The following is a 109774-nucleotide window of genomic DNA, read 5'->3' on the forward strand; positions in this document are numbered from 1 at the left end:
CTATATAAAATGGATGGTCATTATGTAATTATATACCTCCTGTCTGGGTAGTAGACCTGGGATGGGGAGAAGGGGCACAGGGGCAGGTGCCCCATCAGATTTGTCCTTTTTTTTCTCTCTCTGTAATGCTACCAGCCACCTAGCAATTTTATGAAGTTAGCTTTAGCTAGCCCAGATAGGTTCCCAACCTTATAACTAGCTACCAAGAAGCCATTTTAGGCTATCAATCAAGTTAGAGTAAAAAGCTATCTAAGCTGGCATGCCTGGTGGCAAGGTTGGTAGACTTTAGAAAAGCAAGCAATAACTAAATGTACTGAATAAGACTCACACACCTTTCAATCTTTTACCCAGATTTTAGCAGAGATGCTAAAAAAAGAACCACCAGTCAGGATACAGACAGCTCGAGGTAAACTTAGATTAGCATAATGATTATGGCTCTAGATTGCAGGAGAATGTTTCAGGTGTTTAAAAAATGCTAAATTCTCCAACTTGAACACCCCCCAGTCATCCTCACATACATTGTGCCCCCTCAGATTTTGGGGGTGTATGACGCCCCTGAGAGAAGGAGCAGTGTGTGCTGGTCCAGTGAGGGCTCAGAGACCCTTTTCTATATTTCCTGCAGCTGCACAAACTCTGGGGTCTCTGATCTTACTGGTAGACCCTTCGGAGCAGCATGGGTGATGTGTGATTGGGTATGAGTGTGTTAGCCATAACATTTCAGATGTCAGGGGATTGGTGGGTGGAGAACAAGGGAGAAGCTTCAGGCTTATACAGCCAGGCTGGGGGAATGACATGCATCCTTATCACTGTACAGTAAAAAATGGTACTGCCACCCAACCATATGTACTACAAATAAAGACGAGGCCTTTCTGAACAGCACACTGTCTGTGCAAGGAATGAAGTGCAGTGTTTGTTGGGGTATAGATAGTGTATTGGTGTGGTGTACAGGTACTAGTAAGGGATTGGTGGAATGTGTTTCCCTTTTAACACAAGGCATTTTGTTGTAAATATTTTTTGGCAACGGATGAGATGGAAAAATGTCAGGAAGGATTTCACAATGTGCAACTGTGGCCTTTACTAAAGGTGTATTCTAAAGGAGAGGGAAGTCTATGTCTATGTTTAACAAAAAGCAAGTTATTCAGTGAAGGCACTAACCTTCCAAGATCTTATTGCAAGATCTTATTGCAAGATCTTATTGCATCACTGAAAACCTGTAATTCGTGTTAGTTAAATATTGAAAAGTTAAGCAGAATAGAATGGCTGCATGTAGGATGTGAATCACTGTGAACTAACATGTTAAATGAATTCCACTCCATAAGGTAAAGCTAAGTAAACTAATCTATCAACTAATATATAATGAGTTGATTTGATTCTGTCCAACTAACAATGTATATCAAGATTGTGTAGGAAGGTCCCAGAAGAAGCTACAATGGCTTCCATTTATGCCATGCATTTGTTATAATGATGTTTGCTCAGGGTGGGAAAGTAATGTAGAATTATGGGGCGGATTTCTGTAGAGTTATTTGGAGTTTGGAAGTCCCGCCTAGAGATGCAGGCCTCTGTGAGTAAGTAACTATGTAGTAACAGATGCCACCTCACCATAGGTGTTGATTAATTGCATGGAAAAGCTCCCTGTCCCTGCATACAGCTTTGTGGTTTTACAACAAGGAACCAAAGTAGGCCTACAAAGTAACTTGCGTTATACAGTTTACTGTCTCCATTTAATCTATCGACAAAAAAAGCCCAATTTAATAATAGCATCTATTTTGACGTGGGCTTACCTCTCACTGATGCTCTAATGTTGATTTGTATGGAGCCTAATTGATTCATTAAGCTGTTTGTATGCGAAGCTAAATTCACTGAGATCCATCAGAGGCGTGTTAAACCTTCTATTCTTCCTTTTCATAATAAGAGATGGAGAGAGATACTAATTACTACGTTGTGTTTCCTGAGCACAAGGGAAAGGTTATTTAGAGAGATGCCTTCTCTGATGTCTGAAAAATGTCATGCAAAAAGAGATTTTCCTTGATACTGCTACAATGTATTATGTATATATTTGGAAAAAGGCCTCCTATTAGAGGATAACAGGGTGCTATAATCATTTGTATTCTTTTTTATGTTGACGGAATAGCTGAATACATTTTGTAAAGCATTTAATTGGGAAATACTTTGGCTATTAGGCAGTGTTGGGCCAAGTATTAGAGAGGAGTACAAAGAGATGTGGTGGCTGCAAAGCCTTGGTGATGAGAATATTAACTATAATTGTGTGAACTTCTATGATCAGTAGCCTAGGCTAGGATGTGATACTTTGAGAGTGAGACCACATGAATTAGACCATTATAATGAATTATATTAGTGCCAGAGAAGGATTCATGCACAGCATTTAAGGTTTAAGACATGAAGTAGATATTACTGCAGCCTTCTCAATCATTATCATGAAATTGTGGGGAAACAAATAGTTGACATACTATTGGCTAGTTACATTAGCCAAAATGCTCAATGAGCCTCTTCACTGTGGGTCAACAGTTTGTTGATATGAGAAAACTTGTGAATAAATGTTGGAAATAATACAAATAGAATCTCCAGTTACTAAACAATGCTTTGTTAATGGATTTAGTACCATCTGGCTGTGCTCAACTTACGAGAGGACCACAGTGGAAATAAGCCTGCAGGCTTTATTATGTATCCCAGATCATTTGATGTAGGCTTATTCACTGTTGGGCTGGAACAGACTTCTATGTACATTTAATGATCAAATAAAACTATAAAAACATGGAGTAACCAACAGTGGTCCAATTGGAAAGCCAGTAGGATGCTAGTTGTATTTAAAACAACAATCTGTAAGAAAAAATTACAAAATATAACTATTGTAAAATAGATTGTGTTCATAAAATGTATACAGTATGTAAAAGCTGGAAGTAGAAGCCTACGTGTTGTTGTTGATTAGTTTACTCCAATTATGCGAAGGGTAGTAGGGTTAGTGGGAAATAATATAGGGGGAAAAAAGTTTGGGGTCACTTACAAATATCCATGTTTTTGAAAGAAAAGCAAATTTTTTTGTCCATTAAAATAACATCAAATTGATCAGAAATACAGTGTAGACATTGTTAATGTTGTAAATGACTATTGTAGCTGGAAACAACTGATTTTTTATGGAATATCTACATAGGCGTACAGAGACCCATTATCAGCAACCATCACTTCTGTGTTCCAATGGCACGTTGTGTTAGCTAATCCAGGTTTATCATTTTGAAAGGCTAATTGATCATTAGAAAACCCTTTTGCAATTATGTTAGCACAGCTGAAAACTGTTGTTCTGATTAAAGAAGCAATAAAACTGTCCTTCTTTAGACTAGTTGAATATCTGCATTTGTGGGTTTGATTACAGGCTCAAAATGTCCAGAAACAAAGAACTTTCTTCTGAAACTCGTCAGTATATTCTTGCTCTGAGAAATTAAGGCTATTCCATGCGAGAAATTGCCAAGAAACTGAAGATCTCCTACAATGATGTGTACTACTCCCTTCACAGAACAGCGCAAACTGGCTCTAACCAGAATAGAAAGAGTGGGAGGCCCCGGTGCAAAATTGAGCAAGAGGACAAGTACATTAGAGTGTCTCATTTGAGAAACAGGCGCCGCACAAGTCCTCAACTGGCAGCTTCATTAAATAATACCCGCAAAACACCAGTCTCAACGTCAACAGTGAAGAGGCGACTCCGGGATGCTGGCCTCCTAGGCAGAGTTGCAAAGAAAAAGCCATATCTCAGAAAGGCCAATAAAAAGAAAAGATTAAGATGGGCAAAAGAACACAGACACTGGAAGGAGGAAGATTGGAAAAAAGTGTTATGAACAGACAAATCTAAGTTTGAGGTGTTTGGATCACAAAGAAGAACATTCGTGAGACGCAGAAAAAATGAAAAGATGCTGGAGAAGTGCTTGACGCCATCTGTAAAGCATGGTGGAGGCAATGTGATGATCTGGGGGTGCTTTGATGGTGGTAAAGTGGGAGATTTGTACAGGGTAAAAGGGATCTTGAAGAGGGAAGACTACCACTCCATTTTGCAATGCCATGCCATACCCTGTGGACGGCATTTAATTGGAGCCAATTTCATCCTACAACAGGACAATGACCCAAAGCACCGCTCCAAACTATGCAAGAACCATTTAGGGAAGAAGCAGTCAGCTGGTATTCTGTCTGTATTGGAGTGGCCAGCACAGTCACCGGATCTCAACCCTATTGAGCTGTTGTGGGAGCAGCTTGACCGTATGTTACATAACAAGTGCCCATCAAGCCAATCCAAATTGTGGGAGGTGCTTCAGGAAGCATGGGGTGAAATCTCTTCAGATTACCTCAACAAATTGACAACTAGAATGCCAAAGGCCTGCAAGGCTGTAATTGCTGCAAATGGAGGATTCTTTGACGAAAGAAAGTTTGAAGGACACAATTATTTCAATTAAAAATTATTATTTATAACCTTGTCAATGTCTTGACTATATTTCCTATTCATTTGGCAACTCATTTCATGTATGTTTTCATGGAAAACAAGGACAATTCTAAGTGACCCCAAACTTTTGAACGGTAGTATATATACATACACACATACATACATACAATTGAAGTCGGAAGTTTACATACACTTAGGTTGGAGTCATTAAAACTAGTTTTTCAACCACTCCACAAATTTCTTGTTAACAAACTGTAGTTTTGGCAAGTCGGTTAGGACATCTACTTAAACAGCTTGGAAAATTCCAGAAAATGATGTAATGGCTTTAGAAGCTTGCTAATTGACATCATTTGAGTCAATTGGAGGTGTACCTGTGGATGTATTTCAAGGCCTACCTTCAAACTCAGTGCCTCTTTGCTTGACATAATGGGAAAATCTAAAGAAATCAGCCAAGACCTCAGAAAAAACATTGCAGTCTGGTTCATCCTTGGGAGCAATTTCCAAATGCCTGAAGGTACCACATTCATCTGTACAAACAATAGTACGCAAGTATAAACAACATGGGACCACGCAGCCGTCATACCGCTCAGGAAGGAGACGCGTTCTGTCTCCTAGAGATGAATGTACTTTGGTGCGAAAAGTGCAAATCTATCCCAGAACAACAGCAAAGGACCTTGTGAAGATGCTGGAAGAAACAGGTACAAAAGTATCTATATCTACAGTAAAACGAGTCCTATATTGACATAACCTGAAAGGCCGCTCAGCAAGGAAGAAGCCACTGCTCCAAAACCGCCATAAAAAAGCCAGACAACTGTTTGCAACTGCACATGGGGACAAAGATCGTACTTTTTGGAGAAATGTCCTCTGGTCTGATGAAACAAAAATAGAACTGTTTGGCCATAATGACCATCGTTATGTTTGGAGGAAAAAGGGGGAGGCTTGCCAGCCGAAGAACACCATCCCAACCGTGAAGCACGGGGGTGGCAGCATCATGTTGTCGGGGTGCTTTGCTGCAGGAGGGACTGGTGCACTTCACAAAATAGATGGCATCATGAGGAAGAACATTTCGTGGATATATTGAAGCAACATCTCAAGACATCAGTCAGGAAGTTAAAGCTTGGTTGTAAATGGGTCTTCCAATTGGACAATGACCCCAAGCATACTTTCAAAGTTGTGGCAAAATGGCTTAAGAACAACAAAGTCAAGGTATTGGAGTGGCCATCACAAATCCCTGACCTCAATCCTATAGAAAATGTGTGGGTATAACTGAAAAAGCGTGTGCGAGCATGGAGGCCTACAAACCTGATTCAGTTACACCAGCTCTGTCAGGAGGAATGGGCCAAAATTCACCCAACTTATTGTGGGAAGCTTGTGGAAGGCTACCCAAAACGTTTGACCAAAGTTAAACAATCTAAAGGCAATGCTACCAAATACTAATGTATGTAAACTTCTGACCCACTGGGAATGTGATGAAAGAAATAAAAACTGAAATAAATCCTTCTCTCTACTATTATTCTGACATTTCACATTCCCAAAATAAAGTGGTGATCCTAACTGACCTAAAACAGGGGATTTTTACTAGGATTAAATGTCAGGGATTGTGAAAAACTGCATTTAAATGTATTTGGCCAAAGTGTATGTAAACTTCCGATTTCAACTGTATATATATTGGAAAATCTATATTTTTAATTTGTTTGTGTGTGTATGTATGTATATAAATATGTATGTGTGTTTATATACACAGTACCAGTCAAACATTTGGACACACCTACTCATTCCAGGGTTTTTCTTTATTTTTACTATATTTTACATTGTAGAATAATAGAGAAGACATCAAAACTATGAAATAACACATATGGAATAATTTCGTAACCAAAAAAGTGTTAAACAAATCACAACATATTTTATATTTGAGATTCTTCAAATAGTCACCCTTTGCCTTGATGACAGCTTTGCACACTCTTGACATTCTCTTCATGAGGCCTTCTTCATGAGGTCGTCACCTGGAATGTATTTCAATTAACAGGTGTGCCTTAAAGGTTCATTTGTGGAATTTATTTATTTCTTAATGCGTTGAGCCTATCAGTTGTGTTGTGACAAGTTAGGGGAGTATAAGATAGCCAGCCCTATTTGGTAAAAGACCAAGTCCATATTATGGAAAGAACAGCTCAAAAAAGCAAAGAGAAACAACAGTCCATCATTACTTTAATTAGACATGAAGGTCAGTCAATCCGAAAAGTTGCAAAAACCATCAAGGGATATGATGAAACTGGCTCTCATGAGGACCACCACAGGAATGGAAGACCCAGAGTTACCTGCAGTCTATCACAGTGCCATCCGTTTTGTCACCAAAGCCCCATATACAACCCACCACTGCGACCTGTATGCTCTCGTTGGCTGGCCTTCACTTCATAATCGTCGCCAAACACATTGGCTCCAGGTCATCTACAAGACCCTGCTAGGTAAAGTCCCCCCTTATCTCCGCTCACTGGTCACCATAGCAGCACCCACCTGTAGCACGCGCTCCAGCAGGTATATCTCTCTGGTCACCCCTAAAGCCAACTCCTCCTTTGGTCGTCTCTCCTTCCAGTTCTCTGCTGCCAACGACTGGAACGAACTACAAAAATCTCTGAGACTGGAAACACTTATCTCCCTCACTAGCTTTAAGCACCAGCTGTCAGAGCAGCTCACAGATCACTGCACCTGTACATAGCCCATCTATAATTTAGCCCAAACTACTACCTCTTCCCCTACTGTATTTATTTATTTTATTTATTTTGCTCCTTTGCACCATATTATTTATATTTGAACTTTGAACTTTCTTCAAACTACAAATCTACCATTCCAGTGTTTTTCTTGCTATACTTTATTTACTTTGCCACCATGGCATTTTTTTGCCTTTACCTCCCTTATCTCACATCATTTGCTCACATTGTATATAGTCTTATTTTTTTCTACTGTATTATTGACTGTATGTTGTTTACTCCATGTGTAACTCTGTGTTGTTGTATGTTGTCGAACTGCTTTGCTTTATCTTGGCCAGGTCGCAATTGTAAATGAGAACTTGTTCTCAACTTGCCTACCTGGTTAAATAAAGGTGAAATAAATAAATAAATAAAACCTCTGCTGCAGAGGACAAGTTCATTGGAGTTACCAGCCTCAGACATTGCAGCCCAAATAAATGCTTCACAGAGTTCAAGTAACAGACACATCTCAACATCAACTGTTCAGAGGAGACTATGTGAATCAGGCATTCATGGTCAAATTGCAGCAAAGAAACCACTACTAAAGGACACCAATAAGAAGACTTGCTTGGGCCAAGAAACGCAAGTAATGGACATTAGACCGGTGGAAATTTGTCCTTTGGTCTGGGGTCCAAATTGGAGATTTTTGGTTCCAACCGCCGTGTCTTTCTGAGACACGGTGTGCGTGAACGGATGATCTCTGCATGTGTATTTCCCACCGTAAAGCATGGAGGAGGTGTTGTTTTGGAGTGGGGGTGCTTTGCTGATGACACTGTCTGTGATATATTTAGAATTCAAGGCACACTTCACCAGCATGGCTACCACAGCATTCTGCAGCGATACGCCATCCCATCTGGTTTGGGCTTAGTGGGACTGTAATTTGTTTTTCAACAGCACAATGACCCAACCCCTGTTTTTGCTTTGTCACTATGGGGTATTGTGTGTAGATTGATGAGGAGAAAAAAACAAATGTAATTCATTTTAGAATAAGGCTGTAACATAACAAAATGTGGAAATGGTAAAGGGTTTTGAATACTTTCCGAAGGCACTGTATTTACCCAAAAATATATGGGGGATTGGAAATGATGCAGACAATTACATTGATGGAAGCTACAATCTATCTGCAATATAAAAACTGATCTACCCCCTAAAATATATATATATATATATATATATATATATATATATATATATATATATATATATATATACAGCTCTGGAAAATATTAAGAAACCACTGCAAAATGATCAGTTTCTCTGGTTTTACTATTTATAGGTATGTGTTTGGGTAAAATTAACAATTTTGTTTTATTCTATGAATTACTGACAACATTTCTCCCAAATTCCAAATACAAATATTGTCATTTAGAGCATTTATTTGCAGAAAATGACAACTGGTCAAAATAACAACAACAAAAAAGACCTTGAATAATGCAAAGAAAATAAGTTCATATGCATTTTTAACCAACACAATACTAATGTGTTAACTTGGGAAGAGTTCAGAAATCAATATTTGGTGGAATAACCCTGATTTTCAATCACAGCTTTCATGTGTTTTGACATGGCGCTCAGTGGTGAAGCTGAGGCAGACTGCAATGTATCCAGGAGGAAGCAGTGGAGACCGAGAGAGAGGTTAGTACAGGGGTTCCTAAATGTGGGGTCCTCTGAGAAAACTTTATCAAACAAGTTAGGGACTTTAAATACATTACAAAATATATATATACAGCTCCACATATCCCATCTTCCACATAGGCTTTGGCTACATCAAAATGCAAATAGGCTACAGTTAAAAACAATTAATATGTTTGGTTGTCGCTGATGCTAAGTGTCAGTATGAATCATTTCTCATATTTCCCCCCTTTCAGGAGTATGACATTACAATTGTATGCCACTATAGCTAATAGGCTATATGTTTGCAGATGACTGAGGTGCATGAACCAATAGCAGCCAAGGTGATAATGGCTGGGATACATTTTCCATAGTGGCTGCTGTTGCTGCTAGCAAGCATGAGGATGAAAATGGCAGTTTATTTAAACTAGCAGTCATTCAATCTTCTCGGTGTAACAGTTGGGATAATGAGCAATTCGGAGTACAACACATTTCTCATCCCCGGATTAAGGTACATTTTATGAGCAATATTTTACACCGTTCCGTGGTCTCTTAATATACACAGGAATGCTGTCCGACCCTATTGCAGCTGTAAAAAAGCTGGTCAGATCTGCTGGCTACCACCTCATCGACACTGACCATGGAGGTAGGCTCCGCCTAATCTGTTACACAAACTGCTGGATCGTTTTATAATCCACTGCGACAATGTTGCAAACGCTCAAATGATACATTCTCTGATAAATCGCTACAATATTGTAAACAATGTTTATTCTGTCAAAGTCGAGAATGCATGGGCAAGCGTCTCAAACCCCCATCACTCCTCCTTCGATGGTGTCTCCACGGAGTGTGATTGGATTAGAGACGGTTACCCTTTCCCCTCTAACCCGGTGATGTTGGCTGTTTCCTGCTCTCTCTACTCGACTGCCGAAGCTGCACTGAACACAGCTTAGATACCGGACGCTTTAATCAAAGCAAAAGCCTATCAGACAATTATTTCACATTCAAACAGACAGCAATGCGAAGGAAATCGAGGATATTACTATGCTTTGCTGTCCTCTGGGTGCTTGGCATAGCATATTATTTCTATTCAGGAACAACGTTGAGTCGAAAGGTATGTTTCCCCGACTCTTTTCTGAGCATATTGAAAATTCATTAGAGCTCGCTTCCACGAGATTTCAGTACATGGAATGGTTTCAAGACAAAAGCGAAGCATGTTGTGTAGATTTTTATCATGGCTATTTTGATAGTCTGCTAATATTATGGAACGCAAATTCCGATTGTATACCGTTAAGAAATCTATTGTTTCCATGATCAACTAGATTATTTGCTTAATAATCTAGTTGGTTAATAGGAATACAGCTATTGCATGCTTTGAACGTTGCTGTCTGGTAGCTAATCGTAGCGTAGTCTGATTAATCAGGCTGTAATACACAATTAATTTGTATATACAGCCTGAAACTAATGCCTACAAAATCGTGTAAATGTTACTTACAAGCAAGAATGTTTTATACAATTACATGTTCAACTTAATCCACGGGTTGTCTTTGCGGTTTGTCCATAAACTGCTCGAAATTTGAGACAAATTGTCCAAAGAAAAGTATAGTTTACCCGACTTTTCAGAGAGCCGGCAGGCTGTATGGTTCGGGAACCGATATAAAATTAGTTTTTAATTAGATATTCGGTTTCTTTAGCCATTAGGTATTGAACCAAGCATGCCATGAAAATCGTATATTTAAGCAATAACGCATGAGGGGGTGTGGTATATGGCCAATATACCACGTCTAAGGGCTTTTCTTAGGCAACACTCAACGCAGTGCCTGGTCAGCCCTTAACCATGGTATTATAAACCCAGGGTCATTACAGTATATTGGCCATATACTGCAAACCCCTGAGGTGCATTATTGCTATTATAGACTGGTTACCAAAGAAGGTAGAGCAGTAAAAATAATAAATGTTTTGTTATACCCGCAGTATACAGTCAGATATACCACGGCTGTCAGCCAATCAGCATTCAGTGCTCGAACTGCCCAGTTCATAATCGATTTAAGGGAGAGTGGAGAACAATCCACACTTTTATTTTAGGGAATAGTGCATTTTTTAAAGGTTAAAATCTGAATAAAATATGTACAATTCACACAAAAAAAATGTGTTGATTGTCCTACATCCTCCCCTGATTCAGGATATGCCGTTTTCATTGTCACCGCGTGCTTGGTTAATTTGCTATTGACGAGGGAACCGACTATCCAATATAAAACTAATTTGACCTTGGAGCCAAATATATAACCTACCTACTGATCTCTAAAAAGTCAGGTAAACAATACTTTCCTGTGGATATTTCGAGCAGCTGAATGACAAACCACACAGACAACAGGTAGAGTAAGTTGAAATGTAATTTTATTCAACAGTCTGGCTTGTAAGGAACATTTACACAAGTTTTTCAGGCATTAGCTTCAGGCTGTATATACCAATTAATCGGACTAATCATAGCCTATCATTTTGATGTGTGATTGAATAGCTAGGCCATTGTAACCACTTTATCAAGAGCTGTGTTTAATGCACACACCACTTCCTTAATTCAACTATGACTACTGCAATAGTGGCGGGAAGTAGCCTATATCGGCTACATTGTAACAAAATATGCCAACCTTTTGTGTTGTTTGCCTTTGTTTAAAACCCCTGCTTATCTATGGTCATATGATTACAAGTGAGGAATAGGCTATTGCCTGTAGTTTATAACCTAAGTACTGTATAGCTCTCTCCCAAGCCTTTCACTCTTCTTTCTCTGTTACCGTTAATAAACATAAATGACGAGGTCAAACACATCACTTATTGTTAAGTTGTGCATTCAGCAAATATATTAAAGTGGTTTATCATGTAACCGACCCCTGTGATAACACCTGTCCCCTTTATTGGGCCACTATTTGCTCTCCTCTTGTCAGTGTGTGCTCTGTCATTTGGCACCTTTCATTTGACATTATGCTGATAGGTGGTGCAGCTAGATAAGGGACCTATTGACATTCTGATTTGATTAACAAAGGCCCAGTCTCCACTAAAGGCAGTTATCAGTGAGTAGTTTCCAATTACCCTGGCGAGTGCAAGGCAGAGGGATACCTCAAGGCTAAATCACAAGGAACTGCTCAGGAACGCCACCACTGTGCTAAGCTCCCACATTGGACTCAAATAGGGGTGATAACAATGCTGCTGGTTTCCTGTCTGTGGGAAGGGGGCATTTGATGTCTGACTTTTGTTGTGGAGGGAGATGAGCCTGCAACAGAAATAGGGCTGGGAATTGCCAGGGACCTCACGATATTATCACAATATTTAGGTGCCGATATACAATATGTTTTACGATTCTATATGTTTAGCGATTTCGATTCTGTGATTTTATTGTGATTCAATGTTCCCAACATATTGCTCACCATATGTCTGCTGCAGAGAGACTAGAGAGCCATGAGAAAATTAGTTTTGATCAGTCATGGAAAGAAAAATGCTGAAAACAAATTTGCTCCCGATTTTAAAAAGAAGATGGAGGACAAGCTATGACGGAAAATTACTCGAGTTTTGGTGCAGGTACAGCAAACTAGCACTATTGTCAAAACGGTACAATATATTGTCAAACATAATGTCCCGGTATGTACAGTGCCTTCAGAAAGTAGTTATACCTCTTGACTTATTCCACATGTTGTGCTACAGCCTGAATTCAAAATTGATTAAATGTGTGTATATATATATATATATATATATCACCTTTATTTAACCAGGTAGGCTAGTTGAGAAGTTCTCATTTTCAACTGCAACCTGGCCAAGATAAAGCAAAGCAGTAGAACACATACAACAATACAGAGTTACACGTGGAATAAACAAACATACAGTAGAAAAAGTCTATATACAGTTTGTGCAAATGAGGTAAGATAAGGGAGGTAAGGCAATAAATAGGCCATGGTGGCGAAGTAATTACAATATACCAATTAAACACTGGAGTGATAGATGTGCAGAAGATGAATGTGCAAGTGGAGATACTGGGGTGCAAAGGAGCAAGATAAATAAATACAGTATTTGGATGAGGTAGTTGGATGGGATATTTACAGATGGGCTATGTACAGGTGCAGTGATCTGTGAGCTGCTCTGACAGCTGGTGCTTAAAGCTAGTGAGGGATATATGAGTCTCCAGCTTCAGTGATTTTTGCAGTTTGTTCCAGTCATTGGCAGCAGAGAACTGGAATGAAAGGCAGCCAAAGGAGGAATTGGCTTTGGGGTTGACCAGTGAGATATACCTGCTGGAGCACGTACTACAGGTGGGTGCTGCTATGGTGACCAGTGAGCTGAAATAAGGCAGGGCTTTACCTAGCAAAGACTTGTAGATGACCTGGAGCCAGTGGGTTTGGCGACGAGTATGAAGCAAGGGCCAGCCAACGAGAGAGTACAGGTCGCAGTGGTGGGTAGTATATGGGGCTTTGGTGACAAAACGGATGGCACTGTGATAGACTGCATCCAATTTGTGTTGGAGGCTATTTTGTAGATGACATCGTCGAAGACGAGGATCGGTAGGATGGTCAGTTTTACGAGGGTATGTTGGGAGCATGAGTGAAGGATGCTTTGTTACGAAATCGGAAGCCGATTCTAGATTTAATTTTGGATTGGAGATGCTTAATGTGAGTCTGGAAGGAGAGTTTACCATCTAGCCAGACACCTACAGTTGAAGTCGGAAGTTTACATACACCTTAGCCAACTACATTTAACCTCAGTTTTTCATAATTCCTGACATTTAATCCTAGTAAAAATTCCCTGTCTTAAGTCAGTTAGGATCACCGCTTTATTTTAAGAATGTGAAATGTCAGAATAATAGTAGAGTCTTTTATTTCTTTCATCACATTCCCAGTGGGTCAGAAGTTTACATACACTCAATTCGTTTTTGGTAGCATTGCCTTTAAATTGTTTAACTTTAGTCAAACGCCTTCCACAAGCTTCCTACAATAAGTTGGGTGAATTTTGGCCCATTCCTCCTGACAGAGCTGTTGTAACTGGTTTGTAGGACTCCTCAGGTTTGTAGGACTCCTCACTCGCACATTCTTTTTCAGTTCTTCCCACAAATTTTCTATAGGAAGTGTGAAGTGCACCAGTCCTTCCTGCAGCAAAGCACCCCCACAACATGATGCTGCCACCATCGTGCTTCACGGTTGGGATGGTGTTCTTCGGCTTGCAAGCCTCCCTCTTTTTCCTCCAACCATAACGATGATCATTATGGCTAAACAGTTCTATTTTTGTTTCATCAGACCAGAAGACATTTCTCCAAAAAGTACGATCTTTGTCCCCATGTGCAGTTGCAAACCGTTGTCTGGCTTTTTTAATGGTGGTTTTGGAGCAGTGGCTTCTTCCTTGCTTTTTCTTCCTTGCCTTTCAGGTTATGTCGATATAGGACTCGTTTTACTGTGGATATAGATACTTTTGTACCTGTTTCCTCCAGCATCTTCACAAGGTCCTTTGCTGTTGTTCTGGGATTGATTTGCACTTTTCGCACCAAAATACGTTCATCTCTAGGAGAAAGAACCCGTCTCCTTCCTGAGCGGTATGACGGCTGCATGGTCCCATGGTGTTTATACTTGCGTACCATTGTTTGTACAGATGAATGTGGTACCTTCAGGCGTTTGGAAATTGCTCCCAAGGATGAACCAGACTTGTGAAGGTCTACAATTTTTTTTATGAGGTCTTGGCTGATTTCTTTAGATTTTCCCATGATGTCAAGCAAAGAGGCACTGAGTTTGACAGTTGGCCTTGAAATACATCCACAGGTACACCTCCAAATGACTCAAATGATGTCAATTTGCCTATCAGAAGCTTCTAAAGCCATGACAACATTTTCTGAAATTTTCCAAGCTGTTCAAAGGCACAGTCAACTTAGTGTATGTTAACTTCTGACCCACTAGAATTGTGATACAGTGAATTACAAGTGAAAAAATCTGTCTATAAACAATTGACTTGTGTCATGCACAAAGTAGATGTCCTAACCGACTTGCTAAAACTATAGTCTGTTAACAAGAAATTTGTGGATTGGTTGAAAAAGGAGTTTTAATGACTCCAACCTAAGTGTATGTAAACTTCTGACTTCAACAGTAGGTATTTGTAGTTGTCTACATGTTCTAAGTCCGAACCCACCAGAGTAGTGATGCTGGACAGGCGGGCAGGTGCGGGCAGCGATCGGTTGAAGAGCATGCATTTAGTTTTACTTGCATTTAAGAGCAGTTGGATGCCACGGAAGGAGAGTTGTATGGCATTGAAGCTCGTCTGGAGGTTAGTTAACACAGTGTCCAAAGAAGGGCCAGAAGTATACAGAATGGTGTCGTCTGCATAGAGGTGGATCAGAGAATCACCAGCAGCAAGAGCAACATCATTGATGCATACAGAGAAAAGAGTCAGCCCGAGAATTGAACCCTGTGGCACCCCCATAGAGACTGCCAGAGGTCTGGACAACAGGCCCTCCGATTTGACCTACTGAACTTTGTCTGAGAAGTCGTTGGTGAACCAGGCGAGGCAGTCATTTGAGAAACCAAGGCTGTTGAGTCTGCCGATTATGAATGTGGTGATTGGCAGAGTCGAAAGCCTTGGCCAGGTCGATGAAGACGGCTGCACAGTATTGTTTCTTATCGATGGTGGTTATGATATCGTTTAGGACCTTGAGCGTGGCTGAGGTGCACCCATGACCAGCTCTGAAACCAGATTGCATAGCAGAGAAGGTACGTTGGGATTCTAAATGGTCGGTGATCTGTTTGTTAACTTTGCTTTCAAAGACCTTAGAAAGGCAGGGTAGGATAGATACAGGTCTGTAGCAGTTTGGGTCTAGAGTGTCTCCCCCTTTGAAGAGGGGGGATGATCGCGGCAGCTTTCCAATCTTTGGGAATCTCAGACGGTACAAAAGGGAGGTTGAACAGGCTAGTAAAATAGGGGTTGCATCAATTTCGAGCAGATAATTTTAGAACGAGAGGATCCAGATTGTCTAGCCCTGCTGATTTGTAGTGGTCCAGATTTTGCAGCTCTTTCAGAACATCAGCTATCTGGATTTAGGTGAAAGAGAAATGGGGGAGGCTTGGGCGATTTGCAGGGCAGTTGACCGGGGTAGGGGTAGCCAGGTGGAAAGCATAGCCAGCCGTAGAAAATTGCTTATTGAATGTCTCAATTATAGTGGATTTATCGGTGGTGACAATGTTTCTTAGCCTCAGGGCAGTGGGCAGCTGGGAGGAGGTGCTCTTATTCTCCATGGACTTTACAGTGTCCCAGAACTTTTTTGAGTTTGTGCAACAGGATGCAAATTTCTGTTAGGAAAGCCAAGGCTAGCTTTTTCAAACTGCCTGTGTATATTGGTTCCTAACTTCCCTGAAAAGTTGCATATCACGGGGGCTATTCAATGCTAATGCAGAATGCCACAGGATGTTTTTGTGCTGGTCAAGGGCAGTCAGGTCTGGAGTGAACCAAGGGTCTATATCTGTTCCTGGTTAAAAACAATTTGAATGGGGCATGCTTATTTAAAATGGTGAGGAAGGCACTTTTAAAGAGTAACCAGGCATCCTCTACTGACGGTATGAGGTCAATATCCTTCCAGGTTATTGATCATTGCTAGACAACCATTTTCAGTTCTTGCCATAGATTTTAAAGTAGATTTAAGTCAAAACTGTAACTTGGCCACTCAGGAACATTCAATGTCTTCTTGGTAACCAACTAGTAGATTTGGCCTTGTGTTTTAGGTTATTGTCCTGCTGAAAGGTGAATTCATCTCCCAGTGTCTGGTGGAATGCAGACTGAACCAGGTTTTCCTCAAGGATTTTGCCTGTGCTTAGCTTTATTAGTTTCTTTTTTTTATCGTGATACTCCCCAGTCCTTAATGATTACAAGTATACCCATAACATAATGCAGCCACCACTATGCTTGAAAATATGGAGAGGGGTAGTTAGTAATGTGTTGTATTGGATTTGCCCCAAACATAACACAAAAAAAGGAATTGCTTTGCCACATTTCTTGCAGTATTACTAACTTGTTCCAAACAGGATGCATGTTTTGGATATGTTTTATTCTGTACAGGCTTCCTTCTTTTCTCTCTGTCAATTAGGTTAGTATTGTGGAGTAACTACAATGTTGTTTATCCATCTTTAGGAGAAAACTATCACAGCCATTAAACTCTTGACTGTTTTAAGTCACCATTTACTCATGGTAAAATCCCTAAGCAGTTTCCTTCCTCTCCAGCAACTGAGTTAGGAAGGACGCCTATATCTTTGTAGTGACTGGGTGTATTGATACACCATCCAAAGTGTAATAATGACTTCACAATGCTCAAAGGGATATTCATTGTCTGCTATTTTTATTTTTTACCTATCTACCAATAAGTGCCGTTCTTTGCGAGGCATTGGAAAACCTTCCTGGTCTTTGTGGTTGAATCGGTGTTTGTAATTCACTGTTTGACTGAGGGACCTTACAGAAAATTGTATGCGTGGGGTACAGAGATGAGGTAGTCATTCAAAAATCATGTTAAACACTATTATTGCACAAAGAGTAAGTCCATGCAACTTATTATGCGACTTGTTTAGCAAATATTTACTCTTAAACTTATTTAGGCTTGCCATAACAAAGGAGTTGAATACTTATTGACTCAAGACATTTCAGCTTTTCAATTGTAATTTAATTTCCAAAAATTTGGAAAAACATTATTCCACATTGTCGTTATGGGGTTTTGTGTCTAGGCCAGTGACAATATTATTTATATATATATATATATATAATTTTTTTTTTATAGAATCAATTTGAAGTTTGGGCTTTAACACAAATGTATAAAAAGTCAACGGGTGTGAATACTTTCTGAAGGCACTGTAACTATCAGTTTTTTCCCTCATCACTAAACAGAATGCACTTTCATTGTAGTTCTATCCATATGTTAGACAGGCTATTGCTATCTCTACAATTAGTCCATTAGCTGTAGGTCTGAGGCGTCTGTCTGTGATTTCACCTTCCCAAGATTTTGCTTTGCAGGAGAGCAGCAGTAAAACGTGCCCACAGTAGCAGAGAGCCAAACACCATTATGCTCCCTCTTCTCCTGTGACTCCTGCTACTGCAGACTGGATCCCTCTGCTGTTTCGGGCTGTCGACAGGCTCCTGCAGACTGGATCCCTCTGCTGTTTTGGGCTATTGAAATTTCCCTTTACTGCTGCTCCTGTAGTACTCCAATTTTAGCTAGAATGTATTTATATCCTTATGGCACTTAAACATGTTTTCAATTGAATGAATCACATGAAGTATGCTTTTTTTCTGAGAAAGTCTGCATCTTAGTTTGAATCGTGTGATATGGAATATACAGAAGATGTTTAGGCTTCTATCTGTATGACAGCTCAAGAGGCCTCTTTAACCATTGAAATTGAATTTAATTTATTGCTCTCCACCAAGGAAATTCTAGTTTACAGACCTACATTTTACACAAACCAACAAATGTCACCCAGACATTTACAGTTCCAAACGAAGTTTCACTGTGAAGACACCAGAGAGTGGCTGCCTTGAACTGAGGAAGCTATACACTGAGAGGCCTAAAATTAGGCGTATGTAGTCATGGCAGGTTTGAGATCCTCAATGTAAGCAGCCAGGTCAGATGATTGGTGCTTTCCCCAACCTCCCACTTGATTGTATTGGGAGCTGCTGCGTCTTGGTGAGAATGCACTCACTGGATGTGTATGGTAACCAGATTGTCAGCTTTTATCTCTTGCTCCAAAGGGTTTGATCTGATTTCCACTCTGCAACACAATTATTGACAAACTGAGTGTTCTGCTTTTGCGCAGCGGCCAACAGTGTAGTTGTGCCCACTAGTGTAAAGAAGGGCCATGCTGTGCTTCCTCAGCTTTAAGTCAAAGGTCTTTTTGGAATTGATTCATTTGCAAGTATTAAGAAAGGTAAATGAAAAAGTGTGTTTGAAGAAAAGGTAGAGAATTTCTCAATGTGTACGCGTACGCACAGCAGCATTCTAGAATATTGGACCGTAGCTTTCATACTTTTCTCAGCGCAGCTCATGCAATTTCTCCATCTGTCAATACATTGAAATGAAAAGACGACTCATACCGGAGTCACGTTGGTTTGGTATGGTGGGGAGTTGTGCACCATGTCTCCTGCGGACAAAGTGATGCCGGACTATCACATCTCAGGACAATGATTTACGCTTGACAGAGCGCATCATAACTGATCATCTTCAGGTTACATTTTTGAACAGGTTACTGGATGTTTGATTTGCTAGAGTAATTGTAGTGATGATAATAATGATTTTCACAAATTTGATTCTAATATTTCAGTGTTCCTTGTCACTTTGGCATTGAATAAAGTGCATTTTGGACAGCATTCAGACCCCTTGATTTTTTCCCCTACGTTTTGTTACATTATAGCCTTATTCTAAAATGGATTAAATTGTTTTTTTCCTTCATCAATCTACACACAATACCCCATAATGCCAAAAGAAAAAACTGTTTTTCAGATTTCTTTTGCAAAGAAATACAAAATAAAATGTGAAATATCATATTTGCATAAGTTTTCAGACCCTTTACTCAGAACTATGTTGAAGCACCTTTGGCATCAAATACAGCTTCAAGTCTTCTTTGGTATGACGCTACGAGCTTGGCACACCTGTATTTGGGGAGGGTCTCCCATTCTTCTCTACAGACCCTCTCAAGCTCTGTCAGGTTGGACGGGGAGCGTCGCTGCACAGCTATTTTCAGGTCTCTCCAGAGGTGTTCGATCGGGTTAAAGCACGGGCTCTGGCTGGGACACTCAAGAACTTTGAGACTTGTCCCGCAGCCACTCCTGCGTTGTCTTGGCTGTATGTTTAGGGCCGTTGGTCTGTTGGAAGGTGAACCTACGCCCCCCCAGTCTGAGGCTCTGGAGCAGGTTTTCACCAAGGATCTCTCTGTACTTTGCTCCATTCATCTTTCCCTCGATCCTGACTAGTCTCCCAGTCCCTGCCGCTGAAAAACATCCCCACAGCATGATGCTGCCACCATGCTTCACTGTAGGGATGGTGTCATAGTTTTTCCAGATGTGACATTTCGCATGCAGGCCCAAAGAGTTCAATGTTGCTTTCATCAAACCAGAGAATCTTGTTTCTCATTATCTGGGAAGTGCCTTTTGGCAAACTCCAAGTGGGCTGTCGTGCCTTATTTTTTATATATATATATATATATATATATATTTTTTATTTTTTTTATTTTTTTTATATATATAAATAAAGGGAAGACTTAAACAACACAATGTAACTCCAAGTCAATCACGCTTCTGTGAAATCAAACTGTCCACTTAGGAAGCAACACTGATTGACAATAAATTTCACATGCTGTTGTGCAAATGGAATAGACAACAGGTGGAAATTATAGGCAATTAGCAAGACACCTCCAATAAAGGAGTGGTTCTGCAGGTGGGGACCACAGACCACTTCTCAGTTCCTATGCTTCCTGGCTGATGTTTTGGTCACTTTTGAATGCTGGCGGTGCTTTCACTCTAGTGGTAGCATGAGACGGAGTCTACAACCCACACAAGTGGCTCAGGTAGTGCAGCTCATCCAGGATGGCACATCAATGCGAGCTGTGGCAAGACGGTTTGCTGTGTCTGTCAGTGTAGTGTCCAGAGCATGGAGGCGCTCCCAGGAGACAGGCCAGTACATCAGGAGACGGGGAGGAGGCCGTAGGAGGGCAGCAACCCAGTAGCAGGACCGCTACCTCCGCCTTTGTGCAAGGAGGAGCAGGAGAAGCACTGCCAGAGCCCTGCAAAATGACCTCCAGCAGGCCACAAATGTGATGGGTCTGCTGAAACGGTCAGAAACAGACTCCATGAGGGTGGTATGAGGGCCCGACGTCCACAGGTGGGGGTTGTGCTTACAGCCCAACACCGTGCAGGACGTTTGGCATTTGCCAGAGAACACCAAGATTGGCAAATTCGCCACTGGCGCCCTGTGCTCTTCACAGATGAAAGCAGGTTCACACTGAGCACATGTGACAGAGTCTGGAGACGCCGTGGAGAACGTTCTGCTGCCTGCAACATCCTCCAGTATGACCGGTTTGGCGGTGGGTCAGTCATGGTGTGAGGTGGCATTTCTTTGGGGGGCCACACAGCCCCCCATGTGCTCGCCAGATGTAGCCTGACTGCCATTAGGTACCGAGATGAGATCCTCAGACCCCTTGTGAGACCATATGCTGGTGCGGTTGGCCCTGGGTTCCTCCTAATGCAAGACAATGCTAGACCTTATGTGGCTGGAGTGTGTCAGCAGTTCCTGCAAGAGGAAGGCATTGATGCTATGGACTGGCCCGCCCATTCCCCAGACCTGAATCCAATTGAGCACATCTGGGACATCATGTCTCGCTCCATCCACCAACGCTACGTTGCACCACAGACTGTCCAGGAGTTGGCGGATGCTTTAGTCCAGGTCTGGGAGGAGATCCCTCTGGAGACCATCCGCCACCTCATCAGGAGCATGCCCAGGCGTTGTAGGGAGGTCATACAGGCACGTGGAGGCCACACACCCTACTGAGCCTCATTTTGACTTATTTTAAGGACATTACATCAAAGTTGGATCAGCCTGTAGGTGGTTTTCCACTTTAATTTTGAGTGTGACTCCAAATCCAGACCTCCATGGGTTGATAAATTAGATTTCCATTGATTATTTTTGTGTGATTTTGTTGTCAGCACATTCAACTATGTAAAGAAAAAAGTATTTAATAAGATTATTTCTTTCATTCAGATCTAGGATGTGTTGTTTGTGTTCCCTTTATTTTTTTGAGCAGTGTGTGTATATATATATATATATATATAAGGCCTGATTTGGTGGAGTGTTGCAGAGATGATTGGGATTCTGGAAGGTTCTCCCATCTCCACAGAGGAACTCTGGAGCTTCTTCAGAGTGACCATCGGATTCTTGGTCACCTCCCTGACCAAGGCCGTTCTCACACCCAATTGCTCAGTTTGGCCAGGCGGACAGCTCTAGGAAGAGTCTTAGTGGTTCCAAACTTCTTCCATTTAAGAATGATGGATGCCACAGACTTCTTGGGGACCTTCAATGCTGCAGAAATGTTTTGGTACCGTTCCCCAGATCTGTGCATCAACACAATGCTGTCTCGGAGCTCTACGGACAATTCCTTTTGATTGATAAGGGAAACCAGTTATTTAATCAGTTTAAGAATAAGGCTGTAACCTAACCAAATGTGGAAAAAGTCAAATACAATATGACGTCCATCTAACCTGGAGGAGGAAATGATTTTTCAAAAACAAACAAAAGTGGCACTGATCCAATGATAGACAGTGAATATGCTCACTTACCGGGGATTTGGCTCATGTTCTCTGCTGGTGCCAATGTGCTACTTTTTGCTCAATTAAGTTGAGAATTTTGATAACTAAAAGACTGATTGGAGTCTTCTTATTGTCTTCTCTTTACAGCAATAGTCATTTGTTTTCCCAACAGTTTTTCAGCGATTGTATTTTTAAATATTGCGATATGCCTTGCTGGGTCGTTTTTGTTGAGTTGCGACTCAGTGATTTTCAATCGATTTGGTATTTGCGTTGTGCTCTGCGCAAATTGTGGGCCCTTCTGACTGTAGGCTATGCGATTTAAAACAATCTAGTTTATTTAAAAAAAAATTGAACTAATGATCCTCTGTGGCCAAATCATGCATTCTGGTGTAGTAGCCTATTTTGAATGATTTTATTTATTTCTGTATAGACAGGAGTAAGCTAATTAGGCTATATCATTTTGGCAATTTAATTCAATTCACTTTAGGGAAAGCCTTGCTTCCCCGAGCCTTATGGATGCGCCGCCTATCTATTCTAACATTTTCAAATTGCTCATCGGAGTTCGGTAAGGCATGCGGTTGCATCAGAGTTGCTTGTTTAAAATGAATTACCTTAAACTAAATGTGATTTATGTCTTTCTGAGATCTGTGGGTGGATGCCCTACTCAGGTTATGCAAACAATGCATATGGGTCCAGTAAATTAAAATACTGCCGGTCAAGTGTCTTACGCCACATTTTCCTAACGGAAACCCTGGGCGGGATATACACGGCGATAGTCCCTAAGAACTCCCTCTGAAGGTAAAAAGGGCAACATTTGATGACCAAGTATTCCAACTCAGGAGAGCAGAAGCTCACAAGTTCCTGTACGTTGCCCCCATTGCACCGCTTGTTATTGGTCATGAAGCAAAAACTACCGCCTTTGTTCTTGCCAGAGAGAGCCTGCTTCCTATCCAGTTGATGAACTGTAAAACCTGCTGGTTTTACATAATCCATTTGGATGTCGGAGAAAAGCAAAGTCTGAGAAAAACTGCTAACTACTTTGTTGCAGTATGAGTATGATGCGTAATCTGATGTCCCTCTGGAAGGAGATCCTCGCGCTGAGTTTATTCACTAATGATTGAACATTGGCGCGGTAGTGCGCTATAATGGAGGATGGGTCATCCGGCTTCTCAATCTCACAAAGACCCCTACACGTCTGCCTCTTCGTCGGCATCTTCGTTTCCTTCTCTCCGGTAGGACTCCCATGCTACCCGGCGCCATTGTTCTGCCATCTCCGGGAATTCGGGAAGGTTGGGTGGATTTGAAGTAACAAGCGATTAATTTTCCAATAGTTCTACCCGGGTCTAAGAAAATTTGAGTAAAACACAAGAAAAAGTAGAAACCTGCAAAGTTTTGTTGGAGCTTGAGGCGAGGCTACCGTGTTCGTCGGCGCCATCTTGCCAGAAGATGATCTAGCCAGCCGAACCACTGCATGTTCTCACCCTTCCATCATTCAGAAGCGGGCAGTATAGGAGCATCATGGCAATAACCTTGTCTTCACCCTCCAATAGACATTTACGGTGTCATTGTTACAGTTGTAAATACAAGTACATTGTTTCATTCACTTTTCTTTTTGACTGTTGGAGCTTAAGAATTTCACTGTACCCTGCAATTACATGTGCATGTGACTAATAAACACATCTAATCAGCAAGGGCACCCTGGACCATTTCTTTTTTGTAGGTTGTTTGTGTACATTTATTTATCTGATGTGTGTTGCTCTTATCTGCTGCCAGGCTAAGCCATACAAATGGACCTGGTTTGGAGCACTAACTCTGATCTGTCCTGATCTGCCATGCTCGAGGAGCTCCACTGATGAACAAAACTGCTAGTGTTCTTCCATGAGCTGGTCATTCACCTCCAACAGTGCTGCCACTCAGTGCCATGATGAGGAAAAGTAGCTTACACAGAAATCATTAGTTTTTTTGAAAAATGTTGTATACTGCTTTAATTTTGCTGACTAATTTCCTGTCCCGAGAAATATACAACTTCGGAGAGATGTACAACTGACCTTTTTCTGTGACGTCCATGAATGACAAATTATGCATGTTTTTTTATGATCATAGGTATTGGGGACAGATGATTTGGCATAGTATTTTGACAAGTATCACTACTCTTAATGGCAGTGGTGTAAAGTACTTTAGTAAAAATACTTGAAGGTACTACTTAACTAGTTTTTGGGGATGTCTGTACTTTACTATTTTATATTTTTTGCAACTTTTACTTCACTATATTCCTAAAGATTCCCCCCCCCCCGAGACCCAAAAGTACATTTTGAATGCTTAGCAGGACAGGAAAAGGGTCCAATTCAGGCACTTATCAAGAGAATATCCCTGGTCATCCCTTCTGCTTCTGATCTGGCGGACTCACTAAACACACATTTGTAAATTATGTCTGAGTGTTGGTGTGTGCCCCTGGATTTCCTCAAATAATATGGTGCCATCTGGTTTGCTTCATGGAAATTATTTTTACTTTAACTTTGGATACATAAGTATATTTTAGCAATTACATTTACTTTTGATGCTTAACTATATTTAAAACCAAATACTTTTAGACTTTTACTCAAGTACTATTTTACTGGGTGACTTTTACTTCATTTTATATTAAGGTATCTTTACTTTTACTCAAGTATGGCAATTGGGTACCTTTTCCACCAATGCTCAATGGAGATATTTGACAAAGACAAAAGCGAGGGAGGAATGCTGCTTTGAGTGGAAAAATGATTTTGGAGCTCATAGCCGTATTCATTCGATTCATCATCACAAATGCTTCACCACCGCACGTTTCTGTCTAGTGAGCCAGAGGCTCTTTTGTGTATAACCCCACTCGTCTGCGCTGCCCCTACACACAATGGCTCTATTTTCCATAGGGCCTGTCGATCTAAAGATGTACCACAGCCATGAGAAGGATTGCATTGACTCTCATAATAAAGCATTCATAGAACATATTCATCACTGCTGATTACATAACAGGTAATATTATAATAAGAACAATACATGCCATTTAGCAGGCACTTTTATCCAAAGCGACTTGGTCATGCGTGCATACATTTTATGTGTGGGTGGTCCCGGGAATCAAACCCACTACTCTGGCGTTGCAAGTGCTGGTTGACTTGTATTTGATTTATATTTTTTGTGTATATCATGTGAGTGTAAAGCAAGTCCAGTGTATTATGACTGTAAAGATTAGGCATGCAAGTTTAAAATATGTTCATAGTAATTTGTAAGAAATAAATATCCTCAGTGCTTACTATGAGGTATTAACAAAGTATTGCAATGTTCAGTCTCTGTATAATAGAGGGCAGTAAAACGGCTTGACTTAGACTCTGGTGACCCACACATGGTTGTGATACTTGGATAAATGAGGAGATTGTCTCCCTGACAGTATTACATCTAACACGGGGCTCAAGCCACTATAAGACAGTAATAGCACTCTGAAGGGACTGGCCAGGGATGGCACCAGCAGGAATGTGTACTTTGACATGAGGATTTAACACACAGGCCAACCTCACTACTCTGCTGATAAAATAGGTCTTTCCTCCTGGGCTTTCACTGCTTGTGTAGAGAGAGAGAGAGAGAGACAGAGCCACAGCCCTAAAAAATGTCTCACACTTTTTGCTTGTTCACACTTGACAGTGTGTAAAATACATTGTGAACAGTGTGTATTTTTGTTTTGTCGTAGCTGAGATTGTAACAAACTCAATCTCATGTGTTTGAGAGATTGCACTTCACAGTAGAGTTTGGGATTGTGTGAAGGCCACAGGCCAGTAGTGATGAGCGGAGGACTAGCAGCTTTAACTGTAATAGAGCCTCTTTGTGCTTTTAATGACAGTGCTGCTGCCTCAGATTTGCCCTAAGACCGTGTTGCAATGTATTTGCCTTAGGCTAATCATGCATATTGAAGTTTTATAGAACATGGAAAAGGTTTGATCCTATTCCTAGCCTTCTTCAACAATGACGTGCTTTGTTTTAGTGGAAGGATGAACAATGCACTTGCCAGCCAAATTTCAGCGTTAGAGTTTAAAAATACACCCTTGCCCTAGTGCTGTCGCATACTTGATATTTAGATTTCAATTTTGTCGTGTGTGGATGTTTCCCCTCACTGTGAAATGAAAAGAATTCACCCGTTACATTCTAGCACTCTTGGGTTGCTGCTCTCACCCCTTTCCCCTGGCCATATACGCTTCTTACATTTAACATTGACATTCTAGTCATTTAGCAGACTCTTATCCAGAGCGACTTACATTAGTACATTCATCTTAAGATAACTAGGTGAGACAACAACATATTACAATTGGAGCAAGTACATTTTCACTCAACAAAGTAGTTATCAGCAATGTCGCTGCTTGTAGAGGTTTGTGGGGGTGGTGGTGTGTATCTCACTGGTCATCCCCAAAGCCAACACCTCCTTTGGCCGCCTTTCCTTCCAGTTCTCTGCTGCCAGTGACTGGAACGAATTGCAAAAATCGCTGAAGCTAGAGACTTACATTTCCCTCACTAACTTTAAACATCAGCTATCTGAGCAGCTAACCGATCGCTGCAGCTGTACATAGTCTATCTGTAAATAGCCCACCCAATCTACCTACCTCATCCCCATATTGTTTTTATTTACTTTGCTGCTCTTTTGCACACCAGTATCACTACTTACACACCATCTGCTCATCATCATCTGCTCATCTATCACTCCAGTGTTAATCTGCTAAATTGTAATTACTTTGCTACTATGGCCAATTTATTGCCATACATCCTCATGCCATTTGCACACACTGTAAATAGACTCTCTTTTTTTTCTATTGTGTTATTGACTGTACTCTTGTTTATTCCATGTGTAACTCTGTGGTTGTTTCTGTCGCACTGCTTTGCTTTATCTTGGCCAGGTCGCAGTTGTAAATGAGAACTTGTTCTCAACTAGCTTACCTGGTTAAATAAAGGTAAAATAAAATCTCTGGATCTACAGTACGTAGCTTACCAGATGCTGAAGATCTGAGGACAAAAAAAGTATATTTTTATATAGCTTGAATTACTTATTACTGTCAATCTTTACGGTATCTAAGATTTTTGTTATGTATTCAGTTGTTGTATGGATGGGGTATAGAGACAATGTTGGATTTTCTTTCCTTCCTTTAGGCTTCAGGATCTCATCACGGTATTTCAATGCATTCAAATTGCCATCAATTTAAATGCAATTGTGTTCATTCGTAGCTTATGCCTGCCCGTACCATAACCCCACCGGCCAACATGGGGCACTCTGTTCACAAATTTGACATCAGTGAACCGCTCTCCCACACAACGCCATACACATGGTCTGTGGTTGTTAGGCTGGTTGGATGTACTGCCAAATTCTCTAAAACAACGTTATGGTAGAGAGATGAACGTAAAATTATTTGGCAACAGCTCTGGTGGATATTACTGCAGTCAGCATGCCAATTGCACGCTCACTCAAAACTTGAGACATCTGTGGCATTGTATTGTGGGACACAACTGCCCATTTTGTAATGACTTTTTATTGTCCCCAGCACAAGGTGCACCTGTGTAGTGATCATGCTTTTTAATCAGCTTCTTGATATGCCACACCTGTCAGGTGGATGGATTATCTTGGCAAAGAAGAAATGCTCACTAACAGGGATCTAAACACATTTTTGCACAATTTCAGAGCAATAAGCTTTTTTATGCATCTGGAATATTTCTGTTATCTTTTATTTCAGCTCATGAGTTATGGGACCAAAACTTTACATGTTGCATTTTATATTTTTGTTCAGTGTAATTTCAAGAGCTGTAGTATCTGTTCCCTCTTGGTTTTTTTCATTTGGCTTGAGCCATACCATGGCCAGATAACTACTTTTTGCGCTGATGGCGTCCTCCTTTTAATTAATATGCCTGTTTTAGTTTTTTTTGTGTTCGACCTAGACAAAACACCAGATTTTACACTCCTAACTTTTAAATATTGGTATATTTAGAAAGGATTAGGGAAATGTTTGGTCAGAAAGTTGACTTTTTATGTAAATGATCTAGTACTTTATCCATAAAGTGGTCAACCAATGAGAGTTGGGCGCATACAGTGTATTCGGAAAGTATTCAGACCCCTTTACTTTTTCCACATTGTGTTACATTACAGCCTTATTCTAAAATGGATTAAATAAAAAGTTTCCTCATCATTCTACACACAATAGCCCCTAATGACAAAGCAAAAACTGGTATTCAGACCCTTTGCTATGAGACTGGAAGTTGAGCTCCGGTGCATCTGGCTTCCATTGATCATCCTTCAGATGTTTCTACAACTTGATTTGGGTCCATCTGGTAAAATCAATTGGACATGATTTAGAAAGGCGCACACCTGTCTCAGGTGCCACAGCTGACAGTGCATGTCAGAGCAAAAACCAAGCCATGAGGTCGAAGGAATTGTCTGTAGAGCTCTGAGAAAGGATTGTGTCGAGGCACAGATCTGGGGAAGGGTACCAAAACATTTCTGCAGCAGTGACGGTTGGAACACATGCACCTACTTTAATCAACCAGTCCATTTTGAATTTGTGATAAAGCTGTCGTGATTTGGCAAGGAATGTGGCTCGTCTATAGTTGTGTTTGAGTATCCCATGTCAGGGATACTTGAGTCAACGTGAATTAGGCCTAAAGGTTGTATTCGGGTGGTATTTGATGTGGAATTTTGACATTTTCAACTTAAATGTTTTTTTTAATGGCAGTTTAAACGTTAAGGAAAATTGTCAAATTTTCACATCCATCGGTCATTAGATATTACCCTGAAAAACAGTGTCATTTAGCTAAACGTTACCACTTTATTTTACTCACTACTGGATGGATCAAAATTTAATTGATAATTTCAATATTTCTCAGTGTTTTAGAATTAGTTGCTTATTAGGCTATGTTTCGATGTGTGCCCGATGCCGCCCCTCATCTCTAATTCTCCACTTGCCGCGCAATATCAAGTGTGTCTATAGGCTATTTAGTGTAGTCTCAATTAAATGAGCCATAGCCTATAGGCTACGAAGTGCATGCTCGGAGAAGCAGAGAGCAAAGTTAGATTTCTAAGATAGCTGCTGGGAGGGATCTAAATAACACTGCAATGGATATTCCAACCCTGAGCCCCGGTCTGCTCTTGCTAATCATAAACGTTTTTGTGTACTGCTTAACCGATGGCTGTGCCGTGTAGGGCTACAGTGGCAGTTCAGGAGGAGAGTCGAAGGTTTATTTCAAAACTAGTTGATTAGGCCTAGTCCAAAAAATGCATCTTGCGTGCGGACTAGCCTTTGTTCTGTTCAGTTTGGGAAGGAGGACCGGAGGTCAACTTTGATAGCTTGCTACTACTATAATTAATTTGATTAAAAACAATGTTTCTCGCCCATGATGTATTTATCAGAGTTATTGACCTGCCAATAAGCCCGATTTCGAGTAACTTACGTAGCCACGGCACAATCAGTTGGAAATGGAAAGCTCATGGTGCTGAAAGTAGGCAAAATTCATTTAAACTGTCTTCATTTGAATTAGACTTTACTAGCAACAAGCGGGCTTTCTGTTGGAGCCCATTTATTCCTATTTAAGAAGTAAGAGTTAGGCCTACCTGTTTCACAGACGACATTAGGCTATAGGCTGCTATATCCTTAGATTTGTCGGTCAATTCCTCCACCCACCATGCACACTCTAAATAGCCTACCTCCATGTCAGTGAAGGGCTGTTAAGTTAAAACCAAGACTCGAATTGAGGGGGTATGAGACAATATGCCATATGCCTACCTTTTTTATTAAAGAAAATGTCAAAGCACAGGCCTACCCTTGTTAACTTAAGATTTGGAAGAAAAGTATCCAATTATCTAAAGTGATCTGTAACAGTGCTTTGGTCTGTGATCCTTTTTATGCTAGAAACAAGCTGTAAAATACCTGGGAAAGACGTGACTCTGATGCATATGGGGATATCATTGTTTCGTTTCTTTGACATTGAGGCTGACTTTGCTTGGGAAGTAATCTAATTCTGTCACTGTCAATTGATTAAGCTATTCACTTTCTGTACAATCAATGTTTAAACCCAGACAGCTTTTAGGGAAACACTTGTTGGGTTAAGCCATGGAGAAGAGTAGCCAGCAGTTAAAGCTTACATTTTTCTGCGTTGGGAGGCCTACTCTCTCTGGGATGGAAAGGTAGGCCTAACTTTGAAAGTACCATGCTCAGATTCCTAATGACTTCTCAGATTCAATGATTTGCAAACGGGGACAGATTTGTTGCAAACAAGACACACTGATTTGGCATTGGAGGAATACGATAAGATGTACACACGCCTATCTCTCTGTCCATTGTTAGCCTGTCATTTAGGTCATTTGTGTGGTATTAAAAAGATGTAATATGTACAATTACGTATAATTGCATGAATTTCTATATAAGGCTTTTTTCTCAGACCTGTAAATACGATGATAGTAAAAGCATGGCATGAATCTATCAAGGAGATCTTTCCACCCCTACTCTTGTCCATGTGAACCCACAACCTTCTGGCCCGTAGCCCTGTGCGGTACAACAATTTCTGCGTTGCCATGTAATGCTTATAGGACGAAGAACATATCTAAGGCTGTGGTCTGTCCAAGAAGTGAGGGTAAACAGCAGACATGTTCTCTGCTATCCACTTTGTTTTAATTATTATTTTGGGTATAGAGCAGGGTCACTTGTTTTTTCAAGCGTTCAGGGAGGGTTTAGGTGAAATATGTTTTCCTGAATGGAGGGCTATCCATTTTTAAGGTCAGATTTTCTCCATGTAACCTTTATTTAAATAATGTTCACTCCCTAGCCATACATTTTACAGTAGATCCACACTGCACAAAATAGTTTTTTAGGGTTCCTAAATCTAAGTTAAAAATACCTAAATACTGTATATTGATGCTGTGTGCTTCTTCAGAGAAGTCCTTATATTAGGTGCTGGGATGTAAATTCCATGGGTGACATGTTGCTATTGGTTAACCAGACTAACCTGCAAATAGATCAGGAAATGCTGTAAGGCCATGCCATTCAAACACCATGATGATTATATACATCCGACTCGTTGCTCGTAGATCTAAGTTTATAAGAAACCCAGCTCTCAGAGACATCCATGTTTTGATATCACTGCTATATTTAGATATTACGTTTAGATTTTGAGCATATGGGAAGCAAGACAGATATGAATTCAGATTAATGGGATCTTAAATTCAGTTTACAACTAACCTGATTGTGTGAGGTACAGTCAACACCAAAGTTGTTGCTCTGAGTTGTACTGAACTATACATAATCCAGGTGTTTATGTACTAGCAGAGAGCTCTAGGAAAAACATTGTGACATTAGCAGCTGTTGATATACTGTAAATTGTCACATTTGAGATTTCTCATGAAAACCTGGCTTAGCAATGAAACATGGGGGCAACTTTGAGACATCCAGAGAGAGATGACTGTCTGTAACAAGCGGAAATTACTGAGGCAAACAAATGTAAATCAGTGTTTTTACAACGCTATCACAGTTGAGAAAAAATTCAAATGTCATTTTTTGCTGTTGACATAAGTTAATTTAACAGCAAATTAAGCTGCTGTTACAGTTAATTAATGAAGATGGATGTTTAGGCTAACCAGTGTTCTAGAGGCCATGATTTGACTGAGCAATGAAGATCACAAGCGGAAGTCATACATTTCACCCCTCTTGCTCGGTGTCCACAAGACCACGAATACATTAAGGCACAACACAATCTCAGGCAGGTTGTCAATTAATATCACATCACCTTCCTAAAAAATAAGCACCAATATAAAGCGATGTTTGCATTTGGCTTGATGGAGAACATTTGTATTTTGTTTCCCTCCATGGCTGCAACAACACAATGAGGCAAAAGCTCTTTCCCCGTTCTTCCAAAATCATTCTGATTTGAAACCAAGTAATTCCATTGCAGAGAAAAGGTCGAACAGCCCGTCTCTGCTTTACTTGTGCATACAAAATGAGTATTACCATAATGAGTCCCTGATCCCCATCTTATTCTATCAATGACTTTAAGCCTAACTGAACTCCTAAATCAATAGGCTGGGAGTTGCCAGGGAGCTCGATAGGATATTAGCACAATATTTACAGTAGGTGCCGATACCATATGTGTTGTAGCACAATATTTACAGTAGGTGCCGATACCATATGTGTTGTAGCACAATATTTACAGTAGGTGCCGATACCATATGTGTTGTAGCACAATATTTACAGTAGGTGCCGATACCATATGTGTTGTAGCACAATATTTACAGTAGGTGCCGATACCATATGTGTTGTAGCACAATATTTACAGTAGGTGCCGATACCATATGTGTTGTAGCACAATATTTACAGTAGGTGCCGATACCATATGTGTTGTAGCACAATATTTACAGTAGGTGCCGATACCATATGTGTTGTAGCACAATATTTACAGTAGGTGGCGATACCATATGTGTTGTAGCACAATATTTACAGTAGGTGGCGATACCATATGTGTTGCGATTCTCACAATTCAATACTGTGATTTTATTGCTAACATGTTGCTCACCATAATATTGTATTTCATTAACATTTTATTTATATTTTTTTATTGAACCTTTTATCTAGGCAAGTCCGTTAATGAACAAATTCTTATTTACAATAACGGCCTACCTATTTACATGACTAGACAATAGTGACCCATCCACTTAGCTAGATATGGCTGGGGGTTATAGCATTTCTTTCATATGACCCATCAATTTGGACAAGTCTGTCTGTCTGGGTAAGCATCATCTAATAATTACAAATATTTTATGAATATTTTGTATCTGGACATGTTCTGTTTTTGATATTGCTACTATGCTAATATGCAAGTAACTATTTCACTGTACCGTATACAACTTCTGTATCTGTGCATGTGACAAACTTTGTTTTTATTTGATATAGTGTGTGTTTACCAGAGACGGTAATGTGAAGGACTAGATAAAGTATTTTTACCTGGAGTTTTTCCTTATTGTGTGCTACTACATTGACAACTTTTAGTCTTTATCTTTAGTTGTTTACTACACTACCTCACTCACTCTGTTTAGCACGTGGTCTCATGTGAATCCTTAAAGAGATGGGTGGGGCCAAGGCTTTAGATGGTGTTTTTGGAGCTCTGAGTCTCTACTTTCATCCAAAAGTTTAAAAAAAATTAAAAAAATAATCAAATGTTCAAGGTGGTCGATCACATATGTCTCCTGTAGAGGGACAAGCGAGAGACATGAGAACGAGTTTTGATCAGTCATGGAAATAAAAGTCCTGAAAATAAATTGGCGTACTGGAATTTTGGTGCAGGTACAGCCAACTAGCGCAAAAACAATATGGCAATACTGTCAAAGCGATAGGATATATTGTCAAAAATCACTATAAAGCACCATCACTATAAAGCAGTATGGAATGGATATATACAGGCCTCAGTCTTGGGATACAGTCGTGACTGCCCTATGCTAATTTCACTGGAATCTCTGTCTCCAAAGGGGGGGAAAGACATGTATTTTTATCTTTATGATTTGGTAGGATTTTTTACCACTGGTGTATCACTGAATCAAGTAAAGATATGTTATTGATCTGATCTATAACACCATCTTTCTCCTAGGGGTTTTAGAAATATTATTGATCTGATCTATAACACCATCTTTCTCCTAGTGGTTTTAGCAATTTGATTCATGTCAGCTTTCACTTTTTTAACATGACGCCTCTGTTTCATTCCAGTTTTGGGGAAATTCTTAATGGACACTTTGAATTCATTGTTGTGAAATGAGCTTGCAACATGAATTGTTATAGGCACCGTTTCCAGAATGACTTAAAACTGGCAACGTGAGTGTGTGAATGATGGCATGCAAAGAATATCAGTCGCAGCTGGCAACAAGGGTGGTCCATCATGGTGGACCAAGGACAATGTTCTTGGAGTAAAGGGGAGGTATTGGCAAATGAAGAGAAGGAAAATAGTGGGTTTTGTTCCCATGGATCCTGATGGATTGACAGTTGAGGGAGCCATCCGCCTGTCTGTGAGACCCAGGCTCTAATAACAAAATGTTTCCTGCTCCCTGTATCTATCACGCTTCTGAGCACTCCTACTATTCTACTCACTCAGGCCAACCAAAATGTCTGCATTCCAATTCAAATAAGATCTTTTTGAGAATGCCAAAATAAAAATGTAATCAGTACTACTGCTGGGGATATGTTAAATTCATTACACTCAGTGGTTTGCGTTGACATGGAGGTAGGCTGAACTCAAGCCATCAATGACTGTAGCTAAACCCTCATTGCTTTTTTTCTACCTGTCAACAATTTTATAGAAGCCTCCAAATCAGATGAAACGGCGACAAACTTTTTAACCCCCGTCCAGTAAATGATGCACATCATGGCTACTTAGTGGAGACATGAGCAACAGTTAATATGCTGATTCTCGTTGGCTGTACTGTGGGAAACCTTCCTGTCCCAGGCTGGAACCTCAGCCCCTCTGGAGACTGCAGCTTACGGGTTTCAGTTGAGACTCTCAATACCATGGGAAAGCTCCAGGATTACTTAAAAAAATCTGAAATCAATTTTCATTGGCATCTATTTAGAGTGAAACTTAGTCTAACTTGGCTCTGTGTTTATATATGGGGATGAATAAAAATTAAGATCTTAATTGTATCTCATGGAATAAATGCTAAATCAAGTCAATTGTATTTGTCACATGCTTGGTAAACAACAGGTGTAGACTAACAGTGAAATGCTTACTTACGGGCACTTCCCAACAATGCAGAGTTAAAGATAAGAAAAATAAGCAAATGATCAAAGCATCTGGTGTTTTCATTAAAATTCTCTTGTTCATCCAAAATAGTTTTGCTTAGGTTTCATTGAATCCTTTTTTGTAGTCATCCTGTGCTTGGAAGGTGTCTAATCACTGTCATGTTATGGATCTACTGTACATGCGTACAAACTTCTCAATGGAGTTTATAATCTCTGTTTAAAACCTCTTACATCTACACGTTCCGCTAGCGGAACGTCTGCTCCAATATCCAATGATGGGCGGGGCGCGAAATTCAAACTCCTCTAAATCCGAAAACTTACACTTTTCAAACATATGACTATGTTACAGCTATTTAAAGACAAGACTCTCCTTTATCTAACCAAACTGTCCGATTTCAAAAAGGCTTTACAGCGAAAGCAAAACATTAGATTATGTCAGCAGAGTACCCAGCCAGGAATAATCACACAGCCATTTTTCAAGCTAGCATATCATGTCACATAAACCCAAACCATATCTAAATGCAGCACTAACCTTTGATGATCTTCATCAGATGACACACCTAGGACATTGTGTTATACAATACATGCATGTCTGTTCAATCAAGTTCATATTTATATCAAAAACCAGCTTTTTACATTAGCATGTGACGTTCAGAACTAGCATTCCCACCGAACACTTCCGGTGATTTTACTAAATTACTCACGATAAACGTTCACAAAAAGCATAACAATTATTTTAAGAATTATAGATACAGAACTCCTCTATGCACTCGATATGTCCGATTTTAAAATAGCTTTTCGGATGAAGCACATTTTGCAATAATGTAAGTACATAGCCCGGCGTTACAGGGCTAGCTATTTAGACACCCTGCAAGTTTAGCCTTCACCAAAATCACATTTCCTATAAGAAAAATGTTCTTACCTTGCTTGTTCTTCATCAGAATACACTGCCAGGACTTCTACTTCAATAACAAATGTAGGTTTGGTCCCAAATAATCCATCGTTATATCCAAACAGCGACGTTTTGTTCGTGCGTTCTAGACACTATCCCAACGCTAAATCTCGGCCACGAGCATGACGCAAAATATGACAAAAAATTTCTAAATATTCCATTACCGTACTTCGAAGCATGTCAACCGCTGTTTAAAACCAATATTTATGCAATTTATCTCGTAGAGAAGCGATAATATTCCGACCGGGAATCTGCCTGTCTGTAAACTGAGGAAAAAACCGAAAGCCGGGGGCGGGGCGTGTCACGCGCCTAAGGCTTAGTCCATTGACTGACCACTCAGCTTTTGCTCTCGTGTGCTTCAGCCAGGGCTTTGAATTACATCATTCCTGTTTTTCCCGGGCTGTGAGACTCCATTGTTGACGTGAGAAGTGTCACGTAAGAGCAGAGATCCTTTGTAAACGATAGAGAGAATCAAGAAGGGCAAGAAATGTTCAGACAGGGTACTTCCTGAACAGAAGCATCTCAGGTTTTTGCCTGCCATAGGAGTTCTGTTATACTCACAGACACCATTCAAACAGTTTCAGAAACTTTGGAGTGTTTTCTCTCCAAAGCTAATAATTATATGCATATTCCAGTTTCTGGGCAGGACTAATAATCAGATTAAATCGGGTACGTTTTTTATCCAGCCGTGAAATTACTGCCCCCTAGATGTAAGAGGTTAATGTTATCAACCAACCAATCTGCCTCTTAAGTGGTGACCTTACCCATCCACAGTCGCCCCCCCCCCCCCTACAGTCCTCACCCAACTACGCAGTCCCTCCAGTGATTTGATCTTTGTATCCGATATATTTTCCCTTCCACTGAAGTGCCTATTTGCATCCGCCACCACTCATTTGGATACAATCTGGTCTTTCCCAGGACTATCAGCTGGGGAGTGTCTGCTGTATTTTCAGGGCTTATCTGATGCTTGCAGCAGACGTTTCCCGGGAACGGGAGCTGGAGCCAAGCCTGCGACTTCCTCAGTGCTGCCCATGCATCATCACCTGACAACCCCTTGCCTCCCAAACGCTTTGCTATGTCATCCAGAGCGTGACCACCGCCTCCCCCGTTCCACAGACCCAACTCACCTTCACAGCCTTGGCTGCCAGCACAGAGTTCCTTGCTCCTCACATCTACACAAGCTGTTAAGAAATAATCAACAACATGCCGTTACCTTGAGAAGGTGAACAAACGTGCCGTGAGTTATTATCATGATTATGAAATACCGTCTTTTTAATGAAAATGTTTACAACTGCCTACTTGATAGCTCATGACTCAATCAGTCCCCTGTAGATTGATTGCACTGTGTCTGCTGGTTCTACCAACACGATGTGGATATTTATTGGATTTTATCCCTAATCATCTCCTTTTGTGATCTTGGTGGGACATTGGAGGCTTTTATTCAGTGCCATTTTGGATAATGAGAGTTGGCCTTGGCCAATCTAGGCTCTTTCATTCCATAATTGAGCTCTGCTTCATGTCAATTGCCAATGGCTAGAGTTTAAAGGGGAAATTGGCCAATCTCAACCTATTACGTTGGATTGAATCCCAGAAGCTATTGAAACACCAAGGCGGATGCTCTGCAGAGTTGAATTATGAAAACGCAGAAACTTTTTTTTGTTGCTCAAATCAACCTGATGAATCGCCCCCCAAAAATATTTTATGTTCTCTGTTAGTTGGTACCGGAGTGCCAAGTCTAGGTTCAAAAGGCTCCTTAACAGCTTCTACCTCCAACCCATAAGCCATAAAACTGCTGAACAATTAATCAAATGGCCACCTGGACTATTTACATTGACACCCCTGCTATTGCTGCTTCTCGCTGTTTATTATTTATGCATAGTCACTTTACCCCTACCTTCATGTACAAATTACCTCGACTAACCTGCACATTGACTCAGTACCGGTGCCCCCTGTATATAGCCCCACTATTGTTATTTTATTGGGATACTTTTTATTTTATTTTTCACTTCGGTTTATTTAGTAAATATTTTCTTAACCAACAATGCAGTTCAAGAAATAGAGTTAAGGGCTTGTAAGCAGGCCGTCATTGTAAATAAGAATTTGTTGTTAAATAAATTTTAAAAGTAAGCATTTCACAGTAAGGTCTACACCTGTTGTATTTGGCGCATGAGGCTAATATTTGATTTGTTGTTTGAAGTATCCCTTTGCTATCAACATCAGCTTGCTAGACATGTATGGATTTATTTTCCTTTTAAGGCTATCAAGGAATGGAGTAGCCTACTAGTTACAACCTTAATTGAGGTTAGGCCTGTTCCAAAAATCCCATGCTTCTGAAAATGTCATCCTTGCTATTTGCAAGGACTTATTTATAGGAATCACTTGCACATTTAAAGCTTTTGTACCCTGCCCCTGCCCTTGCTCTTCTCCATCTCCAGAATATTTAATATTTTTGAACGGTTTGGTTAGAAAGACCTTGTGTATGAAGCAGGCTCATTGCAATTCAGGTCGTCTTCCCCTCGGCACCACATTTCATATTCCCTGAGTAACCCACAGCTACACATCTGAGTGCAGGAGATTGTTTGGGTTTCTGTTACATGGGTGAAGGACAACACCTTTTGGATCAGAGAGAGTGAGGAAAAGGCCAAGCCTGATTGACACTGAGGTGGAAGGCCTTCAATTTGCCCTTGTCTCCGTTTAACAAAATGATTGGCCAATATAAATTCATCCTCCCGCCTGCTTCTCTTTCCATTCAGAACCTATCCGCGTTGGCGTGATCAGCTGACTGTCTGATTCAGTTTGGCGTAATACCTCAGTGTGTTTAACATGTTTTCATTTCATGCTGATTTGTTAGTAGCTACTGACTAATAATAGCTACAACTGTAGGATTGGAAGAATGTCTTTCATGCTCCACAGGCCCTGGCTTTAACTGCATTTAAATCATTCCGATTTAGAAGAGACAAGGAGCCCAAAAGCGGGGAATTTGCTTCCAAGTGCAAGTCTGAAGTTAATACTGACTCTGTGCGGCTGGATGTGCAGTGACGAAGCAGTTGGCTGTGTCTGCAGCCATCAACAGCAAAATTAAAATGGCTTCATCAGCATTTAACCTTGCCCCGTTCCGTGTCAACCTTCACGGAGAAGGTAATTTACAATGATATCTATCATCTTTAATACTGCTGGGCATGAGCCGAGGCTCTGATGAATGCTTCCTCTTATTACATCAACTGTGAGCCTGCCTGTCACTGTGAGTGGGGGAGACGTAAAGTCATCTTAGCACATTGTTTGTGAATTATAACAGCAATGCACAGTAGTGATTTTGAACAGCCATGCAATGTGGTGGTTTAATAGGACATTGCCTAGATTTGGTTGAATATGGTTTAGGGTGCAGTCAGATAATTTATATAGTTTGATAATAACGGGAAAAAGGAGCATATCCTACTGTCCTTTTATTAATGAAACAAATCCTTACTGATGTGCAAGAAAGAAAAGGCTTGCATATGTAGTGGAAAGTAAGATTTCATTTCTAAAGGTATCCTAGTTTGCACAAAAAACATAATGATTGATCAAGCTAGGCTATGTCATACATAGCATTTTTGTCGAAGGCAGGTACCACAGAGAGAGAGTTCCGAAATTTGGTCTGAACCATCCACTGTTCCTCTTGCATTTCCACTTCAAGTATAGTAGTGAGTGATCCAAACCATGACATTCCTCCTTTCCACCTCGTATTGTGTGAGGACTATGAAAACCGTGTTCTTCTGAAGAAGCTGAATGTTTCCTGATGAGCAGTGAAGGGTCCCAGAAAGTGTTTTATTTTCTCCAAGCATATAAAATATCTGACTGTCCCTGTCTTTAGTTTTCTATAATCAGTATTCCAAACCAATTGCTCTGTGAAGCGGACAGAGGCTCCCCCAAACGGCTCATTGTTTTAGTCCTTGGGGAAGAACACTGGCTAATGTAGATAAGAATATCCAGATTTAAAACCATCCTGTTACTAGTTGTCTTGAATTGCAAATGCTTTGATTTCATAGCAGCATATTGTTATCAACAACGTGCTTACTCATTCAAATTCATAACACATTTTCGAACACAAACACATCCTTCAATGTTACCAGATTATCAGGAGCCTTTGGTTGGTTGGTTGGTTGGTTGGTTTGGTCTAGGGCTGACCCCAATTGGTCGACCTGTCGATTGTTTGGTCAATAGGCTGTTGGTCGACCAAGATTTTTTTTAAGTTGAGCTGTAGCAAATATAAATGTTTCTTTTTTTATGGCACAAGAGACACCAGTCTTATTCGCTCCCATCTCAGTGAACTAATGCATTGTGGAGGCCACGGGGATGGCACAGTCTAAGAACAATGGGAGTGTGGCTGAGATGCACATTTCTCCCCAGAATGCGCGCTCTCCCACCAATTTGTGCACATTCATTGTTTCATAACTTCATTGTGTAAATTGTTTGTTAGTCTCTCAATTCCCCATTAAATGTATCACCAGTAGTACCTTTATCGTTATTTCCTATCATTTCTAATCTACAATGTTTGTTTGGTTACGGCCATTTCTGTTAATGCATTCAATATATTATTATTCCAGTGTTGCCGTTCTCATTGTCAGAGTGGACACATTGTTTTCAGAGCGCACAACCTATGCTACATTTGAGAAAGAAGTTTTTTAAGCAAACAATGTATGTTTTTACATCCAATGACAATAGTTACTCAGCTCTCTCCCTTTCGATAACCATTTGGCGTGGAAGGGAGAAATGTCATGCTCTCATCCAGTGGAAACGTCATAAAATAGGCCTACCTGATTACTTGTTATCCCTTGCGCAAACAGCCTACAACTGAGTCTGTCCTGAGCTCGCTGGAGCAGGAAACTCTGAGGGCCCAGAATATTTTATACAATGTTGCAAGTTTGCTAGCACAAGTTTCACTGGATCCAAGTAATGGTTGATACAATGTTTCAAGTTCGCTGCAAACAGGCCATGCATTGCCAATGTGATTTAGAAGGATATTTATTTTCAACCTGCAGGCTGCAATGTTTTTATTTGTTGGCTTTAGGCTATTTCTACATAGTTGGCAATAGAAGTTACTTTTTAGGTTTGTATCATTTTCATTTAGATTTGGATAGAATTTTTATTAACCACATAACAATGATTTTGAGATATGAATACATTTAATTTAATATGCATATGAAAACAATAAACACCAGTCTCAACGTCAACAGTGAAGAAGCGACTCTGGGATGCTGGCCTTCAAGGCAGAGTTGCAAAGAAAAAGCCATATCTCAGACTGGCCAAAAAAAGAGAAGGTTAAGATGGGCAAAAGAACACAGACACTGCACAGAGGAACTCTGCCTAGAAGGCCAGCATCCCGGAGATGCCTCTTCACTGTTGACGTTGAAACTGGTATATGATGAATGAAAGAATGAATGAATGAATAGCCTTCATTTCTCAGAACAAGAATAGACTGACGAGTTTCAGAAGAAAGGTCTTTGTTTCTGGCCAATTTGAGGCTGTAATCGAACCCACAAATGCTGATTCTGCAGATACTCAACTAGTCTAAAGAAGGCCAGGTGTATTGCTTCTTTAATCAGTACAACATTTTCAGCTGTGATAACATAATTGCAAAAGGGTTTTCTAATGATCAATTAGCCTTTCAAAATGATAAACTTGGATTAGCTAACACAACGTGCCATTGGAACACAGGAGTGATGGTTGCTGATAGTGGGCCTCTGTACGCCTATGTAGATATTCCAATAAAAACCAGCTATTTCCAGCTACAATAGTAATTTACAGCATTAACAATGTCTACACTGTATTTCTGATCAATTTGATGTTATTTTAATGGACAAAACATTTGCTTTTCTTTTCAAAAACAAGGACATTTCTAAGTGACCCCAAAACTTTCAACGGTAGTGTATATAGCTGATTTTATGAAAACACGTGTGTGTGTGTGTGTGTGTGTGTGTGTGTGTGTGTGTATACAGTTGAAGTCGAAGTTTACATACACTTCGGTTTGAGTCATTAAAACTCGTTTTTCAACCACTCCACAAATTTATTGTTAACAAACTATAGTTTTGGCAAGTAGGACATCTACTGTGTGATTGACACAAGTCATTTTTCCAAAAATTGTTTACAGACAGATTATTTCACTTATAATTCACTGTATCACAATTCCAGTGGGTCAGAAATTTGCATACACTGAGCTAACTGTGCCTTTAAACAGTTTGGAAAAATCCAGGAAATTATGTCATGGCTTTAGAAGCTTGCTAATTGACATAATTTGAGTAAATTGGAGATGTACCTGTGGATGTATTTTCAAGGCCTACCTTCAAACTCAGTGCCTCTTTGCTTGACATCATGGGAAAATCAAAAGAAATCAGCCAAGACCTCAGCAAAAACATTGTAGACCTCCACAAGTTTGGTTCATCCTTGGGAGCAATTTCCAAAAGTTTGAAGGTACCACGTTCATCGGTACAAACAATAGTACGCAAGTATAAACACCATGAGACCACGCAGCCGTCATACCGCTCAGGAAGGAGACGCGTTCTGTCTCCTAGAGATGAACGTACTTTCGTGCGAAAAGTGCAAATCAATCCCAGAACAACAGCACAGGACCTTGTGAAGATGCTGGAGGAAACGGGTACAAAAGTATCTATAGCCACAGTAAAATGAGTCCTATATCGACATAACCTGAAAGGCCGCTCAGCAAGGAAGAAGCCACTGCTCCAAAACCGCCATTAAAAAAAGCCAGACTACGGTTTGCAACTGCACATGGGGACAAAGATCGTACTTTTTGGAAAAATGTCTTCTGGCCTGATGAAACGAAAATAGAACTGTTTGGCCATAATGACCATTGTTATGTTTGGAGGAAAAAGGGGGATGCTTGCAAGCTGAAGAACACCATTCCAACCGTGAAGCACGGGGGTGGCAGCATCATGTTGTGGGGGTGCTTTGCTGCAGGAGGGACTGGTACACTTCACAAAATAGATGGCATCATGAGGAAGAAGAATTATGTGCATATATTGAAGCAACATCTCAAGACATCAGTAAGGAAGTTAAAGCTTGGTCGCAAATGGGTCTTCCAAATGGACAATGACCCCAAGCATACTTCCAAAGTTGTGGCAAAATGGCTTATGGACAACAAAGTCAAGGTATTGGAGTGGCCATCACAAATCCCTGACCTCAATCCGATAGAAAATTTGTGGGCATAACTGAAAAAGCGTGTGCGAGCAAGGAGGCCTACAGACCTGACTCAGTTACACCAGCTCTGTCAGGAGGAATGGGCCAAAATTCACCCAACTTATTGTGGGAAGCTTGTGGAAGGCTGCCCAAAATGGTTGACCCAAGTTAAACAAATTTAAAGGCAATGCTACTAAATACTAATTGAGTGTATGTAAACTATTGACCCACTGGGAATGTGATGACAGAAATAAAAGCTGAAATAAATCATTCTCTCTACTATTATTCTGACATTTCACATTCTTAAAATGAAGTGGTGATCCTAACTGACCTAACACAGGGAATTTTTACTAGGATTAAATATCAGGAATTGTGAAAAACGATGTTTTAAATGTATTTGGCTGAGGTGAATGTAAATTTCCGCCTTCAAGTCTGTCTGTCTGTCTCTGAAAAAATACATGTTTTAAAATTTAGACCAATCGATTGGTCTAAATAACAGACGACTTTTGGTCAACCAAGTTTTAGTTTAGTCGGGGACAGCCTAGTTGGGTCACATGTTAACATGCTGATCAGTTCCACCATGTGATCATTCAACATAACCATGAAGCTAGTACTCCAGAGTTGAGCTTTAGGCTTGGTGCCAGATGTAAGATCAGCAATTTGTTTATTTAACTAGGCAAGTAAGTCAGTTAAGAACAAATTCTTAGTTACAATGACGGCCAAACCCGGACGGCGCTGGGCCAATTCTGCGCTGCCCTTTGGGACTTCCAATCAGGTCCGGATGTGATACAGCCTGGATTCAAACCAGGGACTGTAGATGACTCTTGCACTGAGATGCAGTGTCTTAGACCGCTGCACCACTCGGGAGCTCAGCATGAGGGGAGGTAGTTTATAACAAATGTCATGCTAAAGGGTAGAAGATATAGCATTTGCCACATTTTGCAGCGAGTCAGATGTAAGGACTGGTTCTAACTAACCCATTTTTTTATTATGAATTTAATGAAATACAGTGCTCCAGCACATAGGCATTTCATCACAGTGTATAGTCACTGGTTAGCCACGTCACTTTACCCCCTTTTATCGAGGAGGTGCCTTGTTTGAAGCAGTATACTGAAGAGCTGGGTTTCAGGTAGCCATTAGCCTCCATAGCCATACGGCCCATGTGAGAGCAGCCCAAAGGAAGTGCTCCCCAGCTGACAGAATGTAGGCTCATGTAGCAAAACCTGAAACTGGAGACCGCGCTGCACCCCACAAATGGGTTGTTGCTGGTATGAGAAGATAAAGAATAATAATCTATGTTTGTTTTCCAACCAAAGTTGTTTGGGAGAAGTGGTTCCACCACCACTTACATGGTATGTGGTAAACTATGATAACTGCTATTATTGTATTTTTCTTTTAGATTGTGTTATGGCTATATGAAACAAAATAAGAAAACAGTGAAATGCCACAAAAATAGCCGCTGTAGTCAGAGCTGATTGCTTTAAACAGATGACCTCAGAGCCTTTTCATTGCAAGAGACAGCCTTTTACTTTTGACAGTGCTTTATAGTTTTATGTACTCCCTGCCTTTTTTTCACCATCTTTGTTACCTCAAGGACAGTTCAAACTATGAAAGCAGGGGGTGGAATCATGAACTAAATGGCCAAACTATTTGCTCCCTTAAAAGTTCTGCATCAGAGTTGTTGGCACAACTCTGCCTTGTCATGACATGGTTGGATTAGTCAAGATGGTGACTCCTGAGGTTGGAACTGCAGGCTGCACGGAGTCAAGCAACAACTTGGAATGCTTTATCATAACAGTCTGGCTGTATGTGTGAGTTTTTGATAACAACAGCTTGGGTTAGTCTAAACTGTTATCATTCAAAAGGAAAAGGTGCACCATTAAAAAACCTATTGTATTTAAGCAAATATTAAAAGCTGGGCTCATTCTACCGCTCCTGACAGGACATCTGGTGACAGGGTCATTCTTCAACCATACATCCAGTTTACCCTTTACCTAAAGTGAGCCTATGAAAAGTTTACTTGCATTTTGAGGAAGGTGGTCTGGTATACTTCATCTCCCTACCCTGCTACCCTGCCTGGGCCCAGCTGGAGCAGGTTTGCTCACTGACCTTCAGGGACTGCCTGCCTTGCCTTCCCTAGAGGAGGTGGCCCTCATGGGCTGAACTGTGGGTGTAATATTCACACTCCACTGCACACGTCTGAGTGATTCCCACACAGCCGGAGCCACTGACTGAGGCTGTCGGCTCTTTCTTCCTCCATTCCTCCTTCCATTCCTTCCTCTCTCCTTCTGTTCCCTCTGTGAGAGTCTCAGCAGAAGCTTCTAAAAGCTGTGGCGGGAGGCAGCTAAATGTCTGTCTCCTCACTTGTCACACTTCCTTTTTCTCTCCTCCTCCCCGTGGGCAGAGCAAGAGATGTGGAGTGTGATTTTGGATTAATGTATGGCTGAATTGGGCACCTGAATTACAACTGCGCGTTGTCTTTTTGAGGCTTATCTTGTGCCATCACTTCCTCCCACTGCGATCATGGTAGGAATATTAATTAGATGGCCCTTAGGACACGGGTGTGATATTCAATTGAGCAATGATCTGTCAGCCTGCTGCGTGATATGTTGTGGATTATTAATCTGGATTTATTGCTATATGGATGTTCACAATATACATGGTCAGATTTTAACATGATGTTTACCTCTTTTTGTGTACCCAAACCCATTTATGGGCCAATTGGTTTCCCATGCGGATGCAGTGGGTCACAGTCTGTAGGCTGAGCCTCCCAATGGGAGAAAGGACTGTTCCACTGCCATACGGATGAGGTGGGGTGGGGATAAGTGTTGCAATGATCACAATATGGATGATTAATTTTTGCCCATGGATATTGAACAGCGCTACCAGTATGTCAATTTGTATCAGAAAACCATTGATTTAAAGTCAATTCATGTATGTTTGTAGCTAGTTAAGTGGATGCTTTTCCAGGCTTCCAGAGCCGTTGACAATAGACACTAAAGGGCAAATGTCACCACCCTCTAATCTGGTCAGTCCAAATGGTTGAACATCAAAGAGCTAAGTGCCATTTCATCAGCACCATTGGCACTTATGACTCCAGCCACACATTATGTAAAGGAAGATTTGATCTGCTGAACAATTAGCAAGTGCCACTTTATACAGCATCGTACACAGCTGCCAGAAGGAATCGACGATAATTAGAAGCAAAGTACAGTGGGGGGACCTACCCCTCTATCCCCCACCCTCACCATGACCTACTTTCTCTCTATGCTGACACATAAATGATTAATCTCTCTCTTTCTCTCTCTCACTCTCTCTCAATCTCTCTCTGCCTCTTTCTTCAGTGTGATGTCATTGCACTATAAAACTTTCATCCTGCCATGTGTCTCCAGCCCTGTTGCCACCTGTCACATTGTGTCAGTGGTGAGGATTGTTCCCTTGGGGACCTTCTCTCTCTTCCCCAGGCTACTGGTGGTAGTGATGGGGGTGATATGTTTGTACCATTGCCTGGCGGGTTGACAAGGTAACAGAATGTGCTGGGAGAACTCTGACCTGCTGATTCAGTTCATTACTCACTGTGTGTGCGTTTGGTGAAACATCTGCTTTTGTCTGCATGGAAACATTGCCCAATATCAGATCATTCTGCGACCAGAACTAGTAGGGTATATTTGACGTTGCTTTTTGTCAGGGCTTGGTGTCAATTTAATTGGAAGTCTTGTCAGTTCAGGAAATTAAGCAATCACTGTCCACGAGTTTCAAAAGCATATTTTCTGCAGCAAGTGAGTTTTGTGTTTTGATACTAATAAATAAGAACATTTAACAAAATATTACCTGTAAAGGAAGGATTAGTCAGCCAGAACATGTTCTATTCTGTTGTGGGAATGAGAGAGAAGCAAAGCTCTCCAATGACAGGCTGTAATTAAACTTCCTTGGGTTTCCTCTTGCCGGCTGTAATGACGAGGGGTCTGATTGTCCTTAGGACTCTTGTATTTCTGTCTGCAGAAAGGTTGTTTGCAATTCCAGCAGCCCAGATCCTCTGACCTGCTACTTCCCTCATTCAGGCAACTCATAACAGGCATGGTGGAAGATCTGCTTTTACTTTGTGCCTCGCTGAACATAAAACCATGTCTGTGTCGGTTGGGAAGAAGCGAGGTAACGGATGCATTGAACAATGGCCGTAATGTAAGCCTCTTGTAAATCAGCTCAGTTTTTCAGTTAGCTCTTTGTTTGCTGGAAGATTTAGATGAAATATTTGGTAATTTAGTAAGTGCCTGGCTGTGCTTCTATGGTGTTCCTAGTCAATTGCGTCTGGTAAGCCTAGACATTACGTGAGCCTCCAAAGGACAGTACTCATTCTATCCTCCAAAAGGCGAGGCTCCGGCCAACACACGGCTATTCTTGTTCCACACAAATCTTCCCCCAAGTCTTGCTGCATGCAAAGCAGGGTGGTATTGATGGCTAGTTTGGGTTGCCATGTGTTTTGCCTCAGTCTTGGTTCCACTTGTACTCCCTTGACTCTGCAGTCTGGTTTCCTCACGCAGATGGGGGTCCAGGCGGCAGGCCAGCACACACAATTGCCCCATTGAGTTTCCTCCCTCCTAGTTTTGCACGCCTGCATGACATCTCACAGTTTGCTCTGCGGAGTCTTGTTTCAGCAGGGTGTTATGAAGTGCTACACTATGCTGTGGGCTTCCAGCTCTGCTACACCTTGATAGGGGAAGGCTAGTTACTGCACTGTCAGAGCTCCCCTATTTTATGACCCTCCATGGTGTATTTGATACGCAGAGAAGCAATTTGAAACGCAGAGAAAAAAAAGCCTCTCCTTCAGATCATTTGTAATCCCTGCCTGGCTGGGTCTGGGTTTTGTCCAGGCAGTATGTGTCGGTGCCCTGCCCTGAGGGTAGAGCTGTAATGGTCTTCCATTGCAGGAATTCTCCTAAGATAGCCCAGGCTGCTCTCAGATCATCTCTCTACTGAGTATCCAAATTGCTGTGCTGCTGAGATCTCTCTTGGTCAATTTCATGCCCAACTGAACAACATATTGGGGTATTTACAATTGCACTGAATGATTGTACAACAAGGTGTTTGTTTGAATTCTTGAATTACTCAGGGTGTACTGTAAATTCCGGACTATAAGCCCCAACTTTTTTCCCACGCTTTGAACCTCGCGGCTTAAACAATGACGCGGCTAATATATGGATTTTTCCCGCTTTCAAAATGTTTTTATAAAAAAAAAACACATTCTGTGATGTGCTCAGTTTTTTGGCGGCATGAAGCTTTCATTAGACCAATGAAATTGCCGAACGGGTTAAGGTCAAACAGTGACGAGAGTGACAATGAAAACGATCCAATATCGGATGAAGCAATTCTGAGGCTATTCAACTCCGACACCAAAGGAGATGACTTCAGTGGTTTCAGTGCACAGGAGGAGGAAGATAGTGACCAATGACTTTCTTGGTAGGCTACTGTTTACTGCAAAAAAAATGTTTTTGTTACAAGCCGTGTTTCGTTAAAGCCTGTGTAAAGTTAATTTGTTTCAATGTACCGGTAGGCACCTGCGGCTTATAGACATGTGCGGCTTATTTATGTTCAAAATAATACTTTAAAAAAAATTCAGTGGGTGCGGCTTATATTCAGGTGCGCTCAATAGTCCGGAAATTTTCCTGTTTCAGTATGGCAGTGCCCTTGTGCACAAAGCGAGGTCCATACAGAAATGGTTTGCCGAAATCGGTGTGGAAGAACTTGACTGGCCTGCACAGAGCCCTGACCTCAACCTCATCAAACACCTTTTGGCTGAATTGGGATGCCGATTGCAAACCAGGCCTAATCGCCCAACATCTGTGCCCGACCTCAGAAATGCTCTTGTGGCTGAATGGAAGCAAGTCCCAACATCTATTTAAAAGCCCAGAAGAGTGGAGGCTGTTCAAATCAAATCTAAGTTTATTTGTCACGTGCGCAGAATACAACAGTGAAATGCTTACTTACAGGCTCTAACCAAGAGTGCAAAAAAGGTATTAGGTGAACAATAGGTAGGTAAAGAAATAAAACAACAGTAAAAAGACAGGCTATCTATATATATATATATATATATATATATAGTAGCGAGGCTATAAAAGTAGCGAGGCTACATACAGACACCGGTTAGTCAGGCTGATTTGAGTTAGTACAGTGAGAGAAAAAAGTATTTGATCCCCTGCTGATTTTGTACGTTTGCCCACTGACAAAGAAATGATCAGTCTATAATTTTAATGGTAGGTTTATTTGAACAGTGAGAGACAGAATAACAACAAAAATATCCAGAAAAACACATGTCAAAAATGTTATACATTGATTTGCATTTCAATGAGGGAAATAAGTATTTCACCCCCTCTCAATCAGAAAGATTTCTGGCTCCCAGGTGTCTTTTATACAGGTAACGAGCTGAGATTAGGAGCACACTCTTAAAGGGAGTGCTCCTAATCTCAGTTTGTTACCTGTATAAAAGACACCTGTCCACAGAAGCAATCAATCAATCAGATTCCAAACTCTCCACCATGACCAAGACCGAAGAGCTCTCCAAGGATGTCAGGGACAAGATTGTAGACCTACACAAGGCTGGAATGGGCTACAAGACCATCGCCAAGCAGCTTAGTGAGAAGGTGACAACGGTTGGTGCGATTATTCGCAAATGGAAGAAACACAAAAGAACTGTCAATCTACCTCGGCCTGGGGCTCCATGCACGATCTCACCTCGTGGAGTTGCAATGATCATGAGAATGGTGAGGAATCAGCCCAGAACTACACGGGAGGATCTTGTCAATGATCTCAAGGCAGCTGGGACAATAGTCACCAAGAAAACAATTGGTAACACACTACATCGTGAAGGACTGAAATCCTGCAGCACCCGCAAGGTCCCCCTGCTCAAGAAAGCACATATACATGCCCGTCTGAAGTTTGCCAATGAACATCTGAATGATTCAGAGGACAACTGGGTGAAAGTGTTGTGGTCAGATGAGACCAAAATGGAGCTCTTTGGCATCAACTCAACTCGCCGTGTTTGGAGGAGGAGGAATGCTGCCTATGACCCCAAGAATACCATCCCCACTGTCAAACATGGAGTTATGCTTTGGGGGTGTTTTTCTGCTAAGGGGACAGGAAAACTTCACCGCATCAAAGGGACGATGGACGGGGCCATGTACCGTCAAATCTTGGGTGAGAACCTCCTTCCCTCAGCCAGGGCATTGAAAATGGGTCGTCCATGGGTATTCCAGCATGACAATGACCCAAAACACACGGCCAAGGCAACAAAGGAGTGGCTCAAGAAGAAGCACATTAAGGTCCTGGAGTGGCCTAGCTAGTCTCCAGACCTTAATCCCATAGAAAATCTGTGGAGGGAGCTGAAGGTTCGAGTTGCCAAACGTCAGCCTCGAAACCTTAATGACTTGGAGAAGATCTGCAAAGAGGAGTGGGACAAAATCCCTCTTGAGATGTGTGCAAACCTGGTGGCCAACTACAAGAAATGTCTGACCTCTGATTGCCAACAAGGGTTTTGCCACCGAGTACTAAGTCATGTTTTGCAGAGGGGTCAAATACTTATTTCCCTCATTAAAATGCAAATCATTTCATAACAATTTTGACATGCGTTTTTCTGGATTTTTTTGTTGTTATTCTGTCTCTCACTGTTCAAATAAACCTGCCATTAAAATTATAGACTGATAATTTCTTTGTCAGTGGGCAAACATACAAAATCAGCAGGGGATCAAATACTTTTTCCCCTCACTGTATGTACATGTAGATATGGTTAAAGTGACTATGCATATATGATGAACAGAGAGTAGCAGTAGCGTAAAAGAGGGGTTGGTGGGTGGGACACAATGCAGATAGCCCGGTTAGCCAATGTGCGGGAGCACTGGTTGGTCGGCCCAATTGAGGTAGTATGTACATGTAGATATGGTTAAAGTGACTATGCATATATGATAAACAGAGAGTAGCAGCAGCGTAAAAAGAGGGGTTGTGGGGGGCAGGGGGCACACAATGCAAATAGTCCAGGTAGCCATTTCAGGAGTCTTATGGCGTGGGGGTAAAAACTGTAAAAACTGTTGAAGCCTTTTTGTCCTAAACTTGGCACTCCGGTACCGCTTGCCATGCAGTAGTAGCAAGAACAGTCTATGACTGGGGTGGCTGAGGTCTTAGACCATTTTTAGGGCCTTCCTCTGACACCGCCTGCTGTGGAGGTCCTGGATGGCAGGCAGCTTATCCCCAGTTATGTACTGGGCCATATGCACTACCCTCTGAAGTGCCTTGCGGTCAGAGGCCGAGCAGTTGCCGTACTAGGCAGTGATGCAACCAGTCAGGATGCTCTCGATGTTGCAGCTGTAGAACCTTTTGAAGATCTCAGGACCCATGCCAAATCTTTTAGTTTCCTGAGTTTCCTCAACCTGTTCCACTACAGCCCCGTCGATGAGAATGGGGGTGTGCCCTGTCCTCCTTTTTCTGTAGTCCACAATCTCCTTAGTCTTGGTTACATTGAGGGATAGGTTGTTATTCTGTCACCACCCGGCCAGGTCTCTGACTTCCTCCCTATAGGCTGTCTCGTCGTTGTCGGTGATCAGGCCTACCACTGTTGTCGTCTGCAAACTTAATGATGGTGTTGGAGTCGTGCCTGGCCATGCAGTCGTGGGTGAACAGGGAGTACAGGAGGGGACTGAGCACGCACCCCTGGGGAGCTCCCGTGTTAAGGATCAGCGTGGCAGATGTGTTGCTACCTACCCTCACCACCTGGGGGCGGCCCGTCAGGAAGTCCAGGATCCAGTTGCAGAGGGAGGTGTTTAGTCCCAGGATCCTTAGCTTAGTGATGAGCTTTGAGGGTACTATGGTATTGAACGCTGAGATGTAGTCAATGAATAGCATTCTCACGTAAGTGTTCTTTTTGTTCAGGTGGAAAAGGGCAGTGTGGAGTGCAATAGAGATTGCATCATCTGTGGATCTGTTTCGGCGGTATGCAAATTGCAGTGGGTCTAGGGTTTCTGGGATAATGGTGTTGTGAGCCATTACCAACCTTTCAAAGCACTTCATGGCTACAGACGTGAGTGCTGCGGGTCTTTAGTCATTTAGGCAGGTTGCCTTTGTGTTCTTGGGCACAGGGAATATGGTGGTCCTCTTAAAACGTGTTGGTATTACAGACTCAATCAGGGACATGTTGAAAATGTCAGTGAAGACACCTGCCGGTTGGTCAGCACATGCCCGGAGCACACATCCTGGTAATCCGTCTGGCCCCGCAGCCTTGTGTATGTTGTCCTGTTTAAAGGTCTTACTCACGTCGGCTACGGAGAGCGTGATCACACAGTCGCCTGGAACAGCTGGTGCTCTCACGCATGCCTCAGTGTTGCTTGCCTCGACGCGAGCATAGAAGTGATTTAGCTCGTCTGGTAGGCTCGTGTCACTTGACAGCTCACAGCTGTGCTTCCCTTTGTAGTCTGTAATAGTTTGCAAACCCTGCCACATAAGATGAGCGTCAGAGCCGGTGTAGTATGATTCAATCTTAGCTCTGTGTTGACGCTTTGCCTGTTTGATGGTTCGTCGCAGGGCATAGCAGGATTTCTTGTAAGCTTCCGGGTTAGAGTCCCGCACCTTGAAGCGGCAGCTCTACCCTTTAGCTCAGTGCGAGTGTTGCCTGTAATCCATGGCTTCTGGTTGGGGTATGTACGTACAGTCACTGTGGGGACGACGTCCTCGATGCACTTATTGATGAAGCCAGTGACTGATGTGGTGTACTCCTCAATGCCATTGGAAGAATCCCGGAACATGTTCCAGTCTGTGATAGCAAAACAGTCCTGTAGTTTAGCATCTGCTTCATCAGACCACTTTTTTTATAGACCGAGTCACTGGTGCTTCCTGCTTTCATTTTTGCTTGTAAGCTGGAATCAGGAGGATAGAGTTGTGGTCGGCTTTACCAAATGGAGGGCGAGGGAGAGCTTTGTACGCGTCTCTGTGTGTGGAGTACAGGTGATCTAGAATTGTTTTTCCCTCTGGTTGCACATTTAACATGTTGATGGAAATTTGGTAGAACTGATTTAAGTTTCCCTGCATTAAAGTCTCCGGGCCACTATGGGCGCCGCCTCTGGGTGAGTGGTTTCCTATTTGCTTATTTCCTTATACAGCTGACTGAGTGCGGTCTTAGTGCCAGCATCCGTCTGTGGTGGTAAATAAACAGCCACGAAAAGTTTAGCTGAAAGCGGCGAATGGGGGACCAAGTTCATATTAATGGTGCAGTGAACTGTGGTAGAATTTATCCTCCCCTTTTCTATAAATCAGGTTTGAATGGGCTGTTTTTACTCTTAAAGGGTGTGAAGGATGTACCTCACCCATTAATGCGGCCATTAAACTTAACAACATCATGTTGTGTGTTAAGTGAAGATGACAGCGGACAAGGGCTGGAAGCATCTTTATTTAATTGTTCGTTTTTTTTTTGCTGCCATTCCAGATTGACATTAGATTGATGTCTGCACTTTGGCTGACGGGTGACCGCTTGACATGCACCATCAGTCCAAAGCACTGTGATTCATTTGATGTCTTTTAAAATGTCACTCTTGAGGCACATTTTCATGTGTAGCAGCCTCCATTGACCCTGTATGATATGATAAAAGCAGTGATGAAGCCTTAGTGGAGCCCCTACGCGCTTGCAATGTTAAAAGCATTAGTTAAATACAAGCATCTGGTGCGCTCTGTGTGTTTTCTTCCCACTAATCCTTTGAAAAAACCTGACAAAGGATTTAATTCAGAAAGTATTGGTCAAGCTAATCAAAGGCTATAAAGAGACTAGGCTGGAAAATGCACAAGTGAAACTTCTTGGTCCATTGATCATTTCAGTCAGTGAGGCAAGACCATTTAACTTAAAATGCCAGGCCTTTGGTTTTGAACTGCCACTCAGTGATCTGTAGCCTTCAGTAGCAGCCCATGCATCCTGCACATCTGAAATAACCATGAGGGCAGTGGCAGAATCGCTTTCATTAGACCTGCAGAAAATGACAGGCTTTTGAGATCCGATCAGGGGATGTTTCAGTCAAATTGGACCGTCTGTCACACTCGACGTGTAGTTTACTTAACTCAACATAGTCTTTTCAACTTTAATCTGTCTTCACATGTCCCATGTATTGACCTGCCAATAATTCTTACTGTCCATCAGTACTACCTTCCCTTTCCCTGTAAACCAACATAACACAAGCATATCTGCTGTCTCTGCGCATTAGTGAGCAGCCACTCTGCTCTAATGGCTCCAATGGGAGGAGGTGAGGAGACTGGCAGGAAGAGGGACAGATGACTTTGTACCCACTCTAAGAAAAAGAGTAGTCCGTTTATATGGCAGCCATACAAATTTAAGCAAGGGAAATGACCCCACTGTTATCACGAGTGATGTTAGGGTTAGTGGGGGACTGGGGGTTAAGCTCTCTCCTAAGTCCTGTGAAGAAAAGGAAGAAGGAGATTTCCCCGTCAAGCTGCTGTAATCAAGCACAAAAGCAGCATTACTGGGCAGAGCTTTGAACAGGTGGGCACTGCAGTCCCAGCGTGTGTGAGAGGGTGGAGTGGACCACAGAGCTGGAGAGTGGAAAGGGGTCCTTAATACAAAGCCAAAAATCCCAAGGCTTACAGTCCGGAGACTGTTAAACCGTAATTCCCTCAGGTGTAGGTTTACTGTAAGGCAGGGACGTATCTCAATTGGTACCTCTATGAAAATGCTAGGTTACGTTATTTGTGACCTACCATTTACTATCGTCAAGGTGGTGCCTTGGAAATAATCTATAGGTATACAAGTCTACTCAAGCTTGGTCGTTCAACCATTTCTCTGAAGTGTAAATGTTGACTTGAACTTGGGTATTATTAGCGTGATCTCTTCTCCCATTCACACGCATAATGGGATTCTGATGTGTTGAGGACAAGGTAGGAGCAGGAAAAGTAGACTCCTTAAAAATGAAATCCCACTAGGTTTGGTATTTATGAAGAGGTTATGGGGTACTTGGCACCCTGATGTGCCGCTGATGGTGGCAGCTCTTCCTGGTTCCTTAGGCCTCCCAGCTCCTGATTTGGTTGTTAAATTAAGTGAAGTCGACCTCTCAGGCAGCTCATATGTAACTGCCCCCAGCTCCAACTGTGTTCAAAGGCCTCAAGGGTCCTACTGAAAACGCCTTTAGTGATAAATTAGAAACAGCAGGGGACTTGAAGGAATATCTCTGTGTTTATTCCAAAGCAACTGTTGTCGAAACATGAGGTGGGGTGGTAACCATAGTTACAAGACTAATCAGTGAGCTTTGTGTGGACCCTGAGGTGCAGTGTATGCTTTGGCGATTTCCCCTGAAACATGCACTACATCTCTGAGATTATAGCTTTACATGAAAAATATGAAACACCAATGATGAGGCTACTTTTTACATGTTCATTTCACACTCCCTCTCTCCATCTCTGACATCTGTTTATTTTTTGCACATAGGCATAAATAGTTTATATAAAAAAAAATTGTATTGAACTGTTATTTATTATTACTAGATGATTAATTGAATCAGACTCCTATGTGTATAAAGGGTTTGTAATACCTTTTGTATTATGAACCTAAGCATGTCATGGGTAGGCTATATAAGTATCTTAGGCTGATGCCATAGCCATGATCATCATTTTGACTAGTGTTCTTTTTCTGTAACATCCAGGGAAGAGTCCTCCGTTTGAACAGGCACTTTCAGGTTGTCATAGTTCAATCCGTTCTTGGTTTCTGTGATATGTCATTACCGCTATTATTATAGTGGGGTGACAGGTAATTTACTGCTGTGGTTTTAAACAGCAATTCACTGAGGAATTGCGCTTCAGTAATCTCACTGACATGGAAGGACATGAAAGAATCGAAGGAGATGGAATGAAAATTAAAAGTGTACTACTTTTTAAAGTACTTTTTCATCACAATACTGTTTAGATGTTACTCTTTTTTAAATATTAACATAGAAATGAATTAATAACAGTTATCATTATGGGAATTATTAAAATAGTTCAACAGGATTAGCATACTGTAGATTGATATTTTACCATCAACCTACTCCTTCAAAAGACTAAAATCCTATTCATAAAGGTTTCTTTTCTGTCTCTCACATAGTAACACACGGTCAGCCGCTTGCCCTTCAGCAGTAATATGTCATGTTGGTGACTGACTGACTGTCAATTCAGGCAACAATAACGCTTTGACAGAGACTGTTTCCCCAATGCCCCTCCTCCAATCCGTGACTCAAATAAAACACACTTAATCATCAGCAAAACATACTGGGTAGGTTTTAGCTCAGTTTTGTAACATGGTTTGTTTAAGGTGTTGATGGCCAATATGACACGTCAGTCCCTTTTCTGGCTCTAAAGCCGTGAAAGAGTCCACTGCTAATGCTTCCCAGAAATTAGATTTAGTGCAGAAGTTTGTTTTGATCATTTTGGATATTCTTTAGCTACTGCACTGGACCACTTTCTTTCATCTTCTTATTACAAGGTTCTGATCATATTACATCATTATTGGTACTAAATTAACTGGCAAGTTTAATTCCTTTAACATGGATTTGTAATTCAGGTATTTGTATCTTTCCATTAAAAATTAAACATTACCTTGGGATTTTGTTGGGCTCTATGATAACATCTTGGTTTAAGAGACTTGTTTATCTCCTCACAATACAAAAATCTATTGTGTTAAATTCATAATCTGAGTAACAATAAAGCTTGTTTTGTCCACAGCGTATTTGCTGCATTCACTTTTCTGCCACATGTAGGTTCATTTGAGGGTCAGAGTCCTAATTTGACATCAGCCTGTGTGACTGTGCATACAGCCCAGACCGCTAAAAACTATGTTCATACACTCAACTGAGATTCAACTCGAGATGTTTTCAGTTGCATTGCTGTGAAAATTGATTAAACATGTGCCAGTACTAAACACAACATTTAAAAAACCCACCCTATACTTGGCCATGTTGGCTCAAATCTAATTTCATGAGCATAGTCGACAGTCAATAAGCTAGCTAGACATTAAATGCAATTATGTCTGGTTACAACAAGCAATACAATCCCCACATGCAAACTCACAGTCTCGTGTTTTATGGCGTAATCAGTGTGTGCCAGGTCCTGTGGGATGTAAAGTCTCTGTTGCATTCCAGAGATGAGGCCACATGTTGGAGCTCAAGGCAGGGAGGCTTTTGTGATGACATACAGGAATCACTGTGATTCCAGAGTTCAAGGTGAACTGACTCAGTGGGCCGTCACATGAGAACGGATCCTTCTATTACTCAAGATTATAGGCTAGTGGCTTTAGAACCCTACAAAGTAAAATCTCTCAAGAAAGAACCGTGACTGATTTTATGACCTGTCCCCCGGTGATATACTGTAACTGTATGGCAGCTTCATATTGACACTCTTTCTGTACTGTATGGGTTTGACCATGAGTGGTGGATTGTTTGTGTATGTGTGTGTCATCTGGACAAAGTCTCTGAAGGATACGGATGGTGTTTGTGTTCCAGGTTGGATCTTAAACTGTAAATGTAACAGACTGGATGCCAGGTGTTAATCTCAGAGAAAGATTGACTGCAAGAAGATTTAGTGGCTTATTCATTTGGCCCTGTCTGCACTGAGCTAGGACTAAATTGAGGGGAGACTCTTTGTTCAGTTTTTTTTCACGTCTGACTGTGGTCTTGATGAGGTGACACTACACTTCTGCTGAATCCTGCTGGCCCCAGAGGCTTCTCTGTTGTTTTCTGGTTTTGGTGTTTAAAGGGGATGGTATCGATTTCTCTCAAGGGGAAAGTCACCCTCCTCCACTGGTGCATTAGTGATAGTCTGCTAATGGACAACTCCATTTTTAACTCATGGACAGCGAGTCTGTGGCGACGCACCAAGCACAGATCCAAACTGACAGGGAAGCGGCCTCCTACCACAGACTGTTATCACCCAGGTTAATACGAACTCTGAGAAAGTCATTACACCAGCCAACACACCAATCTGCTCCGAACAGAGCCTTAAGGAACAGAATGGAGTATAGCAGCTTCAGATTGTTTCATTACAAAAGATCCAGATTCACAAAAGGGTCAACAAAACGTGTACTATTATCATGGGTGTTGCATTTGTAAACTTCATCAAGTGAGTCTTTACAATATGGAAATTAGTGTCTATTTTGCTATTCTAGCTCTTAATTAGGATTCACATTTTTGCTATTCTGTTTGCATCCATCAAGGGTAAGAATCTCTCACTTGACAGGCCAGAGCATTGTGTTTTAATTAGTACTGTATCTTCGGGTCACAGCCGCCTCCATTGTCATCCCAGCTGACATTCCCAGGTCAGGCCGGATTCTGGCGGCTCAACACAGGGATTAAGTGGCTTTCAGGAAGAGTGAGTTTGGAAGTGAGAACATTGAGGTGGCATATCACCATGCGGAGGAGACAGGATGCCTTGGCCTGATCTACTGACTGTGGCCATTACAGTAAAGCAGTTGTTCTGGACCTAATTAGAGGCTCTGTCTCTGGGCAGGAGTAAGGCAGCCATGCCTGAGCTCTTCAGTGGCTCAGTGTTAAGTGTCTGGGCCAGGTGGTATTCATTAAGCCCTCTACTTTCTCAGCACCAGGGCCCTGGGCAGAAAACTGATGGTTGTTTCTTCTCTCTCGCTCATCCAATTCAGCACTTTAAAAAAATTCTAGAAGATTCGATCCTACCGTTACGCTTGTTTACACAGCTGCACTGGGGTCGGAACGCAATCATGGTTACATTAAGACACTGTGAAGCCGGCGCTAGATATGGGTTGGAAAACGTACCTCAATGCAGGGATGGGATATGCCACTGTACTCAAAATTGTACCATTATCCACATTGATACATCAAAAAGGTTGAAATACTGCAATTTGTCATCCTCATGCTAGCTAGCAGTAGCCACTGCAGCCATTTTGGAATGTCAGTGTCAGCCAATCAGCTCCTTGGTGGTTCAACACAACAGTGCCGTTCCATAATGGCTGCTGTGGCTACTGCTAACTAGCATGAGGTCGAAAGGGCAGTTTTCTGGGAAAACAGGAAGTATTTCAGTCAAGTCAAATCAAACTTTATTTGTCACATGCACCGAATACAACAAGTGTAGACCTTACCGTGAAATGCTTACTTACAAGCCCTTAACCAACAGTGCAGTTAAAGTAGAGTTAAGAAAATATTTACCAAATAAACTAAAGTAAAAAATATATACAGGGGGTACCGGTAACGAGTCAGTGTGCGGGGGTATAGGTTAGTTGAGGTAATTTCTACATGTAGATAGGGGTGAAATGACTATGCATAGATAATAAACAGCGAGTAGCAGCAGTGTAACAAACAAATGGAGGGGTCAATGTAATAGTCCGGTGGCCATTTTATTAATTGTTCAGTAGTCTTATGGCTTGGGGGTAGAAGATGTTAAGGAGCCTTTTGGTCCTAGACTTGGTTCTCTGGTACCGCTTACTGTGCGGTAGCAGAGAAAACAGTGTATGACTTGGGTGACTGGAGTCTCTGACAATTTTATGGGCTTTCCTCTGACACCGCCTATTATATAGGTCCTGGATTGCAGGAGGTTTGGCCCCAGTGATGTACTGGGGCACTACCCTCTGTACCGCCTTGCGGTCAGAGGCCGAACAGTATCCATACCAGGGTCCTTAGCTTAGTGATGAGCTTCGTAGACACTATGGTGTTGAACGCTGAGCTGTAGTAAATTAACAGCATTCTCACATAGGTGTTCCTTTTGTCCATGTGGGAAAGGGCAGTGTGGAGTGCGATTGAGGTTGCATCATCTGTTGGGGCGGTACTTGAATTGGAGTGGGTCTGGGGTATTCATGAGGATGCTGTTGATGTTAGCCATGACCAGCCTTTCAAAGCTCTTCATGGCCCCTGACGTCAGTGCTATGGGGCAGTAATCAGTTAGGCAGGTCACCTTCGCTTCCTTGGGCACAGGGACTATGGTGGTCTGCTTGAAACATGTAGGTATTACATACTCAGTCAGGGAGAGGTTGATAATGTCAGTGAAGACACTTGCCAGTTGGTCCGCGCATGCTTTGAGTACACATCCTGGTAATCCATCTGGCCCCGCGGCTTTGTGTATGGTGACATGTTTAAAGGTATTGGTCACATCAGCTACCGAGAGCATTATCACACAGTCATCCAGAACAGCTGGTGCTCTCATGCATGCTTCAGTGTTGCTTGCCTCGAAGCGAGCATAAAAGGCATTAAGCTCGTCTGGTAGGATTGCGTCACTTGGCAGCTCGCGTCTGGGTTTCCCTTTGTTGTCCATAATAGTTTTCAAGCCCTGCCACATCAAATGAGTGTCAGAGCCGGTGTAGTAGGATTGCCTTAATCCTGTATTGACGCTTTGCTTGTTTGATGGTTCGTCTGAGGGCATAGCGGGATTTCTTATAAGCGTCCGGATTAGTGTCCCGCTCCTTGAAAGCGGCAGCTCTAGCCTTTAGCTCGATGCGGATGTTGCCTGTAATCCATGGTTGCTGTGGGGATGACGTCGTCAATGCACTTAGTCATCGGCTTCATCAATAAGGTGGTATCCTCCTCAATGCCATTGGATGAATCCCGGAACATATTCCAGTCTGTGCTAGCAAAACAGTCCTGTAGCGTAGCATCCGCGTCAACTGACCACTTCCATATTGAGTGAGTCACTGGCACGTACTGCTTTTTAGTTTTTGCTTGTAAGCAGGAATCAGGATAGAATTATGGTCAGATTTGCCAAATGGAGGACAGGGGAGAGCTTTGTATGCATCTCTCTGTGTGGAGTAAAGGTGGTCTAGAGTTTTTTTTTCTCCCTCTGGTTGCACATGTGACATTCTGGTAAAGATTTGGTAAAACTGATTTTAAGTTTGCCTGCATTAAAGTCCCTGGCCACTTGGAGCACTGCTTCTGGATTAGCATTTTCTTGTTTGTTTATGGCCTTATAGAGGTGGTTGAGTGCGGTTTTAGTGCCAGCATCAGTTTGTGGTGGTAAATAGACGGCTACGAATAATATAGATGAGTACTCTCTTGGTAGATAGTGTGGTCTACAGCTTATCGTAAGGTACTCTACCTCAAGCAAGCAATACCTCGAGACTTTTTTAATGTTAGACATCGTGCACCAGCTGTTATTGACAAAAAGACACACCCCCACTCCTCGTCTTACCAGACTTAGCATCTCTGTTCTGCCAGTGCATGGAAAATTCTGCCAGCTCTATATTATCCGTGTCATCGTTTAGCCAGGACTTGGTGAAACATGAGATATAACAGTTCTTAATGTCCCGTTGGTAGGATACTTGTAATCGTATGTCCTCAATTTTATTTTCCAATGATTGCATGTTAGCAAGTAGAACGGAAGGCAGTGGGAGTTTACTCGCTCGCTTACGGATTCTCTGAAGGCAGCCCAATCTGCGTCCTCTTTTCTATGCGCGAATGACGGGGATTTGGGTCTATTCCCGGGAGAGCAGTATATCCTTCTCATCTGACTCGTTGAAGGGAAAAGCTTCTTCCAGTTCGTGGTGAGTAATCGCTGTTCTGATGTCCAGAAGTTATTTTCGGTCATAAGAGACGGTAGCAGCAACATGTACAAAATAAATGAAATAAGTTAGAAACAACGCACTTTTTTTTTTTTACAAAATAGCACAATTGGTCAGGCGCATGTACAGTTGAAGTTGGAAGTTTACATACACTTAGGTTGGAGTCATTAAAACTCGTTTTTCAACCACTCCAAAAATGTCTTGTTAACAAACTATAGTTTTGGCAAGTCGGTTAGGACATCTACTTTGTGCATGACACAAGTCATTTTTCCAACAATTGTTTACAGACAGATTATTTCACTTATAATTTCAGTGGGTTAGAAGTTTTACATACACTAAGTTGACTGCCTTTAAATAGCTTGGAAAATTCCAGAAAATGATGTCATGGCTTTAGAAGCTTCTGATAGGCTAATTGACATCATTTGAGTCAATTGGAGGAGTACCTGTGGATGTATTTCAAGGCCTACCTTCAAACTCAGTGCCTCTTTGCTTGACATCATGGGAAAATCAAAAGAAATCAGCCAAGAACTCATAAAAAAAATTGTAGACCTCCACAAGTCTGGTTCATCCTTGGGAGCAATTTCCAAATGCCTGAAGGTACCACATTCATCTGTACAAACAATAGTACACAAGTATAAACACCATGGGACCACGCAGCCGTCATACCGCTCAGGAAGAAGACGCGTTCTGTCGCCTAGAGATCAACGTGCTTTGGTGCGAAAAGTGCAAATCAATCCCAGAACAACAGCAAAGAACCTTGTGAAGATGCTGGAGGAAACCGGTACAAAGGTATCTATATCCGCAGTAAAACAAGTCCTAAATCGACATAACCTGAAAGGCCACTCAGCAAGGAAGAAGCCACTGCTCCAAAACCGCCGTAAAAAGCCAGACTATGGTTTGCAACTGCACATGGGGACAAAGATCGTACTTTTTGGAGAAATGTCCTCTGGTCTGATGAAACAAAAATAGAACTGTTTGGCCATGATGACCATCATTATGTTTGGAGGAAAAAGGGGAACGCTTGCAAGCTGAAGAACACCATCCCAACCGTGAAGCACGGGGGTGGCAGCATCATGTTGTGGGGGTGCTTTGCTGCAGGAGGGACTGGTGCACTTCACAAAATAGATGGCATCATGAAGAAGGAGAATTATGTGGATATATTGAAGAAACATCTCAAGACATCAGCCAGAAGTTAAAGCTTGATCACACATGGGTCTTCCAAATGGACAATGACCCCAAGCATACTTCCAAAGTTGTGGCAAAATGGCTTATGGACAACAAAGTCAAGGTATTGGAGTGGCCATCACAAGGCCCTGACCTCAATTCTATAGAAAATGTATGGGCAGAACTGAAAAAGTGTGTGCGGGCAAGGAGGCCTACAATCCTGACTCAGTAATACCAGCTCTGTCAGGAGGAATGAGCCAAAATTCACCCAACTTATTGTGGGAAGCTTGTGGAAGGCTACCCAAAACGTTTGACCCGAGTCAAACAATTTAAAGGCAATGCTACCAAATACTAATTGAGTGTATGTAAACTTCTGACCCACTGGGAATGTGATGACAGAAATAAAAGCTGAAATAAACAATTCTCTCCACTATTATTCTGACATTTCACATTATTAAAATGAAGTGGTGATCCTAACTGACCTAACACAGGGAATTTTTACTAGGATTAAATGTCAGGGATTGTGAAAAACTGAGTTTAAATGTATTTGGCTTAGGTGTATATTAACTTTCGACTTCAACTGTAAAATGTCAGCCATCCTCTCCAGCACCATCTTATCTTGATATATCGGTGTGGATCAAGGTAAAATTTTGACTATATTTTCCGATCTATATCTAGCGCAGCTCCACAATGTCTTAATGTTACCATGATTGCATTCCATTCCCAGTGCAGCTCAGCGTAAACAAACGTAATGGTAGGGTCTGAATCTTCTGGCAATTGAAAAGACATGCAAACTATGACAATTTTAACTAGGCCCACCGTTGTGACATGTGGGCCCAAGATGACTTTAAAATGCTATGGTTATGAATATTTGTTGGCTGGATTGTTTCACCACCTGAAAAACAAACCTTTGTGTGCTGTCCACATTTTACAATGGAAAGAAAGTACATGTTCCTGAAGACCAGTACCAGAAGGAACTGAGTATATCACTGAGTGAAAGTGATGCTACAAAGTCCTTTTATAATCAAATCTGAAAACAGCCCAGTGTCTTATGATTTGATGTTTTGTAAGATTCTTTGGTTGAAGGAAAGAAGGCTGCTGCTGTGCTCACTAGTGTTTTTAAGCAAGCATGGTGTCTTACAGAAGGATGATAGGAATGTTTGGCAGAACCATTGCCATTGATGGTTAATTTATTATTGATATCCTAGCTCTAATAACATTAGTGATATCATACCTCATGTTCCTCCAACGAAGCCATACAATTATACACCACTATACCATTGGACTGCCAAGTTTCCAGATAACAATCATTGAGGCTAGTTGGTATGAATGAGCCAAAAGAGACACATTTGTGGTGTACCCACTTGGTGGCCATAAGAATGTGTGATGTTAGATCCTAGTCAGCCCAAGGCGTCCTGCGTTAAGGGCGTTGGCTAATAATCTTCAAGCTGTTGGGGATGATTCAAAGACTTGATGAGCAATCAGTGAGGGAGGTAGCCTATTGGCTAACATGTGCAAGAAACAGCCCAATTTTGCTGAAATGACTTTGCGTGACGTCTGATTTTGGAGGAAGTTTGATTCATTTTTCATTAGCCTGTCCAGCGTGCACTTCAGATTACTCCACCATCTGTTTGAAATCAGCCCCAGAACTTGTCAAACTTGTCAACAAAAAAAAGAGAACATTAGAGAAGTGAATTATGTTCTCTGTCTGGTGAATGTCAACATTTTAGCCATGATTATTTGCACCGAATAATTTTGCCGTCTGAGGCAGCGTTTTAGCACAAGACAGCCTTTCGTATATGTATTTTTCTAATTGATTCATTGATTAAGCTTAGCTTGTGCTGACCCTTTCACTTGCCCATGCCAGATGAGTCATTACTGAGGGTTAAATAAAGCTAGATGTTTTTTCACACTGCGTTTCTGGAGTTATTTTCTGGTTAGCTAAGATGGTGTATATAGTGTTCTGGGCAAAGCAGAAAGGTCCACGTCTAAGGCCGCATTCACTAGGACACATTCATGAACATTAAGATATAAATATATTGTGTACAACAGAACATGCGTCTTGGACATTGTGTCGGTTCTACATTTCTATCTGCAACTTTCATTATGTTGAACGAACCCTCCTGAACCCTATTTCAGGTGACGTGTGAAGCAGGTTTTCTTGTTTGGTTTTCCATCCATGGTGAGCTGTGGTGGTTAGGTCTAGCTGTGGTGGTTTGTCACATTCATGGCATCAGTGACTGTCTGTCTGAGCAGCCTGGCTGACTGTGTGGCTCATGAGAAGTACACAGAGAACTGTTTAGCTAAATTAGAAAATATAATTTGTCTGAGGTCTGCTATTGCTCTGGTGCTGTTTGATCACTTTGCATGGCTGTTTTAAGTTTGAATAAGCCTAAATGGTTGACTTCTCTCTATCACCATTTGTAGTTTGTCAGCATCTTGAAATTACCTTTGTAAATCACTCCATTGCTGTCAATGGGTGACGTAAAGACCTTTTCAGTTGTCCATTGGTAAAAGCCCGCACAAGATTCCTAGTCTGTTCACAGATTTGCAGACACTTCATCTTGTGTTTTTATGCCAAAATGTGAAAGGTATAAATAACATAATACTACATGCTTTACATCATAGTGTTGCCAGGTTCTGACATTTCAGCATGTGCAGCACCATAAACCAGTGTGTACAAGAATACCCTCAAGATGCATACTTTGTCATTAACCTAACCGAAGATTGCAACCGAAGATGGTGTTGGCGGTCTCTTTCAATTTATCGTCGAATAACGGGACTTCTGTGTACTGTACATGCACATGCTGTTGTGCAGTTCTGCAGCCCTGTCTAGCCAGGCAAATATAATCCATCTGAGCACAGTTGGTGTGAGGCCAGCCTTGCTCTGCCTCCTCTCTGTGGGATGTTCAGGCTGATGTTATTAGGGGGAATGTTTCTCCTCCTCCCAGCTCTAAGAGATGTGCGCACTGTTCATTGCAGTGCTTTCAGCCATGTATCTAGAACAGCTGAGACACCATCGAAACCCGCTTAAGCCTTCGGGTTCCACAGCTCCTAACCTCTTAACAGAGCTGGCTTCATCTGCAGAAGTGGACATTCAGTCTTCAGTCTCTCCCCTCCCCCCCTAAGAGTAGCTTGGCTATGATGGCATTGGCATGCACTATGTTAACTCCCTGCATACTGTATAATTCAGTGCTTGTATGTACACTACCGGTCAAAAGTTTTAGAACACCTACTCATTCAAGGGTTTTTCTTTATTTTTACTATTTTCTACATTGTAGAATAATAGTGAAGACATCAAACCTATGAAATAACACATGGAATCATGTAGTAACCAAAAAAGTGTTAAACAAATAAAAATATACTTTATATTTGAGATTCTTCAAATAGCCACTCTTTGCCTTGATGACAGCTTTGCACACTCTTGGCATTCTCTTAACCAGCTTAAACTGGAATTCTTTCCCAACAGTCTTGAAGGAGTTCCCACATATGCTGAACACTTGTTGGCTGCTTTTCCTTCACTCTGCTGTCCGACTCATCCCAAACCATCTCAATTGGGTTGAGGTCGGGGGATTGTGGAGGCCAGGTCGACTGATGCAGGTCATCTGATGCAGCACTCTCCTTCTTGGTCAAATAGCCCTTACACAGCCTGGAGGTGTATTGGGTCATAATCCTGATGAAAAACAAATGATAGTCCCACTAAGCCCAAACCAGATGGGATGGCGTATCGCTGCTGAATGCTGCGGTAGCCATGCTGGTGAAGTGTGCCTTGAATTCTAAATATATCACAGACAGTGTCATCAGCAAAGCACCCCCACTCCAAAACAACACCTCCTCCATGCTTTACGGTGGGAAATACACATGCGGAGATCATCCGTTCACGCACACCGCGGTTGGAACCAAAAATCTCCAATTTGGACCCCAGACCAAAGGACAAATTTCCACCGGTCTAGTGTCCATTGCTCGTGTTTCTTGGCCCAAGCAAGTCTCTTCTTATTGGTGTCCATTAGTAGTGGTTTCTTTGCAGCAATTTGATCATGAAGGCCTGATTCACGTAGTCTCCTCTGAACAGTTGATGTTGAGATGTGTCTGTTACTTGAACACTGTGAAGCATTTATTTGGGCTGCAATTTCTGAGGCTGGTAACTCTAATGAACTTATCCTCTGCAGCAGAGGTAACACTGGGTCTTCCTTTCCTGTGGTGGTCCTCATGAGAGCCAGTTTCATCATAGTGCTTGATGGTTTTTGCTACTGCACTTGAAGAAATGTTCCGTATTGACTGGCCTTCATGTCTTAAAGTAATGATGGACTGTCGTTTCGTTTTGCTTATTTGAGCTGTTCTTGCCATTATATGGACTTGGTCTTTTACCAAATAGGGCTATCTTCTCTTTACCAATCCAACCTTTTCACAACACAACTGATTGGCTCAAACGCTTTAACAAGGAAAGAAATTCCACAAATTAACTTTTAAGGCACACCTGTTAATTGAAATGCATTCCAGGTAACTACCTCATGAAGCTGGTTGAGAGAATGCCAAGAGTGTACAAGCTGTCATTAAGGCAAAGGGTGGCTATTTGAAGAATCTCAAATATAAAATATATTTTTATTTGTTTAACCATTTTTTTTGTTACTACAGGATTCGAAATGTGTTATTTCGTAGTTTTGATGTCTTCATTATTATTCTACAATGTAGAAAATAGTAAAAAGAAAGAAAAACCCTTGAATGAGTAGGTGTTCTAAAACTTTTGACCAGTAGTGTATTCTTACTCTGATATGGGTACACTTGTTTTTTAAAACAAGTGTACCCATATCTCCGAGACACAACCCCGGGATTGACATCTGGTTTTACTTTGCAAGTGTTTTTCTCCTGTCACTGGTTGACAACGTTCTGAGGAAACTTATTTGTTTTGTTTTGTCCTGGTGAACCCGGTAATGAAGGGACCAAATCCTCACTACACTTTACGACACTCCAGATCAGACTGATAATGAAAGCAAACACAGTACAGTATCTTAGTACAGTATGACAAGGATAGTTCAGTTAAGACAAGTGCTAGGTCTTCCCGCCTGTTCTATCAGCAGGGATTGTAAATATTGAAATGGATTTTAGTGTTACAGTGGCAGACTCTTCTTGAGGAACCCATCTGTGTTCTCTTAACCGATACATTCTCTGCTTGCTTCTACTGTAGTTCAAGCTTGTCATGACCCCACATATTCCTACATAACCCAAACAGCTGTCTTATACGTTTCCTGATCACTGAAGAGCACTCCAAAGATACTCTTCTACTCTCTTCCCTACCCTCTTCTACTCTTAAGTTTTACAGTTCCCTGTACCAACTGAAGCTGCAGCATCCTCAGAGAAGAGGGGACATTTTTGGTTGAATTTTGCTCCTCTGCTCAGCCTGCCTTCCACAAACTAGCCTAAAAGAGCCTCCAGTCTGGCTGCTGCCTGCTAATGCCCCCTGGCAGTGCATGTATGGCTCAGCGAGGAGGAACAGTTGCTGTGCGGTTATATCATGCCAACTGAGATGGATGTTCCTCTGGGCTCTCTGCATTCACACCTGCTTTCTCCCCCAATTGACTCCCAGACCTGAAATGGCCCTGAATCACAAATATTACATAATGGGAGTCAGGCAGGCCAAAAACCAGAATATAATTTACTGTAGTAGTCTACTACTGTACCAGATCAGATAAATGATGTACCAGACAGATGGTAGCATTGCTGTTCATAACAGGGCGTACATACTACAGTGTCATATGTAAAAGCAGAGCAAAGCACAGCAGGGAATATATATATATATATATATATATATATATATATATATATATATATATATATATATATATATATATATATATATATATATATATATATATATATATATATATATATATATATATATATATATATATTTTTTTTTTTTTTTTTTTTTTTTTTTTTTTTTTTTTTTTTTTGTCTGTGGCCTACACACAATTCCACATAATGTGAAAGTGGAATTAAGTTTTTCAAATTGTTTACAAATTACTTAAATATGGAAAGCTGAAATGTTGTGAGTCAATAAGTATTCAACCCCTTTGTTATTGCAAGCCTAAATAAGTGAATTAAAAAGTTATTAATTACACTACGAAGATACAAGCGTCCTTCCTAACCAGAGCATGTGAGCGGAGTTGAGCGGTTGGAAATCCCGCACCGCTAAAAACCGCTCTGTGCTCACAGGGAATAAAACTGCCACTTCAAATTCGCTCCATTCATTAACACCCATCTAGTTTTGTGACTACCTGGACCTACCAATAGTTTAAGTATTGAAACCCAACCATATGGCTTTGAAGGAAAAGTATTTGAATCAACATGAAAAGGTGAATGTAAGAACGGGCTTAATTTCAAATAGGCTACATGTCATATTAAACAGCATATAAACACTCTAAATAGGTCAGGAGCCAGACAGGGAGCCTAAGGAACGAAAATGAATTATTTAGGCTATATTATTTCAATTACTTCAAGGCTATAGCCTACAAAGAAATGCATTTGCGAGTGCGACATGACAGGCTGGTAGGAACATAAAGCGCTCAGCATTTAAACAGCATTTTGTTGTATTAAATGATTGTCTATATATGGCACATATAGGCTGTGACTTACTTAGAATTAAATACAAATTAAACACAAAATTACTTATTAATGACTTTTGAATTCATTTTTAGAAACACGAGTTTGGCCAGTCTATGGCTTCAGGCTCATGCGAATGTGCCTGGATAGCTGGCCAGCAGCGGAAAATATCCTCTCCACATTTGCAGAGCCACTGGGGATGCTAAACACCCTTTTGGCCACTCTTGCCAGGCTGGGCAGAGATGCAGAGTTGTTTTTATTTTTTTCTATAGATAAGGTTTTTAGTCAAAATAAGCCAATCAAAATGGAAACCACCTTGAATGTGGAAATATGCCAGGCCTATTGGGCCAAAATCAATTATGGCCTATTGTATAGATAATAGAATGAAAATGAACAAAACATTTAAAATATATGATTTTTGGTTTATAAATACTTTGCCACAATGACGCACTTATCTACCCACCTCGTTCCTTTCTTTTAGCATGTGCACGTAGTAAGTATACCATCATGCTTTTGGTATAAGTGTCTTTTCAGATTCCACTATGATTCTTTGGTTGTGGACACTACCCTTTATTTAGCTAGGCAAGTCTGTTAAGAACAAATTCTTATTTACAATGACGGCCAAACCCGGACGACGCTGTGCCAATTGTGTGCTGCCCTATGGGACTCCCAATCACGGCCGGATGTGACCAGGTCTCTCATGGAAAAGAGATATTATCTCAATGAGTAAAACCTGTATAAATAAAGGTTAAATAAAAAATGTGATGCAGCCAGGATTCGAACCAGAGACTGCAGTGACGCCTCTTGAACTGAGATGCAGTGCCTTAGACTGCTGAACCACTAGGGAGCCCAAACATCACCGCACTCCCTCTCTTGCTCTTGGTCCTCATCTTTGTAAGTCACCTTGATTTAGCACCTGTGCCTTTCATCAGTTTCTTAATGAAATATTTAGTGAACTCCATGACAGTAGCTAAAGCAAGGGGCTATAGCAGCACACAAGTAGGCAACAAATGCATGCTTCTGGAGCAAAATTAGAGCGGGCAAGAAGGACGTTTCAGCCTTTGGGAATTGGGCACGCTCCGCTCAGCTGACATACTCTGTTCCTAACTCAGTTGTCGGAGAGGAAGGAAACCGCTCAGAGATTTCCCCATGAGGCCAATGGTGACTTTTTAAAACAGAGTTTAATGGCTGTGACAGAAAACTGAGGATCGATGAACATCATTGTAGATACTCCATGGTACTAACCTAATTGACAGAGTGAAAAGAAGGAAGCCTGTACATAATACAAATATTCCAAAACATGCATCCTGATTGCAACAAGGCACTAAAGTAATTCAATTTATGTCCTGAATACAAGGTGTTATGTTTGGGGCAAATCCAATACAACACTTTAATGAGTAACACTCTCCATATTTCCAAGCATTGCGGTGGCTGCATCATGTTAGGGGTGTGCTTGCAATCGTTAAGGTCTTTTTATGAAAAACAAGAAATGGAATAGAGCTAAGCACAGGCAAAATCCTAGAGGAAAACCTGGTTCAGTCTGTTTTCCACCTTTCCAATTCACCTTTCAGCAGAACAATAACCTAAAACACAAGGGCAAATCTACACTGGAGTTGCTTACCAAGAAGACCATATATGTTCCTGAGTGGCAGAGTTACAGTTTTAAATAATCTGCTTGAAAATGGTTGTCTAGCAATGATCAACAATCAATTTGTAGAGATTGAAGAATTGTTTCAATAATAATGGGCAAATATTGTACAATCCAGATGTGCAAAGCTCTTAGAGACTTACCAAGTAAGTCACAGCTGTAATTTCTGCCAAAGGTGATTCTAATATGTTTTGACTCTGGATATTAAACATTTAGGTACATATAAGTGTCTTATATCGTCTGAAAGCTTAAATTCCTGTTTATCTAACTGCACTGTCCGATTTACAGTAGCTATTACAGCAAAAACATGCCATGCGATTGTTTGAGGACGACGCGCCACATCAAAATATTTTTCCACCGGCACAGGTTTCATACATTCACAAATAACGATTAAATATTCACTTTTTGAAATTCCTCCTCTGATATTTCATCCAAAGGGTCCCAGCTATAACATGTAGTGTCGTTTTGTTATATAAAATCATTCTTTATATCCCAAAAAGTCTGTTTAGTTGGCACCATCGATTTGAGTAATCCACTCGTTCAACATGCAGAGAAAGGAATCCAAAAATCTACCCCTAAACTTGGTTTCAACAAGTCAAAATACGTTTCTATTTACTCCTCAGATACCCTAAAATGTAATCAAACTATAATATTTCTTACGGAAAGAAGTATGTTCAATAGGAAACCGATTTTAGCAGGTGCGTCCTGTCGTAATGGCACAAGCAAACACGACTTTCCAAGACTGTGTCCCTGTACTAAAACTGATTATTTCTTATTCGTTTTTGAAGTTACAAAACTTAACTGTGCATTTATTGACACCTGGGGTGCACACCCTGTGGAAGCCATAGGAATTCCATCCAGGGAGCTAATTTTCAATATGACCTTTTACTTGCCTTTCTAAGAGGATGGTCTCTCAACAACAATAAAACATTTCCGGTTAGTTTTTTGGGGGATGTTCTCCTACATTATTTTAACATTTCCACAAACTTCAACGTGTTTTCTTTCCAATGGTACCAATTATATGGATATCCTGGCTTCAGGGCCTAAGCAACAGGCAGTTTACTTTGGGCGCATAATTCAGGTGGAAATTGAGAAAGAAGGGGCCTAGCCCTAAGAAGTCAGAGCGCATAATTATGCTCTAAAAGAAATGCATCAAATTTTTCTTAATCGCTGGTGATTCACAGGACGTTAAGTACTCATTAATGCTCATCTGTCTAAATATATAGATTTTTGATAAGATATGAGAATTACTTTGATAAGTTAATATGATCAAATGCTGAGCATCTAAATGCTTTTCTTTGCCACAGCCACCTGTACATTTTGGCCTGACTGAGGGGACCAGTCGACCAGACCAGATGCTGATCGCGTTTTGTAAAGCGAGGGCTTCTGGACAGGACTTCAGTAGCTTGCTCTCTGTCCATACCATACCATCCCGCCTGTTTGTTTATTTACTGCTAATCTTGGCAAGAGGCCTTCTTGAGTTATTACCAAGCCAGCCCACGTTGTGTTACAGGCTTGCAGCACTGCAGTGTGTCACCGTTTGGCTTGGCCCATGCTCTCATTGTCAGCGCGGCCATATTTCCCAACAGTTTGTTATGGAGGCAGGCGAGAATGATCAAATGGGCTATATGCTGAGGCCAAAGCCTCCCGCAGTGTTGGGAGTCTTTACTGGCTTTGTGCAGGCACACAACTTCCTGTGTGTTCTAACACTGATGGAAATCCCTTTTGGCTGTTTAGTCACTGATTGTCCTTCTGCTTTTGTTTCTGCCGTGAGATCAGAACGGCAGCCACTCCTCAATCGACATTTCCTCTCCATCGCATTCCGTTCTGTGAATCCTCACATAACTTATTGTTGTTGATCCAATGATGCACCTGGCGGTGATTGGAATGTTCAAGAGCACCTCAATCAGGTTTTTGTAGTCTAGACAGTTTCTATCAGTTTATCCTGATGGTAATAGACAAGGAGACAACAATGTATTTTGTCCATTAGATTGTATCAAACATGCTGGGGTTTTTTTGTATATGGGTGTAATTTATACTCTGTCTCTAACCCAAAATACCACACAGAAATTATTTTTGTCTGACTCTTGAGAAGGTCTAATGCATGACTCAACATACAAGTTGTGAGGTTATTTGAATGGCTGTGAGCCCTAAGCTGAATAAAACATGTCCTCTGTCCTTCCTCTGTCCATCTGGTTTGGATAAGTAGCCTACGTTCTAAGTTCTTGAATGTAAATTGAATGATGGTGAACTGTCCGTCATAGGATCACATCTTCATCAAGATGCTTTTGACAAACTCACTTATATTTTTAAAAGCTTCTCGAAGCAGCGCAACGCTAGGTCAGGGGCATCTCGTTGCCAGAGTAACATGATGATGCAAATCATGCATTTGTAATTCCACAGTTAACCTTAAACGAATAAATCAATATCACCAAAAGGGAACTAGGAAGACTAAAGTATTATAAAAGCTTTTTCTAACCATTTGCTTTCAGAATTAGTCTGGGAAATGTGTTTAACATTCTCGGTTTAAACTACTCAGACATCATTGAGGAACACTGCTATTTATGAAACATGGGGTGAGCATTTTCTATCTTTAGATCATCCTTTTCTGAGGAGAGCAATAATATATTTCCCACTGAATGTAAAAAGTTACCTTGTCTTTGTGTTTCTTTGGTAGGATGACTGGAACGCTATTGACTCATCAAATCAGGCCCAGGCACACAGCAACGCAGATGACAAAACCCACAGTCTGGAGACACTCCCCCCAGGTAAGAGCCAGATATCCCAGCCCAGCCAGGCATCCCACAGAGCCATCCATTCTGATTAGCCCTTCCATTTACACACAGGCGCAGGAGAGTCCCGTTGAGAAAATCAATCGACATGTTGTTCAATCTACTTTGCAATAGAGCAGGGTGTCAGCTGTGGCTCTGTTTAAAACTAGTAAACTACCTTTACTGTTCATGAGGTCAGGGCTAATTATGCAAGGTGTGTGTGTGTGTGTGTGTGTGTGTGTGTGTGTGTGTGTGTGTGTGTGTGTGTGTGTGTGTGTGTATAGAAATGCTATGAAAAGCATCTGAATTCATCTTGGTGTTTTTACAAGTGTCTGATCTTTGTCCCCGGGCCAATCACTCAAGTAGAAAAGCCCCTGTCGTAACAATTTGCGAGCCCATGCGCTCAACCAAACCGGGATCCAATTTAGCAGGGCTGCTTAATGCAGGTGTAAGCATATGCTGACTTTATAGGCTTTTTCTGCATTTAAAAAAGCAGCATGCCATGTACAGAGATATATAAATTGTATTTTTACCATCATAACTGTGACTGTCACATTCTTTCCTTGGCAAGGTAGTTCTGTGGGAGAGCTGTCCGTTTAATTTATGTCATAAACATTCCATGTTTTCTATAAAGGTAGGGCAGGGAGAAAAATCATTCCCATCTGCTTTTGTTTCCTGTATTTTATGTAGAAAATAATACCCCTATCAATATTCAATTGTGTCTTGTTTCAGTGGCTTATGCTATTTAGGTCACTCGGCTTAACACTCAAGTTTCAGTTAAACAAAGAATTTGGAGAAGGGTGCCCATTTTTAATTAAGCTCATTTCCAGATGGCCTAATGTACAATTACTCCTTTTTTGACTCCAAATTATAATGGAATGTCTGTGAAAATTGCCTTTTAATTAGCCTGCTCTATCTGCTATCAAATCAAAATCAAATCAAATTCTATTTGTCACATGCGCCAAATACAACTGGTGTAAACTTTACCATGAAATGCTTCCCAACAATGCAGAGTTTAAAAATAAAATAGTAACACGTGGAATAAACTAAAATACACAAGAATGGAGCAATATACAGACAGCCAGTACCAGATCAATGTGAAGCTATATACAGACAGCCAGTACCAGATCAATGTGAAGCTATATACAGACAGCCAGTACCAGATCAATGTGGAGCTATATACAGCCAGTACCAGATCAATGTGAAGCTATATACAGACAGCCAGTACCAGATCAATGTGAAGCTATATACAGCCAGTACCAGATCAATGTGAAGCTATATACAGACAGCCAGTACCAGATCAATGTGAAGCTATATACAGACAGCCAGTACCAGATCAATGTGAAGCTATATACAGACAGCCAGTACCAGATCAATGTGAAGCTATATACAGACAGCCAGTACCAGATCAATGTGAAGCTATATACAGACAGCCAGTACCAGATCAATGTGAAGCTATATACAGACAGCCAGTACCAGATCAATGTGAAGCTATATACAGACAGCCAGTACCAGATCAATGTGGAGCTATATACAGACAGCCAGTACCAGATCAATGTGAAGCTATATACAGACAGCCAGTACCAGATCAATGTGGAGCTATATACAGACAGCCAGTACCAGATCAATGTGGAGCTATATACAGGAGTACCAGTACAAGATCAATGTGGAGCTATATACAGACAGCCAGTACCAGATCAATGTGGAGCTATATACAGACAGCCAGTACCAGATCAATGTGGAGCTATATACAGACAGCCAGTACCAGATCAATGTGGAGCTATATACAGGAGTACCAGTACAAGATCAATGTGGAGCTATATACAGACAGCCAGTACCAGATCAATGTGGAGCTATATACAGGAGTACCAGTACAAGATCAATGTGGAGCTATATACAGACAGCCAGTACCAGATCAATGTGGAGCTATATACAGACAGCCAGTACCAGATCAATGTGGAGCTATATACAGACAGCCAGTACCAGATCAATGTGGAGCTATATACAGGAGTACCAGTACAAGATCAATGTGGAGCTATATACAGCCAGTACCAGATCAATGTGAAGCTATATACAGACAGCCAGTACCAGATCAATGTGGAGCTATATACAGCCAGTACCAGATCAATGTGAAGCTATATACAGACAGCCAGTACCAGATCAATGTGAAGCTATATACAGACAGCCAGTACCAGATCAATGTGAAGCTATATACAGACAGCCAGTACCAGATCAATGTGAAGCTATATACAGACAGCCAGTACCAGATCAATGTGGAGCTATATACAGCCAGTACCAGATCAATGTGAAGCTATATACAGACAGCCAGTACCAGATCAATGTGAAGCTATATACAGACAGCCAGTACCAGATCAATGTGAAGCTATATACAGACAGCCAGTACCAGATCAATGTGAAGCTATATACAGACAGCCAGTACCAGATCAATGTGAAGCTATATACAGACAGCCAGTACCAGATCAATGTGAAGCTATATACAGACAGCCAGTACCAGATCAATGTGGAGCTATATACAGACAGCCAGTACCAGATCAATGTGAAGCTATATACAGACAGCCAGTACCAGATCAATGTGGAGCTATATACAGACAGCCAGTACCAGATCAATGTGGAGCTATATACAGGAGTACCAGTACAAGATCAATGTGGAGCTATATACAGACAGCCAGTACCAGATCAATGTGGAGCTATATACAGACAGCCAGTACCAGATCAATGTGGAGCTATATACAGACAGCCAGTACCAGATCAATGTGGAGCTATATACAGGAGTACCAGTACCAGATCAATGTGGAGCTATATACAGACAGCCAGTACCAGATCAATGTGGAGCTATATACAGACAGCCAGTACCAGATCAATGTGGAGCTATATACAGGAGTACCAGTACAAGATCAATGCGGAGCTATATACAGACAGCCAGTACCAGATCAATGTGGAGCTATATACAGACAGCCAGTACCAGATCAATGTGGAGCTATATACAGACAGCCAGTACCAGATCAATGTGGAGAGGTATGAGGTATTTTGAGGTATACTGAACAAAAATATAAATGCAACATGTAAAGTGTTTCATGAGCTGAAATAAAAGATCCCAGAAATGTTCAATACGCACAAAAACCTTATTACTCTCAAATTCTGTGCACAAGTTTGTTAATAAAAAAAAGTATAATAATTATATTTAACTAGGCAAGTCAGTTAAGAACAAATTCTAATTTACAATGACTGCCTACACTGGTCAAACCCGGATGACGCTGGGCCAATTGTGCACCGCCCTATGGGACTCCCAATCACGGCCGGTTGTGGTACAGCCTGGATTCGAACCAGGGTGTCTGTAGTGATGCCTCTAGCATTGAGACGCAGTGCCTTAGACCACTGTGCCACTCGGGAGCCCATCACTGTTAGTGAGCATTTCTTGTTTGCCAAGATAATCCATCCACCTGACGGGTGTGGCATATCCAGAAGCTGATTAAACAGCATTATCATTACACAGGTAAACCTTATGTTGGGGACAATTAAAGGCCACTCTAAAATGTGCAGTTTTGTCACACAACACAATGCCACAGATGTCTCAAGTTTTGAGGGAGCGTGCATTTATCGTGCTGACTGCAGGAATGTGCACCAGAGCTGTTGCCAGATAATTGAATGTTAATTTCTCAACCATAGGCTGCCTCAAATGTTGTTTTAGAGAATTTGGCAGTACATACAAAGATGATTCTTTGCTTCCAACTTTGTGGCAACAGTTTGGGGAAGGCCCTTTCCTGTTTCAGCATGACAATGCCCCCGTGAACAAAGCGAGGTCCATACAGAAATGGTTTGTCGAGTTCGGTGTGGAAGAACTTGACTGGCCTGCACAGATTCTTGACCTCAACCCCATCGAACACCTTTGGGATGAATTGAAACGCAAACTGCGAGCCAGGCCTAATCGCCCAACATCAGTGCCCGACCTCACTAATGCTCTTGTGGCTGAATGGAAGCAAGTACCTGCAGCAATGTTCCAACATCTAGTGGAACGCCTTCCCAGAAGAGGGGAGGCTGTTATAGCAGCAAAGGGGGGACCAACTCCATATTAATGCCCATGATTTTGGAATGAGATGTTCGACAAGCAGGTGTCCACATAATTTATTTTTTATTGTTTTACTGCTACATTCTAGCTGAAGAGAAAACAAGTTGTTTATTTTTGCCTCAAGGTTGTATTAAATTAATTCCGTAAAGCTCTGAACTTCATTAGGTCGATGTGAAGTCTCAGCGAACTTGCTTGTTTCTTAAAATCAATTCTACATAGAGGTTTATGATTGGGTTGTGTAACACTTTCATTTTCTGAAGTCTGTTGCTTTGTTTGTGCGTGTGTGTGTGTGTGTGTGTGTGTGTGTGTGTGTGTGTGTGTGAGCATCTCTGGATGGAAGCGTTGTGGAGGTCACAGCCTAGCAGCTCCATTCTCTTCAGAAGAAGCTAATTATACTGATGACTGCTGTATCCTGCTCTGCTGCGGGTCCTGTTCTCTCCCTCTTAACTTCTGTACAGAACATGCTTCATTTGGCTTTGATTGAGAATGATGCTGTGTATTCTCAGTCCCTGTAGGAATGTCTTTCTCCACTAATGGTGGTTTTAATTATTATGATGCTGCTAGCTGTTTCTCTGGCCACCACTTTGTGCTTTTGATACATACAGTACTGTTGTGTACAGTGTATTATGTGCTGTGAGTGAGTTTCCTCTTGGATCAAGATGAGAAGACCACTCAGTTTTAGAGTAATCATTCTTAATTATTGACAATGCTATTATATGGACTGTTTTGATATGTGAGGAATCTGCTGCACAGCACACCAGCCCACAGACACAATTAGCCTCTGTCTGCCTCCACTATGGCTGCTCTGCTCAAGAAGTGCGATGGATAGGCTTTGTTGATGGCCTATACAGTGCATTCCACATTGTTACGTTACAGCCTTATTCTAAAATGTATTAAATATTTGATTTCCTCAATCTACACACAATATCCCATAATGACAAAGTAAAAACAGGTTTTTAGAAATGTTTTCAAATGTATTAATAAAATAAAAACAGATGCCTTATTTACGTAAGTATTCAGACCCTTTGCTATGAGACTAGAAATTGAGCTCAGGTGCATCCTGTTTCCATTGATCATCTTTGATGTTTCTACAACATGATTGGAGTCCACCTGTGGTAAACTCAATTTATTGGACATGATTTGAAAAGGCCTGTCTTTATTAGGTCCCACATTTGACAGTGCGTGTCAGAGCAAAAACCAAGCCATGAGGTCAAAGGAATTGTCCTTAGAGCTCCGAGACAGGATTGTGTCGAGGCACAGATCTGGGGAAGGATACCAAACAATTTCTGCAGTATTGAAGGTCATCAAGGACACAGTGGCCTCCATCATTCTTAAATGGAAGAAGTTTGGAACCACCAAGACTCTTCTTAGAGCTGGCCGCCTGGTCAAACTGAGCAATCTGAGGAGAAGGGCCTTGGTCAGGGAGGTGAACCGATTGTCATTCTGACAGAGCTCTAGAGTTCCTCTGTGGAGATGGGAGAATCTTCCAGAAGGACAACCATCTCTGCAGCACTCCACCAATCAGGCCTTTATGGTAGAGTGGCCAGATGGAAGCCACTTCTCAGTAAAAGGCACATGACAGCCCGTTTGGAGTTTGCCAAAAGGCACCTAAAGGACTCTCCGACCATGAGAAACAAGATTCTCTGTTCTGATTAAACTAAGATTGAACACTTTGGCCTGAATGCCAAGCGTCACGTCTGGAGGAAACCTGACACCATCCCTAAGGGTAGTTGCTGCGTCATGCTGTGGGGATGTTTTTCAGTGGCAGGGACTGGGAGACTAGTCAGGATCGAGGCAAAGATGAACGGCGCAAAGTACAGAGGAGATCCTTGATGAAAACCTGCTCCAGAGCGCTCAGGACCTCAGACTGGGGCAAAGGTTCACCTTCCAACAAGACAACGACCCTAAGCCCACAGCCAAGACAACACAGGAATGGCTTCAGGACAAGTCTCCCAATGTCCTTGAGTGGCCCAGCCAGAGCCCGGACTTGAACCCAATTGAACATCTCTGGAGAGACCTGAAAATAGCTCCCCATCCAACCTGACAAAGCTTGAGAGGATCTGCGGAGAAGAATGGGAGAAATTCCCCAAATACAGGTGTGTCAAGCTTGTAGCGTCATACCCAAGAAGACTTGAGGCTGTAATCGCTGCCAAAGGTGCTTCAACAAAGTACAGGGTCTGAATACTTATGTAAATGTCATCATTTTTAAGTGTTTTTAATACATTTGCAAACATTTCTAAAAACCCGTTTTTGCTTCATCATTATGGGGTATTGTATGTAGATTGATGAGGGGGAAAAAAACTGTTTAATCAATTTTAGAATAACCCCCTGACTTAATCCACATTTTGTTGTTGCAGCCTGAAAATTGATTAAATCAAATTTTTTCGCACCCATCCACACACAATACCCCATTTTGAAATGTTTGCAAATTTATTGAAAATGAAATACAGAAATATGTCATTTGACATGGTATTCACACCCCTGAGTTAATGCGTGTTAGAATCACCTTTTGCAGTGATTTACAGCTGTGAGTCTTTCTGGGTAATTCTAGGAGAGATTTGCACACCTGGATTGTACAATATTTAAACATTTATTCTTTAAAAAATTCTTCAAGCTCTGTCAAGTTGGTTGTTGATCATTGCTAGACAGCCATTTTCAAGTCTTGCCATAGATTTAAGCCGATTTAAGTCAAAACATGGAATGTTGTCTTGGTAAGCAACTCCAGTGTATATTTGGCCTTGTGTTTTAGGTTATTGTCCTGCTGAAAAGGGAATTTGTCTCCCAGTGTCTTTTTTATTGTATTTTTATTTAACTAAGCAAGTCAGTTAAATTCTTATTTACAATGACGGCCTACCAAAAGGCCTCCTGTGAGGTGCCCTTCTTTGCGAGGCATTGGAAAACCTCCCTGGTCTTTGTAGTTGAATCTGTGTTTGAAATTCAAGGCTCTGCTGAGGGGTACGGAGATGAGTTGGTCATTAAAAAAAAAACATTTGTTTAACACTATTATTGCACACAGTCCATGCAACGTATTATGTGACTTGTTAAGCAACATTTTTAGGCTTCCCAAAACAAAGGGGTTGAATACTTATTGACTCAAGACATTTCAGCTTTTAATTTCTAAACATTTCTACAAATATAATTCCACTTTTACATTATGTGGTATTGTGTAATGTCCAGTTACCAGTAGCCATGACTCTCTGAGATCATGTTCAGATTGCTATTATATATGAATAGATTCCTATTACCCAAGAGCAACTTTTTAAACATCTTTCAACCTTAGTGACATGTTTAAAAGCTTTTTGTCAAGTAACACAGCCACAGGAGGAATGTTGCAGCCGAGGAGAGATGGATGAACTGTGGAACTTTCACATCAAAGGAAATGCAATAACGGAGAGACAACCTGTTCTTAACTGGTATCTGAGGGCAGGATCACAGATCTGGACAGGAACCTGTTCCTAGGTCTGATTAAAGTAAAGCTACTGTATAGGGGATCGTTATATACCTTATGCTTCGGAATATACTGCAGCCTATAATGGGTCTTCAGGAATGGCAGTGGGCGTGGAGGATTTGATTTACTCTTTACAAGTCTAGTACATTATTACCACCAGACAATAGACTTAACTGCTGTTATTAGCAAAATGAACATGTGACCTAATAATGAGGGTTATGTACGTGAAGATATTTTATGTAAAAAAAAACAGATGACAAAATAGATGTGGTACTCGTTCCCATCTATTTAGATCATTCTCCAGACCTGAGACTGAACCATTTAATAGATTGCAACATTAATTTCATCCATAGTCATCTGTTGCTCATGTTAATCATGGAAATGACAAGGTCATCTGCTTTCCCTTTTTAAGCTTAGCTAGTTATAATGCCCCTGGCATGCAATTCACCATTCCATTTCTGTGGAACAATTAGCATCAGTGACAGATTATTCTCATACCCTCCTAATTATCATACAGGCTGCCAGAGCTCCATGAGATGAATTGCTCATGGTCTTTTTTCTCTCCGTGCCCCCACCCTGTCTGAGAGGCAATGTAATCAAATGCTCACATGTTTTAGAGGCTTCATTCATTGGGCTCCTGAGTGGCGCAATGGTCCAAGGCACTGCATCTCAGTGCTAGAGGCGTCACTATGTAACAGTATGGCTTCCGTCCCTCTCCTCGCCCCAACCTGGGCTTGAACCAGGGACCCTCTGCACACATCAACAACTGACACCCCACGAAGCATCGTTACCCATCGCGCCACAGCCGCGGCCCTTGCAGAGCAAAGGAACAACTACTTAAGGTCGCAGAGCGAGTGACGTCACCCGATTTGAACCGCTATTAGCGCGCACCACCGCTAACTAACTGGCCATTTCACATCGGTTGCACTACAGACCCTGGTTCGATTCCAGGCTGTATCACAACCGGCCGTGATTGGAAGTCCCATAGGGTGGCGCACAATTGGCCCAGCATTGTTAGGGTTTAGCCGGGGTTGGCCATCATTTTGAATGAGAATTTGTTCTTAACTGGCTTGCCTAGTTAAATAAAGGTTAAATCAAAGAATTCACATAACAGCTGCATTAGTATTTAGCCGCACTGATATTCAGTGTGTATGTGGGGACATTTTGTTTTCATACGTTGTTGTGACAAGCATTACAATTTAAATATGGACGTTTTAAAAAGATCTATTTTTTTTATGTGTAATAATCTGGCTAGGCTGTGTGAGTGTGCGCTCCTGCGAGAGGGAGCGAAAGAGACACGGAGTTTGTAATGCAGGCTCTTATTACAGTTTGGTAATGGCTCTCAAATCATCTTTAAGCTCTGGAATGTGAAAACTAAACACGATGGTCACTTGTGATGAAGTGCTAGCAGCTGTTTTTTGCCCAGTAAGGGGGAAAGAGGTTAGAATATCTTAATTTACTGTGCTGCTGTCCACTGTACCAGTGTTTCCCCTAGGAGTTTTTTCAGCAGGGGTGGCAAAGGTAGCGGGAGATTATTATAATTTTTTTTGTAGAATGATTTCTGGTGACTTTTTAAAAAGATTCCAAAATGCAAAAATGGAATTATGTTGACACCATCTGAAATATAACTGATGTGCGCCACTGCACTGTAGGGAGATGATGAGCAAGCGGTGGCTGTGCGCTCGTGGCTTTCATTCGGGCCACTGCTCACTCTGTTTGCTACAAATATAAGTTGTAACTTGTCTCACTGATCTTAAAGGGATAGTGTGAGATTTTGGCAATTAAGCTCTATTTCAATTTATTCAGATGAACTCATGGATACCATTTTTATGTCTCTGTCTGCAGTTTGAATTAAGTTTGAAGGTAGTTTCGCAAACCATTGCTAACTAGCGTTGGCATAATGACTGTAAATGGATCATCTGACTATTGGTAACTAGAAAAGGGGCTTAATTGCCAAAATTGCACTATCCATTTAAAAGCAAAATTAAATGTTTTGGAGTGGTGGCAACTGCTGCTAAATGAATTTAAGGGAAACACTGCTGTACTGTATATTTATTTAATCTCCTGTGTCTCTACTCTGGTTTGCAGGCAAGGTGAGGTGGCAAGACTTTGACCAGGACCTATATGTCGGTGCTACGGTGGTGCGGCCGGGGCAGGATCCCTACGCTCGCAACAAGTTCAATCAGGTGGAGAGTGACAAGCTCAGGATGGACCGCGGAGTCCCTGACACCAGACACGACCAGTAAGTCTCTATTCAACCTCTGTCATGGGTGGAATTAAGTAAGGAAGAAATGGGAACAGAATGAAATAATTTTCGTGAATTCATGGTGATTTTACTGCAGTGAGTAGTAAAGTGATTAATCAGTGAACTTCCCCATTAGTAATGTCCTATGGGGAAAAACTGGGAACTCCTGCTGTCATCTGATTATCAGGAGGGCAAAATGAATCAAAGACAGAAGTATATAGTATACATCTTTCTTGTTCCTCCCCCTTAACAGGGGTTCTTCTGCTGGTGCCTCAATATAAGCTAACTAAGCCTCACAATAACACTGGACAGTCTAGCAGAGACCTTTTGGTGCAATCATCTGAAGCTCCCAATTTGGCTCGCTCACTCATCTTCTTTTCGAAGACAAACTGCTCAAAGATCAAAGTAAGTGCAGGTCCTCTGGGGAGAAATACAGGTGTATAGATGGCTTATTGTGGGGGGTCATGATAGTAGATTGATAGCGAGTTACACTTCCATTTTCTTCCTAGTTGGAGCAGTTGATGATGAATCGATGGTGCCTGTAGTTCTTTATACAACGGGGGTCTAATCCTGGATGCTGATTGGTTAAAACCGCATTCCAGCCGGTGTCTATTAGTTACTCAAAAGTCGTACAGATACTGAACTTGGGAGTCCTTCCAAATGTCCACCTGCTAAAGCTATACCGTTGAAATGCCTATTTACTCTGTTCCGTCTCACTGCATAATCCAAAGTCTCATCAGCCCAGCCAGGCAATTTATAAACTTGAAAATATCAATAGAAAACAGGTAAAATGAAATGATGTGCTGCTAGTTTGCCGTCTTTCCAGCTTCAGTTTGAAGTGATGGTGTTAGGTTTGTTGTTGGCTAGCTCCTCTGAACAACAGTGTCCTGACGAGAGAGCACATTTTCTATGCCAGGCGAAATCGTGCATCCATTAGCTTATTGTAATGGATGTATCCAAATAAATGTCACTAGACAACAGCATAAACTAACGCAAATAACAGAATAACCGCTACTTTGCTGTTATTCTGGCTGCACTGTTTGACGTGACTGTAAGTAGCTAGCAAGCAAGGAATAAGAACATTTACAGCCAGTATGGCAACGGAACATTTAGAACAAACGACTGGGTCGCGTCTATGGCAACCGAACCGATAGAATGGACGAGCAGCTGGCTTAGGTAGCAACCCTAGATTTGTGTCGGGACGATATCTTGTGGAAGGATGAAATAGTATGAATAAATTCATCAAAATAATATTTTTTATGAAAATATGTCAATCATTATTTGAATATGTTGGTATCCCGTTGTATATAAGTGATAATTCCCTCGAAGCCGGTGTTTGGAGGATATATTTGCACGGTTTGCCGGCCCTCGATTTCGTCTTGGGCCTAACAACACCCGTGCCAATATATCCTCCTAACACCGGCTTCGAGGGCATTATCACTTAATTGTGGTCCAACGATGTCAATGTCCTGCTTGATTTATGTCTCTGGATGGGCCAGGTCAATAGAGCTTAGATAGATACTCCAGAGAGAACCTTCAGATAACAGGGATCCTACTCTGGAAGAGCTTCATCCATTATCCCTGTCAGTTTAACATATTCATCTCACTTTCGTCATCCAGTTAGAGAATCACTGCTTTTTTATTTGGCCCAGGAAACCTCTGTGGCCTCTCTCTTATACCCTCAGATTTCCATAACATTTGAATTCCGGACTATGCAAAGCAAATTAGCATGAGATTTATCTTCGTGTGTAATGGATTCTTTATCTCTTTGGGAGGGTGTACATGGCCAAGTGGGTTGTTTTTTGAGTAAAATGGCTGTGACTAAGGCAGGTGCCCAGGGACTTCCCCAATAATGCAATATCATATTGAACTGGAAGTGCCCCTTAACTTTTTATCTCTGATGCCCAATCATCTGCCACTGCTTTGGGTATTATGATGTCGATGCCTTTTGGCCCCGTGGGACACAGTGTCTTACAAGAGAAAATATCGAAGAGAGTGAAGGGGTGGCAAGGGGCAGGATGATCCATCAAAGTGGATACAATTGACAAAGGACGGGTTGTAGAAGAGTGGGGGAGCACAGAAGCCAATGTGTTGGAATGCTAATGAGAGGGAGCAGTCGGTGGCAGTAACAAAGTGGCTTTTCCTCTGGCATTCTCTCTGGCATTCTGATCAATGTTTTCTGGGGGCCCAGGAGTCGCCCCTGCTCCACATTGGTGCCCTCATGTCAGCCCAAGGAGTGGTGCTCAAAGGTACAATTTATTATCTTGTGGCCTTCCCCCCTGTGCTCCCCGGGACCTAGAGCACTATCCCTGCCCAGATATCAGGACAGGAGGGCCAAATCCATATGTCATGAGTAAGTTGAAGAGTTGTAGTTTTGGGCTTCAGCGGTGGGTTGAAATGTCTGCTACTCCTTGTAAATGGAAACATGGTGTCTGGTATAGGATTTGTGTATGTTGACTCATAAGATTACACCACTGATTCCTGGCAGGTTTTTGTGCTATTTTTCTGATACTTTATATAGCATGGACCAGATGTAGCAGGCATTGAAGCAATGTTTATTTAGCTTCTACATTTTGATTTAGATAAAATATAACATAACATCTGATAAATATTCTCCACCGTCGATGCTCGTGGGTCATGTTGACAGCAGTGTTCTTCAGTGGCCACAAATGAATATATTGAGGTAAGCATTTCTGCCACTCTGTGAAAACACTTTCTCCCGCTTTCCCATCTGGCTGATGAAAATATAATAGTGGGTGGGCACTGGGCGGTAAACAAAACAAAAATCTCTGGAAGTCGATACATATTTATAAGTCATTGCCGTCTGCAATTAAAGCCTGATTATTCAAAAGCATGATTATGGTATGGGTGTGAGTAAAATATGTATTTGTGTGTCACTCAAAGCAGTTGCCTCTAGAATCTCGACAACTGCTCATACTGTACCTGCATATGTAATTGGAATTTTGGGCAATCGTTCAGTTGACAGTAACAAATGTAAAATGGCAATGTTTAACCATCCACAGGTTTAATCATCATTTTCTCTGCATAATGAATTATTTTACTGTTAATTTCTCATGACATTTTTGCTGGACTTGGACAAACATTCTTGTCCCCGCATGTTCTAGATTAATCAGTAGCTTGATTACGGTTGTTCCTGGAGCTGCAGGACAAATACATTCCAGTCCCAAAAATAACTAAATTGTGCTTCTTACATTAGATGGTGTTTTCAGATTTTGGAATCACTAGGGGAAGCACTATAGTATGACTTAAGTCACCAGTAAGTAACGGTTGGGGAGGCTTGTGGTGTTCTTAGCTAACAGAGTTCACTATCTCTCGTTATTGTCTGTGGGTCCCACGAGCTGGAAGTTACTCAACTCTGTTTCTGCAAAGACCTTAAAGACTCCTTTCAAGTACCTAAAATATGCTCTCAAAGTTGTAGGATGTGACTATCTCATTCATGTGTAATACACTAAGCATTTAGCCACTCCACCATACTGTACATAGGTCTCCTGTGAGTGCCTGTGGTTTATGACTGGGGCAGGTATGCAGGAAGTCTTGTCAGGGATGTCTGTGTCCCAGCACAGGCTTCCTATTGATCCTTCTGACAAGTCTGCCCATACTTTGCAATTAAGGAACTGACACGTGCTTCTGGCTGTGGTCAGTGCGTCTGCAGGAAAGTTCTCCAAATGGAATGCAGGGTATATTACAGTCATCAGAAACCAGGCTGAATGTGAACATCGATATTTCATCTTTTTGTCTTCTCTCCTCTGTTGTTATGTGGATGAGTATTGCGATGAGTGCTACAACAACGGCACACTGCTCTTTGCTTTCTCCCAAATGCCCTCTTTCAGCTTTCACCCTGTCCAGTTGGTCTTAAAAAGGAAATGGGGAAGAATTCACAGTGATTGATTTGTTTATTACAGAGGTACCGCATGCTGATTTAATTTCCCATGTGTCTGTAGAGAGCTGTAACTTCTAGGAGGGGATTCAATTGTATCTCTCACCCGTCAATGTGCAAGGTTCACAGTATGTGCTCCGGTGAAAATTATTTAATGCTGAGGTCTCTGTATACATAGTTGCTGGATATCAGTGCCGGGGGGTGGCACATTGATTTGTTTGCTTCACCAGCTTGGCTCCTCTCACTGTGTGTGTGTGTGTGTGTGTGTGTGTGTGGGTTGAAGTATGTTGGGGTTAAATCTACGCTGGTTCACCATATATGGCTGTAGTTGTCGGCGTATTTGAATCGGGGATAGGTTTCCTCTGTAATTGACATTAAAGTAGTTTATCAATTGATATGATTCGGGGGAAAACAATCTTTATTTTGCATATTGGTTTCCATGATACTCTACAGGATTAGGCCAGTGTCTTTGAAAGTTTCATGTCTTCTTCACTGAGAATTGAGTTGCGCTCTCCCAGTGTCTGGCTGAAACTGTTGGCATGCGAGGGAAAGAGGACCATTTGGAGGACCATTTCTCAGCAGAGTGCATCACGGGTACTTCCTGTTTGAGCTTCTAGTTGTAGACAGGAAGCAGGAATATAGAGTCATGATCTGATTTTCCAGATGAGGGAGGGCCTTGTATGCTTGCTTGTGGTCTAGGACTTTATCACCCCTAGTGGCGAAGGAGACATGTTGATGGAAGTTGGGCATTACGTGTCTTAATGACGTTGAATTAAAATCACCGACAAAAAGGAAAGCAGATGCATGGTTTCGTGCTTGTTTATAGCCTCGTATAGTACATTAAGTGCCAGCTTGTTGATTTTCTCGTCCTGATGTGTGTGTGTGTGTGTGTATATATAGAGGTCGACCGATTAGGATTTTTCAACACCGATACCAATTATTGGAGGACCAAAAAAAGCCGATACCGATTAATCGGGCAATTTAAAAAAATAAAATATATATATATATATATATATATATATATATATATATATATATATATATATATAAAAATGTTAACAAAACATTTTTTTACTTTTTTTTATTTATTTATTTGTAATAATGACAATTACAACAATACTGAATGAAAACTTAATATAATACTTCAATGAAACATGTTCAATTTGGTTTAAATAATGCAAAAACAAAGTGTTGGAGAAGAAAGTAAAAGTGCAATATGTGCCATGTAAGAAAGCTAACGTTTAAGTGTCTTGCTCAGAACATGAGAACATATGAAAGCTGGTGGTTCCTTTTAACATGAGTCTTCAATATTCCCAGGTAAGAAGTTTTAGGTTGTAGTTATTATAGGAATTATAGGACTATTTCTCTCTATACGATTTGTATTGTGTGTGTGTGTGTATATATATGTATATGTGTATATATATATATGCATGTGTATATGTGTATATATATGTGTATATATGTGTGTATATACATACACACACACACACACAGTTGAAGTCGGAAGTTTACATATACCTTAGCCAAATACATTTAAACTCAGTTTTTCACAATTCCTGACATTTAATCCTAGTAAAAATTCCCTTTCTTAGGTCAGTTAGGATCACCACTTTATTTTAAGAATGTGAAATGTTAGAATAATAGTAGAGAGAATGATTTATTTCTTTCATCACATTCCCAGTGGGTCAGAAGTTTACATACACACACTCAATTCATATTTGGTAGCATTGCCTTTAAATTGTTTAACTTGGGTCAAATGTTTTGGGTAGCCTTCCACAAGCTTCCCACAATAACTTGGGTGAATTTTGGCCCAGTCCTCCTGACAGAGCTGGTGTAACTGAGTCAGGTTTGTAGGCCTCCTTGTTCGCACACGCTTTTTCAGTTCTGCCCACAAATTTTCTATAGGATTGAGGTCAAGGATTTGTGATGGCCACTCCAATACCTTGACTTTGTTGTCCTTAAGCCATTTTGCCACAACTTTGGAAGTATGCTTAGGGTCGTTGTCCATTTGGAAAACCCATTTGCGACAAAACTTTAACTTCCTGACTGATGTCTTGAGATGTTGCTTCAATATGTACACATCATTTTCATTTCTCACAATCCCATCTATTTTGTGAAGTGCACCAGTCCCTCCTGCAGCAAATCACCCCCACAACATGATACTGCCACCCCCGTGCTTCACGGTTGGGATGGTGTGCTTCGGCTTGCAAGCATCCCCCATTTTCCTCAAATTTTTTCATCAGACCAGAGGACATTTCTCCCAAAAGTACGATCTTTGTCCACATGTGCAGTTGTAAACCGTAGTCTGGCTTTTTTATGCTGGTTTTGGAGCAGTGGCTTCTTCCTTGCTGAGCGGCCTTTCAGGTTATGTCGATATAGGACTCGTTTTACTGTGGATATAGATACTTTTGTAACTGTTTCCTCCAGCATCATCACAAGGTCCTTTGCTGTTGTTCTGGGATTGATTTGCATTTTTCGCATCAAAGTACGTTCATCTCCTTCCTGAGCGGTATGACGGTTGCGTGGTCCCATGATGTTTATACTTGTGTACTATTGTTTGTACAGATGAACGTGGTACCTTCAGGCATTTGGAAATTGCTCCCAAGGATGAACCAGACTTGTTGAGGTCTACAATTTTTTTGGAGGTCTTGGCTGATTTCTTTTGATTTTTCCCATGATGTCAAGCAAAGAGGCACTGAGTTTGAAGGTAGGCCTTGAAATGCATCCACAGGTACACCTCCAATTGACTCAAATGATGTCAATTAGCCTATCAGAAGCTTCTAAAGCCATTACATTTTCTGGAAATTTCCAAGCTGTTTAAAGGCACAGTCAACTTAGTGTATGTAAACTTCTGACCCACTGGAATTGTGATACAGTGAATTATAAGTGAAATAATCTGTCTGTAAACAATTGTTTGGAAAAATTACTTGTGTCATGCACAAAGTAGATGTTCTAACCGACTTGCCAAAACTATAGTTTGTTAAAAACTTCTTCGGGATAGGGGGCAGTATTCGGAAGTTTGGATGAATGAGGTGGCCAAAGTAAACTGCCTGTTACTCAGGCCCAGAAGCTAGGATATGCATGTAATTGGTAGTATTGGATAGAAAACACTCTAAAGTTTCCAAAACTGTTAAAATAATGTCTGTGAGTATAACAGAACTGATATGGACAATCCATCCAGACGTTTCTTTTTTCAGCTCACCGCTTATTACAATGGCTGTCAATGGGAATATAAAAGGAATACCTCCCAGATTGCAGTTCCTAGGGCTTCCACTAGATGTCACCAGTCTTTAGAAAGAGTTTCAGGCTTGTTTTTTGAAAAATGAGCTAGAATTTGTAGTTTTTCTAAGTGGCTCCCATTTTGGCTGTAATGTTTGTAGTGCATTCCGATGAGGGCGCGCACTTCGTTATTTATCTCCGGTAATGAACGTACTATTCTCCGTCTTAAATTTCATAGTTTATTTACATATTACGGTACCTGAGGATTGATTTAGAAACATTGTTTGGCTTGTTTGGAAGAAGTTTATTGGTAACTTACGGGATTCATTTGTATGCATTTTGAATGAGGAAAACCGGTGGATTACTGAGTCAAGTGCGCCAACTAAATTTACTTTTTTGGGATATAAAGAAGGGCTTTATCGAACAAATGGACCATTTGTTATGTAGCTGGCACCCTTGTGATTGCAACCAGATGAAGATCTTCAAAGGTAAATTATTAATTTTTTCGCTATTTCTGACTTTTGTGACGCATCTGCTTGGTTGGAAAATTAATGTAATGCTTTTGTGTGCGGGGCGCAGTCCTCAGATAATCGCATGGTGTGCTTTCGCCGTAAAGCCTTTTTGAAATCTGACAAAGCGAATGGATTAACAAGAAGTTAAGCTTTTAAATGATCTATGACACTGGTATTTTCAGTGTTTAATATTACGATTTTTGTAATTTGAATTTCGCACTCTGCAATTTCACCCGATGTTGTCGAGGCCGGGCGCTAGCAGTACGCCTATCCCAAAAAGAGGTTTTAACAAAAAATTTGTGGAGTGGTTGAAAACAAGTTTTAATGACTCCAACCTAAGTGTGTGTCAACTTCCGTCTTCAACTGTGTGTGTGTATATATATATATATATATATATATATATATATATATATATATATATATATATATATATACACACACACACACACATTATATATATATGTGTGTATATATATATATATATATATATAGCAGTCATGATAACAGATGAAAACTTTCTGTGGCGGTAGAAGGGGTGGCATTTGACCATCAGGTATTCCAAGACAGGTGAACAATGGGTCGAGACTTCCATTGCGCTAGAATCGGCACACCATTTGCTATAGATGAAGAGGCATACCATTCCTGATTTTCCTAAATACGATGTCCTGTCCGCTCCGGGGAATGGAGAATCCATTGAGTTGGACAGCCTTCACCTTGCCAGGGCTCACCCTCTCTTGCCTCTCTTTCGCCGGCGTTTCCTCTTGGATAGCCTGAAAATTGAGTCGGAATTACACAAAGAGACCAGGGCAGATGAGATACATGTTGTGCAAAAAAAGTTATGATAAACTCCAGAAGTATCACAAAATAGCAAAGTTGTGTCCGAGCTCGCAAGATGACAGCCATACAGTACGGCGCCATCTTTCCTGTCTCTGCACTGCCTGCGGCTGTCTGCCCAGCACCATTGAACACTTAGATGAGAGATTCCGCCTCCTCTGATTCTTGTCACAAGAGATGCCTTTTATTTCGGTGTCCTTTTTTTGTTGTTGACCAGCTTAAATTGCTTGGCTTCTTGAATCTTCAGACAGACCATTAACTTGGATGGCAGGAGACATGCTGGAGGCCTGCTGGAGGCCTGCTGGAGGCCGCAGGTCTTAATTGGAATGTTTTTATGTATTGTCTGTTGTCAACCCAGCGTGGACTCGGTAACCGCTGTCTGCCGTTTTGGCCACTCTCTCCAATTCTAATGAAGCGTTCTCAGTGTACACTGCCGGATACATATTTAATGAGGAAGGTGAGCCAGTTAGATTATGAAGCGCTGAACGGCGTGCACGTGAAGCCATCAAAGGACCAGGCAGTAGACTATACAAAGCAACTCATCAGCTGTGCTTGTTTTTCATTTGTGCTTGTCTTTTATATCCCCGCCCTACAGTATCTTGTTACTGACACCTCATTTTAATTACAGAGCTCAGAGGGAGCTACATTACATGACATACATGAAGTTTGAAGCCTAATTGTTGTCTGTGCAATGAAAAGGGAGTGCCACAGTTTTTTTTTGATGGTACAGCAAGCCGGTGTCAAGGGCTTGGTTAAGCCTGGGATGGTTTACTAGACTGGTTTACATGCATTTGAAGAACAGAGAAGCAGCCTTCAGCGTGGACTTTAATGCGAATGCAGTCCTAACAGTAATGTGGGTTAGAAATTTAAGTATTTATATTTGAAATACTTATTTTCTGTGTATTTTAGTATTTCCAAATGACGTGTCCAGTTCACCTTCTATTTTCAAATAGCTTTCTTTTTTCCAAATAAATGTCTAATACCCCTAAGACCAACCAGACCTGGGTTCAAATTTTAAATATTTGTATTTGAGTATTTTTCTTGGCCCGGATGATACAGTACTTGCTGTGCTCTGTATTATGTGGACCACTCCCATAGTTGACCTCTGCTCTGGGAACTATGAGCAGCTATTTTTTGCCTGGAGTGATTCCTACAAAGGGAGAGTCGTGTCTTGTCTTGTAACTCCTTTAGGAAGCATTGATTGACGTCAAAGCCTTACTCTTGTCCCTCCATTTCTCCATCTTCTCTCCTCTCTCCAAGGAGGCTCGTCATGGGCAGTCTCTGTGTCGATGGGTTTGACGTGGGGAACCTCGATGCTCTCACCCATACACAAAGCCGAAGCTGCTGGTGACTTGGCTCTAGCGGATTAGCCCATCTCTGTCATATTGAAATCTTAAGGGGCTTGTCTGAGCCTCCATCGCTTAAGCAAGCAAGACTTGCTGTCGATCACATCTTCACCAAACCGTCACAAGAGTGTGTGCAAAATAGAGACTATTTTTTTTATATAGGATACAGATCGAATACATTGGTCTGGGCCCGGAGATTTAAACTCCAAAAGCTGAAGTTATTCAGCCAGCGTATTGGAGCACACAACACCAGCTATTTTTTTAAATCTTGTTTAAAAGGTAGATAATTAGTCCTTTTTGACCATTGAGTGTGTTTTCAGTGCCCTAATGAATTTGCGTGTTTTCCTGTCTCCTTCAGCTGCCGGCATAAACAGTGGAAGACTGAGCTGCCTGCTTCTAGTGTGGTCATTACCTTCCACAATGAGGCCCGCTCAGCTCTGCTCCGCACCGTGGTCAGGTGAACACACACACACACACACACACACACACACACACACACACACACACACACACACTAACAGGCTAGGCCTGGAGATACTAAACCATGTCTAACCCTCTCCTCTCCTCTGCCCTCCATCCCTCCCCCTCCAGTGTTCTTAAGAAGAGTCCCCCACACCTTGTCAAGGAGATTATCCTGGTGGACGATTACAGCGACAACCGTGAGTTTCTGTTTGATGAGTAGTCTTAAGGTTAGTCTTAACTCTCTCTCTCTTTTGCTCTGTTACTCTGGATCAGTACTGGCACTGGTTTAGAGGTTCCAGGCCCTTCTCTCCCCCACCACCCAGTTTGTAAACTAAAGCCCCTGTCCTGAACCATTGTCGAGCCTCCCTCCCTGTCAACTCTGGGTGACCCCCAATCCTAAGGGCATATGCCTCTTGCTTGGGCTTTGATGGCTGTGCACTCCAGACACTTTAACAGACATCACGCCTATCATATGTTTTATTATTTCCCTCCATAGTTTTCATCGAGGTCTCTTGTACATTAAAGCGTTTTGAGATAGATTGAAGCAACTTTGATATTTGAGTCGTTCTAGAGTTGTTGTCCGTCAGTGTCTGGGCCCTGGAGGGCCACTGCGTAAACCTTTGGTCCCACTTTATATGAAACAGAAGTGAATAAAGGCTGAATAAAGTCTTCATAAACCCATTATAAGGCCTATATAAATGTTTATTTGACATGTGTATATATGTATATAGATGGTTTATTTTAATAACCGTTTGTTGTCTCGCGGTTCAGCTGAGGATGGAGCCTTGTTGGGGAAAATTGAAAAGATCCGGGTTCTTCGAAATGATCGACGAGAAGGTGAGTAGACAAATGGGAACAGGAATAAAACTGTTAGTTTGAAATGAGTGGTCAGGCTTCATTCATCATATTATTTGATGGCCATTTTTATTGACCTTGTCCAATGCTGCATGTTCCCTAATCAGTGATTTGCCAGTTGTAAAAGCAGAGAAGATTATTTGGGCTAGGAAAGGATTTGGAGTTTAAAACAGAGTCCTGATTGTTAGGGCAATTCTCATGAAAAGCACTGAACAGGTTTATAGGGGCCAATGGGGAGTAAATATACACTGCAGAACAATGAAAAGTTTGTAACAAGCAGAGTATATTTTTGAAAAGTGCTTTGTGTGCTGTCCAATAGAAAGAACATTGGGCCAAAAATACCTGGCTGCAGTCCTCTGTTCATTACCGCTATCTCTGCAAAACTGATTACCTCATTTACAACTCCACAATCACACACTGCCCCCTTCAACCAATTAAGCATGAATTTGATTATCGAACCCGGGATCAAAGAAAGTTAATATGAGCTAGCACTTCAGCAAAGATACTAGATGACTTCAGAAGTCCATTAAAACGTACTAATTAAATACACTGAGTGTACAAAACATTAAGAACACCTTCCTAATATTGAGTTCCACTCCATCTTTTGCCCTCAGAACAGCCTCAATTCGTCAGGTCATGGACTCTACAAGGTGTCTACAGCATTCCACAGGGATGCTGGCCCGTGTTGACTCCAATGCTTCCCACAGTTGTGTCAAGTTGTCTGGATGTACTTTGGGTGGTGGACCATTCTTGGTACACACAGGAAACTGTTGAGCGTGAAAAACCCAGCAGTGTTGTAGTTCTTGACACAAACTGGTGCGCCTGGCATCTACTACCAAACCCCGTTCAAAGGCAATCTTTTGTCTTGTCCATTAACCCTCTGAATGGCACACATACACAATCCATGTCTCAATTGTCTCTAGGCTTCAAAATCATTCTTCGCCCCTTCATCTACACTGCATTAAACAAGTGACATCAATAAGGGATCATAGCATTCACCTGGTCAGTCTATGTCATGGAAAGAGCAGATGTTCCTAATGTTTTGTACACTCATTGTAGCTATCACTTTTCACTTTAATCATTCAACCATATTTTGGTGATATGCACATCCCAAACTTCAGCGAACCGGTGCTGGGCAATAAGTATACTTAGATAAAGAAGTTAGAGCCTTGCACACACATGAGTAGCCCATTGTGTATTTGTAGATTACAACATGTTGTTGACACCTCCGCAGGTCTGATGAGATCTCGGGTGAGGGGGGCCGACGCAGCCACTGCCAGTGTTCTCACCTTCCTGGACAGCCATTGCGAGTGTAACGAACACTGGCTGGAACCGCTGCTGGAGAGAGTGGCTGAGGTCAGTGTGTCCCACAGTCACAGAACACACACACACACCGGACCACATAATGTTCAGCATTGTATTGAAGCTGCAGCCACCGCTGACTATGGCCTGAGCTCAGACACTTACCGTTATCCTGTTATTAGCATTTTATCTGCTGCTCACTGCGCTGATCTGTTGAGTTGTTGTGTTGGCAGAGAGAGGAGAGCGCACCTGGAGATTTCTCAGACAGGCAGGAAGACAGACATGCAGACACTGGCAGGCAGACACTGGCAGGCGGGCGGACGGACGGACGGACACAATGACCGACGGACACTGACCGACGGACAGACACAATGACGGACAGACAGAAGGACAGACACAATGACCGACGGACGGACAGACACAATGACCGACGGACGGACAGACACAATGACGGGCAGACACAATGGCAGATGGACAGGCAGGGGGGCAGCCAGACAGACAGACTGATGGATAAACACACTGACAGACATTGGTGATTCAGAGGGGCTGAGACGAGCACAGGTAACGTTAAACACACTGAAGGTTCTTAAATGGATACACAGACAGAGGGACAGTTTGGGGTTCAGCCAGGTAGGGTAAACATGACTAGAGTTGCTAAAGAATGCAATATCGACAAGCTATAATAGTATTACCTACTGTACGTGTCACTCAGTTGTGGGGAGGAGCTACCGCACCTTCCGCTAGCAAACAAGTGCATTGCACCAGGACGTGCATCCTGTTGGGAACCTGGCCAGCAAGGACAGTTCAAAGACACACACACACACACACACACACACACACACACACACACACACAGAACAACACAGCCTTTCAACCCCTCTGAGTTTTCCATTATTTTTTTTACTGCATACACTTGGCTTCAACACTTGTTTACTGCTGTCGGGTCTGAACACAGTTTAGGAAAAACTAAGTAATATGATTTAATGAGCTCTAACTCACCGTTGGTTTGACCAATCTTCCATGGAACACTGTCACTGCTGTAGTTCTCTGTTGTTCCAACAAAAGACTTGGAATAGTTCTGAAATGATTCAATCCATCTGATTATGTCACTCTCAGCAAATCATCCACTTCCCTCTTGGAAATCTATTTGTGTTCTGGCGGCGTTAAATATATGAGCCTAAGTACAAATTTGGGCAAATGTTTGACTCGCCGTAGATCTGTTTTGGACTAACTTTGTTATAGCTTTTATCCAGTGCCTGGTTTGAAATTATGCAGTGGTTTAACTGAATATTTCAGTCCTTCAGTAATGCTGAATTCAGATCCAGTGGACAGTCTCTCAATTGGTTTGACTTGAGAGACCACCTACCTCATGCCCACCCATAAAATACTTTTTGGCTTCTTTTGGTTTAAATGAACAGTTTTGGTGGCAGAGGGGCCTGGCGGAACACTCTGGATCTTTGTGTCCCATCTTAATCTCTTACTTCTCCCACAGGACAAAACGCGAGTTGTTTCCCCCATCATCGACGTCATCAACATGGACAACTTCCAGTACGTAGGCGCCTCGGCCGATCTCAAAGGAGGTAAATCCCACTCATCTACGCCAGCAGCTTTCCTTTCCTCTCTAGGGCAGGCTGGCATTTAGGAAAATCACATTGCAGTTTTCCACTCGGTGCCCAATGTCACCTTCTGCCAAAGATGTCTAGGTTTTTTGGTGTGTGGCTGGCTGGCTGGCTGGCTATGCGTGCGCATGTGTGTGAAAGCAAAGAATCGAATAAGTACATGAAAAATCTTGAAAATGGGAATGCCCTTTGGAATGGAAACTATTTCATTGATTCGTCCAGGGATATAGGCAGATAACATTAGCACGGTGTCGTTGTGCATTCCAATGGCTTTTGTATTCTATATGGCTTATGAGAAGTGTTATGTACAGCCATAAGAAAATAGAGGGAATGCCACAGATATGTGATCTATCAGATAGGCATTGTGTGTGATATAAGTTTTAGTAGGAATACAATCACATCTGACAACCAACACGGCTTTTTCCTGTTGTCAAAATGACTCAACTCTTATTCACTTGAAATTAGTTGAAACCTAATCTGTACCTGGTGTGTGTTTTTCCACCTCTAGGATTTGATTGGAACCTGGTCTTCAAGTGGGACTATATGACCCTGGAGCAGAGGAGGGCGCGTCAAGGAAACCCCACTGCTCCAATCAAGTAAGCCACCTTCTGCTCTGTCTGTTCTTTCTCCTGCCCTTTCCTGCCAGCCTCACCTCTACTAATAATTCATAGCTACGCATCTGGGCCCGCTGGAGGAGATGCTGAGGCAGGCAGCATTAGATGTCAGTATCAGTGTGCAGCGTCAGATCTGAGCACTCTGGGGAATACGGGCCAATGCTCCTCAAAAAGACCCAGAGTCTTTGAGCCGCTAAGTCTCTATGTCCTGTTTTCTCCCTGACATCGGCGAGTGCAGTAAACAAAGGCAGAGGTGATTGAAGATGTTCGTATCATCTTATCCAGCTTTGTCTTAAACTATGTATGGTGATAAGGGAGAAGGGATTTGATGGGGATATTGCCGTTAAAGGGTAGATTTAGTACATTGACCTATTTTCCTGCAATTCTATCATTTGTAGATCAGAAGAGAGGGCAAAAATGTTGATTTGTTCAATCAATATGAGCTCATAGAAATTATTGTTTTACTAAGTAACCCAATGTTAGATGCATTCTCTCAGTGAACCATGGTTTACCAACAGAGGGCAGCATTTAATCGATATCCAAAGGCTAGAATTTGAATTTGGCCCTTAATTTCCTAAAATGCATTTTGTTCCTCTTCACTAGGTGATGGTAATTAACCCAAAGGGTGACTCAAGTCATTTTTCATAATTTGTTTAGTCTGAAATCTTCCACTGGAGCCATGGATTTCCCAAAAGTTAATTTAAGAGAACAACAGCAGACTAGTTCAAGATGCTCATTATGTTTTTCTTCCTTTTGAAAACAAAATGGCCTCTGAGGAGAAGTGGTGTATTATTCCCTCTAGACAGCCAGAGGACAGGACACCACAGCCCCTGCTGCTGCCGGGTTACAGGGCCAGGCTCTGTGCATCACATGCTGATGACAGGACTGTAGGAGAGCTGAACTTAGCTTGACTTTGCTTAGTCTGTCTCACTGTTTTGTCTCATGACCCTGACGAACTGTACTTTCGGTCCTACCTCTTTCTCAGGACTCCCATGATTGCCGGCGGACTCTTTGTCATGGACAAGGACTACTTTGAGTTGCTGGGGAAGTACGACATGATGATGGATGTGTGGGGCGGAGAGAATCTAGGTAATAGGACACAGAACACTAGGAACGCTTGAGCTTGTTTGACATTGTGTGTCTAGGGAATGGGAGAGGGAGTGTGCCCCACTCTACCTTTTGTTGGATTGGTTTACCATGTCCATATGTCAACCAAGAGTTGAGGAGAGACAGACTGTTTCTTCTAAAAAGAAGAAGTGATGCAAACACTTAATCCACCTGACATGCCACCAGGGGTCTTTTCACAGTCCCCAAATCCAGAACAAATTCAAGAATGTGTACAGTATTATATAGAGCCTTTATTGCATGGAACCCTGATCCATCTCCTATTGCTCAAATAAACAGTAAACTACGTTTAAAAAAAACAGATAAAGCAACACCTCACGGCACAACGCCTCTCCCCTATTTGACCTAGATAGTTTGTGTGTATGTATTGACATGTAGGCTATGTGTGCCTTTAAAAAACAAATGTATGTAGTTCTGTTCTTGTCTATTAATGTTCTGTATAATGTCATGTTTCATGTGGACCCCAGGAAGAGTAGCTGCTGCTTTTGCAACAGCTAATGGGGATCCTAATACCAAATATTGACATTGAAGGTACCAACCGTGGGAAGTTATAGCATAATGAAATGTAACTCTAAAACCTTGCCATAAACCGTTATATTAATGTGTGTTTTGTGTTTGGACATTGCAGAGATCTCTTTCCGCGTGTGGCAGTGTGGCGGCAGTCTAGAGATCATTCCCTGCAGTCGAGTGGGACATGTCTTCAGGAAGCAGCACCCATATACCTTTCCTGGGGGCAGCGGCACCGTGTTTGCTAGGTGACTATTGATTGTCCCTGTGATGTGATTTAGACTTGGCTAAAGCCTGCCCTCTTCGGTCCAATATGTGTAAAAACCTATTCTACATACTGTCATATACCAACCAGAGTCCCGGTACATTAGGGTTTTGGTATTTGAGCCATAAAGAATACCCACTGTACAGGCTAACAACTGGTAATTGAGTTATACCACTAACTTTACCCTTATTTTCACCGTTCTCAAAGATCCAATGAAATTCAAGCTGAGGAGGCGGAGTGAATACCTGCTAGCCAATCAAATGACATAACTTGCGGTTGTAGCCCGTAGAGGGCCTGTTTCATTCCTCTGAAATTCACATCATAATACCGCTGTTCAAGTCTAGCTGAGCTGCAGTCGTTAAAATAGAGGCGCAGTCAGAGCAGAAGCCTCAGCTCGGCTTCATCCCTGCAGTGTCAACACTGTTCAAGTATGCATCACATCAGGGTGATTCATCAATGCGACGAGAGTGAGTGAACGTTCCTTCACTGCCAGTCTGTCACGCAGCACTGGAAACCCCACAGATTGCCAAGTCTTAGGATGTGTGCTCTTATCTCAAAATAGTTGAGGACTGTCACTCTCCTCCTGTGTTTTCTGAAGCTTGAACCGCCTCATCACTTTCTCTTGCCCCATTCAAATTATTTTGACAGGCATCCTTCATTGAAGAAATAACAGATCCAATAACATTGCCTATAGCTTTTAGGCTACTGTACCATGAAATGGTCAAATCAGTGACTATTTCAAGGACTGGAAGGACCAGGAAGGCCACATTTTTCTAAGTATTCTAACATGGTGTCTGTACGTCCACAGGAACACGAGGCGAGCAGCAGAGGTGTGGATGGACGAGTTTAAGAACTTCTACTACGCCGCTGTGCCCTCGGCCCGAAACGTGCCCTATGGCAAGTAAGTGTCCTTTCAGACACCGTTCTTCCCATGATGGCATCGCAGACTGCCCTGCTGAGCTTGTATAGAATATCAACATTTCCCTTTTTCTGACACCTCCAGAAGGTTATAGTAGTGATCTCAGTTGCCTCCAGATGTCATGCTGCGGCTGTCTGTCTCTCTGAGATGGCTGGTAATTAGATGAGTCATGGGTTTCCTCTCTGTGTGTCTGGCAGCATTCAGAGCAGAATGGAAATGAAGAAGAGGCTGGGCTGCCAGCCATTCAAGTGGTACCTGGAGAACGTGTACCCTGAGCTGCGGTAAGTAGAGAGACCACACCACCACAGTGGACCAGCAATATATTGCTTTGAAAACGGACAAAGTTGAATGGAAAGACATAACTGTTGACTGTTTCCCCTACCATTATATAGGCAGGACATAGTTTGGGGGCCTTTGCTGCTTTCCACTTACAAATTAAACTAGGGGAAAGACTGCAGTGGGTGGCATATACCCACATCTTGTGATTTGACATCCCCTTGAATTGTGCTGTGTGTCTGGCCCTTCAGGGTCCCTGACCATCAGGACATTGCCTTCGGCGCTCTGCAGCAGGGAGGTAACTGCTTAGACACGCTGGGACACTTTGCAGACGGAGTGGTGGGGGTCTACGAATGCCACAACGCTGGGGGAAATCAGGTATCATTCAGGGCTCAGGTACTGCTCAGATCCATTACACATAACCAAGCTGTGCACTGGGCTGGGTAACACACAATGAGGTGGGTTTACTTTATAAATAAAACACTGCCGTAGCTTTTCAGAGGGTCCCAGTGCACATGTCAAAGAGTTGGTCAGGTACTGTACTGGACAGTCAACTAATGCTTTGATTGGGTGTCTCCGATTCATACTGATGAAATCCATTTTGATGTCCCACTTACCACAACATATTGATCATATACTAAGCTGGAGGAGGGGATTCTGGGAGTCTAGCCACTGTTGGTGTAAATATGTGTGATTTTCAACATACAACATGTATACATCACATATTCACACTTGATAAAGACAAACACTTTAAAAATGGATCTGTATAATAATTCAGGAGTACCTGAACTGTGCCAATGTAGCAAATTCACTGTGTCCCACTCTTTGTCCACAGGAATGGGCGCTGACCAAGGACAAGTCAGTAAAGCACATGGACCTTTGTCTGACGGTGGTAGACCGCACCGCAGGTTCACAAATCAAGCTGCAGGGCTGCAGGGAAAATGACAGCAGACAGGTGAGCTGAGCACCACGGATCAGATCGATCAGAAAGCACTAGTAGTAAAGGAAAGTGACTAACCGCAGTCCGGCAGTTAGCATGGTAATAGAACATTCATTTGGTTTTGTCATGGAATGTGGATTATGATGGATTGGGGTGATCCCTTTGGATATGCACTATAGATAATTCACCATAAACTCACTGTCAATTGAAACCATTAGTGATTATAGTACTCAGAGTACATACAAACCTGTGACTGATTTGTCACCCTTGTTTCCCCCACCTCCTCCTTCCTGTCTCCAGAAATGGGAGCAGATTGAGAGCAACTCTAAGTTGCGGCACGTGGGTAGCAACCTGTGCCTGGACAGCCACAGTGCACGCACTGGAGGGCTGACAGTGGAGGTGTGCAGCCCCAACCTCAACCAGCAGTGGAAGTTCACTCTCAACCTCCAACTCTAGAGAGAGAGTGTCCCCACCACCACCTCCTCCACCACCACCTCCTGCTCTCCTCCCCGGAGCCACATAGACTAGAGCCACCCAGCAACAACTACGGACAGATGGACGGACAGACGGAGGCCCCCGGAGGGGCCACAACACACAGAGGGAAGGATATGAAACTACAGACCAAGTGTGATGATGATGCTTCCCATTCAACTATATACCTCAGTGTTTCATCTTTAGTCCTTCTCTTTGGAAAGTGAATGTTATTTTTCTTAATGCAGGTGAAATGGAATTAACTTTCTGGATGTTTTTCTTTTTTTACGTGTTCTTTTAAAATGTCTCTTTCCACTGAAGTTCACTGCGTTTCTGAAATGGATGTGACTTATTTTGTTGTCCTTTTTCTCTCTCAAGTAATCTCTTTGTTGAATGTAAAAGACGTATTCCATAGAGGTTCCCTGACTAGACCGAGACAGCCCAGGAAGAAAGCTGATGGTTTTGGTATGGTTTGTTGGTTTGGCCCCTTGAAAGTCCTGCTGGTAGAAGGGAAAGGACTCTACGCACTGTTCCTTTCATTCACTGAAACACTTCTCTACTGATTGGTGGGCTGTTCTGACAGTGAACAGTAAAGAGATGGAGAGAACAAAATCCGTTTTTTTCTTCTACAATTATACAGAATTTTCTTCCTGCTCCCGTCACACGTGTTGTAAAAAGGTGCGTCGTCTGATCAGAAGGGTGCTCTTCGCGGGTCTCTCACGGATACTTGAGGGGCCAAGAGTTGTCAAGGGTGTGGATGTATCGCTGCTGGGTCATCAGATTGTAGCACTTGCTGCTACGACTCATTATTTTGTCCATCACAATTGAATGGAAAACTTTTTTTTATATATATTTCATTCATGTATTTTTTTTTTTGCAAAAGCAGTACAGTGTCCAAGTTTGATTTATTTGTAACAGACATTTAATATTTTTTTGTTCAATTATACTGTAGAATAATCAACTAAGTTACACAGTAAATTTAACTGATAATTCTTTATTCTCGTTGCTTGACTGTGCTCTTGTGAGTAAAAACGTATCTACTTACTGTATCGATTTTCTTTTTTTTTCTTCTCCCTTTTCAGTGTTGGTGTTACCATGGTAACAACCTCATACAAATTAGTAATGGTAATGTTGGAACCGTCATTTCCATTCTTAGAAGTTCTACAAGTGTTCTTGAAATGTTCTCACACACAGTGTATGTATACATTGGAGTCCTTATTGTCACTATTTGTGATTTGCCATTTTAGAAAAGTACACTTCATCTGAGGTAAGCGACAAAGACAGCATTTACATGGGAGGGCCTTGTGTTGCATGTTGTACCAATACTTGAGCGTCTTTTTTTTCTGTCCTTTTGTTTGTCTCGACATTGCACGCATGCTTTGTGAATGATGTCTTTGCCTTTTTTGATATCCATCATACTGTAAAGGGGAATGTGTTTTTGTGCGCTAGTGAACAGGTTTCTTGAAGGAGGGCAGGTCATTTGGCTATAGTTAACTGGACTCAAGGGAGAAAAGCAATAAGATGTTCTTATTTCAGTATCATTGTTGTGCATTTAGCTCGCATCTGCTTCGGGTGTATTCTGATTGGGTTAATACATTAGCTTGTGATTTATGTGGTACTTTAAACGTTACTGTTCGTTTCTGAGGGGCAGCAGAACCCACCGCTAATGTGATGGCCAAAGGCGCCTAGAACGACTTACGAAAGCAAAGATTCATCCATTGACGTGGCATTGTTTTTGTCTCGGTTGGGATGCCCCCAATTTCAATAGATTAATTTATTCTAGAATAGCAAATTACTAATTATTCAGTAATATTTGCTGTCTGTATTTTGTGGGCCCCCATTATATATGCATATATCCCTTTGTTCTACACCATTCTGGTCAAACTTTCCTATACATAGGGAGACTCCAACCACCATCAGTATAGAAACAAGCATCACAACGACAAAACAGATGCAACAGCTCCCATCTCTAACTTGTGTGGAGGTATTGCATTTCAAAAATGCCAAAGAGATGAGGTATCCCACAGTAAGAGATGTGGAGCAGGGGATAGAGGTAACATCCCATATTTTACCTGCAGTATCTGCAGTTCAGAGTGTGAGATCTGAGTGAGCAGGACTATGGGATCATGAGAATTGGGTGTTGTAACCTCCCATGTGAGAGAGGTTAGGATTATGACAAGTTGCACATGGAATGAGCGCTGTCTGCCATCACGTCACTGTTGAAATTGTAACAATTTCAGAGATCATGTCAATTGTAACAATTCAAATGTGAAAGTTCAGATGGTTAGAGGCCTATAGTACTAAATGGGATTGCTTGTGTGAACATTGTCTACATGGTGGCAACGGTTGTTCAAGTATTGAATAAAGCCTTTTTAGTAAGACTTGTGTGAAAATGAAGTTTGCTGTTCACTAGGAATTACGGAGAAAAATAATCTTAGAATTACAGCCACATTTTAATTGGATGAAATGTTTACATAGCACAATGTGCCAAAGTTATTTGATTTGCGTTGTCAATACAATTTGTGATTCAAGTTTAGGTGAGGGACGTGCATTGAATGATAAACCAAATTATTGATCACTAGAAATTGTAATTTGGGATATTGAATACGGTTTGTTCCTCTATTTTTTTGCTGTAGGAAAATTAGGTTGATTGATTCAAATCAGTGGCAAGGGAGGCAGCATGGAGGTAACATTTAAGTGTATATCTTTGTATATACAGTACGTTTGTCTATGTACATATACACATACTGTAAGCAACAGCAGTTACTAGTGAGTTGGTCTACTGTACAGCGCTTGTAATTCATTGTTTTATAGTTATGGCAAATTTAACTGAATGAGGAAAAATGATTAACTTAAATAAATGCATTTATATAAGAGGTGTGGACTTTCTTTGCTAATTAAGAGTCTTCAAGGAATGCAATGAGAAATAAAGCTTGGATTTTAATGATGGCTGTAACTAAACAATTCAAATCAGTTTTCCTGACCTGCTTGCTCTCATTGATATGCAGTCATTCTCAGGGGAAAAGAGTCCAGTTTTGTCATGGAACAGAAATAGCCTCTAACAAAGAAATCCACTGTCTGATTTCCAATCTGCCCATTCTGGACAGTATACTTGTTAAGTCGTGTGTGTGTGTATAAGCGCACACACACACACCTCTCTAGCTTTCCCGATGTGTGTGTAAAATAATGCCACTTAATGGATACGTTTCGATTTCCATGCAACGGGAGCTACAGTATAGATCAAATGGTTGTGTGTATGGAATTAAGGTCCAGCTCCTTGCATGTACATGGCCAGTGGGAACTAAAGGGTTTGTACTTGATGTGTAATGCTTGTCACATCCCAGGGTAATGTAACAGACATTAGTTGATGACTCAGCAGCCTTAAAACAGACTGTCACCCACTACCTACAGTACAGCACATTAGACATGCACCATACTCCTAGCCCACAGGGGGCGCTAGCGCGATATGCCCATGTTGGTCACTATCTAAAGTATCATTTAGAAGGTGTATAATGTTAAGGGAGCCTTTGTAAACCTTTAAGGCTTACATAAACTCTTGACACTGGTGGTGTATAAAATCGTTAACATTTATTAGATGTGCAACATGGTGTAAACTCAGATGGTATACATACGATTCACGAAGTCCGTCATCAGGGTGGTGGACTGTTAACATGAAGATCACAGAGGGAAGGTTCACAATAGGCTACATACACACTCAATGAGGAGAAATAACAAACACGCACGATACAGCAATCACTTTTCCTCCACTGATGAAAAACACAGACAGGACAAGAAGCAGTTTCTACAACATTCCCAGAGCAGTCATACATTGCAGTTTGTGTGTTGTACATAGTTTAAATTAAATTTGTATAGAATTAATCTGATACGTTAGGAAGTTTGGTCCAGCTTACATTAGCTATTTACATATTAGTACAATGTCAAATACACCATTCTGGAACTAGTTTTCATTTTACCAACTACCCTTAATATTAGTCTTGACAACTTTTCTGACCGTTGATTGAGCACATTAAATATTTCTATTTCAATATCATTTTTAGTATTTTGATAGCACCATATTGTATTATTAATAGCGAATAATGAAGCCCTGAGGTCAGCAAAGTTCATTTCCTTGACTGTCTCAATCATACATCTTCAGGTCCCAACTTTAGACTTTCAATTGCCAGAGTGCACGATAGGCCTACAGAAAGACATTTTCTTTTTTTGCTACTGTCATTACACTTTAACATCTTGTAAATCTTCCACTGCGTTTTACTATGGAAATTATTAACAAATGGTGTCCAAAATTTCTAGATTACATATTAAAAAATGTATTTCAGCAGTCTTGATCACTAATGCAGAGTGGAGGCTGAATTGAATGAAAAACATTCACAAAATGTGTTGGCTTTTTACTAACTATAAAAGGACCCAATGGGCATTGGGCTGCCTGACTAGCCAACTTACTTGCATGCAGTCTCAGTTTGTCCATTAACAGCTACGGGTGGAGGCGGGTGAACGAGTGGTACCGTGGTATTGGCGCTCTATATGCTTTATGGGTCTGAAAACAGCAGTAAATAGGGAAAGGGGGATATCTAGTCAGTTGTACAACGATGCATTCAACTAAATTGTGTCTTCCGCATTTAACCCAACCCCTCTGGATCAGAGAGGTGGTTGGGGGCTGCCATAATCGACATCCACGTCTTAATTGCCCGGGGAACAGTGGGTTAAGTGCCTTGCTCAGGTGCAGAACGACCTTTTTTTTTTTTACCTTGTCAGCTCGGCGATTCGATCCAGCAACCTTTCGGTTACTGGCCCAACACTAATGGCTACCTGCCACCAAATACCAGAAGGAAAGAAGATGGCATGTGGCAATAGACTGAGTGGGCTGTCAATCAACTGACCTCCTTAATTTTACAGAGCAATGGTAAATTAACATTGCCTCTCAGAAGCTAGGGAATTACAGTGACATCAGATTGACACAAAGACATTTCAGGCAATGATAAATGGCCAATGATGATAAAAAAGATATATATATATATTATCTGGCCTCAGGAATTGGATATGGCTTGGCCGTTGATATAGTTTATGTCTGTTGTCTTTTCTAGTAGATTGCTTTAAAGTACCAAATATTGTAAGGGTTGAACAATAAACCTAGTAATCTAATCCTGGAGTGAGAAAATAATAATTTCAAGAACTGTCTTTTTTTCTTTTTATCCATCTTGAATAAATTATATATATTTTAGATATTCTCTTCAGAAGTCATCTGAAGTTGCCACATGATACTGGCATGAAATGCCTGGTAAGAAAATGAGATGTTCTATGTAAAAGGCACTGAGAATATATCTAATACATGGCTGGGCAATAAAATAAAATACAACTTTTGTCATATTTTATCTTATTGTAAGTTGTAGATCATACAATTTCAACCTGAGAATTGAAACTCTAAAGCAGTTCTGATTCAAACTGAATACGGGGGGAGGGGGATTAACAGCCCTCCATCTCTCCTGATTATAATTGGTTCATGAAATCACTCAGAGTAGCAATAACGGATCACCACACACACACACACACACACACACACACACACACACACACACACACACACACACACACACACACACACGAGTCATCTGCTCTCTACTTGGCCATGGTGGTATTAATAACATTAAATATGGCCTAATAGACATTGCTTAGTAACACTACACTTACAGAACATTTTAGAGCACATCCAAGGACTTGATGACTAATTAAGATATACCGCAAACAGACAATAATTTTAAGATATTATATATTTGATTTTGAAGTGTTTACTTTGAAAAGGCTGTATCATGCATACTTCTTGGTGTCTATCAATATAACAATTCAGAACAAAAGAGCATTGTTATTAGCATCATTAACATACTTATGGCATGTCAGAATCTTTCAGACAGTGATCAGTGCACAGAACTAGTGATCTCACAAACATACACAAGAACAACAATGTTTTTTTCAGGGGAAAAGAAACGGTAAAAAAAATCACAATCATGTGTCTTACCTAAAAGTGAAGACCCTGATAGAACTATAGTCACATGTACTTTCTAATAAGTACACAAAAACAAATGTACCTTAATAGCATATGCACATATATTTAGGTAAATATTCATTATGTTTTTTGAATATAATTCATTTTCATTGGCTTGTAGTATTCATCATCTTCGTCTACTTTTGTTGATCAGCAATATCCCCTTTAAATCATTCCTGCATAAATATTGTAGCACTCAGACAATAATTACCCTTTCTATTAAAAATGGATTTCCTGCTTCTTCATAGAATGGTCAAGCTCTCAATAATTACAGGAAACATAGGCGATAGCAGTGAAACAGGATTAAACCTTCAGTATTCTGTGACAAAACAGATTTTCACAATAGAGTATTAAAGTGCGTCATTTACTCATCTATTTTCTGGGGAAGCATTTAGTACCACCATTAATTAAAGGAATTCATCAAAGCTAGGGATATTTAGTAAACATCAATAGACCGTTATTGAATTGCTTTAAAGTGCAGGACCATCGAAAGTGCATGAGTAGTGCCCTAGCTAGGACAACTCTGCCTCAGTAGTACAAATCTCCCAAACACTTCACACATCAATAACACAGTGGCAAGGAGTGGACAAACACGACTGTATGTCATCAGCCAAGGGACAAAATAGGCCTGTGTGCGTTGACTTTGGAATTGCACACAATTGAAAGCTTTGATTTCACTTTTACACTGACATTACATTCTCTATTGGCCAAAAACACATTATTAATCCACGGTGACATTCACTTCACTGACTTAAAACAGCTCAACATACAGCACAGTGGGGTGCTATTCTGTCCCCACACAAAGAGGCAAGACCACAGCCTCAAAGTCATTATGGCAGATCAGGAGGATCCAACAGGAGGATCCATTCACCTAAGCACATTTGGAAGGAATAACATTGACAAACTTCTGTGGGTCTGGTGTTTTCATCTCTCCATCTTTTAGTGACATCATTGGAGTGAGAATTATTGGCTGACGGTATGTAATGTTTAATTTAAACTCAACTTACATACTGTATAGATCAATGTCAGACTTTCTTCTGGCTTGCTTCCAGGGTTTGGACGGTGGACGTGACTACAGTGGGCCTATATGA

At 41.5% G+C, this 109774-nt stretch overlaps 1 protein-coding gene across 2 annotated transcripts; it reads left to right on the forward strand.

The window, feature by feature from the left end:
• Window positions 1-9664: 9664 nt before the first annotated feature.
• On the forward strand, window positions 9665-105501 carry galnt2 (UDP-N-acetyl-alpha-D-galactosamine:polypeptide N-acetylgalactosaminyltransferase 2). Of its 2 annotated transcripts, none has more exons than XM_029765131.1 (16): window positions 9665-9907; window positions 73588-73678; window positions 83305-83458; window positions 93629-93727; window positions 93862-93929; window positions 94504-94569; window positions 95822-95943; window positions 97382-97469; window positions 98017-98104; window positions 99108-99211; window positions 99876-100002; window positions 100828-100920; window positions 101136-101219; window positions 101466-101610; window positions 102050-102169; window positions 102455-105501. In XM_029765131.1, the coding sequence occupies exons 1-16, from the start codon at window positions 9812-9814 to the stop codon at window positions 102608-102610; spliced, it is 1701 nt and encodes a 566-aa protein (XP_029620991.1). In that variant the 5' UTR covers window positions 9665-9811; the 3' UTR covers window positions 102611-105501. The 2 variants fall into 2 exon arrangements, with proteins under 2 accessions (XP_029620991.1, XP_029620992.1); XM_029765132.1 differs by having other exon boundaries at window positions 9812-9907; window positions 101466-101592.
• Window positions 105502-109774: the final 4273 nt, after the last annotated feature.

Source organism: Salmo trutta, chromosome 10 (assembly GCF_901001165.1).
Source record: "Salmo trutta chromosome 10, fSalTru1.1, whole genome shotgun sequence".
NCBI lineage: Eukaryota > Metazoa > Chordata > Actinopteri > Salmoniformes > Salmonidae > Salmo > Salmo trutta.

Excerpts from the sequence above, each read along its gene's own strand:
- galnt2 (XM_029765131.1), top strand. The coding sequence starts at position 9,812 with ATGCGAAGGAAATCGAGGATATTACTATGCTTTGCTGTCCTCTGGGTG. Across the intron at positions 9,908-73,587 it reads GAACAACGTTGAGTCGAAAG|GATGACTGGAACGCTATTGA; the intron begins GTATGTTTCCCC and ends TTTCTTTGGTAG. Across the intron at positions 99,212-99,875 it reads GTGGGGCGGAGAGAATCTAG|AGATCTCTTTCCGCGTGTGG; the intron begins GTAATAGGACAC and ends TGGACATTGCAG.